This window comes from Phyllostomus discolor, chromosome 3 (assembly GCF_004126475.2).
Source record: "Phyllostomus discolor isolate MPI-MPIP mPhyDis1 chromosome 3, mPhyDis1.pri.v3, whole genome shotgun sequence".
Lineage (NCBI taxonomy): Eukaryota > Metazoa > Chordata > Mammalia > Chiroptera > Phyllostomidae > Phyllostomus > Phyllostomus discolor.
In genome coordinates this window covers 210,865,643-210,990,737 of record NC_040905.2, presented here as the reverse complement: position 1 = coordinate 210,990,737, position 125,095 = coordinate 210,865,643, and the positions used below count along the sequence as shown (strand labels likewise).

Genomic DNA, 125,095 nt, shown 5'->3' with positions numbered 1-125,095 from the left:
CCACCAGGTGAAACGGGCCACAGACCAACAGCAGAGGGACAGACCCTCACCTGCCCATTCCTACTTTTAGAGTATGTAAATACACACCTGAAAAAAAAGAGCCACCCCCGCGGTCACTAATTACAGGACTCGGCGGTCACCCAGGCTGAGACACCCCCCGTGCGTGTGCCCATACACTCGCCCTGGCTGGTTTTAACTGAGTTGGGCCAGACCCACCGTGGACAGCCTGCCACTGAGCTTTCCCCACGACACAAACACCGACAGGGCCGTGATCCCCACAGCGGCCGGTGCGTGGTGCACTCCGCGGTGCACTGCAGCCCAGTGATCCGGCCGCCAGAAGGCCGACCTGCTCCGCGCATTGATCTGCTGACTCGGCTCGCACTCCCCTTGGCTAATCTCCTCTTTAACCCCACGCACTCTCGGCCCCACCGGCTCTGTCAAGGTCGGGGGCCTCCACCGGCCCTGCTCTTTCCGGGGTAGTGAGGGCGGGGCTCGTCGGCACGCATTTGTCTCGGAGGCACAGTGGGATCCCCTGAGCAGCCAGCCGGGTCTGCTCCACAGGGCGGCCGCGCAGGCGCCCCAGGGCAGTTGGCAACCCTCCTGGTTACTTAAAACACACAGAAGTCTTCATCTTGGGTGTAGGTCTAAAGGTATTTACCTATTAAACTGGATGGGGAATATTTCCTTCTACATTTTCCTACGTGTTTGAAACATTAATAAGAATGTTTAAGAAAAACAGGCTCTGTGGGCAGCAGGCCATTAGGCAGCTGTGGCAGACAAGAGGCCACACTGGCCCCAGGGCCCCAGACGCCGCATGACATTTCCCACGGAGAGGCCAACCCAGACACGGTGTGTCTGCCCTCCTGGCCGGGAGCTGGGGACCTCGCCCAGGAGGCTGGGTGGGCCCCTGGGGACGAGAGCAGGCACGGGCAGGGACAGGCTGGTCCCAAGACCGGTTGGTCAGTCCTGTCCCACCTAACACCTGGCGCCAAGACAGCACACAAAATTTGGTTTCCCCAGGGCACTCAATTTGGGGACACCTTCTATAAAGTATCTTGTCACCGAGAAGGTGAGTGAGCTGATTCCTGACTTCTCCACGATGGAGGGAGGAGCCTGGCTCCGGAGCACGAGTCTCTGCTAGTCATGCTGCGGCCATCTGTGCTGTCAAAACATGAGCCTTGGCAGAGGAGCCTAAGCCGGCACACGCTGTGCGACCTTGGGCAAGCTGCTTCCCGTCTCTGAGCCTCAGCTTCCTCACCCATCCAACGAGGACAGTGACAGAACCACCCTCACAAGACACAGGTGAGAAGGCCGCGTGCATCATGCAGAATGCACCAGCAAGTAGCTGGAGTGCTCGCGAGAGCCGGGGTTTTGAGGATGCCTTCACCGGAACGCACGCACCGAGAATGCACTCCCGTCCTAAGTGCGCGCGTAACTGGGCGGACTTTCACCAGCGGACACGCCCACTGGCCGGCACCACGCAGACTGCAAACCGTCAGGGCTGCCTGCGCCCCGCAGCTCCCTCTGCCCTGACGCGCAGTGACCCCCACCCAGACTCCCAGCACCACACCCCAGACCAGCTGTGCCCGTCCAGATGAAGGGACGCGCCGGCACCAGCGGTGTGCGCGGCCACTTCAGCCGCATCACACCGGAGACGTGCCCTCGTACGCTGCTGCGGCACCGCTCGGTGCCTTCCCACTGCACGGGAACCTGCCACCCGGCGGACGGACCACGGCGCACTAATCCTTTCCTCCACCGGTGACATGCGTGTTGTCTCCCGGGAGTGTTTTTTACATTCCGACACATCAGGCTCACGTTTCGTGGTGACGACGTCCACAGCACCGGCTCTGTTTGGCGGGGTTGGCCCTTGGCTGCTCCCTGGTTCTGGACCTGGAGGGCAGAACTGCGCGCTCTCTGGGAGCCGCTGCGCATGCGTGCATGCGCGCACGCATGTGCATTGCTCTGGGGCTGCAGCCAGTGTGCCTGCAGTTCCCAAGGGCTCCCGTGACCTAAAAGGGTTCAAGAACCACTGTCCTGGAAGGGCTAGCCCCAAGTGTAAGTTCGGGTGACACACGGCAGACTCCTGTTTGGGAGAGGGCCCTACCACACGCGCTGCCCGAGAGGCTGCTGGGTGCGTTCCGCGGCCAGTCCGCGTCTGACTCGAGGGAGGCAGCCATCCCTCATAGCTGCCATCCCCGTCGCTCCACGCCTTCTCTCAGACCTGACAGGTGTCGTTCGAAGGGAGAGCCTGCCACCCGCGGAAAAGCCCAGACTTTGGAGACCAGGTGTCCAGCATGGTGCAACTGCTCCCAGACTCCGCGGCCCGGGCCTCCGTCTTTGTCCGTGGAGAGGGCGGAGACCTGACTTCCTCGCGGCCAGCGGCTGCTCGGCCTGCGCATGCGCAGGCGGGTCCCAGCAAACCGGTCCCAGGCAGCGTGGGGTCACCGCTGTCACCAGGCACGCCACCCACATCGCCGCGGAGGGCTCGAGCGGTCAAGAGGCTTCGCTGACCCGCGCTGCTCACTGCGCGGCGGCGAGCAGTGTCCGGGTCCCCTGACAGGCCTGCTGACTTAATAAGTATCATTAACTCGGGGCACTCCCTTTCCCGTCTTCCTTCCCCAGCTGTCAGCTGGTGTCAGGCACCCAGACAAGAAAACGTCAGCGCCGCCCCCAGCTGGGGTGGGGAGAGGCCGAGGCAGGGCCCGGGATGGCGCTTCCGTCCCCTCCAGGCCAGCACACCGCACTTCTCCTCATCCGCACACAGAAACAGGACCCGGCGTGGGGAACACGAGCAAGCGGCGCTTCGGGGGCTGAGGGCAGCGCTGCAAGTTCAAGGGAGCAGATAAAAGCGCACCAGTGGGGGGACTGACTCTCTTGGGGCCCGGGAAGCAGGACAGGTGTCCTCTCCCGATGCCGTGAGTCAGTGGCGGCCTGACAGTTGGCACAGCCCTCCCTTGCGCTGGTCCTCCTGGCCCGGGCAGGGGCACAGCCGGCTCTCCGTGCCGCCACCAGGAGCCGGGCTGCTGGCAAGTGAGCGTCAAGGGCGCCAGGAAGGGCTTGTGACCGCGGCAGGGAAAGTGCCCGTGAACGGCCAATGGCGACACAGGATGCGGGGTCCTGCCGCGGCCCCGCCCTCTTCCTGTCCAGTAGCGCCCGACGCGGAGCGCCCAGCCCCTCCAGGCGAACGAGGACGCCCGCCCTCGCGACGCGCACCACAGCCCGGAGGCACGGGGAGGAGTCACCAAGGCCACGCGTCCCAGTTAGGTTGTAAACATTTATTTAAAAAATACTACTAAGGAGAGTTGTGGATTCAAAAAACAGAGTCATATACAGAAACAAAAGGTACTGGACCGAAGAAAGAGAGAGACGAGGAAGAGACCATGGGCATCCAAGAAGGGAGGGGCGTGGGACACTATTTACACGTCAGGTATAAAAGAGCAAGTCTACGAGAGAGTAATACCGGGGTATAAATGCAAAACGTAGTGGCACGTCGTGTGGAGGGGCAGACCGGCACCGCACAGGAACGGGCGAGGGGCCCGGGCAGGCGGATCCATCCGCTGTGTCCGCAAGGCCGCCGGCGGTGCTCCGGAGCCCCCCGCAGCCCAAGGCTCACAGCGAGGGGGGGGGAGGGGCGCAGAGGTGGTAATGCTGCGGGAACAGGGCCAGATGGTCCAGGGAAATAAAATACGAGTCTGGGAAAATGGGGTGAACGTGGGGCCTGTGAAAGGTCATGGGCGTGAGAGGGCATGGGGAATAGGAGGGTTTTCTCCTGGTGGCTCCAAGGGTTGCTCCAGGGCCTGGAGCAGGACACCCGCCAGTGCCTGCCCACTCTTCAGTAGCTGCTCTAGGTCAAGGTCAAGGAGACCTGGCCCCTGCCCCATAAGCCTGGTCCTGGGCAGTCCAAGGGAAGGGTACACCGAGGCTTGCTCTTTGAGACTTTCTGGGGTTTCATTTCTTTGTGGGTTTCTTCTTCCCTGATGGCCAAGTGTCGCGTGAGGTCATTAAATAGACATTTGTCCACGAGGGTGCACCCCACGCGGGCTGGGGCTTCGGTGCCCCGGTCCCTTCCCTCTTGTTTGCTCGCGGGTGCCGACACCTGTACCAGACCTGCACTGTGTTGAGGGCGGGGCTGCAGAATGCCTCCAGAACTCCAGAAAACCGAAGGCCGGCTTGTCGCAAGGCCAAGGGCCCTGCAAGGCCCTACCTTGTTTCAGGCAGTACAAGGGAGGTGGGGGGGATCTGTCAGAAACCAAGACCAGGTGCCTTTGTGGCACACCTGGAAACTCCACGGGCAGGCAACCCTGGGCCAGACGAGGACCTGCCCAGGCCCAGCCCCGGGCCATCTCAGCACCAGCCCCCGCCCCACCACCTGCCCGGCCCCTGCATGCTGGACAGCGACCCTGCTGCCCTTCGCCCTCAGGCTTCCCGCCCAGGACTGGGGACACACGCCACAGGAGAGCAAGGACCTGGGGACCTGCAGGGGAGGATGACAGGACCCTCCCCCACACCGGGGCCTTTTCAGTCCACCCCCTTCCCGGGGCCCCAAGGCTGGCTGGTGTTAGCACCTGTTTTACCCCCCGCCGCCCCCGCCCAAGAGCTGTCCTGCACATGAGGCGAAGGTGCGGGCAGCAGCCCTGGCAGCGGGGCAGGGCCGAGCGACCGGCGGGCAGAGCCCCCCAGGATGCTGTTCTGGAAGCGTGTCTCCGGCACAGGGGGCGTGCTCGGGCAGGGTGAGGGCAAAGGCTCCCCCAGCGGGTGAGTGAGGTGGCGGTTCCCGAGGCCTGGTGACACGGCGCCCGTTCGGAGCACTTGTTCTTGGGGAGGTCGGAGAAGGCGGCACGGCCGAGGGCAGTCCTCCAGGAGGGAACACACAGGGGCAAAGTGCTCACCCGCCTTCCCGGCTGGCGGAAGGGCTCAGTCTCGAGGGTCCCCATGGGGAGGAGGCCCACCGGGCGGGAGGGGCGTGCCGGAGCACAGCCGCGGCGCGGCGTAGGTAGTAGGGCTGTGCTCCACAGCGGCCCTCGGCTCTGGGCCGGGTCCCCTGCGCCGGTCCCGTGTCGGCCACCATCGCGGGCACAGCGGAGCCCTTACACACTGCAGGCGGCTCCGTTGGCCTGATGCCTGGCTTCTGCTACCTCTGCACGATGTCGCTGATCTCCTTCACGGAACTGAGGAGTTTGCTGAAGTCCTGGGTGGCTGCCGGGCCGCTCCCCGCGGTTGCCGGGCAGATCTGGAGCTCCCGGAGATTACTCTCCAGTTTGTTGATGGCCTCGCGGAAGGCGAATTTGTTCCTCATCTGCTGGATGGAGTCCACGTAGCTGACACAGAATGTGTAGAGGTTTTTGCCGGCCTCCAGCACGGCGCTGTGGCTGGCCATCTGCTCTGAGTTCCTGGAGATGGCCAGGCACAGGGCCTCGGTGCCGTCCAGGACCACGCCCTTGGTGATGGCGCCGCTGGCGATGCGCTCGGGAGGCTGGCGGGTTTTCCGGAGAGACACGCGGGTCGATATGAGAGGGATGAAGGCGGTGGAGGACGGCTGGTCCCCCGCCAGGGCGGAGGATGCCGCCGGCAAAGCGGAGGGGGCGGGGGCCGGGCTGGCGGGGGTCCCCACCGGCTTGGTGGACGACTGGGGCTTCGGCATGGCCGGGAGCACAGGCTTTCTGACGCCCTCGCCCAGCTGGCTGGGCTTGGCAGCGTCACTGTTCACCGAGTCCACAGCCGCCGCCGTGGGCTTCGCCTTCCCGCTGGCGCCCGCCTCCCCGGCTGCTTCCTGGCAGGGGCTCTGAGAGGGCTTCCCGGCTTTTCCCACGGAGGCTGGTGGCGGGGGCGGTGGGACAGGCTTGAGCTTGGACAGCTTCCCCTTGTCTCTCCCCGGGGACTCGGAAGAGGGCTTGTGCCTCCTCACTCTGGGCTCCTCGGCGGGGGCCCTGCCGGTCCCTCCAGAGGCGCCTGGCCCTGCCCGGCCGGTGAAGGGCACCGGCTCGGCCGCGGCAGGGGCCCCCAGGGCCGCGGCCTTCCCGGCCTCCTCCCGGTGGGGCGGACCAGCAGCCGCTGCCACCTGCCTGCGGAGGAGTTTCGGGGTCAGGCTGGGCGGGCTGGAGCCCGGGCTGGCCTCCGCGGCGTCTCTGAAGACCTCGTCGGCCGCTTCCTCCGTCTTCTTCACCAGCCTGGGTGGGGGCGTCACCGTGCCCCGGGTCGCCTGGTCGGGCCTGCTCTCACTCGCCCGCTTCCGGGGCAGGGCCGGCTTCTCACTCCTGTGGCCCCCGAGCGTGGACGCGTCGAACTGCCTCCCCGTGGACGGCAGGTCCCGGGGCAGCGTGACCGACCTCCACTCCGTGTCCTTGGCCCCGTGGGGCACGCAGGAGGCGGAGCAGGACCTCAGGAAGCGCTTGCTGGAGCTGCCGCCACTCTCCTCCTCGCCGGCCGCGAGCCGGCTGCTGGTCAGCGTGCTGGACTTCTTCCACAGGTGGGGGGACCGGAAGCCCGCGCCCCCCGGCTCCCGAAAGGCTCCGTTGGGGACGGCAGCCCCACCGCCGGGCTTTGGGGACTTGGCCGGCTCGGCGGTGGCGTCCGAGGGCGTGAGTGCAGGCACCCCGTTGCTCACCTCGCGGCCCTCCTCCTCCCCCGCGGGCCCCCCCTTGCGCTCCGGGTGGCCGTCCATCTCCCGGAAGGAGCTGCTGCGTTTGGGGGGCGTCGGGGCCGTCTTCTTCTTCTTCTTGATCAAGGCGCTGAACAGGTTGGTCTTCTTGTCCTTGGGGAGAAGGCGTTCATCCTCGTTCAGGCCACCATCCTGGGGGCCGCGTTCCTTCCGAGGGAGCAGCGGAGACACGGCCGGCTCGTGGTCCGGGGGATCTGAAACAAGTGGAAGAGTTTAACTGTCTGGGCTCTCCGGACGCCAGGAGGCCCGGCGTGAGCACCCGCGAAGCCACTCACCAGCCCCGAGGCCTGGGCGAGTCACTTCTTTCCCTGCCTCCCCAGCCCTCTCATCTACAGAGAGGGGACGACAGAACCCATCCACCGCACTGGTGGGGAACGCCACGCGACACTGAACGTGGGGCACTGTCACGGCTCTTGGAGCATCGTCTCTCAGTGACTGCCGTCACTGTTGGTGGTACTCGTCCTGGGAACGCTGAAGTCTCTCCCCCTGAACACAGAACAAACCCCCCCCCGCCCAGCCCCCTCCTCCCTCCACTGGTGTCCTATAAGGCAGCAGAGCCCCCCTACCATCTGATAAGTAAAATCCAAGACCAGGCTGAGCAAACGGGGTCAGACCTGTGAACCCGACCAGAGGGTCAGGGCCCTATGAGGGGTGACCTAGAGGGAAGGGACACACCCACGGGGCGCAGTGACGGTGGGCTACTTGGTATGGCTCGGCAAGGGGAAGGGGTGACCTTTTAACACCTTTAAATGGACACTCTTTAAAGATGAGTAACAGCTTCTAAGAAACCTTCCCAGCGTTGCCAAGCCCCCCCCCCCCCTTTCGGTGAGTGACAGAATTCTCCCTGGGGGGAAGCTGCAAGGTGAGAAGTCTGCTGTCGCCCTTCCAAGTCAGAGCAGGGGCCCAGGGGCCCATCGACCAGACACCAGGCAGCTTGCAGGACACTTGTGCTCCAGCGCCACACGGCCACCCGGCACTCTCGGGGTTCCACGTCAGGGGGCCCCCAGTCGACCAGCGGCGGGCAGAAGCGAACACGACAGCCCATCGCCGGCCCCTTCCTGAGCCCGCAGTGCCCAGAGCAGCCCCCCTCCCACTGCTCGGCTGCCGGAAACCCCCACTGACAGGGAAGGACAAAGGGCCCGAGGTTCCGGGTGGTGTGCGCGCCGTGGCCTCTGCCGTGCGCTGAGCGAGGCGATCGGGGTGTTGGGAAAAAGCACTGTAATTTGGACATGTTTCTTATGTAAGCTCTTCAGCACATGTTTTATACTTAATGTAGTCGTGCAGTAGTATGTGTGTATGCGCTTTACACGTGTAGGCTGCACGTTCAACTTCTTTAAACTCAGGTTTATGATTTAGAAAGCTGGGACCATGGTTCTGTAGATTCTGTTTCAAAACATCCCATCATTCTGCCCTGACTGGCGTGGCCCAGTGGACTGAGTCCTGGCCTGAGAACCAAAGGGTCCCTGGTCCGATTCCCAGTCAGGGCACACACCTGGGTTGAGGGCCAGGTCTCCAGTAGGGGGCGTGCAAGAGGCAGCCACACACTGACGTTTCTTTCCCTCTCTCCCTCCCTTTCTAAAAATAAATAAAATCTAAAATAATAATAATAATAATAATAATAATAAATCCCACAATTCTGGTTTTGCCCTGTCCCTCCCCCCAGTCCGTGGTCCGTCAGAGCGCCTCCTGCACACCAGACGACGGCCTGCCTGCGACACCCGTTCCGCTGGTCTGCAGCAGGACCCCCAGACTTCTGGGGTTCGGGAGGCAGGGGGACAACCGCCACGTCGGAGCAGCCCGGCGCACAGGAGGCACCAGGTCCGACTGCTGACAACATCGGAGGCCGCTCCTGAGCCACTGCCACCTCCCTGGCACCTCTCAGACACCAGACAGGACACCGGCTCGGGGCCACAGCTCTGGGCGAGACAGGAAAAGGGGGGCTCCTTTCTCGGGTTTCCTAAGCACCTCTGAACCATCAAAGCCCACGGCTCCTAATGATTCCTGGGGTGGGGGCAGGGTGCTGCGGGCGGAGGAGAACCTTCTTTTCAACGTGGATGCCGTGGGGTCTGTCTGCCCTTCCGTGCAGGCTCTACTCACTGCTCCCCCCGCCTCCCTGGCCCGGGCCTCCGGGGACATACCGGGCTCCCCCGGGCCCCTGGAGTGGGGCGCCTCAGGCACGTCGGTGCCGTCTTTGTGCTCCGTGGCCCTCCTGGAGGTCCTCGTCTTGGTGGGCAGCTCTGGCGCCTGCAGCAGAGTACTCGCAACTGCTCGCATGCCTTTTTTCCCCAGCTCCTTTTCCACTTCTAAGAAGCACCAAAACAAAGCAAAACAAAAACAAAAAATAAACGAAAAAAAAAGAAAAAAAAATCCATGAAGACCGGCAGCCATCAGGGGTGGTATCATTCGGTTATGTTGGTTTTCTTTCTCTTTTTAAAGCAACAGTGGTCATCCGCACACGTTTATAGAAAAGAGGGAGGTGATGATGAAGAAACAACACCTGGAAGTTTCCAGAACTCTGCATGGCCACCAAAGACAGCTTCCACAGTCCACCCCCCCCCCCGGCCCTCCGGGCTCAGACTGCTTGTTGGCCCGCGCGCCTCCCCCTGGAAGCGAACTCAAGGGCCAGAGCTGGAGCCCCCATAGCCGTCCCTCCTGCCCCAACCTCTCGCCCGGCCGCGGGCGGGGCCCCGAGGGCGGGCACTTTACCGTCGGAGATGCTGGACTCCTGGAACATGGTTTCAAAGGCCTGGTGGATTTCGGCGAAGGAGGGCCGGTCGGAGGGGTTCCACTGCCAACCTGGACGGACGAGACCCCGATCAGACCACCCCAGAGGCCTTGCCAACGAGCATGTAGCTACCTAGCAGTCCTCACGGAAAAGTCTAGAGATGAAAGCAGCGCTCCGTTCCTGCTGCCCATCTTTCGGTGTGACGAGTGAAAGTGACGAGTGAAAGTGGCGAACGCCACGGCGCCCTGTTCCAGACATTACAAATGTGCAGAGCCTAGACGCTGACGGGGACGGGGACTATCAGCCCCCCGACTCTGAGCTGCTGACAGCCGGAGCTGCGTCTCAGACACACTTCTCCCCGCCCCGCGCTGGCGGGCGCAGAAGGCTCCTCGGCCAGACGGCTGCCTCCTGTCTCGCCCCTGCTTCCTGCTTACCAGGGCCCCGCGTCCTCGCCAGCACAGAAATGCTAATCAAAACAGGATTAGACCGAGGATTAAGGACTGATCCGGCCCAGTGTTGGAGGGGACGCTGAGTCACTCACGGCACGTCTCGGGGGGGGGGGGTACCCGTCGGCACCACCTGCTCTGGAGAACAGTTTGGTAAGAACCATCAAGACGGAAAAGGCGCGAGGCCCTCCAGCCAACAGCTGCACTGTCAGGGACGCCAGCTCGACGCGGGCATGTGTGAGTGAGGGTGCTCGCCCCCACCCCGCACGTAATGAATGGCAGAACCCAAACACGCGTGTAAGACCCCTGAACGAACGTGTGTCACGCGAGGCCCGGGCGAGTGGGCACACCGTCTAACGGACGCAGGGAGCGAGATGAACGCCAGCGGGGGCGGAGGAGAGGCGGGGAGCTCTGCTCTGCGGACACGCGGGGTGAGCGTGCCGGCCAGCCAAGGGCAACGGCAGTGGCAGGAAGGAGCTCATAAATGTGACACAAGGGAGGGGCCCAAAATAACCCCCGGAATTTATTTCTAAAACGTTGTGTATTTAGTCTTACACGTTTAAGTTTCAGTCACCTTCAAAGCGCTCTCCCTTGGATGCAGTACACCTGTTGAGACGTTTTTTCCCACTGATCAGTTTTTTGAACTCGTCGATTTTGGTGCCTTTTAGTGCTTTTGCTGTTTTTTCTTTTTGTTTTTGTTTGTTTGTTTGTTTGACCTCCTCTGCATCAGCAGAACGTTGCCCTTTGAGGACGTTTTTCATTTGGGGGAACAAACGAAAGCCACTCGGGGCGAGACTGGGTGAACAGGGAGGGCGGGGCACGGGGGTCCTGCCGCTTTCGGTCAAAAACTGCTGAACAGTCAGCCTGGTGGGCAGGTGCGCTCATAATTCACCCACCATGAAATGGGCAAACACGTTGAAAGTCTTCCAAAAAAAAAATCACCAAAGCCAAACACAGCCTCTCACAACAACACCAGCTGGTACACTGATACAGATGGGTTCCTAGAACACCCACCTAGTGGGGGCAGTCTGCACTAACAGGGCTCCACCCTCCAGAAGATAATTGTGCGTTTTTTTTTTGCGGGGGGGGGGGGGGGGTCCTTCCCTTGTAAAACCAACCGGATAAACATCCCCTGGAGTTTCTACCTACTATAGCAGCAGAAGGTCTGAAGGCAGGCCCAGGAACTTATATTGATTAATAAGAAATCCAAGTTTGGCTGGCTGGCGTAGCTCAGTGGATTGAGCGCGGGCTGCGAACCAAAGCATCGCAGGTTCGATTCTAAGTCAGGGCACATGCCTGGGTTGCAGGCCACGGCCCCCAGCAACCGCACATTGATGGTTCTCTTTCTCTCTCTTCCTCCCTCCCTTCCCTCTCTAAAAATAAGTAAATACAATCCTTTTTAAATTTTCTTAAAAAAAAAAAAAAAAAAAAAAAGAAATCCAAGTTTGGTATGCCTCAATCCCAGTTTCATATTCAACCCAAACACCCTCCCACAGAAACACTACGCATGAAGGAAAGTGTGCAGACACCAGAAGAAGTCTGCGAAGTCTGCAGCAACCTGCTCCGCTCGCTGCCCCACAGACGGGGAGCGAAGGGAGGAGACGGAACACCCTCCCCCTCCCTCCACACACACGCTCGGCCGGGCCATGGGCTGCTGCGCAGGCCCACGCGGGGCTTGAGAACTGGCGGGCGCTCACATGCTCGCATGAGTTCGTAGACCTTCTCCGGGCAGCCTTCCGGGCGCTCCATGCGGTAGTCCTTCTCGAGCAGCTCGTACACCTGGGACAGGTCGATCCCCGGGTAAGGCGACATGCCATAGGTGGCAATCTCCCAAAGCAGCACTCCAAAGGCTGGGAGAAAAGTAGATGAGAAGGGTTATTTGGGACACGTAAGATTTAAGTGTCCTGCATTTGAAACGAGTGACCTGTGTGGAAGATATCAGAGGAAGCGCACCCTCAGAGGTAGGCCAGGCGCTGGCGGTCTACCGGGCTTTTCATGACCACCAGGCCAGCCCAGCCCAGGCCGGAATGTTCAGTCCGCTCGGCCCCGCAGACCAGAACACGCCGATGGAGAGAACAGGACTGGGCTCACGAGCCCCGCCAGGGCCCTGCAGGCCACACGACCGCACCTCGGTGGCATTAAGTCAGCAGCCCACTGCTGCTCCAGCTCCGGGACCGGCCGGCTCTGGGACGACAACAGGCCCCTCCCCTTTCTGGAGCACAAGATTGTCTCCAAGGCCCCTTCCGACTCTAAAGGTTAACAAAAATCTTATAAAATCTTTGAAAGTTTTGCAAGCCCAGAGTAGAGCCTTGAAATTCCTCATCCCATGAAAGAGCGCAGAACCAGCCCCGCGCAGACATGGGCGGCTCAAGTCCAGGGTGGGGGGTGCGGCCTGGAACATCCCACTGTTCCGGACGGCAGACCCGGGTCGAAAGCTACAGCGGTCTCATCGGAAGGACCAGGAGTGAAGCGAAGTTCCCACCGGTCAAAGGTGAGACAATCCGAGTATCATCAGTAAGGAAAATAACTACGGCTTCAAACACATCGAGTACATTTTAACACTTTATATACAAGTTCATCACATCACCAAAAACCGCACCAGAAACCCCACCGGTCACCACGGGAGGACTGGGGAACCAGCTCGTTGCTGTGAAAGCCGGTGGATAGCGGCACGAACACTGCGCCGGGCCTGCCTCTCCGGGCGCCCCACACCCTGAGTGACCGCACGGGGGACGGGGGGCCGCGCCCTCTCTCGGACATGCTGCGCTAACAACGAGCAGGGAGTGAGAGAACCAGGGAACGGCCACTTGGCGACCTCCACGGGATCAGCGGAGCCGGGCGCCAGTGACGGCTGACATCATGAAGAAAGCGAACAACTACGCACCTACTGATGGAAAACACCCCACTGCCTGTGAGGAACTCGTAACTAAAAGAAAAACACGTCAAACCCACATGGGACAAGCAGTTCAGACCCAACTGCCCACTTGGCGGGGACACTGGAGAGAGGGGAGCATTACGTCACAGCACGTGGCAATCCAGCACGTGGGGAAAGGTAAAGGGTAAGCGACAGCGTTTCTTTAAGAAACAAACCGAGAGAAGCAGACGGAGAAGGGACCTGCGGCCTGGAGGGGTCTGCAGGAACGTGCCAGCTGACCCCTCGTGTGAACCGTACTCCCGTCCAGCTCAGTGCCACCAGAGTGTAACACGGAAGTACAACGTCCATGACTCAAAGGGAAAGTGGAACTCTTCCTGGACAGTTGACAATATTCAGAAACGACTGTCAATTTCGGGAGACGAGGCGACTTGATGATGCGAATAAAAAGCCATCTTTAAGACACACTCATTCTGAAATATTTAAGGACAAAATGTGGAGCCCGGGAGTTGCTTCAAAACCCGCGGGCCGGGGAGGGGGCGGGACGGAGGCGGCGGCCGGTAAGGCTGGGAGATGCGTGCTCGCCAGGCCCTTGGGCTTCGCCAGGGCACGCTGCCCTTGGCCGTAGTAAGAAGCGCTTTAAACCAGGAAACACGAAAACGCTGTCCATGAGGCTTCAGGGGCAGCACGGGCGGCGCCCTGCTGGAAGCCGGAACCTAACTACCGACGTTCCCGACACGGACAGAGGCAGCAGGAGCAAACGCTCGGGAGAACGAACCCACTGACCAACGAGCAAGCAAACCACCAGGAGAAGCGGCGGCGCCCCGGGCGGGCGAGGAGGGGGCCGCCAGCCCTTACCCCAGACGTCGGACTTGATGGAGAACTTGTTGTAGGCCAGGCTCTCGGGCGCCGTCCACTTGATGGGGAACTTGGCCCCGGCGTGGGCCGTGTAGGTGTCCCCCGTCATCAGCCTGCTCAGGCCGAAGTCAGCCACCTTCACCAGGTGGTTCTCCCCCACCAGGCAGTTCCGGGCGGCGAGGTCTCTGGGGAGGGAAAACGTGCATCCGTGAGTTCCCCGCTGGCTTCCCAGCTTCGCCAACCCACCACTGACACCGGGGAAAAGGGGTCCGGTCCCCCCGGCACTCACACTGAATCCCCCCGGTGAGCAGAGAGCCCTCCCCTCAGCACCCGCTGGGATGCCCAGCACGGTGAGACGCAGCAGAGGGAGCCCCCCGGGGTGGGGGGGTGTTGGGGGGGCTCCTGGGCCCTGCGACCCGGAGCGAGGTGACTGTGCTGGGACTCGGTCGCCTCATCCGTAACATGAAAACGACAGAAACAGCCCCCACTTCTGAGGGTCGTTAACATGGGGAGGGCTTCGGCCGATGCCCAGAGAGCCGCAAGCGTGGTCACCTAGGTGGTGAGTGCTGCTCTGCGCCCGGAACCAGGGACGTGCACGCACAGCCCGTTCCCCATCTTGGGGAGCTCCCGCGGGGGTCGGCCGCCGCTCGTCCCATCGGGACTTGGACTCGGGAGGGCGAGTCAAACACGGCCCAGAGCGCTCTCTGCCCAAATCAGGTTTCCTGCTCTCCTCTTCCTCTCTGACGCGTACCCGACTGTTTCCTGAGACTCCTCTCCCGGACAAACAGCTTCCTCCCACTTCCTGACTCCGCCCGGGAGGCAGGCAGGAGGGGTCTCATCTTCGGTTCAAGGGTGTTAACCGTGAAATCGCAAGGCAGCCGGGGGTGGAGGAGTGAGGAGAGGCAGCAGCCCGATCACCAGCCGCCGGGGGAAATTAAACACAGGAGACTTGTGCCTAATGGGATTTTGGGGGAGGGACTTTAAGCCTGTCCAAACGAAGAGGGAACGGGCCTAGCTGTGCACGGCAAACCAGGAGTCAAGAAATCTCAATTTGCAGCCTCACAGGGCTCACGCGCGTGAGTGACAGCAGCACGTGAATCCGGGTGTCACCAAGCAGGGAAAACGTCTTGCAAGGAACCGCCAGCGTCTCGCCCGCACCGCCCCCGCTCCTCGCCGCGAGAGCACGCGCGCAGGCTGCCCCCGCGGGTTAATTGGGTGGGAAGGTCGCGGCGCTGGCGCGGAGAACATCCTGTGTAACAGGCGCCGGCAACACCCATCAGGCCCTGCCCCGCACGGACTGTCACTCTGCTAGGAAGCCATTTCCACCACCCAAGAATGCCAATCCCGAGATAATTGCGGCGCGCTTGAAGGTCAGAACACTCCAGGCTCTAAAACAGCGAAAACGCTTAACTCAGAACCACGGGCGCACGCCTCTGACAACTGCGGGGACACGGCTGCACCGGATGACAGCAAGTCTGGGGGGGGGGGGGAGGAACTGATAATGAAGAGACGGGGCGGCGGAGGGGGGAGGGCACAAGATGCAGACGCAAACCCAACGCACTGGGTACTGCGCGGGTCCCTGTAACAGCGACGCCCGCTGCTCTCAGGCAGGGGCCGTGAGGACGCGAGCCAGGCTGGGAGGGGCGATGAGGCCCCCTTCAGGAGCTGCGATTGGTGTCGGGAAGGACACCTTTTACGAATCCTTTAACACTCTACTCGGTCAAAGCGGCTCCAAAGTGAGCTGCTTCCTGCCCCGGGGTAATGAACTGCTCTGCTGGCCCGGAGTCCGGGCCTGGCCGGGTTTAGCCCTGGCCGCTCCGCCAAAGCTGGCCACGCCAGGAACCCGGTGTCTGCCTCCGTTCCGAGGCCTCGCACGTGGCCGGCACGAACGTTGGAGGCTAAGCCCGAAGTCCTCAGAGGCCAGGGCTTTCTGCAGAGGGACCCCGGGCCCCAGGCTCACCCCAGGGCTCTGCGGGGAGGGCCGCCCGGCCGGCTCCTACCTGTGGATGAAGTTTTTCTTCTCCAGGTACTCCATGGCCGACGAGATCTGCGTGGCCATGTACAGCAGCACCACGGCGTTCACCTCCTGCCGGTTGCACTCCCTCAGGTAGTCCAGCAGGTTCCCGTAGGTCATGAACTCGGTGATGATGTAGAACGGGGGCTCCCGGGTGCACACCCCTGCCAACAAGACGCGGAGGGCCTCAGGGTGCCGCCACCAGCCGAGCGCACGCCAGGAAGGGCCGGCGCCAGAGCAGAGTGCTTCCGGCGCGGCAGCTGGCTCTGCCCCGACGTCCGGGGTCTGACTTCTCGTCCGGTTCCAGGCCCTCGTGACTCACTCGAGGCCACATTCACGCGGGAAGGACACGGTCACCCTCTCCTCCACCTCCCAAGCCAGCGGACACGCACAGAGCAGCCGCCGGTGGGCGCAGGCCGAGGCCAGGCCCACACCAACACGCCTCTGTCACCGCTAGTCCGCCCGCCGGCAGTCACCCGTGTCCGGGGTCGGGCCTGCCTGCAGGACCACGCCAGTGAGGGGCGTTAACGGCCCCCAGGTCCTAGAAGCCAGTCTGAGACGGGTGTGTCACCGCTTCCAGACACCAGTTTCAAGTGCTCCCCTCTCTCTGCCACGCCCCTTCCCATCACACACCACCAGCCACTCGGTCCCACACGGGCCCCCGCGGCCAGCGGCTGAGCGTGCGGGGAGAACAGCTGCCGAGCCAGGAATCTCGGCCCAGCCGGCCGTCTGCCTGCGCTGGAAGGGCGCCGTGCCACCCGGAGGGTCCGGTGCGAGGGCCGCACGCACTCACCGAGCAGCTGCACCAGATTGGGGTGCTTGATCTCCTTCATCACCGCGGCTTCCTTCAGGAACTCTTCCACCTCCATGGTGTCTTCCTGCAGGAAAGAAGGGGTACAATTATGTCAGCAAGGCCTGGCTGGCGCAGCTCAGTGGACTGAGTGCAGGCTGTGAACCCGCCGGTTCAAAGGGTCGCCGGTTCGATTCCCAGTCAGGGCACATGCCAAGGCACAGCCCGTTGCCACTCTGCTCAAGGCTCCGTCAAACATAGAAACAAGTTACTGTTCTCTAAAAACAGCGAGCTGCTCTACCGGTTCCATGTCATCGGCGGTCTCTGGGTCAAGCCCCCCGGGGGAACGGAGCTATCCTGCTGCCACCCTCCGGCTGCTGGCTCTTCCGAGTCCTCTTTGCCCCTGAGCGTGCTCGGCTGCCCACACCGTTCTGGGCCTGTGGTGCTCTGGTTTCCCAGGGAGGCACACGGGTGTCAAAGGCTCTCGGAGGGACCAGCGGCTTTCAGGATCTTGCTCGGACAAGAGTATGTTAAAAAAGTAGCTGTCCCGTGAATTTCTAGACACGTGGAGTGTTTTTTATGTTGAAGCACCGTGTCACAAACCAAGGACGGTGGCATTGTCTCAGAAAGAGTGTTTTTATGTTGAAGCACCGTGTCATAAACCACGGACGGTGACAGCGTTTCAGAAACACCATCGGCTCCTCCAGCCACTGTCCCTTTTCCAGACAAACCGCGTCCCACATCCTGAGACTCAGGCACGCAGACCAAGGCAGCTCTCAAAGGCATCATCCCTCTCCGCTTCCCGTCTCTCTCTCTCTCCGTGCATTCGTATGCACGCACGCACGCACACACACGTGCAGTCAGCACGAATAAATCCCCTTTCTTTCGGGACAACTGGCGTGGGCTTGTCTCCCCCTGCTGGACTCAGACCCGGTCCACCGTCTACCGTGCACTGCTGGCTGCACGCCGCACGCGGCCGTGCTAACCTGGAGGTGCCCCCAGCGCTCTCTCCCGCTGTGTTCCTTCACTTTTGTTTAAAAATTCGCCATCATCGTTTTGAAGCAAATTCCTCCATTTACACGGCAAGATGAAACTGAGATGAACTAGGGTTCTGACAACACTGAGAAAAAGCTGTGGGTTTCGACCTCTCCGCACAGGGACCGGCCGGACGCGGGCGAACCTCCTGGCCGGCGCCGCCCAGGCCCTGCCCCCGTGTGACGGCGGTGAGTGGCTCCCGGAGGACACGGCACAGGGGCTGCCTCTGAGCTGCTCTCTTCTCGCCTGCGAGACGGAGGGAAAGGCCGCGCCCACTGCGAGCACGGAGTGCCAGGCGCAGTGCCCAGACCTGGGCTGGCGCCGCACCCGCGGACCTCGCCTCTGCCGCCAGGAAGACAGAGGCCCTCTACGCCCGACGGGCAGGCGAGGCAGCCCGCCTGTGCGGAGGACAGCGGCCCTTCCATGCCGCGCTGTCTTTCTCACAGGCGCGGGCTCCCAGACTCGGCGTCTCACGGGAACCTTTGGGCTGGCACCGGCACCCCGGCCTCAACCCCGAGAGCAGGTACCCCAGGTCTTGAAGAAGGACACCGTGTCTGCGGACAGTTCCGCACCCCGCTGCCGCAGCACAGCTGTCAGGGCCCCAGCCCCGGACCAGGGCTCCCGTCTGGGAGGCCGGTTTCCACATGTCTCCGGTTCTCACCCAAAGGCAGGTGGACCAGGTCACAACCCCAGGGAAGCGCCCCCTTCACCCACCAGGAGGCCGGGTCTGTGCGTCTGAGAACACAGGAAGGCGGGGCAGTTTCTGAGCGCAGCCAAAGAAGGTGGTTCATGCACCAGATGTGGGACCTGAACCCAGGCAGCCCAGGAGAAACCGCCCCACAGAGAAAGCCCCAGAGCTCCGATCCCCAGGTACAGCTACTGCACGGGGCTCCGCGGCCAGAAGAGACGCCACTGCCAGGCCCAGTGCAGAGCGGCAACAGCGGGCCCTGAGCCTCGCGGCCCCCTTGTGCATGGCCTCCCCGTGAGGTCGGAGAGCCACTGTGTGGACTGTCCAGTGCCAGGGCTGTCACGGAGCCTCTCTTCTCTGCTCGCGCCTGGAGCGCTCCAGGAAACCCAGTCTCCTGGGGGGAAGGGACAACAACGCACCCCAGACCAAGCGCACCCTGGGCCGGGGAGGGCACGGTGACCAGGCCCCTCCTCGCCACCCCCGGCAGAGGGAGCCAGGTGCGAGCTCCCCGGGAGGCACTCGGGAGGAGCAGCAAAACCAACCGTGCACGTGGTCTGTGACCCAGCAGGCCTGCCCGAGGGGCTGACCCCCGGGACACTCGCCTGCCACGTGTGCACGCAAGGGGCGTGCGCCCGTGGCTCCGCTGTGCCAGCCAGGGACTGGGAGGGACACTAACGCCCGTGGAGGGCCGGTGCCTTCTGGAACACAGCCACACCGGAACGCGACAAGCCACACCGGAACGCGACAAGCCCACGCGCGCCGGCGAGTCACACCAAACGGGCCGCAGACGGGACAGAGCAGGGCCCGCAGCACGCCGCCACAGGGCGAGAGGCAGCGCACACGCCGGCTGCCTCTGGGAAGACGCAAAGCTCGGGGGCAGGAGGTGGCGCCTGCTATTTTAATGGCAGACGAGCCGGTTAACTAACGATTCGATCTTGACGCCCCAACTAGACTAACTCAGGCTTTTGCAAATTACGTAACCCACGCAACTGTTTCACAGGAAAGGGCCGACTTACGAACTAACTTTTGGAGCACGGCTCACGTGAAACGTGGGGCTTTGTGTACTTGGCAGTCGGCTCTCTGAGGCACAGCCTGCCTCTAGCGGGGGGGGGGGGGGGGGGGGGGAGAGCCACGCCTGCGGCCTACTGGATACCGTCAAAATTCGCAGGAGCAGTTGGTTCCCCATCAGCGGTCCTCGGCTGTAATTCCAGCTTCCCACCCATAGGGGGCAGCCTAGTGCCTCCTTTCTTCTCCTCTCTCCTTATGCCCTGAGGGTAAGGGACCAAGGCTGCCTGCGGTCCAATGGGAAGTCCTGGTTAAAGGTAGGGTCCTGCTCCCCCTGCTGGTTAAGGAAGGGCTGGCCTGCCCTTTGAGGGGCCAGCAACACAAACCAGGGGGGACAGGCAGGAGGAGGAGATGGACTGGGGGGCCCAGGGGACCTGGTGCAAAGCTGGGCAAACACACGTCTGGGCTAGAGCTCTGAGGGTCTCCCGAGGAGCCTTGAAGTGAGTGGGGGAAAGGTGATTTTTAAGACACACTGACTGTGGTTCAAGTGCACTTTTCGTGGCAGCTGAGGAGTAAGAACCTGAGCGATGACATAGCACCAACTGGGCCGTGGAGCAGGGCTGGGTGTGAAGCCGGGCTCTGCCTCTCCGGGCTGTGCGCCGGCAACAGGCCATTCACTCACTGACCTCCCCGTGCTCCAGCCCCCCCCCCCCAATGGTGGTAAGAACAGCACCTCCCTTCTCCGCAGCTGCTGCACAGTGTCGACGAGATGCTCTGTGCAAGGCGCTCCGTGCTCTGCCGGAGCTCGGCGGGTGTCAGCCGTCACTGTCACTCACAGCCCACTCGGGCCCCCCACCTCCAGAGCGGAGACGGATGCTCCCGGCACTGATGCTCACCCTGCCCGGCAGGTGGGGTGCGGGGATGTTTCCTGAGCAGGGTGCGGGGAGGGAGGGGCCCTCCGCTCCGCAGCCGCCCAGTGCCACGCTGTGGGCTGGCGTCCTCCGGGAGACCGCGCACTCCCCTTTCCCTGGCCGGCTGCCCCCTGGGGCTCTACTCCCAGACCTCCATGCCACCAGGGGCGGTGACCTGGGGCTGTGAACTAACACGGCTCTCGGGAAAGTCACTAGAAGCACGTAGTGAGAAGCTGAATGACACATCACCGGTGAAGTGTGCCCTAAAACCACCGCTTCCAGACCGTCCTGGTTCCCTGGGGTAAGAAAGCCACCAGCGGCGGCACTGAGCTCCACGAGGCCCCACCCTGAACCCCTCCTTGGTGGGGGGGGGGGGTTCCGAGAACACTGCAGCAGCGGCTCCTCGGCGGGGCTCCCCCACAGGTCACGGTGTACGAGCTCTGTCTCTTTTTAAAGTTTCAAACAGTCCTTGCCTGAATTAAAATCTAGTGGGTTTTTTTTCTCTTCCTTGTTTCATTTTTGCAAATCCTAGCAAATGCGCAGGTGGTGCCTAGGCCTTTAACAGGGTCTCCGGCTGGTCAAGGCCCAGTGTCTCTGGGCCGAGTCGTCCACTGGGCGCCGCATCCGGGCGCAGCGGCACAAGCACACGCCCCTCCCTGGCGGGACTCACCGGATCTGGGAGAGGTGGGCAGTGGCTGTTCAGTTCTTTCCAGGGCTCACCAGTGCAGCCACCTCTTGAAACTCGAACCCTATCGTCACGTTCCTGGGCCTCAAGCCCTGCCGTGTGCTCCGCTGCCTCCAGGATAACACCCCAGCGACCTCCGACTTGTGTCTCCTCTGACCTCTGTTCCCTTGGCCAGCTCTGTTCCTCCCTCCACTGTGGCCCCAGCTCCCAATTCCCTTCCTGCTTTCTCCCTGCCCAGCAGAGCCCACCAGCCCCTCCATTCATTCCTGTGAAGTGGCACAGTGCCACGCTTGTACCTAAAACAGCCCGTTGAGCTGCACTACCATTATTGTTACACTTGCCCATTTCTCCTACCCAGACTACCGACCAGTGACCAGACTACCCTACCCACCCACACTGGCCTAAAGTAACGAACTCCGTCTAGTTCATTCTCACGATCCCAGTGTTAAGCCGGGGTCTCGCAAACAGAAGTGAGGAACTCAATAAATGCTTATTAATTTTTTTTTAAAGCCCTATTTGGAAAATATCCAGGAGGCCTCAAGGGCGACCCCAAATTATGCCACTGCCCCCCGCCCACAGTCTGGGAAGCCTCTGTGGGTTTCTAGGGCTGAAAAACGCAACCTTCTCTCTGTGTCAGCCACAAGTCACAGCTTCCGCTTCACCGTGCCCCCGGGTGAAGGGACCAGGGGCCGGGCGTCCCCAACAGGCAAGCGTTCGGGCTGCGCGGGTCCCATGGCGCGCACCTGACCGACTCCTGAGCAGCACACACACAGCTGGGCCCCTTTTCCCCACCAGCGGGTGTCTGGCTTCTTTTTCTTTAGCCACAGAAAGGGGCTCCCTCTCCATTTCTGTGCACTCGGCGGCAGCTCAGTCGGAGCTCACTTGAAACAAGCGAAAATACCGCGCGTCAACACTAGGGGGCACCCTCACCACAGGCGAAGCGCCCATCACCATTTTGAAGGAGGCTGCAAGTGAAATTAAAACTTCCTTCTCCGGCATCCTGAAGACTTCAAAGCACCTCGAAAGAAAAACCAACCACCTGGGAACTCCCCACACTCTGCCCCCGTTGAGGGGGCGAGAGAAAGTCACAGGCAACAAGAAACAAAGCGGGGGAGGGGCGCAGGTGCTCTGAGCTAGTAGGCAGACGCTTTAACCGGCATCTCCCTGACCCCAGACTCGGGGCACACAGGAGAGGGCGCGGGAACCCGCCAGCCACCGAACCCCGCTCGCCCTTCAGGTCTGCCAGCAAAAATCCGCAGAACTGTCAGGCGCACCGTGGCTGACGCTCCTTTCAAAACTTGAGGTTTTTATTTCCCTCCTCCCCTCAACTCTCAATAGGAAGCGATTCGAATGCCACACAGACGGAACGGAAACCCACGGCTTTGACAGACTCCCGCCGCGGAGCGGGGACACTTCCCCAAACCACGGCTCCCTCACCCGGACACCACAGCGCGCCCCGGCCCGACCCACCACACGCAGGACGCCGTGCGGCCACGAGAACGACCCGGCTCGGGCACAGAGCCACGCCGGAGCCAGCCCCCCCCGCACCCGGCCGAGGCCCCGCGAGCACGGGTGGCTCTGCATGTGCCGCCCGCCCCCCCCCCCCCCCCCGTGTGCCTACCTTCAGGGTCTTCACGGCCACGGTCAGGCTGTACTTCTTCCACACGCCCTCGTACACCTCGCCGTACTGGCCGCCCCCCAGCTTGTGCTTCATGGTGATGTCGGTGCGCTCCATCTCCCACTTGTCGTAGTCGGGGGACACGCCGTAGACCGTGGGCTTGTTGCGCTTGGGCGCCGGGTAGTGCAGGGTGGTGATGAGCCCGTCCGCCACGGTGGAGTGGTGGTGCACCAGCTCGGCCAGCGTGTTGAAGCGGCTCTCGGAGGAGACGTAGAGCTGTGGGCGGGGGGGGGAGGACACAGGGACAGGGACAGCCGTCGGCCCGGGGCAGAGGCAAACCCCAACGCCCCAACGCCGCCGGTAAGCCAGCTCCACCGAGCCCCCGGTTAACTTGCAGCGGAAGCGCAGGCAGAACCGCAGGCAGACGGCCCTCCTCGGGGGACCAAGGGCTGCACGCGGGCCGTGATCTGCTTGCTGCAGCGGACAGGGCAGTGAGATGCCCCAGGGCCCGCGCCTCCGCTGCTCGCCGGCCGAAATGCCCCACCTGCCCCACCCTCACAGCCTGCTTCTCTCCAGCCGTCCTGCGCCCGGTGTGAACGTCCATGAAGTCCCCCCCTCCAACCTCAGGTCACCTGTCCTCTCTGCTCCGCCCTCACCACTGACCGACCACACCCTGTTCTGCCAGCCCGTGTGGCGTCCGCCTGCGCCCACTAGGACGTCAGCCCCATGGGAGCGAAGCGCGAAGCTACCCGTTGCTACCCTGTGGCCGCCAGGTCAAGGACAAGAAGCGGGCATGTAAGGAGCACTCAGTGACAGTTGTCGGTTACATTAGGGAGGAGCAGAACTTACAACGTATTGCTGGTTGGAAGAGACATTGGAAAAAAAAAAGTTTATTAAAACCCATTCTTGTTACCCAGAATTATGTAAGTATTGAGATGTGACCAGAGACGAAAACCTCTAAACCAAACACAAAGGTCTTTCTCATCCCTACTGCCTGGACACAGGCCAGGCGGGCGGCATCAGGGGCCGAGACCTGCCCCGCCCAGCAGTGTGCCCGCTCGGGGCGCCCCGTCGGAGCTCTGGAGGGCGCAGTGGGCCCCGGAGGGGGGCTTCCCCAGCACAGGGAGGCCAGGAGGCGGAGTCCGGACACAGGCGCCGAGGGCCTCTCCATCCCGTGCAGGGCGGCACCGCGCGGGGCCCTCCACCCCGCTCCCGCCCACGCACAGCAGAGACCGGAGGAGACAGGGACGCGGCAGAGGGCGAAGGCGTGGGTGCCGGCAGCTGCCTTCTTCCTTCGCTGCTGTCTCAGTGATGTGGCGAGGGGGTCGATCCCACACTAAAATCCTCACGGAACACGTGGGCTCCAGGCACACAGCGGACCCTGCCGGCCCAGGAGGGGCAGCCATGGACCCTGAGGGCTGAGAGTATTGAGATCACGACGAGGCGCCCCCCCTGGGAAGATGGGGGAAGGAGGAGTACAGTCGGGACGTGAGGGTGCTGGGGCAGGGAGCGGGGGGGAGCGCACCGGTCAGCTGTGGCTGTGACACCTCAGTACTCAGGAAGAAGGGGGGGGGGGGCAGGCACACACCCAGGAGGGCAAGCGGTGGGCTCCGTCCGCTACTTTCGCTGCGTTACTGTGTCAGGTATTTCAGAAAAAGGAAATGAAAACAAATATACAAGTTGATCCCTTCTATAGCCTTCCACAGGGTAAATAAGATGCATTAACAAGGAGATTTTCTTTTTCTTTTCTTTTCTTTTTTTTTTTTTGCTGCTTGGGGAAATGACAATAAGTGAACTGTTAAGACTCAGGCAACACCACGGCAAACTGTGGCTTAGAGATTTATCATTCACAATCTTTTCGGTGCAATTCTGCTAAGATAAAATTCTGAGCAACCTGTCCCTGTGTGAGATGGTGCTTCCAACATGTACGAAGGCACCTTTCAGGATGAGGCGGCCGCCCGCCAGGCAGCCCGCTCCTACCCTTGAGCTCACTGAGGAGAATCCTCCCAGTGAACCGCTCCAGGGACCTGCCTGGACGCACCCCGGCCCCTCAATGCAGTAGGGCTGGCAGGGGGCAGTGGGGCGAAGGCAGCCCACAGAGCCTGCCCTCAGCATGCACAGCGCCCAGCACCCTCATCAGAGTTAGTCCAGATACAGGCCCGTGGGAGGCGGGGACAACAGCTCTTAAGCCCCGCCTCTCCCTGGGAGAGCTGCCAGGTGCCCAGCCACTTCGGGCGGCAGCTCCGAGCCCCGATCTCCGGTTAGTTCTCCTGGGTTGGCCGCGTGTTTCCCCACCCAGGAGAGGGGAGGGGAGAGAAAGCCACTCCAAGAAGGCACTCCCTGGAATCAAGAGTACCCCCCTGTTCCCCCTCCCCCACCCCCCACCTTGGAAACCCCTGGCACAGGACAGGGCAGGTCCCCAGGGAGCAAGGCTCCCCACTTCTCCGCCTGAGCATGAAAGGCGTGCCCCCAGCCCGGAGACCCCGCTCCTTCGACTGCACAGGATGCTGATGGCTCCCAAAGCCCCAGTTCACGGGGGATTTATGCTCGGTCTCATCCGATCCCCTCACAGGCTCCTTGGTTAGAGATTTCGGAGTTACTGGAGATTTCACTGAGCGGGCAGACTTTATCCTTTTCAATAATTAAATTCACCGACCCTGTGGCTTGGTTCATCTCTCAACATAAAATTCACACACCGAAACATTAAATGTTAAAACCACTCTCCCTCCCACGCACTGCACAGCCACCTTCCAATAGCCACAAAGTCCGACGGCTTCCTTCTGACTAGCTCTGGTTTCTGAGCGGCTCTGCCAGTGACCTGGGCGGTTTCCGCCGGGGACGCGTGGCGCCATCCGAGAAGAAAGTGAGACTGGCATGACACACAGCGTGTCGTCATGCTATGCGGCCGGCTGCAGAAACACGCTAGGCGCTCACCTGGGGCTGGGCCTCTTCCTGATCGTGCAGGAGCCCCGAAGACAGGACTCGTCAAAGAAGCTCAACGGAACCGCCTTGGTCCTCACAGGCTCAGCAGAGCTCATATTTGTGTGCCGGAGGCCCTGGGGTCCTGCCTCGGATACACTGTTTGCAGGCCCGGATACACGGTTTGCAGGCCCGGATACACTGTTTGCAGGCTGCACGGCCGGGAGCTCTGTTCCCAGGGCTTCCCGCACACCAGCAGCAAGGCGGTGCTCAGTAACTCAGCAGAGCTGCACACCACCCCAGTCTCCTCCAACAGGGAAGGTCGGCCAGGTTTTAGCAGGCTTTCCCCCTGGATGCCAGCACCTGCTGGGCCACTGTCAGTGCGTGTAAAACTTAAAATTCTACAGGTTACTCATTTGGCCCATCCTGCCATTCTGGCTAACACTGAAGCCCAAATTCTACTCCTGTCAACTCGCACCTGGGAATTCAGCAGACTGAGAAGATAAATGTCAGTGGGGCATCTCTTTGAACAAAATATTCCATCAAGGGCTCTAAGAAATGATGCAACCTGCCCTGGCTGGCGTGGCTCAGTGGATTGAGTGCCAGACTGCAAAGAAAGGGGTCGAGGGTTCAATTCCCTGTCAGGGCATGTGCCTGTGTTGTGGGCCAGGTCCCCAGCAGGGGGCGCACAGAGGAAACCACACATTGGTGTTTCTCTCCCTCTCCTTTCCCCTCTCTAAACATTTTTTAAAAAATATATTTTATTGCCCTGGCTGGCGTAGCTTAATGGATTGAGCTCGGGCTGGGAACCAAAGTGTCCCAGGTTCGATTCCCAGCCAGGGTACATTGCTGGGTTGCAGGCCATAACCCCCAGCAACTGCACATTGATGTCTCTCTCTCTCTCTCTCGCTCCCCCCTTCTCCCTCCCTTCCCTCCCTAGAAATAAATAAATAAAATCTTAAAAAATAATAAAATAAATAAAAAAGAAACGATTTATTAAAAAAATATATATATATTTTTTATTGATTATGCCAGTTGTCCCATTTGTTTAAGATTTCATTTATTTATTTTTAAAGAGGGGAAGGGAGGGAGAAAGAGATACAGAGAAACATCATTGTGTGGTTGCCTCTGATATGGCCCCCACTGGGGATCATGGCCCGAAACCCAGGCATGTGCCCTTACTAGGAATCGAACCTGCGACGCTTTGGTTTGCAGCCCGTGCTCAATCCACTGAGCTATGCCAGCCAGGACTCTAAACATTTTTTTAAATTAATTTTTTAAATGAAACTCCACAATGGCACCCCACAGAAGAAAGTAACCAGAAGAAGTAAGAAGATTTAAGGCAGGGGGTTGGGGGGGGGGATCAGTCTTCAATTTCATTATGTTGGCAGAGGGTCACAACTTTTGAGAGCGCACGGGAGAATGAGAACCAAAGCCGGGGGCATCTGAAGACTTTTAGGCCGTCAGGTCTCTTAGGAACGGTGTGGTCCTTTCGAGAGTCCAGCCCTAACCACCCCCAAGCCCGGGGCTCCGGCCCCGCCCCGAGCTGGCGGCCCTGCGCTGACCGCCTCCAGCCGCTGCCGAGGGTTCAGGACAGAGAGAGGTGACCCGGTGCCAAGAGGGTAGAGACAGAGAGAGAGCCTCTGGGGCCCGAGACAAGAATCTTTGAAATTCAGTGGTTTTCTAAAGATTGGCTAATTTGAAAATAAGAATTAAACCTGTTCAACCCCAGCCTGTCCCTCCCACCAACCTTATTTATATCTTCCCCTTAGGAACCCGACAAGGGCCCTGGCCGATGTGGCTCGGGGGGCTGTCTTTGTGGGCCAAGAGATGCCGATTCGATTCCTGGCCAGTTCCTGGCTGCAGGTTCCGTCCCCACGTGAGGCGGTGGATCGACATTTCTCCCCCCCACCCCCCCACCCCCGACATCAGCGGGCATGTCCCGGGGCGGGCGAGGGCAGACAGCAGCCCAAACAGGACCGCGGCGGAGCCCCGCCGCGAGCAGCTCCGGCAGTGCCGAGCCACACCAGCTCGTGTGTCACTGCGGTGCCTCCGGCCCCACGCTGTTCCCCACTCGTTCCAGGGAAAGGACCCCACCCCGCGCAGCCCCCTCAAGTGCAGCCCCCAGAGAGGGGAGCCTCTGCGGAGGGGCGGCCTGATGATGTCCCCGATGCCCCGCAGCTGCACCACGTCCGCAGGAGGGAACCGCGCGGCGCCTACGCCGATCTACATGCGCACGCCCCGCCCTCCCGTCGTCAGCTCTCGCCACTCTCCCTGCACGCACGCGCGCACGCACGCACGCACTGCACACAGAGAGGCGTGTGCCGGGTGTTTCCAAGCTGCACACTCGTGTGTTTTCATGGCCCACCAGGGGTCTATGAAATCAGTTTCGTGGACTAGGACCTGAATTTTTCAAAAACACGAAACAGAACAGCATGGAATACAAAACAGCAGAGTGCGCTGAATACGTCAGGGGCAGGCAGGGCTGGCCCTGGCCAGGTGGCTCGGTCGGTCAGAGCGTCGCCCTGATACGCCACGGCTGTGGGTTCGACCCCCCTCAGCTCACGCACAAGAGTCACCCAATGAGCGCAGAGATGAGTGGACAACAAATCGATGTTTCTCTCGCTAATAACAGAAAAATTTTTAAAAAAGAGCAGCCCTGGCTGGCGTAGCTCAGTGGATTGAGTGCGGGCTGCGAACCAAAGTGTCGCAGGTTCGATTCCCAGTCAGGGTGCATGCCTGGGTTGCAGGCCATGACCCCCAGCAACTGCACATTGATGTTTCTCTCTCTCTCTCTCTCTCTCTCCATCCCTTCGCTCTCTAAAAATAAATTCTTTAAAAAAATAAAAAATAAAAATAAAGAGTGAGCAGGGTTTCACAAACCGACTGTTGCTAATGAGAGTATTGGGTGGTGATGTAATACAAGTTTTTTTTACAGCAGGCAAAGATTATTTTCAAAGGCTTGAAAGCCACCTGATAAGAGCATTGCTTGCGACAGCCTAAGCCTGGACACAGCCCAGACGACCCCCAGCAGGGCACTGCTTGGATGAGCGGTGGTCCGCCCGCGCCGGGTGGCGCTAGAAACGAGGCGGCTCTGAACGAGCTGCCACGGGCCGTCTCCAAACCACACGGTCAGGTGGGAACTGCGAGACACAGAGGAGTGTGCAGTGTGCATCGCTCATCTGTCCTTTTAAATGTAAACATACACACGCTGGGTTAGCTCTGGAAGAGACTGGTCCCAGAGGCTGCCTCTGGGCAGGGCACTAGATCAGGAGACAGAATTACTCCCGCTCTAATCCGTTCTTCTGAAACCCTGTGCACGGACTAGACATCATTACAGAACACACACACCGCCTGGACCCACCCTCACAACCCACCACCCACCCCCTGCACGGCTGCACGTTGGGGCGGAGCCGACGGTGGGGGCGTAGCTGGGTCCCACCAGTCAGTCGCTGAGCAAGCCTGGGCAGGAGCTGGCGCCCCCTGGCACCCACCCCTTACCGCGGGAGTGCAGACCGCAGAAGCCCTGCCCCGAGGAACGGCACAGGTCCGCACGGGAGGGAGGAGGAAGAACCCTCAGCACACAGCGGGAGCTCAGACAGCGCTCACGCCTCCCTTCCCTTCACGGACCCTCAAGGACCCTTTATGTGAAGATCACAAAACCGTACAGGGTATCGGCTCCTTCACCAAACTACAGTTTGGGTCTGGAGACCTGTGGGTATAATGCGATCCTGCTTTTGTATAAAACTGTGCATGCGCGTGCGCGCACACACACACACAATTTCAACCACAGGAAGAAGGCCATGTGTCAGACTTGTATCAGGGAACTGACATTAAGGTGGCTTTTCACTTTCAAAATATCCATCTTTGTTGAATTTTTCTCACTGAGGAGAACTTACTGTCACAAGGGATATTCACAAAGCAGAGTCTTGCTGCAAGAGGCACGGATGGAGCCGGGCAGCCACCCGCCTGTCCCCTGACACCGCTAAGGACAGCGCTCCAGCCACACAATCGGAGAACCACGCCGGCCCCCGTCACAGCGTGTGGCCGGCCCTCCACAGAGGGATCGTTCACGAGGCGGACAGACAGACAGACGGATGCCTGCTGTGCACTGGAGAACATCTTCTTCAAACATCTTCGAGGCTGAGCTCTGCTGCAGGAACTTACCGCCCACCCAGCGGGACTCTGGGTCCTCCCGGCCCCAGACGACCCCTCCTCCCCCGCCCCGCCCCCCAGGCCCCCGCCTACCTTGCCGTCGGAAGCGGTGTTGATGCGGTAGTGGTACACCCGCCCCTCGTATCTCAGCGAGATGGACCTCTGCCCGGGGCTGCTCTCGCTCTCCCGCACCAGGAAGCTGCCGTTGATGCCGCTGCTCAGCAGGTACTCGGCCGCGTTGCGCGACACCGGCCCGTGGTACCAGGAGTGCTTCTCCAGGCTGTTGACGGGCGTGATGTAGTTGCTCGGGACCCAGCCCTGGCCGTTCTTGGTCTGGGCCTCGCACCACTCCCCATTGTGATTGTAGCCCAGCACCCGGAGCTTCTCGCCTTCGGGGAAGAGAACAGAGTCACACATGCCGGCCTCTCGGTTCGCTCCCTCCCGCTGGGTCTCGTGCGATTGCTGAAACCCCCAAACCCACAAACCCCCACTTCGTTTTCGCGAGTCCACGCACGTACACGCACTTTAACTGTGCAAGGGGACGCTGCACACGAAGCTCCCTGTCTGCACGGGACACAGAGATAAGCGTGTAGCCTCGGTTTTTATAAATCTGTTTGCTTACTCAAGTGTTCCTAATACAAGGAAGCTTTGCAGGGAAAAGACACTTTTTCTTTTATGAAAAAAGGGCTCCCAGTGTCTGCCCCAGGTGCCTTTTTCAGTGTAGAATAACGACAGCTGTTTCCGGGAAGGACTGCTGCTCGGGAACTCATCTCGAAAAAAAGCGCACCTTATATAAAGACACTCGTGTATTGTTTGATATCTCTGCATTCCAAATTTTAAATCTGTTGTTCTAACCAGCAAAGGGGTGAACAATCAAGCCACCCCCCCCCCCCCCCCAGTTTCTGACGCTGGCAACGGCAGCCTGCTGCTGCCCGCGGCCCGCGCACCTTTAGTTATGCTGAGAGTGTTGTCCCCGCTGGCCACGAAGTCGTATAGCGCGACGAACAGGTTGGGGTCGTTCTCACTGGGACCGGCCAGGAGGTTTTCCTTGGAGTTCCAGCGGGCTGCTTCGCTCAGGCCTTGGGGCTCGAAGTCGGACGTGACCGGCCTCTGGAGGGCTTCTGCGAGAGAGGCGGAGGGGGGTGAGAGAGAGCAAGGGCGAGGGGAGCTGGGGGAAATGCAGCCTGTTCTCAGCAGCAAAAAAAAGGTCCGTGTTTCCAAGATGATACATTCCTAATTTATTCCGTTTCTTAACCCCTGTGGGTATTATATATGAACAGACAATGGAATCTTCCTTTCCCAAATCTGGGGAAAACCTCCAAGTATTTACATGCCAAGGTAATGTCCCCAAGTCGTTGAAGCCCTTTAAACTCGTTAACTTGGTGAAAATGAAAATGGATTCAGTTGGAAATGGAAATGGCCCATCCTCGTAAGTTTGCCACTGCTTATGTGATAACAGGGAGGGAAAGTTTCTTCCTCTGAAACATTTTTAAATGCATCCAAGTTAACACAGGCACATAATGTAAAATCAAAGCCTCCAGAAGGGCTTATCATGAAAGACCAACATTTTCCATCCACTCTCCTCCATTCCCAGAGCCAAGAGCTATTTCTGGGGTGACCATTTCCACCTCTCTAAACAGAAGCTGTATCCCTCTCAACCCCTGAGCACCCCGCCTCCCCGGTCTGCGGTGCCAGCCTCTCCCGGTCACCTCGTGTCTCCAGCGTCAGACCTACGGCTTTGCCCCTTGTTCCACCAGCCAGACACGGCACCTGCCAGCTCCCTGCTTCCTCGGGCAGGCCCCCCAGCCGCCTCACTCGGCGCCCCCTCAAACCGGGCCTTCCGGACCCTGACTTGGGAAAGCGAACAAGTGTCTGTCTTCTTCTGCAACGAAACCTTTCGCGTTCTGTCTGCAGGCGGATTCTACGAGCTGCAAACCAACCGACATCTCTCGTGTTGGGAATGTGTGGCTATCGGTCACCGCGGGGTCGAAACAGTTCAGTATTTTCTCCTAAAGTTTCTTCTTGCTTTTTCTTTTCTTGAACCATGCTGAAAGGCTCTGGAATTTCTCTGAGAAGACGACAGACATGCACGAGGGTTCTCTGCAACAAGCACAATCTACCCTTAAGTAGATCTGAACAGTTTATATAAAGATATCATGGAATGAAATCTAGATATTCATTTAAGGAAACTCAGTAAGAAATCAGACTTTAAAAAAAAAAGCTGGGGGGGAGGGGGGATAACTAGAGTGTGGCTGTGGGCTGGGTGTCATTGCACAAACCAAAGGGTCACAGGTTCGACTCCCAGTGAGGGCACAGGCCTGGGCTGTGCGCCCGGTCACGGGCTGCGGGCATGTGAGTGGCAACCGAATGATGTTTCTCTCTCATATCAATGTTTCTCTCCCTCGCTTTCTTGCTCCCTTCTCTTCTCTGTAGATATAAAGAAAGAAGTATCTTTTTATTTTATTTTTTAAAAATATTTTTTAAAGATTTTACTTATTTAGAAAGAGGGAAAGGGAGGGAAAAAGAAAGGGAGAGAAACACCAGTGTGTGGTTGCCTCTCACGTGGACCCCACTGGGGACCTGGCCTGCAACCCAGGCATGTGCCCTGACTGGGAATCGAACCGGTGACCTTTTGGTTCGTAGCCTTGCTCAATCCACTGAACTATACCAGCAAGGGCAGAAAAGCCTTTTTAAGAAGGAGTGGGAGAGGAATTCTAATTCGAAAAGAATAAAAGGATCTATCAACATGCTTAAGCCAAACCCAAATAGTAACAAAACAAAGCTGTTTCACTTTTCTCTCTTTGTGGATTTAGAGGACACCCAAATATCTTTTCTTAGGCAACAGCATCACCCATCCCAGGGACAGGCCTGATTCTGCAGCATTCCCTTAAAAACAAACAAACAGAATCCTGAAAGTGCCTAAGACAGCTGAGGGACTAAGCCAAACTTCCAGAAACATGACTAGAGATCTTTCAGACCTGGACACTCTTTAAAATCTCTCTCTGGAATAAGCCAACAGAACATAAATAACGAAGGTCTTTTAATTCCAGCGTCTGCACTACCGATGGGAGGTGGCCGTCAGGAACTGTTTTCCTGAAGGAGCATACCCCAGACGAGGCCATCACTGCGCTCGGCAAGCCCACCCTGTGAACCGCAGGGGCAGAGGCAACGTCAAGGACGAGGGCAGGTCTGCCCGTCCTGGGATGTGTGTGGGACAGGCTTAGGGACGTGCGAGGGCTCGATCTCTGAGGGTTTACACTGGCTCTAAAACTCTGCGTGGCACCCTCGTGATCGGGGACTGACTGATCACCAACCAACCAGACTGCCAAACAATTCGGCCACGCAGGGACTTCATACCACCTCCATGAAAACACGTGGTCCCCCGACCAGCACGTCCACTGGCCTGCCAGTCCTGGCCGCAGGGCCGAGGGCTGCCCCTGCGGTGGGCGTGCCGTCGGAGCAGGGGCCGTCATCTGTGCTAAGTCCCACGCCCCCCCTCCCCCGGGACGCACTGCCTCGTCTCCAGCACCCAGTCCCGCAGGTGCAGGGAGAACTCAGGGCCACGTGCTGTGGAGCCCCAGCACAGCCCTGCCAACTGCCCACTGCCCACAGGGGCTCCCCCGGCCCTAGTCCAGCAGCGATTTTTACAGTTGCTGCCCTTTACCGAGTCCGTCGAAAGCCTTCATTTGCATAGGAAGAGTTCTCCCTGCACATCTGGATTTCTCTGGTGTCACATTAACCAAATAAGTAGAACAACAAGTACACCTAAAACACGCAGATTCGGAAAGAAACACGACCGGCGCTGGCGGGGCTGCCGCCAGGGGTGGGTGCAGTGTGGCAGTGGCACAGGCAGTGCAGCGCATGCGAGGGGCACTTCGGCACGTCAGGTGAGTGGGAGCACGTCAGAAGGACGTCTCCTGTAACCCTATAGGCGGAGGATGATTCCTGACGTAAAATAACTTTTGCACAGCCAAAGACAAGCCCCTCCACTGTGGAAAAAGGGACAAAACCCACAAATACGCAATTCACAGAAAATTTAAATTGCCATTAAACACGGGAAGGGTGTCAACCCTCTAGTATGGGAGAGATGCAAATTCTCCATCGGCATGGCGGCAACTTCCCTCCCGGCCCACGGCGCCAGACGTCAGTGCAGCGGGCACTCTGGAACACTCAGTGGGACATTCAGAAAGGCAACTGGATTGACCTCTGACCTACCTCTAGGAATGTATCCCAGAGATCCACACATGACCTGTCCAGACTGATTTTTAGATGACGCAGAAAGGGAAAAGCACAAGTATTTATCAACACAAGATCAGCTGGCTTGTGGTCCCATCCATAAAACAGAATATACTCACAGAGCCATTCAAAATATTTTTGGAGAAAACTGAAAAAAAGTCCAGAAGGAAGGACACCAAACTGTGAACAGCAGTTAAGTCAGGGCGGTATGTTAACAGTACCGTTAAAAGCAGTGAAACTCGGGGTGGTGGAATTACAAACACTTAAAATTGTCTTATTTTTCCCCTATGTTTTGGCATACTGTTTTAATCATCAGAAAACAATGCACAGCCCTTACTGGTGTGGCTCCGTGGCTTGAGCACCGGCCTGTGACCCAAAGGGTCACTGGTTCAAATCCCAGTCAGGGCACACGCCTGCGCTGTGAGACAGCTCCCCAGTAGGGGGCGTGCGAGAGGCAACCACACACTGCTGTTTCTGTCCCTCTCTTTCTCCCTCCCTTCCGCTCTCTAAAAAATAAAGTCTTAAAAAAAAAAAGAGAGAGAAAAAAAGAAAACAATGAACAGAAACAGAAAAACTGTTATAAATAGGGGCCAGCTGATGCTCACACAGCCGGTCCTCTCGCACGAAGCAGCGCACGGGGGAGGAGGCCATCTCCTCCGGTTGCCCCGGAAAAGGGCGTGTGCGTCTCCCTCCAGCGGCCCGGCCTCGCGGCCGTGAGCGCGGGGCTTTGGCAGCCCAGGCCCACACAGGAAATTAAACCGAAAGCCATGAATACAGAAACGCTTTTCTCCTCCAGTGCCATTTGACCTCTCCTATCGAGCATTCCGCAGCATCTGGATTCGATCAAAGTTACATAATCAGGGGCAGTGGCCTGGAAAACACCTGGAAGGGAGGCAGCTCGCAGATCCTCGCCCCGGGGGGGGGGGCGACCGTGCGTCTGGGGTCGGGGTGAGGAAGGGACGGCCCTTGCCGTGCAGGCGCACACGGGCGTTGCGTGTGAGGGGACGAGGCCCTCTCCGTCCGGAAGGAGAGGGCCTCCCGCTGCGTTTCGACTCAACAGGACGAGAGGACACCCGAGGCGGGCAGGCGGTCTCCCGGCTCTCCTCCCCGGTTCTCGCTCCATTCCCCAGATTAATGGCCGAGGCCCAAAGGGAAGTATGGCTCATGCGTGCCTCTGGAGCGAGAGGCTTGGAGCGCAGACCCGGCCCCTGCCCCGGCCCTTCCAGTCAATTCCCAGTCCGGGCTGATGTCAAAACTGACTCACAACGCACGCGAGCCAAGTCCCTTGCTTCATCTCACGGTGAGCTGTGCGCGTCCACCTCACACACGATCGATCGCAGCTCACGGGGCCCAGGCTGCGGAACGTCCTTAAACCTTCCCTGTTCGATACGCGAACTTTCTGCCAGTCCCTCTGTCAGGACACTAAACTCCTAAGGAAGCCCGGAGGTTTCGTTAAAATAAAGATGCCCCAAATATCTCCCCTTTCGGTCCTTCCGATGGGTCTTTGGGCTACTGCTAAGTCTTGGCGAAGGAAAGTTTAGCATCTGCTATTATTCTTGTATTTAATTTTTATTGATTGATTTTATTGATTGGTTTTACAGAGAAACATTATTTTGTTGTTCCACTTATTTATGCGGTTCATTGGTTGATTCTTATGCTCTGACTGGGGACTGAACCCGCAACCTTGGGGCTAGCAGGACAACACTCTAACCCACTGAGCCACCTGGCCAGGTATTCTTGTACTTTTTTTCTCTTGAACATTTTCTGCAGCATCCTTTCTGGGTCCCCTTTTAAATGTATTTGAGATTTGTATCCTCGAAAGTGCCCCTCACCCCATGTAAAACCCTGCTTTTATCTCCCCGTACTGGCAATGGAAGAGTTTCCATCACCAGCAAAACCCCGGAGAAGTCACTAATCAGCTACTTCAGCACCGAGAATGGTGGTAACTGCAAAGGCCTCTGAGCCTCTAAGAAGCTAGGGCTCCAACTATGAGAATACCAAATGTTTGGAAACGCCACAAAATCCACGGGGCCTGGGCATGATCAACTTAGACAGTATTCTAAGAAAATGGGTTGGGTCTTTGGAATACAATTTAAAGATGGTCTGATATAAAATAATCCTTTCTTGAAGTTGTGAGTCACCCATCAGGAATGTTTACCAAAGATTCCCTGATACGGCGTATCATGTCTCGGCTTCCAGGGGCTGCCCCCGCCGCTGGCAAACAGGAAGAGAAGAAAGATGCTCGAGAACCCCAGGGCCGTGAGGCTGCTTCGCGGCTGGGAGGGGAGGGCAGACGTCACCTCCAGGAAAAACATCCCTGGGAAGCTCCCTGACTTCCTGCTGGTGCCGGTGCCCAAGGCCATGGCTCCCTCTGGGGCTCCCCCTTCTGCCGTCCCTCCACTGCCCACCACCTCGGGGGTGGGGGGTGGCGAGGGGGCGGGGTGGATCGGACGGGATGCACATTCTCTTGGCTTTTGCTCACGTTCAGCTATTTAAACCCATGGGGCTTGACTCTTACTTCCTCTGTGGGCCCTTCGCCGCTGTCCTCCAGTTCAAGGAAGCTCTGCGATTCAGGAATCTATAAAACAGACCCTTCGGAAAAGGGGGAAGGCTTCGTGTTTTATTTCCTGCTCCGTTCCAACTGGTGAGATCATGCCGAGACTATGCTCAAGTCCATGTGCAAGTCGCACACAACTTTTCGGACTGTGAGCTTAGAGGAAAAGTATTATTTCCCACAACGCGAACTCGAAAGTAATTTTATCTACAGTCTGCGTGTCCTTTGTTTTGTCATCCACACCCACATCCAGGGCAGTTAAAGTTATTTTAAAGAACACGTTTATTAGCTAAGCACAGCCTTGGCATTAACTTCACAAAAATCTCCCGGCCCCCGAGAACCGAGTCCGCTGTGGCAGAGCAAGGGGTGGGGCCGAGTGGCCCCCGCACCCCGCCACCGAGGGAGAGACACAGCTAATGAATGTGGACAGGACCTCACAGCAAAATCTAACGAAGGTGAGCGTGGCCGGTGGGTTGGTTTTTAAGAACGCAGACACCGCGGGCCAGGAGGTGTGGGGCCGGGCAGGAGGCAGCCCTGAACAAGACCACGCCCAGCAAGGGAAGCGGGATTCCCAGGCGGCCGGACCCACCAAGGCCGCCGAGGGCGGGGTCTTCACCTGTGCTACGCAGCGGACCCCCTGGGTGACGCCTAGGGGCCCCTCGGAATAAAGTCTGCAGGTTCACAAAGTAAATACGAAGGATTGCAAGAGGAAACAATTTTACTGAAATAATCTTCAAAACATTAAAAAAATTTGTGATAATGCTTCTTTCTTAACACATTAAATAAATAACAAGATCCGGTGGTAACTGGTCATTCCAAGGCAGTGATGAGTATAAATAACAATCAAAACCATTCCGTGATAGGAAAATACCTGATTTCTACTGGGGACAGAGTCACAAGTACTGCTTCTATTCCTGTGGCTTGTTACCTGAGTTCTTTCTTGGTTTAAAGGTTTTATCTATTTACCTTTTAGAGAGAGGAAAAGGGAGGGCGAGAGAGAGGGAGAGATACATCAAAGTGTGGTTGCCTCTCACACGCCCTCTACGGGGGACCTGGCCCACAACCCAGGCATGTGCCCTGACTGGGAATTGAACTGGTGACCTTCCGGTTTGCAGGCCGGTGCTTAGTCCACTGAGCCACACCAGCCAGGGCTGTTACCTTAAGTTCTTCAAAAAACAAACAAACAAACAAACTTATTTTCAGGTAAAGGTTAGTCAGATAAAGCTTAACACTTTCCCATCAAGGACACAAACCCCCAAATTCCATCCTGGACCCCAGGGGTCCTCAGGTGAACGAGTCCCGCACTAAGATTTGACTCAGTGCAACCCCAGCAACCTGGCAGGGAGGGGGCCAGGAGAGAAGGCTGCTATGAATTAGGGAGAAGTCCAAATTACACAGTCAGTTTTATTTTTAAAATAATGCCGTTTTATTACATTATAGGCAGTTAAATAGGTTTCTAAAGAAACCTTTAAAAAGTTTAAAAAAAAATCAAGTCATTTAAATTAGCCCAAGGTTTAACTATTTCCCCTGGAATCTTTTTACATCACAGTCTTTCTAGCCAGTCAATGTTAGAAAACAAAATTCTCCATCCTAACCTCTGTCCCTATTCACCCGCAGTCCACACAGGAACCTTTCTGAATACACACAGTCCCTGTACCCCTCCCTCTGCCAAAATGCAGAGAGAGAGAGAGAGAGAGAGAGAGAGAGAGAGAGAGAGAGAGAGGGAGAAGGAATTCTGTACCGCCCTCTAAGACAGACTCTGGGGCAGGAGTCCACGGTTCCTAGAAGTAAAGTACAAAGGATCCACGAGAAGTGAGACCGGAACACCCGTCACCCACGCGCCCCCCTCCCTCTCGTCCCATCAAGTTTGCAGCCACCTCCCGGCCGCTCCTCCTCCTGAATCTCTAACCAGTCCTGTCCCTGCCATGCCCCACCACACCCTCGACCGCTTGCCCCCGGGACCCTGCCCGGACGGTCACCAGAAGGGGCCTTTCTAAAATGCAGGTCTGACCCCGTCGCTGTACCGGTGGAATCCCACCCAGGAGTCTGGGTGGCGGCCTGCCTGCCGGTCTCAGTCGCCATGCGCCGGCAGTGCACCCGCGGCCGCCTGGGGAGCCTGTGCCTGCCAGGCGGCGGGCAGCTCGCAGGGAACACGGAACAACGTGGAGGACGCTGCTCGCCGCAGGGAACAGGCCCTCACGAAACGGCGTGGGCGGTTCCGGACGCCACTAATGCAGAGGCCTGAGCTCCTAAGGGGGGCACACGAGGCCCCCTGGGGCCTGGTCCTGTACCATTTCCTGCAACAGCCCCTATTTTCCATCCCAGCCTCCCCGAACACCTTGCCGTCTCCCCCAGAGAAACCCTGCTGCCGCCTCACCTCGTGGACCTTGACCTGGGCCATCAACTCTCCCGGGAACGCGTGCTCCGGGCCTCGGGACCTGCGGCAAGCCTCTGACCCGCCGTCCTCCTCCCTGCCACCGTGACCCCACCCCGAGGTCACTTCCTCTGCGCCCCACCGGGGCACTCGGTGTCTGCTTCTACTCCCGCCCCGCGACACGCGGTGCGGGATCCGCTCCTCGTCCTGTGCAGTCCCGTGAGCCTGGGCTCGGGGGTGGACACGCCTTGTTTAAACCCCGGCCCACCCGGCCTGCAAGACGTGTCTCAGCCGCACAGCAGGACGACAGAGGCGAGGACCGGTCCGTCCCCGCGCGTCGGGAGGGCTCCACGCACAGCGCACGCGGAGCGTCTCCGCACGGGTGCCAGGCGCGGCGCCCGGCCGCAGGGCCCCGCGGGGTGGAGACTGGGCGTTCTCCTGCGCCTGCGGCGCCCGCCTCGTGCCACGCAGGACACGCAGCCCCGCTCCGCGTGTGTGAACATGAACCCACGTGCACGGCACCCTGCGCTTGCTCGTCTTTGGCAGCAAGTTAAAGTAAGACTGCACCTTCACCACCTGCTAACCTGTAACAGCAGGGACGACAGACAGTAAAGATGAGAAGCCAACGCACCCTGACAGGAAAACCCCTATGAGGATGTAGAAAATGCAGTAACTTTTTTTTATGGAATGTGAACCACGGCCAAGGCCTTGGATAAGGTGCGATGCGGAAGCTCATTATGTCTCTGTGCTTCCTAACGGGCGGCCGGCAGGGTGAGAGCCCACCCCTCCGCACACTTCTGGTCTGTGTGTGTGGGGGGAAGGTTCCCCAAACCGTGGCACTGGCGCCGACCGAGGGTGCGCACAGTGAGCCCCCCAACCAGAGAGGCGCTCTTCTCCTGTCACGGGCCACCCAGAGGGGCTGGACGGCTCCCGCGCCCCCGCCAGGCCTGAGACAGTTTGAAAGCACTCGCATCCCAGTTCCTGATCCCCGTTAAAGTGCCGCCCGGGACCCCAGGGTCAGCTCGGGCCCGAGTCACCGAGGGAGGACGATCCAATGACAGGCAATCTCCCCGGAATGTCCTGTCAGCCATTATTACTTCTACGGTTAAGCAGTTAACTGAACGTGACCCTAAGAAAAGGTATTTTGACTCCCCAAAGCAGCGGCTATTTCCACGCAAGGCCTGCCTTCAGATCCAGTCTCCGGGTGTTCCGTGCACAACACTATCGGCTCAATGTGAGGACTGGTAAGACTGGTAAGAACTAGGTCTCTGAAGAGAAATGAAGAGTAATGAGGTTCAAGTTGATGCAACAGGATGGGGCCCAGGAGCCGGTACTGACCCCTGGCGGGGGCCCCGCACTGTGCCTGCACCTCACCTGCACTGAACCCCCGCGACCCCGTCAGGAGACCCCGCTGCGGCGGCATCTGACGGTGCAGGAGCGCCCCGCCCGGAGGCCCAGAGACGTTCCTGCTCTGCCTGCCCCCAGTGCTGCGGCCATCGGCTGCCTGCCCCAGCCTCTCGCTGTCCCGAACTTCTCTCTTGCCCGGTCTGGCCTTTCCCCTTCCCCCCTCAGGCCACCCTCCCCCGTCGCGGTCTCTCTCTCCAAGTCTTCCTTCCCTCTGGTCATCGTTTCTTCCCCTTCCCGTGCAGCCGGTCTGTCTCCGGGGGAGTCTGCATCTCCCCCCGTCTCCGCCCCACGCCCCCCACTTCCCTCTCTAACTCCCACCTGTTCCTGTCTCCCTCCTCTGTCTGTCTTCCCTGTCTCCACCACCCACCACCCACAGTAGAGCAGATTGGCTATGACGGGGGCTAAGCAAGAAGGATGGGAAACCAAAGCTATTCAAGGGCCCTGGCACTGCACCCTCACCAGACAAGAAAGCAAGGCGGGCCACACACGGGTCATTATTAACGCTGGGTGATAAGTACAGGGGGTTCATTACGCTGTCTGCTTTTCTTATACATTTAAACTTTTCCAGTTTATTTTTTAAAAATATTTTATTTATTTATTTTTATAGAGGGAAGGGAGAGAGAAAGAGAGAGAGAGAGAGAAACACCAATGTGCGGTTGCTGGGGGCTGTGGCCTGCAACCCACGCATGTGCCCTGACTGGGAATCGAACCTGCGATGCTTTGGTTCCCAGCCCGAGCTCAATCCACTGAGCTACGCCAGCCAGGGCTAAACATTTCCAGTTTAAAAAAGTGAAAAAGAGTAACTTAAGAATTTATGTTAGAAATTGTCGTTCTGTGTTTAACTACAATCTACCATTACAGAAGAAAGTTAAATTCTTTCTACATTCCATTTGATCTTTAGTTCTTGTTACATGTTTTTTTTCCGTTTTACTGAGATAAAACTGCCATAACACTGTATAAGTTTAAGGTTAACAATTTGATTTATGCGTATACTGAGAAACAGTCACAAAAAGTTAACACCCATTACCACACACAGTTACAATGTTTTTTCTTGGAAGGAGAAACTTTATAAAGAAATTCTTTGCAGTTTTTGAACACACAATACAATACTGCTAACTACAACAATCACACTGTGCCATATTGTATATTTCAGAAACCTATCCATTGACATTTTCCCCTGTACCTGTTTCAGCTCAGTGACCACACTGCCAAAATCATGACCTGATTTTACAACAAGGTAATATATAGGCAGCATGAGATTTTCAGTTTTTGCCTTTGGACCTATGGAAATACTGCCTCTGGAGAAAAGAAACAGGACGCTAACCATGAACCAACAGGACTTTTTTCTGCCACAATTAAAGTATTCGCCATGGGAATAAGAGAGGGTCAGAGGAAGGGAAGATACTTTCCCTTAAAACCAAGGGCAGGAAATATTAATTATATGCATGAAACGAAACTTGGAAACAAACTGTTTTGTTAACGAGAAAAACTATGGGTTCAGCTCCATTCTATCACACTCCAGCCATTACAAAAGTCGGCGATGCCAACATTTTAGACTGCGAAGGATTTGTTTAAAATAACGACGGCTGACATCTTGCTCCGTGCTAAACAGTTTAAACGCAGTCTCTCCTGGGCGTGTCCCAGCCCAGCAGGCAGGCACCCCCCACACAACCAATGGCCCGCAGGGACGGCACCCGGGGCCGGGCTGGCTGGCTGCTCCAGAGCTGTGTGCGCACAGAAAGTGGGGCCGCAGCAGCGTCTCAGCCATAAAACTCTCCGGGCTGAAGGGCATGCATTTAGCATTTTATTTGTTTCAAAACTTTCACTTGAATCATCTCAGGTCCTCCAAGGCGGCTGGACAGAGGATGTTTGTTCTGTCTGTCTTAGAAGGAAACAGAGAAGCTGAGAGAAAACAGACTAAAACTGGGACCTCCTGACTCCAGATTCTGAAGCGTTCCCAACAGGGAGAACGGGGCCCTTCCTTCCGCCTTCCCTGCCCCGAGAGCCCCAGCGCACGGCTGGAGAACTGAGTGAGGATGCCTGTGACGTGTCGGTGCCGAGGCCTGTCACAGCCTAAATGCTCACCAATGTTAACGCAAGGCCAACGAAAAGGACTGACTAGCTTCCCATCAGGCTACAGAGAGAGCCCCAGCCCCCCCTTGTCGCCAGACACGAGAAGGATCTGATGACCTCAGGAGAGAGCACTGAGCTGCTCTGAAGCAGACGCCCTGACAGTGCATCGGTGTGGCTGGCCCCGCGGGAAGCATCCGCCAAGAAAGCCAACTGCTGAAAAGCAGAGTGTGAGACTGGGCCCTGAAAATAAGTTTTGAAAGTTCAGGAGAAGTTCATTTCGCAGACATTAGCTTTTGATTCCACTACCCAGAGCTCACATGTCCATGCACGAGACCCACGCATGATACCCACGCACGACGCATGCAAATGCGAGCACAGACGAAGAAAGGCAAACTAGAGGAAAACCAATTCAAACGGCCACTGCTCACAACTTCTGTCGCATCTCCAGAGGGAACTGACGCTTGGGAAACCCAGTGTCTGAAGCAGCCCACGGCGGTCAGGCTAAACATGGCCGTGGCGAGTAGACACAGCTATAGACACGCACGCTCACAAGGCTGAAGCACGAAATTCAAATGCTACAGACGCTTCTACGTGCACAAAACATTTCCAGGGCGACACAAGAAATGTTCCTGAGGGCCTCTGGGCAGGGCAATGGCACAGGAAGTGGAATTACTTTTCACTAAATCTCCTTTTCAGAATTTTTGATCATGTAGCCATTTTATTTTATTTTTTTAATTTAATTCTACGGCTAGAGGTAATAATTTCCATCAGCACTGGGTGTCCAGAAGAGAAAGGATACCCTTTTTTCCAAGCATTACTGTTGCTGAAGACGTCGTTTTAACATCCACAGAGCGTTCCGAAGGAGATAGACCATCACAGTCTGGAAAGCCCGGAGCAGCTCAACTGGGCTTTTTGGAGCCAGACATCATGGGTTCAAATCCCAGCACCACGACTTGCTAGCTCTGTTATCTTAGACAGTCTCTCAAACTTTTGGTGCCTCAGTTTCCTCATCAACAAAATGGAAATAACCACACGGCCATAGTAAGAGGCAAACCAATGACGCCAAAGAATGCTGCAACGGTGCTCGGCACACAGTAAGCATTTAATAGTTGCTTTGACAAGTAGGCCTGAGTAGCAAGTACACGCACGATCCAGGTGCATTTACAGCGGACCCTTCTTGCGCAGCACGGAAAACCTGACCACATGTAACTCCCTCCGCAGCCTGCGGAGATGGGCCCCAGCGGCTGTCCGCAGGCACCGGCTGCCTGGCTGAGGGTGGCACTGCCACCGGAGAGGCTACGGTGCTGAGCCAGAGGCCGGCGGCCGTGTCTCCCTAGAGACTGGCAGCACAGCCAGTCTCGAAGCATCCCCGAGGTTTGTTCCGGTCTCTTCACGACAAAACAGTAATTCCATTTACTGTCCCCAATTAAGTGTAACAATGACATAAGGCAAGCTCAGCCATGATCAAGAATTCCATAAAGAATTCCTACAGTGATAACTTTCCAGATGAAGCTTTAACCCAGAGCAGTCTGCTGTACCAGAATCCTTTTTTTTTTTAGAGTTGAGAGCCAGCATTATTTCAAGACATGCTGTAATAAGACACTTTAGATCCCCTCCTTCAAAAAATAAATAAATAAATAAATAAATAAATAAATAAATAAAACAGTCATTACACCCCCAGGTACCACTAACTCTGCCCCCCAGGAAAACCAAACAAGGTCACAGCTCAGCTCGCCCTGCAGCCCTGCATGCTCCTCCAGCTCTCTCCCCCGCCTCAGGCGCCCATCTGCAACAGGGAGATGATAATGCCTGACACTAACTCGTTACAGATGTAAATGAGAATGTGTTCAGAGTTTTGAGCAGCTCGGAAAACAAGCCACGTACTGACTGCTGCGGGGGATTCCGGCTGCGCAGACGCCACCTTCCGGGGGACACACCAGCTCCTCTCTTCAGAGGCTCGATTTTGTGGGGTCCCAGAGAGGGAAGGGGACCCCTGTGCATGGACGGCTGCAGGAAGGGCAAGGCGGCCTCGCCTGTATTACTGGTGTTTATGGTTTGGGCTGCCCACGTGGCTCCAGGCAGGGCCCCGCATCAAAAAATTGGGGAAAAAAAAAAAAAAAAACCAGTTTACACAATTCATGACACCTCCGTTTATTTCTCCTTCATTTGAAAAGGAAAAACATTACCACTTCCTGGCACAACTGCAGGAATCCTACTTGTTCCAAAATGAGCTTTACATGTCTACTCTCATCTGAAGTCCTCGATGAAGTAACGGAGGAACGCGAGCAGGGTTACATCTCAAGTACAATCAGCCTTCTCAGCTGGAAGCCACAGCCTGGGATGACCAGTCCCCAGAGCAGATTCATTTCAGATGCATCCTGAAGCTACCAAACCATAGACCACTCCTTCCCCATTCCCTCCCTTTCAGATGTCACTTTACTAGGACAAAAAATGAAAGACAAGGAACAGGAAGGGGGGGCGGGGCGGGAGGGGATTAGATAAGAAAAAGGAGAACTGGGAAGGAAAGGGAAAGTGAACCTCCCTGGGCCCTGAACGTCACTGAAGCAAAGTCACCGAGGCCCCCCCTCCCCCCAGGACTCTGGACTCATTCACAGTGCCTTCTTAAAATCGGGTGCGAGCTCTCTTTTCCCCACCGAGTGAGACCTCGTCGTGGTCTGTAGGTAAGTTTGGGGTGGGGGTGGGGGAATGGAAAGATCACTTGAGATTCTGTATCCATAAATGGTAGAGCCGTGTTCCCTTTGTAGTACACGATACTTAATGAAAATCACATGTTTCACAAACACGGGTCAACCTTTTTGACACATAATTTCCAATTAACGGTGGAAATTCCACAACGTCGACTCACAGGGCCGTTGAGGCCTGTGGAGTTCGCCTTCCCAAACTTTTTCGGGAAGAGTCCCGCAGACGGGGCCCTGGACACCACCATCCCGAGGTGGGCTCTCCCGGGGTTAGTGCGTGGGGGTCAGAGCCCCGCACCCTTCCGGCGCGGCCAGCAGAGCGCGGGGGCTGCGGAGGGAAAAAGAGAGAGAGGGAGAAAGAGGGAGAGGGAGGGAGAGAAAGGGAGGGAGGGAGAGGGACGGGAGCGAGCGCGCGCAGTCGGGCAAGGCCTAGGAAGGCCCGACCCGCGGACGCACAGCCGTCTCGACTCACCCCCCTGGGGCCAGCCCGGCGCTTACCTTCCAGGTAGCAGCTGGAGGACGAAGAGAGGCCCTTCTTCGATTTGCAGCCAACCAACTTCAAGCAAATCTCCAACATTTTCGCGGGTTGGCGCCTTGGGGGCCGGTGCCCCCAACTCCTCCGCAACGCGGCTCAGGCCCGGCTGGCCCCGCTGGCTCCGCGCGCCCTCCCGGGCCCCCGCGGCCCCGCCATGCGGCCTCACCGCCGCCCCGCGCGCCCGCCCACGGCCGCGGCCGCGTCTCAGTCTCCGCTCCGGACGCGCCTGTTAACAAAGGGCCCCCGAGCGGGGCCCGCGAGGCCCGCCCCCGCCTCCTCGACTGCCTTAACCCCCTCTGCGCCGCGCGGGACCCTCTCTCGGCGTCGGCAGGCCCAGGCCGGCCCTAGCTCATTACCGCTGTCCGAAACCAATCCCGGGCCAACTCCTACGTCAACGAGGAGATTTCTAGTAAGCACAGCATTTAGGGATTCTCAGCCCCGGGAAGTGTGGTCCTAACGCCCCAAGAAAGTCACCGGCTACACCGGCTGCTCTGGCTGTCAGGCACCGCGGGCACTCTTCGCCACTTTTGAAACCTCGTGCGTCTCTTCCGTTGCAGGAGACGCCTCCAGCCCGCCGCACTTGAGGCCGAGTTCCACTGTGGGCAGTGCCCTGGCAAACCCTGCGTCCCCAGAATGCTGGTGAATAATGCGAATTCCTCTGGAATTACCAGCTCTGGCCTCATCCATACTCACTGGGCCTACTGTGATTAAGGCTAAACCCAGTGGGTGTCTAAGGAGTGAATAATCAGCTGGAACCCACACGGCAGCTACACAACTATGCAGCACATGTGTCAAATCACCCACTCAGGCTGGGAGGCGGCTGGGGAAAGGAGGCGCGGGGGTCCACACTGACCACACGTGCAGGGAATGCAGCCTGCACCCCCCCCCCCCCCGCCTCACTGTCTCGGACAGAGAACTTGCCCCCTCTTTGCCCAGTGCCACGGGGCACCCCCTTAAAAGCCGCCACATTGCCGTGCAAGGCTCAAACCTTCTCATGCTCTGGTCAGGATGACACTGGACAATGTCACAATGTTTTGTAAAACAACAGCAATCACAGGAATGTGTTCCTTGGCACAAAACCAGAAATCCAGGTCGGTGGGAAACACGGGGGACCCCAATCAGACCGAGTAATTTAATGCAGATCAGATAAACCCCAATAACAACAGGAAAGTCAACTTAGTACCAGTGTCAGGGAAGCCAACTGCAACAAGCAAAAACACGCAGTCCAACCCTTGGGCACGGCGACAGTGAGAGCGGGCACGGCGACAGTGAGAGCGGACAGGCGCTGAGGCCCACGTGTCCGGCCCCTGACCGACCAGAGGCCTGCACAGCACCTCCGGCTGGGGACACATGGCCAGCAGACGAACGCTTCGGAGAGCTGCGTCTCCGGTGGAGTGACTAAATCTGGCACACGTGCCGGAGGAAGCCGTAATCAACACCCCGGCGGGGGCGGCCCGCCCCAGCGGCCGGGCGGGACCGTCTGTTTCCCTTTCCAGCCCAGATGGCAATGGCGAACGCACGGGCATCCTCTGTCCGCCAGGGACGGCTGAGTGAGGAGATCTTCTTCATGCGGGGCTGCCCGAGACAACCCACAGGAATCCGAGAGGGGACTGGATGTGACCGGTGTGTATCACAGGGGCTCCCAGCAAGGGCATCATGAACGTTCCAGAATCATCCTGCCGAATTCTGACCCATGCACAAAACGTGTTTCCTGCCAACCGAGTGGACCCCCTGTTCGTCCGTGCTGTAGTGCCAGGCCAGGCCTCACGAGCACCCAGGAGGCACGGCCAGGCACGGCGCTCCAGGGCTACCAGGTGACAAGGGCAGTGGCTAGACTCTGCTATCTAGACTCTGGGGGATGCTGTCTTCCGCTAGGGAGCCTGCAGGTAATGACGGCGGACTTACTGGTCTACAACCTCAAGCTGAAAAATACAATAATCTGTTCGGATACCATTTTGGGAAGTTCAGGGGCCTTGGACCAGACTGTAATATAGTCTGTCATTATACAGCATTTCAGGTTTAAAGGGGTGTGTATTCAAATTGGCAAGCTAATGCCAAGAATTGTAAGCTAACAGGCATTTCTGCAACTCTAACCATACCCTCGAATACTCTCGGTTAACACGGGCCCACACATTTGCCGGCATGTGCTGCACTTCCTATTGGGATGCATGTTTATTTTTAAAAAGCTAACGACTATTACTAACATTCTGCTCTTGAGTCTAAAATGACCTTAACTTCTTACAATGAGTAATGCTTATAAACTGTATCCAAACCTTTTAAAATCCAGTTATGAGACTATGCATCAACAGGTCTGGCAAAACACTCTGAATTAGCAGCAAAGAATATTGAAAACATCACCAAACCGTACACTGCCATGGCAGACCTGGGCTATTCTTTCCAGATCCAGCTTTTTAAAATCCTCACCGAGGATATGTTTATGAATTTGAGACAGAAAAGGTGGGATGGTGGGAGGGAGGGGCAGAGAGAGAGAGAGAAACATCTATTGGCTGCCCCCCATACCCACAACCTAGGCATGTGCCCTGACCAGGGATCGAACCCGCAACCTTTTGGTGTACAGGATGACGCTCCAACCAACTGGGCCACATGGCCAGGGCTCCTGACACAGTTTGGATGCTTATAAAACTCACCTGCAAGGTACAAAAGGCATTCTGTTACAAACAAATAAAGGGAAATGTTAATCTTCAATGAAGAAAGGCCCAAAGATTCTCTCTAAGCAAACTTAAGCCTCAAAGGCATTAACTTACAAAATAAATAAATAAATAAATAAATAAATGAAAGAAAAAGCAAAGAAACGAAAAAAAAACTGTGGACTAAATCACCGGTCGGTCGTGCCGTATTCAGTCTGGGAAGGAGCAGACCCTGGCTGTGCACCCAACACATGCCGGGCACGAGCCTCACGACCACGACCCTCGGAATTCTGGGTGGCTCAGTGGCATCGCACAGGTAAGGGGACCGGCGGGGGAGGGGAGGAAGGGGAAGAGAGGAAGGGTCCTTGTCCCAGTTCACACAGCGAGGAAGCAGTGAGGTCCACAGTCCTTGAACTTTCCAAATGGCACATAATTTGCGATTTCAGTGAAAGGTGGGTCATAGGCACAAAGCCAGAGAACGAAATAAAAAGTGTAACTGTTTGAAAAAGATATGTCTTAAAAGAAATCATTCTGGGAGTCAGAACTATTTGAAATGCTTTAACATACATTAAAAATATTAAGAAAGGGCCTTCATGACAGTGTGGTAGAGCTGTTTCCACAAGCACAGGCCGGAGATAACCTGATCAAAACCACCCGCGGTGCCTGCCTAACATGCAGACCCTGGGCCTCCGCTCTGGGGCCCAGCATCGGAGCGGGCGGGGCGGGCGGTGCCTCGCAGGTGCCCCAGATGTCTGTGAGCGGAACCTGAGTTCGACAACCCCAGTTTTGGAGGAGGAAAGACTTGCTTCTCACTCGTCACTGGAGACAGGGCGAGCAGCAGTGGGTACTTCCAACGTGCATTCATTTGAGAGTGATTTTTGAACTTCAGAAAGGTACAGTTCTAGAATAAGTTACCAAAGGGGGACTCTCCGCTGGAGATTTTAGAGTGAAAATTGAAATTTTTTAAAAGCTTGGAGTTTAGTCCTATTTCTAACAGGTGGGGGAGGCGGCAGGGGGTCAAGGGAAGCGGGAGGGGCTGGGTGCCAAAACTCCCCCACCTGTGGGCAGTAGGTCGGGGTGGGAGTGGAGGGCCGGCCGGTGGTGAATCTGATGTGGGGCCCGTCTGGGGCACCTGGGACCAGGCAGCCCCAGATAAGACGGACCCTGTTACCGCTTCCAGCCCAGCCAGGGACTTGAGTGGGACGGCAATGAGCTCGGGGCGCGCGCTTGCTGCTGCGCATGCGCCTGCCGGCACAGCCGGGTCCCTCTGGTTCTGCAAACGCTGCCCGGTGCGCGCCTGCAGGGTTCTCCGCTCTCTGGGCCCCACGCGTCCAACTAGAGGAGAGTGCAGCTCCTGAGAGCACATCGGTCACATGCCTGTTTGCCACCGCTGTGTAAGGACACGCATGCGGAGTCTCACTGGTCGCGCGTCACCAAGGCCTGGAGACTCGGGACTGGGCGGACCAGGTGGGAGGGGAAGGCAGCGCGGCAGAGGCTGCAGGAGCTCTGACACCACGCAGCCTAGGTCCGAATCTCAGGTGTGCCACGCACTGTGCTGGCCGGGCAAGTGACTTCCCCACCTCTCACAGCCTGGGTTTTCCCATCTGCGACACTGGGGTAGGGGCGGCAATAAGCGTAGCGATCTCACCGGATCACGAGGGTTAGAAATAACGAACGGGAAGTGCTCGATACGCAGTCGCTATCGTTACTTCCGAAAGAAGGCTCTGAGACTGTGTCCGGTGGTGGTCTGCGTTCCTGCCTCGGTCTGGCTGGACTGAGTCAGGAGCTACATGAGTCAGCAAGGACAGTCCGAGGGAGTGAGGGGAGTCTGGGGTTTTCCGAGGGAGGAGGAAATCCATCCATTTTATTAACAGAGAGAGAACACTAGCTGTGGGGTAGAGGCAGCAACTAAGACCGAAATGTCAGATTCCACCTTTAATCCTAAAGCCAAGGCTCTGCAACCATGTTTTGGGGCAAAACACGATCTCCCTGCCTCTCGTCTCTAACGGGGCCCATTTCAGGCCCCAGATGTGGGTGCAGGCGGCGCACACGAGTCCTTTGGGTAACACCCACTGTCGGTTGGTCCCCCGCCCCTGGCATTCCTGAGGCTGTGTCCTCACTGAACTTTTAGTAAATCCACTTTCTGGAAAATCTCATTATAGTAAGACTCTATTACACTTTTATAATGAACAAGTCAACATAACTATTAAACAATAATTTTCCTCCAGGAGGAAACTAGTACTATTAGTATGCCCATTTTATTTTTTTTCTCAAAGTGCCATAGTCACGTGGGTAGACAGCAGATAGTGCTAACAATCTTGTAATAAAGATGGCAGCCCCCGACTCCGACCCCCAGTCTATCTCCCCAGACACAGCCTCCACCACATTTCTAACACACACCCTCATATCGCCGTTCCTGGGTTAACCGGATTTCCACATTATATGTCAGCTTAGTTACGGTCTCTGTCCCCAACCTGCCCGAACAGTAAAATCATGGTTCTTCGTTAGGCCGGCAACCAGTATTTACATCGCTGACATAGACACTGACTACGAGGACACAGACACCGTTCACGGTGCTACCGATAATGTACACTCAGTGTTTCCTTCATGATACCACTCTGTTTATCCTAGAGATATTCACTGCCTGGAATTTTTTCATTTATTAGTCTTTTGTGTACCTATTCCTATTTTTCATCCAAATATTTCCAAGGTCTGCCAAACACTGAGCGGTGGCTTCTCCCAAATACCGAAACACACTGTTCTCAGTCCCGCTGACGGGCGCACACCCTGGTTTGCTGGCTTCCGAGGTCCGGCAGCTTCCCAGGAGGAGGGCAGTTAGCTGTGCGGGGATCCTACTGGCAGTTTGGCTGGGTATAGAATTCTCTCGTGGAAAGAACTTTCCCCACTTAATTTTGAAAGCATTTCTTCATTACATTCTAGTTGCTAATACTGTCGTTTAGAAATTCAATTCCACGCAGATTCCTAATCTTTTACATGTGACTTGCTTTTCTCTTTGGAGGCTTTTAGGATGCTCTCATATTCTCGGTGTTAATGTTTCACAATACGGCCTGAAATGAGTCTTTTTTCATATATTATGCCGGACACTCAGGAAGTCGGTCCAGTTCGAAGATTTAAGTCATTTAGCTCTGGAAAACACTCATTTTGCTAAGCTCTGAAATCTTTCCCCATACTTACCGTCTCCAAAGTCCTCCTCCATTGTCCTTCCATTCTCTCCCCAATCCCCACCAGACAGATACGAAGCCTTGCACTGAGCTTCCAGGTCTCTTAGGTGTTTTCCTTCTGTGTGTGTTTGTATCTTCACGTTCTGCTTTCTCAAATAGGCTACTTTCCAAGTCTTCTGCTGAATTTAAAAATTTTGGCCATCATGTTTCCAGTATAAAGAGCTCACTCTCGTTCCAGTTGTTACTGTTTTTAACAACATTCGGTTGTTTGATGTTTGCACGCTCTCTCTCTCTCTCTCTCTCTGAGGCTAGCAAAGAAAAGTAATGAATTTTTCTGCAAGTTTGTTTTCCCTTTCACCTGTCGCGTCAGAGACGTTCCTCTTAATGCCCAGAAAGACGGGGCTGTCCCGTCGTCACACACGAGCGAGGAACCGAAAGGGCAGCGTGGCAGGGGCGTGGCGACTGCTGGCCTTCGGCGACGGAGGTGGTGAGCTGTCCGCCGGAAAAGTCCCCACACGGGCTTCTCTCTAGAGGCATTCATTTTACTCCCCCTGCCCCCAAATAAAACGAATCTTGACAGCTCCTCTCCGTCAGGGCCCCGGCTGGCAGGTGCCTGGGACAGGGCTGAGAACAGGGAACCCCACGATTCGGTGTGCAGCCTCTGTTCTCGGCCCAGTGGCTCACCTGCACGCCCGTGGGGGTGATGCCCGAGTCCACAGACTTCACAGGACAACTACCTGGTATAAAACCTCCCGTCTCGTGTGGGAGGGGGAGGGGGTGATCTGGCTGCACAGCGCTGGGCGGGGGGTGGCGAGGAGTGGAAAAGCTGAACACTCTCTCTACAGACCTTCGGCTGATCCCCCGGATTTCAGCGACAGGACCACCATCTCCTGCTTTCTCTGGTGCTAACTGAGCCTCTGATTCCCCCGGGGCTCTTGCAAGCAGCCGGGCTCACTTCCAACCACTGCCTCTCTCAGAAGGGGCTGGGCCTCCTTGTCCTCCGTTCTGCTGCGTCTGTTCACCGTGCTTTTTACCGCCCGTTTCCGGGACCGCGCTCGCCTCTCTCACCCACTTATCCTTTTGGGTTCCTCTTGTCCTTGTGCGTTTCCACTTTTAAAAAATACTTCCAGCCCTGGCTGGCGTAGCTCAGTGGATTGAGCGTGGGCTGCGAACCAAAGTGTCGCGGGTTCGATTCCCAGTCAGGGCACATGCCTGGGTTGCAGGCCACGGCCCCCAGCAACCGCACATTGATGTTTCTGTCTCTCTCTCTTTCTCCTTCCCTTCCCTCTCTAAAAATAAATACATAAAATCTTAAAAAAGATATGTATATATATTAAAAATACTTCCACTGTAATTTCAGTGGGGTTTGGGAGGGAATGGGGACAAAAAGAGGTCTGAAATCTTTAATCCATGTTGATCAAAATCTACCTTGCCCCGTTTTACAGATGAGACGGCTGGGGCGCGGGCAGGTGAGCGGCGTGCACCAGACCTCACCGCAGGTTCGGGGCAGAGTCGGGACAGGACCCGATCGGTCATGTTTCCATTACAGGGTGCCCGCTGGGTGCCGGAACTCAGACCAGCGTCGGGACACAAGAGTGCAAACCTGTGTGAAACTCGTCACGAACCACAGGTCTCAAATCTCAACACTGCTGGTGGTGAAGAAACCACCAAACTCTAAATTCTTAAATCCAGTCACACAGCTTCAAGTTAAGTTATGAACAAATATATTACGGAACGAAAATAGTGTGGGGCACTCTTATTAAACTCTAAGTGCTTGCATTCAACTTAAAGACGTTTTGCATGTTTTCATCAATTGTCTTTGTCCCTTTACTTGGGTTAACTTTTGAAATAAATGCATGGGATTTTATTTTTAAATCACCAAAGTCTTGTTTGTTTGCTTTTAATCGAAGTATTGAATAAAGATTAAGATATCTACAAATAGTAAGTCTCCATAATCTTAAAGGCCTCAGACTCTTATCTGTACAAAAGGATAATCTTAAGCACGCTTCAGTATAAAAGCCCGGACACTCACTGGGTATCCATGAGCAATTCTTTTGCCTTCGAACACTGGCCCTGCGTTCGGCTTTTACAGTTTTGTCAGCTCTGAACTGGGGAAGGGACGGTTAACTTTCTTCCCTCTTTCTCTAAGGCTGAAAGAATCTGCGAGAGCAGCAGCCCAGGCCTCCAGATCACGTTACCCTGGGGTGGGGGAGAAGGCAGCTGGAAGGGGGGGCGCAGAGAGAAGGGCTGGAAGGGAAAGAAAACAAGCTGTCGGAGCCTCCCCCGGTGGGAGACCCGGCGGGGACCAGGAGGGACGGAGGAGCCCGCGTCTATCCCAGTCCTCTCGGGGCAGCCGCCTGGGCTGCAGAAGTCCGCGCTCCCTAGAGACCGAGGAGCCCCTCAGCAGCCTGGGGCTGACAGCCTGGAAGTGAGGCGCCCAAGGGGCACAAACGCTTGTTTCCTCAAAACATTCGGCACCGATTCTTGTTGTCGGGGTTCTGAGCGCACACGAGGAGCAAGCGGACCCGGAAGAGTTCCTGCCCACACTCCCTGGAGACTCCAGTTGCCCTTGGAGGGGCAGCGACATCTCCGAAGGAGAAGGCACGGCTCTTCCCCCCTAAAGCACCAGGCCCGGGGTGCTGACCCAGCAGTGCCCCTCGGCCAGACGGGCGGGAACGGCTGCAGCCACCACCCGAGGATCTGCTTGTTGTTGAGGGGCTGTTCTGACGTCGGGAGGAAACAGCCCCTGGAAAGGAAAACTACAAAACAGCTCTGCTTTCAGAGTCGGCCTGGCAGAAGCCGTCCTCTCGGCTGTCACCCTGCCTGCCAGCCGGGGTGTAAAACCTACGTCCCGTACAGCAACTCCCAGACCCGGCTTCAGCACGAAGTGATTTTCACACTCCCTGAGCGGTAATAATCGATATTTACGGCTCCTTCACCGTGAAGAACATTCTAGAGGGAGTCTAAAAACAACAGTAAGAGTGCGCTGGCTCGTGTGGCTGGGTTGGAGCATTGTCCCACCAACCAGAAGGTTGCGGGTTTGACTCCCAGTCGGGGCACATGCCTAAGTTGCGGGTTCAGTCCCTGCAACTGACAGATGTTTCTCTCGCTCTCCCTCCCTCCCCCCCTCCCCGTCTCTCTAAAACCCATGAAAACAAAGCAAACATGCTGTGAAGGGGAAGAAGCCATTACGAAGCAGCACATACTGTCCGGTTCCCCGCCACGCAGTGTGCAGGAAGGCGACTCTAGAGAGGAACGGAAAAGTTTTCCGCAAAGGGGCAGGGGGATCCTTTTTAGACAGTGGCGATGTTCTAGAACTGGATTGTGGTGATGACTGTGCACCCTATAAATTTACTAGAAATCACTGAATTTTATGCTAGGATGTTAAATTTTATAGATTGCAATTATGCCACAAAAAAACTTAATAACAAAAGGGAGAAAGCGGCGTTTTCTACTATTTTTATACCTTCCTTTTCTTAACTGGATGTCACACAAAGGCCGAGCCCAAGGCCTGGAAACGCAGCCAGTCCACCCGCTCAGTGCCGAGCTGCACCCCACGGGACGCGCTGCATGGTTGCTGATCCGCGGTGTCTCATTCCGAGCTGCTTTAATGGGAGCCACGTGCACTCCCAGAGAGCGAGCGTGAATGACACCCCTCCACCCAGCAGACACCTCTCCTGACTCCCAGCACAGTTCCAGGCCAGGAGGACGTGTCAAGGGGAGGACTGTACGCCCCCACCTGGGATGACCACGGCCTGGCAGTGGGGAGAGGCAGCCCAGGCCGATTAAAAGGGCGTGGTGGGGGAGAGCCGGCAGGCTGGTTCACGGAAGACGGAACGGCACGGAAACCCATCCCGTTCAGAGGAGCCACCCGGACACGCGCAGCAGCGGCTGCAGCAGCCTCAGCCCCGGGCAGTCCTCGCACAGGCCCGTGGGGCTCGGCTCTGGAGCTCCCAGGCCTGCGCCCCAACCCTGCGTCCGTCTACATGGTCCCCACAGTCGCCTCTCGCGCAGGGGCGGACGGACTGTGGTGGTAAGTCAGACGGGGTGTTGTGGCCCGTTAGTTGAGATCCAAGCCTTAAGAAGAGTATTCACGATGCACTGTAGGGAAACTTCTTGGTGCCAAACACCTTTCCAAAGCGCTGGGAGGACGAAAAGCAGCCAATTAAACACCGGAATTAGTTCACAACAAATATCTCACGAGCCTTAAGCTTCTGATCAACAAAGGATTCACAAAGTTAATCGGTCAATAGTTCTCAGTACTGCCCGGTTTTCACCCTTACCTTTTCTCATTTCATCCCCAAAACATCCCATGGGAAGCAGGGGGAGCAACTCCGTACCCCCAGTGAGGCTTCAGCAACTGCAGCCCCATGAGGAGGACCCCACAGGGAGGGGGGCTGGAGAAGCCAGGCACCCCCTCTCCCCCCCTCCAAGTGGAGACCCCACCAGCGCCCCGGGTGTGCCTGGTGCCACACCAGAGGCCATGCCCAAGCGGCACCAGAAACGGTCCCTGCTCCAAGAGGAGCTCGGCCTCTCTCTCTCCCTCTCCTCCTCGTGAAACTCTCTGGCTCGGCATCCCTTGTCTGGCTCGGCATCCCTTGCTTCGTGTGGCCCTGGGGTGGCTGACCCCGACCTACACCGCCCAGGAGACCCCAGAGCCTGCACACCCAGCGGACTGCTACAGACCATGTGGGAGCACCGCCACCCTGCCCCCGCACAGCCAATTCCCCATGGAGGGCAGAGGGGGGTGGTCAGTGGTCACAGCCAGTTTTTGCAGCACACTGACCTGGGTAAATGCCTCCCACAGACCTGCCAACAGCAACCAAGTCTGAACTACAAGAGGAAGGCACACTGCTAGACCCAGTTTGGGTGACAGGGGAGGCTGTGCCACTGGACCCTACAGGCCACACTACCAAGAGAGGGAGTCACAGCGGCTCTACCCAACACACAGAAACACAGCGAGGCTGCCAAACGAGGAGACGAAGAAACACGGCCCAAATGAAAGAACAGATCAAAACTCCAGAAAAAGAACTAAATGAAACGGAGATGAGCCATCCATCAGATGCAGAGTTCAGAACACCGGTTATCAGGATGCTCAGGGAATCAGTGAGGACTCGAACAGCATACACGAGAGCCAGGCAGAAACGGAGGGTACACTGATGGAGATACACGAACAGTTTACAGGGAATCAACAGTAGAGCGATGAAGCCAAGAATCAAATCAACGATGTGCAACATAAAGAAACAAACAAACAAAAAACCAAGCAGAACAACAAGAAGAATAAAGATTCCCACCCAAAAATGAGGACATAATTTAACAAAATTAAGGCATCTCTGGGACAACTTCAAGTGTCCCAACCTTCACGTCACAGGGGAGGAGAAAGAGCAAGACACTGGAAATCTGTTTGAAAAAATACTGAAAGAAAACTTCCTAGATTTGGTGAGGAAATAGACATGCAAGTCCAGGAAGCAGAGAGTCTCAACCAAGATGGATGCAAAGAGGCCCACTCCCAGACACATCGTAATTAAAGTGCCAAAGGTTAAAGATAAAGAATCTTAAATGTAGCAAGAGAAAAGTTAGTTACCTACAGGGGAGTTTCCATAAGGGTGTCAGCCAATTTCCCAGAGAAACTGTGCAGGCTGGAAGGAACTGGCAAGAAACATTCAGTCATGAAAAGCAGGGACCTACAGCCAAGATTGCTCTACCCAGCAAAGCTATCATTTATAATAGAAGGGTAGATACAGAACTTCCCAGACTAGAAAAAACTAAAGGAGTTCATCATCACCAAACCATTATTATATGAAATGTTAGAGGCATTTATTTAAGGACAAAAGGTCAAAGCTATGAATGGTAGAATGGCAATAGACACATACCTATCAACAACTGAATCTAGAAAAACAAACTAAGCAAACAAGAACAGAGGCAGAATCATGGATACAGAGAGCATTTTGACAGTTGGCAGATGGGAGGGGGTGGGGGATGGGTGAGAGGTGAGGGAGTCAAGAAGTACACACCAGTGGTTACAGAGTAGCCATGGGAGATAAAGGCCCTGGGGAGGTCAAGTACAGCGTAGGAAATGGAGCAGCCTACGAACTTGCAACATGACCCATGGACCAGAACAAAGGTGGGGGGACTGCCTGAGGGGAGAGGGGGCTGGTGGGTGGGGGGCACAAAGGGGAACAATCGGGAAGACTGTAACAGCACAACCGATAATTGTCACACCAAAACAAGCCCAGGGTGGGCACAGTCCCCCTGCTCATGCAGCTCAGGGTCACGGGGGTGAGGGACTTCAAACAAAGCATCCCGTTAATTAGTGTGTAGTTGTAAGTGGAGATGGTTCTCCAAAGGCAAGATTAGGATTTATCCTAGGACATAATGTAACAAAACTAAAGTTTATATTAAAAAGTACCTGATGAGTTGCATATGTTTTATAAATTCCTATTTTTAAAAGGTTCTCCCATTGAAAAATTTTTAAATAAAAATACAAAGGCGTTTCAGAAAAGTCAGAGTGAAGACTGCTAATACCTTATTTTGTATTTCCACCCAGTCTTTCTTTCAATTTAATTTGAATACTGTGCCAGCACACCTAAAATAGAAATGAATGTCACATTTGAAAATACGTGGGTTCCATAACTGGCCCAGCCCTGGCTTTTTGTTAAGAATCCTCCACGCCCCACACCTGCCGAAACGGCCACTAGTAACGAGTCGGCAAGCGACGAGCGCCGGCGAGGTCCGGAGCACAGGGACCCCGGGGGGCACACTGGTGGCGGCGGGAGCGTGGACACGGGAGCGGCCGCTCCGGAACACAGCACGGAGTCTCCTCACAAAGCTAAACATGGAAGTGCCCTTTGACCCGGCGATTCCACCGCTGGGAATATACCCGGAGAGTCTCGAAACGTCCATTCAAACGCAGATGTGCACCCCTGTGTTCACAGCAGCATTATTTATAGTAGCCGAGCTCTGGAAACAGCCCGAGTGCCCATCGCTGGATGAGTGGGTAAAAAAGCCGTGGTACATTTACACAATGGAAGACTACACAGCAGTGAAAAAGGAACTATGACCTTTTGTGACAGTGGAACTGTTCTCAGACTATTATCTCAGTGAAATAAGCCGGGCAATGAAAGACAGATACCATATGATCTCACTTCTCACTGGAACCTAAGGGACAAAACAAACTAACGAGCAAGAAGAACCAGACGTGTGGAAGGAAGGAAGGAACAGACCGACACTGTCAGAGGGGGAGGGGGAGGTGGGGACTGGCGGAAAGAAGGTGGAGGGAGTAGGCAAAGAACATACGTGCATCACCCACGGACACGAAAAACTGTGTGGGGACTGACCGTGGGAGGGGGCGCTGCTGGGAGGGGGCAAAGGGGGGAAACTTGGGACAATGGTAATAGCATAAACAACAAAAACATAAAAGAAATGTTCGTGTTTACAAAGTGAAAAGCACTTATTCCCTGGTGTATCTGTTTTGTCAGTGGAGATTTCCACACGAGCCCCTTGAGGGGGATGCACCTGAACAACCAAGGAATCTGGTCAGTGTTGCAAAGTAAAGGAACCAGATTAAACCTGTAAGGTGCCGAATAAGAATCAGTATATCATACCTGGATGCAATTATGTTCATAAGCGCAATAACCCTAAGCAGAATTTTTGAATCTGCCATGCTCATGCACTTATGATATTGCTGAAAAAAGTATATATTTTTTAAATTTTATTTACCCACCTTTAGAGAGGGAAGGGAGGGAGATAGAGAGAGAGAGAGAAACATCAATGTGCGGTTGCTGGGGGTCATGGCCTGCAACCCAGGCATGTACCCTGACTGGGAATCGAACCTGCGACACTCTGGTTCACAGCCTGCACTCAATCCACTGGGCCACGCCAGCCAGGGCTGAAAAAAAATATTTTTAAAAAGAAGAGCAAAGGAAGAGCTAGCTACGAGGAACAGACTACTCTGAAACCATCTCCAGGAAGGGGGTTGTTTAAACGAAACGCATGAAGTGAAACCAGCTGCAGAGGGGTGGGTGCCATCCGAAGTGGAGCTCCAAACCACCGCTGCACACGAAGAAACTCTCAGTGGCCAGCTGGCCGCGGGGTGGCATGGCGAGGGCGGGGCACGGGCGAGCAGGGGGCCCAACTGTACAGCATGCGGGTGCTCGCTGCGAGAAACCCCCGCATCTCACTCCCAGAGCAGCCCAGCGTCGTGCCTCAAACCTCTCAACAAAGTGCTGAGGACACGGGAAGGCAGTTAGTGACTCCTTTGAGGGGCCCGGGAGTCGGGCACCTGCAGTCAGGAACGCCCAGCCTGTTCCACCAGGGGTCCAGCTGTGACGCTTTCACACCAACTGATGGTGGTACACAACCCCAGCAATTAGAATGAGCTCCCTGAGCCCTAGGGAACTGTAAAACACACACTTCTTTCCTTTCTGAAAACTAAAACAGACCTCAAGGAAAAAAAATGGAGCCTAAATCATAACTAAGCTTTCATTATTTAAAATAATTTCCCTTTAAAAAAAAAAACTTGTTTTCTCACTGATTTTCTTTTTTAAAGAGCTTGAAAGGGGAGGGGCGAGAGAGAAATATAGATTTGTTGTTCCTCGGTGTCTCGGGAGGATGCTCTAATTGACTGAGCCACCCGGCCTGGGCTAAAATAATTTTCCTTGCCCTGGCTGGTGTGGCTCCTGGATTCAGTGCGGACCAGCAAACCAAAGGATCGCGGATGATTCCCAGTCTGGGCACATGCCTGGGTTTCGGGCCAGGTCTCCAGTAGGGGGCGCGCGAGAGGCAACCATATATTGATGTTTCTCTCCCTCTCTTTCTCCTTCCTTTCCCTTCCTTCTAAAGTCTTAAAAAAAACCCTTAAAAATATTTTTCCTTAACTTACAATGAAAGCACAAGAAATAGCTCGCTTGCTTCTTTGAAGACCTCCCAATGACAACGTATCTGGGAACCCTGCGCGAAGTCACGTGACCCAGCGGAAACCACCGCCCGCTCCGCCTCCGCCGGTGTTTCCCAATGGTCACCAGCACGGCCAGCGGGGCTGGAGTCAAAACAATGCAGTTGGGAAACGCAGCCATTAATCATTTTATTTTGGAAACCAATTAGAGGATGATGAAAGAAAAAACAGTGATTCATTTATTTTGATGAAATCTGGCCTTCAAAAGATAGAACAGGCCAGGAAATACACATATTTTTTTTTTATGTTCTAAGAAGGTATCTTAAACTTGACCTTTAAACAAAATTCTTTCCAGGCTCACTAAATGAACAAAACAAATCAGCTAGTTTATGAACCTGACTAAGACATACCCCACTAACTTATGGGTGTGAAGCTCGAAGGTTGAAAAACGACGTGGGACTGAGGGGCAGGCACAAGTTCGCGTCTGAGGCGCTTACATCCACAAATGGCAGCGCCCCGGGGTCCGATGTCACCTGCAGGATGACGGCAGCTTCGTTTTGAAACTGCTCATTAGCGGGGCTCACCTGCCCGTTCCAAAGAGCAAGCAAAGCTCTGTACTAAAAACTCAAGTCAAAGGGTGCATTTCACAACACAGCCTGCATGAACTCAAGTTATTTCTCAGAAGAAATCGTCCAAAATTCCCAGGCTGCGGGGAGAGGGTCATATCAACAGCGCCCTAAAAGGTACAAGGGACATTCCAATGACAGGAAATCCCCATCGGGCTGGACCCCACCAGTTAACCACCCGGCCCCACGATGCTCGTGGAGGACAAAGGGGGTGACCGACCGCTCGGGAATCGGAGAAGTTTGGGAAATCTGGGGCAAAATAAATCTACGGAGGAAACTTTTAAGAAAGCCCATCAATATGGACAGGAATACCAAAAAGAAGCAAATGCCATAGGATTCTTGATGGCCAATTAAAAAATATTGCGCCTCGCCCTGGCCAGTGTGGCTCGGTCAGTCAGAGCATCGTCCTGTACACCAAAAGGCTGTGGGTTCGATTCCTTGTCGGGACATGTATGGGAGGCAACTGACTGATGTTTCTCTCTCACATCAATGTCTGTCTGTCTCCTTCCTTCCTTCCTCTCTCCCTCCCTCCCTCCAAAAGCAATGTCCTCCGGTGAGGATAAAAGTAAAAGAAAGTGTTGTCCCCTAGCAATACTTGTAAGCCATGCGGAGGCAAGACGGTGTTACTGGTGGGGAGCGTCTGATCAGAAATCAGAGAGAAGTCACGAGGTCCAGTCCTGGGGCGCTGCCGCTTGCCAACTTCATGGCCACAGGCAAGCCCCCTAACCTCTCCAAGGCTACAGGCTTTGTCCACACGGTCGGGATAACACTGCCACCTCCTACGACACCAAGTGAGGTGCTGTCCCGTGACCAGCGGTGTCCAGTGCCGGCACGGACCTATCTGTTAAAGCGCCCCACCCAGCCCCTGCTGTTCTTCTCCACCATGCCCCTTCTCAAGCCCTCGCCCAGCTTGCACTGCTCGTGCCAACCAACGCCCCCGCACCAGACACCATGTTTGACGTGACTGCTGACCTGCTGTGGAGGGAGGGGTTCGAGCAGAGGACCGCGAGGACAGAGGGGCCGTGGAGGACCAGCAGGGGCAGGAGGCGGCTGACCAGCACTGGAGAGGGAAGGAGAGGACCCAGGTGACAAACTGAGCAAAAGCTGTCCTGTCCCTGGCCATGCCAGGGAGGAGGTGTTTGGTTACCTGTGGCCTCAGGCTACCATGTGGCCTCTCGAAGGGCAGAGAGTAAAATTCTCCGCTGGAGCAACCACCCCAGCATCAGGAAAGAGGAAAAATGATGCATGACCAACGGGGGACTTAGAGCAAAGTCCTGGGGGCTGTCAAGACTCGGTTAAGCAATGGTGTGTCTTCTCATCTCGGAAGTGAGCCCCGAGGCCTGCCCCCTGGATGGACATGCTGTTTTGATTTCAGCTTTACTTCTTACTCCTGTTCTGCCCAGAAGATGGTGTGGGTTTCAATCCAGGCTCAGTCCTAAACCAGCCGGGATCTTCAGGCAAGTTAACCCACCCCTCTGGGTCTATTTCATGTCTTCTTAAACGCTAAGCCTTCTTTCTGGGGACCACGTCCCTTCTTCTTGAAACACATCCTCGAGAATGTCTTTTGGTGATATGCGCTCAGTGGTAAGTTCCTTTTGGTTTTATTTCCTTGAAAATGTCATTTCATTCTCATCCTTGAAAGACAATTTCATGGCCACACAATTCCAGAGTAACCGTCATTTTCCCTGCCTTCTTTGAAAGCATCAGTCCACCGCCCCCAGGGCTTCTGCGCTCGCTGTAGAAAAGCCGCTGTCCATCACCCTGATCGCTGTTCCTTTGTGGGTAATCCGTCTTTCCTCTCTAGCTGGTTTAAGAATCCTTTTGGTCTGTGATGTTCTGTTGGCTCGCTATATATTCAGATTTAGACATGGACTTCTCTCCTTCCCTTTTCTTTTTGTCTGCTTTGGAAATCTTATAGCTTCCCGAGCCTGAAAATGTTTGTCTCTCTACCACCCTCAGGAGCAAGGAAAGGAGAGGCACCCGTTTGTGACTCCACGTGTAAGTGACTCCGGTCCTCCCCCAGGGTCAGGGGACCGAAGGCTCCGGGATGCGCCCGCCCAGCGCCTGACTCCCGTATCCTAGGAACCCAGGCCCACCTATCAGCTCCCAGCCCCCAGCCAGGGCTCTCTCGGCCTTTTCCCCAGGTACACTCTGAACGTGGAACGCACCCGCAGTCCGGGCACACGCCAGAGGGGTCCCCTAGCGGCCTGTGTGTGCGCAGTGTGAACAGAGGCTACGTAGGAAGGCCGCAGGGTCTGCGTGTGTGTGTGCACAAGGCCCCTCGCAGCAAGAACAAAGCTGGGCAGAGACAGAGCAGAGGACTGGGCCACCGGCCAGGGTCCGGCTCAGCCTGTGCCACCACGTGCCAGCGCAAAACTCTGTCGAGTTCAGGAACTCTACATTTAAATCTGGCTTCCTGGGTCATTAGGAAGGTGTACTTGTCAAGGTCAAAGCACGGAATACATTTTGAGTCTCTTACACTTGTAGCTTTTAACATGTAAACGCACGGCCCGCGGGGCTCCACCCACACGGCTGCACGGGCGTGCGCACAGGACAGGGAAGGCCCGGTGGGGACCGGCTGCGAAACGTCCCGCCCGTCCTCTCCCTCGACGTGACCTCCCGGCCACCCATCCGCTGTGGTGCCTCCCCCTGGAAGCCCTGGTAAACCCTGGCTGTCCCCTCTCCCCGTGTGCCCTGCCCCTTGACCGCACGCAGCTGCCGCCTCTCTGTCCGTCCGAGCTGCGGCCTGTGTCGCTTCCTCGGTGTGTCCCCCGCCGCATGGATTCCCTCTGCAGCTGCATCCGTTCTGATGCTCGGCCCCTTGCGGACCTGTGTTCCACTGATTATGCTTCTCACCTCGGGACACTACGTTTGGTTTTTTAAAAAACATTCCTGCCTGTTTTTGATAGTATCATTTTCTTGACTCACATTTTCAATTCCCTCTTTTGTTTCCTCAAAAGCACTAAGCGAACTTACATTCTATACCCAAGGTTGCCAATGCCCGAAAGCTTCCGAAATCAGGATTTGTGGTTACTTCTACTCACTCCTACCCGTGATACCTCGTTTCTGTGTGTGCTCCTTGCCAGTCCGTCAGTCTGTCCCCTTTTCTGGTGCACGCACGTCGGTCAGCACCATCAGCAGGAACCCCTTCAGTCCAGGAAAAGGCTGCAGTTTATCGAGTGCCCAGGGATGCTAAAACCTAGGCCCACCACTGTAGACCAAGGCTTCCAGTGTGCAGCTACTGGGGGCACACGGACAGTATAAAGAAACTTCTCAACCTGGTCAGGAGCCACAGGTCCTCGTGTGACTTTTCTTCTTTGCCTCCCCCCAGAGCCAGAGGTGAAAGCGCTTCCCGCGCAGCTCGGTGCCATGCGAGGTGTTTCCCCCCAGCCCGCCTCCCCTCGCAGAGGGCGGCCGCTCGGAAGCCTGGGCTTTACTAGAAGTGACCCGGGACCCCTGACCCTCCCCCCTCTGCCCCGGGAGAGCCCGAGGCCTGGCGCAGCACGCCCCTCCCCTCCCACCCCCGCACCCCCACGGTGCCACCGGTGGGTGCTTCACCTTGGGGTGAAGCTTTATGAGCAGATTACGTTCATGGTCGCGGATGTCTTCCCAATAGTCTGCTTTTTGGTTGAAAGAGAAAAATTAGCAAGTGTCCCACGGAGGGACCAGAATGTAATAATAATATGGAGGAACCTGAAGGTAATAAGAAGGAAACACCAAACTAAAATTTAAAAGCATTCTGTAAAACAACTGGCCTGCACGCTTTTAGAATGTCTGTGTCACCTAAACCAGGAGTGCCGAGGGCCAGCTGCAGGTCCCAGGGCGTTAAAGAGCGTAACGAAGTAATGCCACCCATGACCCCGGACTGATTCCCACACTCAGGAAAGGGGGGTTGCTATAAAGGTATTACTGGGGCAACTGAGGAAACTAGAATATGAGCTGTACATTGAATAAAAATAGATATTAAAGTCAAATCTCCTCAAATTGATAATTATACAGTAGTTAAGAGAATATCCCTGCTCTAAGGGAATATACCCAAAACATTAAGAGATAATGGGGCAAAATTTTATAACAATATAGCTGATTAAGAAAACTGAATTTTATATCCATACACACATGTGGGGGCAGATAATAAAGAAAATACATGGTGGCAAAATGTGAAAAACTGATGAATCTAAGTAAAGGGTACGTGGGAATTCTCTGCACCACTCTCGTAAATTTTCTGTAAGTTTTGAAATTATTTCAAAGTACAAAGTGAAACAAGAACAGCCGTGGTCAACTCTGAGCCGGTGCGCACACGAGAAACAGGGTAAGCGCAGGTACAGGTCGCTCTAGCGAACTGCACGGGGCTGTGAGCAAGCTCAAACCCACCCGCGTGCTTCTGCTGAGGAAGAATCGGAGAGGTAGTAACGGAGAGTTCCACCCCTGCTCAAGACAGAGAAAGCCACAGGGAACATCACTCCTGCCCTGACGAGAAAAAGCCACATAATCTATAAATCATAACTCTTCCCGAGCTTCTCAGAGAGCTGAGGTCACGAAGCAGCCAAGTGAACTGAATTCTAAGGACTGAGTGGTCCCTCCAAAGGCAGACGGACGCGCAAACTGCATGACCTTTCCCAGAGCGCAGGGGGAAGGGGTGGCTGCCCTAAAGTGAGGGGAGAGGAAACGGCTTCAATTTTAACAAATCCTTGTGAAGCCAAGTGTGGCGGACGGAGTATATATAACACACGGGATCCCTGGGAGCTCCGGACGCGAGGCCGGTCCGAAACCTCTCACAGGCTCTTCTCCGCAGGCCTCCCCAGACGAGGAAGGCCGGAGGCAGGGCAGGGCAGGAGAGGGGAGGAGCCCCCCTCAGGCCCGGGCTGGGGTGACACCTTGTCCGCCTCCCGGACCCTCCTCTCACACTGTACAACGCACAAGTCCCAATCCGACGGGGGAAGGGCACGAAGCCCTCCCTGCTCCCGGGACCCAGGTAAAGAAACAAAGCGGACATCCGCACCATGCGGAGGAGGGGCACGTGGGAAATCCCACCCCACTGAGTCCCCCACGCCCGGCCACCCGCACACACAGACATGCGTGTGGAAGAGTGGGGGTACCACAGAGGGTGGAGGTGCCGGAATGCTGAGCCAGCCCCGCCTCTGAAGTCCAGGTAGACAGGACAAGGGTGAGACTCAAGGACTAAGGGAACCAAGAAACTCCCTGCCTCCTTCCATGAGCCTGGCTCCAGGTAAAAAGCAACAGCAACTCACCACTAGGGTCACAATACAGGTAGGTTAAGTTAAAGGGTGGAAGAAGATGAACGATTCAAGTGTCATCAAAAGAAAGCCGAAGTGGCTGCCAGACAAAGCAGAGGTCAGAACGGGGAATACCTCTCACCGTGGGTAAGGAGGGGCCCTACAGAGTGACAAACAGGTCCGTTCGAAAAGGCACGACAATCCTAATGTGGACCTACCTAGCAACGGAGCTTCAACATATAAAAAGAAATAATACAAGTCATAATTTGGTTTTCCTTTTAATCCCGACTCGTCATTTCTTCCTTTTTCTCCCGTCATTATTGGTCCAAATTAGCTGTTTTACTTATTAAATTTCTGTATGATAGCAGCTTTTACAGCTAACAACTAATTCCCAAACACGCCATGTTCCACGGCAGCACTGCTCCTGCCGCCAAACACGAACTCCAGTGCCCCCTCGGGCACGCTGGGGGAGGGTCTGGGGCGCCGGGGTCCACGGAGCAGGGGCAGAGGAGGAGCTCCTGCCCGGCGGGAGGAGGCGGAGGGGCCCGCCCGCACAAGGAGGAAAGGAGAGGAGGAGGCAAGAGTCCCACGAGCGTGGCCTTGGCCTCCCTCCCTGCGGAATTCCGCAGGAGGGGCTGCTGTGCCTCGTGTTCCAGGCCCGGTCAGGGGACAGAAACCACACCAGCCATTTGAACGGGAAAAATTTAACATAAAGAACTAACTACCAGCAACCCAACTGCTAAGAGGCTCTCTAACTGCGCGTTCTTAGATTCTACACCGGTTTGTTCGGCACCCATTAACGCCAGGGCCGAACTGACCGGCAGAGCCGCCCACCTCTGCCCTGGGACGGGAGCCCACGCTCGGAAGCACCTCCCCACTGACCCTCCCTCGCCAGGCTCCGGCTGCCCGGGCCGCACACCAGGCCAGGCACCAGACGACGGGCACTGAGGATGAGCACACCCGGAAAGGACTAAGGAACGTGGAAGCGCCTTCTCTCCAGCCCCAAGATGAGATTCAGACCTCTTCGGAGAGGGCACAGCGCCGCAGGAACCCGTGGCCTGCTAGTGGCAAAGGTGCTCTCTGGAGGAGTGACCCGGAGATGGTCTGTGGAAGCGGTGCTCCACATGGTAGGCGGACAGACTGGCCGGAGGGTGCACATGGGTTCGAGCCGGCCCGGAGCACAGCCCGCTGGGTGGCCTGTGGGGCTGCTGAGGGCCGCTGGGCTCCCGGCACACCAGCCCACCGAGCCCCACACTCCGCTGGAGAGCAGCGCCCTGGAAACGGAAGGAAGCCCCTCCCCCTGCCACGGCCTCATAGCGTCCCTTCAAAACTGTCTACGGACAAAGCCTAACGCTACGCCAACCGGCAAAGGAGAAATGCTCAGAGGCCAGGTTGCACGTCCCAAAGCAGGACAAAGAAGAACGGGTTCGGAGGTGAACGGCAATGTGCACCGGCAGTGGCGCAGAGTGAGGGGAGCGGAGGGCGGACTGGTGCAGAGAGAGGGGAGCATCGACTGGTTGCCTCCGGAATGCGCCGACTGGGGGGGACTGAACCCAACACCCTTCGGTTACGGGACGATGATCCAACCCACGGAGCCACACCATGGGCCGGGGCTGCGCGGTTATTTTCAATTTCACCGGAGCCTTCGGCTGCAGGACGGACGTCAGAGGCCATCCAGTTCATCTTGAATCTCTGAGTGATTCATGTTTCCAATGTTACCGAGGCTCGAGGAATTCTGAACTGCGGACCACATGGTGAATAATGTTATTGGACTCCCGCTGATTTTCTTGCGCACGACAGTGGTGCGGCGGGGTGGGGGGGGTGGGGGGGGGGTGCCAGAGAAGGTCCTTGCTCTGGGCTGTCGGGGGTCTGCAGCCAAGCTCCGGGAGGGGGCGCTGCAGGGAAGGCGGCTGTACGTCCAGAGCAGGGGGAGAGGGTGTGGATGTGATAAGAGTTGGTGAGTCTAGGTGAGGGAGGGATACACTGGGTGATTCTTTGCACTAGTTTTTTTTTTTTTCAACTTTTTATGTGTTTAAAAGTTTTCAATTAAAAAATAAAGAAAACAGCCCTGGCTGGTGTGGCTCTGGGGACTGAGCACCAGCCTGTGAACGCAAAGGCTGCGGGTTCAATCCCCAGTCAGGTCGCATGCCTGGGTCGCAGGTGGGGTCCCCAGTTGGGGGTGTGAGAGAGGCAACCACACACTGACGTTTCTCTCCCTCTCTCCTTCCCTTCCCCTCTGTCTAAAAATAAATAAACAAAATCTGTTTTAAAAAATAAAGAAAACAAAACAATAATGCTCTTGACAAGTACAATGTCTCCTTAACATCCTCAGGGAACGAAGTCCCACGACTTCTGAAGCCCGCACGGCTGCGCCTCTGAGGTGAGGAGGAAGTCACGACCAGCAGCTGGGAGGTGCCCAGCGTTAGCGCGTCACGTCCTCCAAACCTCTCGGCCGTCCACGAGGTGCGCGTGTGTTACGGCCACTGGGATCGCACGGGAGCCCCAGCCACAGCTGCAGAGGGTAAGCCAGGGACTGACTGTGCAGTCCCACAGAGGCAGGGTAGAGCCAGGCGTTCACCTTGGGTAGACAAACCCTGGGGACCTCAATCTCCATGGGACCCATCTTCAAACTGGGCTCAGGATTCATTCTTGGTCATGACACCCCCTAGCAAAGCACGGCAAGCATTTTCCAAAACGGAATCAGAACAGGAAACACCGCTGTGCTCCGTAACAAGGGTGCGCATGAATCCATAAACTTCCGACTTTCCCCCTATGCGCGCGCGCGCGCACCTGCGTCTGTGCCGCAGTGCGGGTTGCACCCGCCGTGCGGGCCGCCAGGTTGGAAAGCCCCTCTGGGTTACTCTCCACAGCTCTGCCACTTCCTCTTCCACCTCCGGCCCGGAAGCCTCCTGTTTAGGAGGGTAGGAAAAAAAGAGCGACGCGGATTTAGGTGGTTAAGGGAAAACTTCCACTGGGAATTCTCTAATCTCAAAATAAGCCAAAATAATATACTTTTAGTAGTACACACTAACAGATGACAATGCAGCTGGAAAACCTGCTAATATAAAAGACATTTTCAAGTAGGAATTTGGGCGATTCCCTTGATGTTTGTTACAGTGAGATGTTATCTGCAATCCTACTAAAACACATCAATTTTAAAATCAGGCTGAAGTAGTATATACAGTCAAAGGCTAAAATCAAATGAAAAGGTTCTTCTCCAGTGATTCTTCTCCACTGAAAATTCCAATGCATGTCAACATGACTCAAGGTCAGGAATGACCACGAAAACACTGATGTGGCCCGGGAAGTCCAAAAGCACTTGGGGGGGAGGGGCGTGAATGATGGCAGGTTAGTGGGGAAGGATGACTTTAATGAGTCGCCCCAAACCAAGCACCTAACTGTACGTCCTATTTTCAAAGGTTACAGAGGAGAAGTGAAGGGGGAAAAGCCGCTCCACATGTGCTGAAGGCCCGCCGTTGCAGGAGGGTGTCCGGTACATTGACCTCACCGTGACCAGAGGGAATCGCAGGAGGCGAGCACTGTGTCTTTAAATCCCCAGCTCCGTCTCATTCCAAGTTTCTGTCCGAGGCCTTCACTGCTCCCCTGGGGCTGCGCTGACTCACTGCGTCTTCAGGATGACGCAAGTGAGCCTCTCTGCACAACTTCAGACCAGGCCGTGACTGCGTCCGGGCGAAGGCGCCCCCGATCGGTCAGGGACGCCCAGGCGCAGGGCCGCTGAGCCCAGGCGCGCCCCGGGAACGCAGTCCTTGCACCTCCAGTGTCACCACGTCTGCTCGCTCTCCCCTCCGGCTGGTCACACAGGTGCGCCGCGCTCCTCCGTCTCTCGACGCGCGCATGCTCCCCGGGGCCCCACCTCCACCTCCACCGCCCCCTCGGAGCCCCGTCTGCTGTCCGGACTGACTTGGCCAGGGGGTGAGAATGGAAACAAGAAATCTAGTCCAGATTTCCCCAGCGCTGAGCATCCCGCACACCTGGAGTTCCCTCCTCCAATCTATTTACTGAGAAAAGAAAACCTCCCCGTGGAGGCCGGGAGAGTGACTTCGATCACCCGTGCTCTCCCACCCCCTTTTGGAAGGAATTCCGTACTCCTTCCAGACACGGTGCAGTCACCCCGCAACGGCTCACGCAGCCTCCTGCACCAGGCCCCGGCACCCACCGAGGACGGTGAGCGTGAATGGGTGACCGACAGGACTGGCACAGGCGGACATGCGCCCAGTCATTCAGAGAGAACAGCATCAGCCCAGGGCACGTGCCGGGCCCCACGCAGGCCCCAGTGGCAGAGCAGACTGCCCAGGACGGGCGGCCCTTCCCCACATGGAGCTCGCAGCCTAGCAAGGGAGGGAGGCCATGAGGCCGTGAGTACACTAACAGGGCTCGCTGGGCCCAAAGTGCCAGCAAGAACGAACACAGGTGCCGGGGACTCTGGCCAAGCCTGGACAGACCCCTGGGACAGTGACGTGTGAGATGAGGTGTGGGGGACGAGGCCCCGTCAGCCGGGGCGAGGAGAGCAGAGACGGGGCAAGTGGGGGGACGATGCACCCAGAAATGGCAGGGGGAGGCTGCCGCGAGGAAGGGCCTGCTACCGCGTCAACAGGGAGCGAGGAGAAGCCCAAAACGGAAGTCTCGAGGCTTCTGCTGGGAACGGTTCGACACGGAGCACCCAGACCGCCGCCGGTACGAGGAGGGCAAACAAGGCCATACGCAGCTGCTTGACCCAGAACTAGGTAACCCCAGTGTTACGTGACCCTCCGCACTTCCGAAAGGCCCCCCGGCTTCCCTCCTAAGGGGACAACCAAAGACCAGAGGACGAGCCAACAGGAACCGTGTTTGCTCTCTGAACAGTGGTTTACACTCGTGGCTGACCGTGTTCACACGGCGTTCTCCCTGGGAACGCTCCGATCATACAAGGTGTCCGTGCTGCCAGAAAGCAGAGTGGGCTCTGTCAATACACAGGCTGAACAGCCAGCCGTAAACGATAAAATGCTAGCAGTCCAGCTCAGTGTCAGATTTTGCCAGTAGCTCTCAAGGTCAAATGCAATGTCACCTATTCCTGTCGTATCCCTACCCAGCAAGACAGCCACCGGAAAGCATGCAGAGTGTGACACTGCTCTTAACCCACAGGGACTCCCCACGTGACGCCGCTCACTTGGGGTCTTTGTGGTTGTTCTTCCTGGAGCGGCCACGGCTGCTCTGCCGAAGCCGCTCGCTGTAGAACGCGCTGCTTTGTGCCCCTTTCCCCACCGCACAGGCGGCAGACACCAGGCCTGGGGGCCAGGCCCCGCCCTCCGCCTGGTTTCATCCGGCCCTTCTCACGGGCGGCAGCGCTGCGCTCCTTGCCCCTAGTTAAGCGGCAGTTCCATTTACGCAGCCCTGAAGTTACATCCGGCCCTGTGAAGGCCACCCGGGGCTGGTGTGGCCCCCGGTGACAACGAGTGTGACACCCCGGCTCTACAGAAATGTGTGAGATCCCCCCCTCCCCTCGCACGACGGGCTAAACAGTACAAGGCCCTTTCACGACGTGCGGTGGGGACGGCAGTCCTTCCTGTATCTCGAGACTTCGCAGGCTCCGTGTCGGAGCGGAGGCCGTGCAGCCCTGCGCTCGGGGCCAGCGAGCTCTAACGCCGAGCGCAAGCCAGTGGAGGGCCGCGGGGAGGCGAAGGCGGATGGAATTTTTATAGTAAACAACTCTGCCATTATGAATAATGGCTGTTCCTAAAATGTGCTGCTGCTTTTCCAGTATCTCTCTCTCTCCCCCTCTGTTGCCCTGCGTTACCATAACTACCACTTGAATCATCTTAACAAACTGCGCACACATCTCCAGGGCTGTGACTGCCACCCCGTCACCCCGTGTCACTCTAGATCAGTTTCCTTCAGTTTCCTTCACCCGGCAGCTGCTTCGGCCAAAGGCCAGGGGCTGTTTTGGGAACAAGTAATTAGAAATCGATTCTTAAGATTTTATTTTTTCTTCTTCTTTTTATTTAAAGATTTTATTTATTTATTTATTTATTTATTTATTTATTTATTTTTAGAGAGGGAAGGGAGGGAGAAAGAGAGAGAGAGAAACATCAATGTGTGGTTGCTGGGGGTCATGGCCTGCAACCCAGGCATGTGCCCTGACTGGGAATAGAACCTGCAACACTTTGGTTCGCAGCCCGCACTCAATCCACTGAGCTATGCTCGCCACGGGCTAAGATTTTCTTAAAGTCATAGTTCTCATCAATATATGATAATACTCAAATCTTGCTTAATCATAATTCTCAGTTAGAAAGTTTTTCCTTCCCTATTTACCACAAACTTTTCGATTTTCAAAGAGAAGAGGACAGATTTTCAAAATGCAAGCACCTTTTAAGAGGTCCTAGACAAGCTCTAGACAATACACATTAGGCCTAAGGGCCCACGTTCTCCTTGCCCGCAGGAGCCCGCAGGAGTCACACGTGTTACGGTAACGCCTGGGTTTCCGGGAAAAGGACTGAGCGCACGTGCCGTCCATCTCCTTCCTGTGGTCCCTTCCGCTCACACGGGAGGAACCTTAAAAAGCCCGACCCCACCACGATGACGGAAACGGAGTGGGAGTGGCCACCAGACGGGAAATTTCGAGGAGGGTCTGGCACCTGGAGGTGGAGGGGCAGCGCTGCCCCGGGAAGCGGTGTGGGGGAGTCACGCGGAAGGGTCTCGCTGCTGCGGGCACAGAGGGAGCCGGCCGCCGGGAAGCAGCCCCGACATGCGGACGGCACGTGGAACGGAGGGCGGGAGCGAGAGACGGGGGGGTTAGAGGTTTGTGTGTGCCACGGTGGACGGCCGATACACACACCGGACCCACCTCCCCACGCCCAGACGCTCACCCCCCGCAGGAGGGACCCGCTCGGCGGGGATGGGGCCGGAGGGAAGCCCAGAGAGCACCGATGCAGCGCGGCGCCGCCCCCGAGGGGGTCTCTTGAGTCCCCTGCTCAGTAAACCGGAACTGTAACCAGCCAGCCTGCCATCCCTCCCACAGGCGCAGAACTCCCCATCAGCCTCCCTGTTCCCACTTTTGTTTTTCTTTTGAAAGACTTTATTTATTTATCTTTGGAGAGATGGTAAGGCAGGGAAAAAGAGAGCGAGAGAAACATGGACTGGCTGCCTCCCACGCCCCCACCTGGGGACCTGGCCTGCAACCCAGGCGTGTGCCCTCACCAGGAATCAAACCAGCGACATTTCGTTTCACAGGCTGGCGCTCAACCCTCTGAGCCACACCGGCCAGGGCTCCCACCTCCTTAAATGTGGACAACCGGGATCCCCAGACTTTGGAGGAGAAGCCTAGAACACCACAGAAAAAGGCCAAGACAAACAGATGAACCCTGAAGGAAACAGGTAACTCAGGAAACTGGAGTCAAATTTTTAAAACACCAGAAGAAAAAATACCACCACAATAAAATTTTAATTTAAAAAATGAATTAAAAATAGTTAAGAAAAGCTTCCCAAGCCTGTGTCTCCTCCCTGTGCCCCTTACTCCTTCCAGGAGCCACATTTTGAATAGGGGGGAATTCTGCCTCTTCGTCATGAACGCCCAGGTGTTCTCGCTCATCTCTCCCCCCACCTGTCTGCCGATCCCACAATCCCCGGCCAGTCGCCCCGGTGAGGAGCCGTCCCTCTTTCCTCTCAACCACCTCGATTCTTCTTGCCTGTATTATTGGCGTGCGCCAAATGACACCCGACCCTGGAACTGAGGTTGGGGGGGCTTCATCTTCTGGATTCCCTGAAAATCGGGGCCACAGTGGACGCCCCCACAGCGCCAGCACAATGCCCTCTGTGAGCGAACACTAAACACCTGCAACCGAGTCAGTGAACACGCGTGGGAGTGGAACTTCTTAAGGGACGTTAGCGTAACGAGAGATACCTCCTGTCCCCCCGAAGGCACACAAGGGTTCCCCAACCCGGTAATAATGTAGGTCACCCCGGTAAAACAAACCCACACCAAACCTAAATCCAGCGGGTCACAGCGACCACTGCTTAGAAGTACCCATTTTAAATCTGCGAGGCAGGCACACTTTGCTCCAGGAGAACCGCGAATAAAATGTTAAAACCGTGCCCCGCGTTTGTTTAGAATGCCACTTTGTGGAGGAGGATGCAGGACGCTCCCTTCGCAGGCGCACTTTTTCCCGGTTAGGCACACGGGCTTCCGAGCGACAGTGCGTGCCCAGACCATCTGAAGGGTGCAGCGCCGGTCAGTACACGGTGGATACGGCGCTTACGAACGAATGCTCCCACATTCCCACATTTGTGTGACAGAAGGCCAGGGCTCGATCCCTCGTCTGTCCCCAGGAACTCAAAGCACAACCGTGCGGAGTATAAAGGGGCACCACCCTGGGTGCCTCTACTCAGTTCCACGCCTGAAACTCTGCGCCGGCCTGTCATCTCTTGTTGTTTTTACGAGAGCGCCACCGTGTGGTGAATGTCTTTAGTGCACTTCCAACACGGGCTTCGCTTTCCGCAGTTTCTTCAGTCACCTGTCCAAAAATCTCACATGGAAAATGCCAGAAAGAAACAATTCCTACGTTTTAAGTTGCGCCCCGTCCTGAGCGGCGTGATGACAGCCCGCGCCCCCCAGCCCCGTCATCTCGCGAGGCCTGTGAAGCATTCCCCTGCGCAGCATCGTGTCCCCTGCCTGTCGGCCACTTGGTGCCGGTCCGGGTGGTCAGACCGTCTGTTGAGGTGCCGCGGTGCCTGTGTTCCCGTCACCCCGATGCACCCCGCAGCGCCCCGTGGCCAGGGGGAGTGGCGCTGGCGGTTCGGGTGCTCCCTTCCAGTGAAAAGGCCAAGTCCTTGACCTGAGAGTCGCCGCACAGGATGGCGGCCGTGATTTACTGTGCCATTCCCTGTTGAGGGATGTTTAAGTGACTCCCAGTGGGTCTAAACTGTTTCTCCCGGGCGCTAATTTAATTCTCCCACGACCCACCTACGTAGCAGCGGCTCTATCGCAGGTCGGTCCCCGGGGCTCGCAGAGATGCCCTGACGTGTTCCTCCAGCCAACGCTGCTCTGCCAGGGACGCCACACCTACGGGGCTGGAGAGTCACCTCTCTCACTGCCCGTCTTCGCTGGCTGGAATGAGCAACAGCCCCTGCTCGGGGCAAGTCGGAACGGACTTGAGGAGAGCTGGGGTGGGAGGGCTGCAGATGGGCTCTCAGCCCTGACAGTGGGCAGGGTGGTCCCCGAGAAAGCTTCCTGTCGCTGCTCCTTGGTGCTGCCCCCCCCCCCCATTCCCACCAGACTGAGGTCGCACAGGGAGCGCCACCGCTGGCTCCAGCCCAGGGAGGCTCTGCCAGTGCCCGTCAGAGTCCTCCAAAAGCCCCACCTGCTCCCGAGGCCGGTTCACTCCCAGCCTCCCATGCAGCCGCGTACTCGGCAAAGCATGAGCTATTTCACGTGTTCACAAGGCAGCAGCCAAGCCAATCCCGCCACCAACCTTTCCATCCAGAGGGAGACAGAAAAGGGGGTGGCTGCAAGCTCTAACACCTAGAGGGGGCCGGGCGGTTGTGCATGTGAGTTAAGGGTATGGGGAGGGAGGGGCCTCCCATTTTAAAAGACGCTGCAGCCGCCCAGCTCCAGCAGACAGCTGGCATGTGGAAATCAGGCTTGTGGAGGTACAGTCTGCTAGTTTAAAAAATTATTATGAAAATTCAAAAATCCACCTCCGAGTAGAAAGAGCAGCTGAAGAACCCCAAGCACCCTGTGCACCCATGGACCACCCACCCGGCTTCGGTCAGCGTCTCCTCGGCTGCTCGGCTCCCCCTGCCCGCGCCCACTCCTCCGGTCAGGTCGCTCCGAAGCAAATACCTGACTTCGCATCATTTCATTCAAAAGTACTTTAATATGTCTCTAAAAGGTAAATACTGATTTTTAAACCTCATGGTTCTTTTGGTTATTATACCTAAAAATTAACAATAACTCTTTAGTATCATCCAGTATTCAGTCAGTTCAAATTTCCCCATCAGCTCATACATGGATTTTCCCAATTTTCTTATTTTATTTGGATTCAGATCTTAGCTCCCAACACTGCAATTATGTCTCCTTCAATTTACAGCTTCCACTTAACTTTTTGGTTCCAATTTATCCATTAATGAAACCAAGTCATTTGTGCTAGAGTGCCCTTCAGCCTAAATTTTGATGACTGAGTTTAATATGTTAGGAGCTACATTTTCATGTTTCTCCCTGTGCAGAACTTGCTTCGCTCAAATGCAGGTGACTGCTTCTGTTTGAAGGAGACGCCCTGCCCTGGCTGGTGTGTGGCTCAGAGGGCCGGGCTCAGTGGGCGGGGCGTCGTGCGAAGGGCCGCCAGTCCCGGTCAGGGCACCGGCCTGGGTTGCGGGCCAGGCCCCCGGCTGGGGGCGCACATCAGTGTTTCTCTCCCTCTCTGTCTCCCTCCATTCCCCTCTCTCTGGAAATAAATAAGTAAATAAATAAATAGACTCTGTTTTGTTTTGTTTTGTTTTTAATGCAGAAACCCCACTTCTAGAAATGTATCCTCAGAAAATACTGAGAACATACAAAATGGACCCTAGAGATGATTCTGGGGGGAAGACCTGCAAACGACAAACATGCCCAGCACTGAAGGGTTCAGGGGCCAACTCCCGGCCCGGCAGAGCCGCGGCCCTCCGCCCTGCTGCCTCCGCCCTGCTGGGTCCGCCCTGCTGTGTTGGGCACAGCTCTCCCGCCTCCCGCAAGGGCTCCCTCCACAGAGAAGCAGGGAGCAGCGCCCAGGTGTCCCCCGCCCCCGTGGCTACCCGTCGTACTATCACGACTGCAGCAAAGTCTCCTGTGCGCCTCCAACAACCCCCTTGAGAAGCTGATAAAGGCTAAGAATCTCCTTGCCAAAAAATCCCCCACAAAAACAACAAAAACTATATAAACACACAAATGTTTTTGTATATAATTTCAGAAAGGCCTACGAAGTCCAAAGCGAAGCATATGACTCATATTCAACAATAAAAAGTCACCTTGGCAAAGTAACAGATTCTGAATATGGGCAACTCTGGCAAAAAAAAAAAAAAAAAAAAAAGGTTGGGAACTTCCGTCTTCAGAGTGGCTGGTCACTCAGGCGGACAGGCCACTCGTGTGCTCTGAAGTCACCAAACCCACCCACGCCCAGGGCGTCAGGAACACCCATACGACTGCCTGGACCCTGCACACAACTGGCACAGGCAACAATTCGGCCTAAGGACCCAGGAATCTGTACAGATTTCCAAGGTTTTTGGATATGCTCATCAGAACAAGGACCTGATCCCGCAAATGCACTGTGGAAACAAGAAAAGCGGTCACCCTAACGGGAGAGGGAGACCCTAACACATGAAAAGATCAGGGACAGGTTGGTCCGAACCAGAAGAACCAGTGGGAACGAGATACAACAACTCGCAGGGCCCTGGGGAAACCGGTGGTATGCAAAACCTCGCCCCGCAGAGTAAACGCACCCCAGAAATCTGGGCTCTTGTCTTCCCTGCGGTTTCCCAGCAAGCGCAGCGGCACTCCCAGAGAAGGAGCTCCCCCCCCACGGCACGGCAATGACCGCTTCCTGGCCCCTGCCCCTCACTGCGGCCCTCGAGCCCGCTCCCCGCTCCGGCCAGCTGCCTGCCCACTCGGGACCTTCGCGGTCACTGCCCCTTTGCCCGGAACGTTCTTCACTGCTGCAAAGCCCGCCTGCAGGTCCAGCCTCGGCAGGAGTGTGTCCCCCTGGGGAAGCAGCCTTTCCCGGCCTCCCCCTTTCACCCTAACACTAGGCTCACGTTACCCCCTTGTCAGCAGCGGAGCTGGTGGTGACTCTGATGACAACACAATCCCAACTAAGATGTTCTGCGGACCTACTGTGCACCAGGGCCGTCCTGCATTCGTTTTGTATACAGTATTAGCTCATTGAAGCCGCACTGTAAACCAAGGATGTGGTTACCACCGCTATGGTGCCACAGCCAGTCCAGTAGCCAGCCTCCAAAACGGTACCCAGCGCCTCCCACCTTCCGTGTTTAGTGCCCTCCCTCACTGAACAGGGCTGCCCTGCATAATGTATCGGACACCGCAGGAATGACCGTGTGACTTCTGCAGCTTCTGCCCTGTGGAGCTCTCTTAGAATGCTTGTTCTGGGGTGACCAAAGCGACTTGTGGAGCCGTGGCCCCTGCCGGCAGCAGCTGCGCCGCCCACCAGGGGGCCCTCCAGCCCCAGTCAGGCCGCCAGATGACTGCAGCTCCCGTGGCCATGTCGAGGCTCCCGTCTCAGTGGTGACCACAAGCCCGAACCCCCCCAGCTGACCCCCTTCTGAGTCCCTGATCCCCAGACACTGTGAGGTAATACATACTTGCTGTTTGAAGCAACTACATTTTGAGGTGATTTGTCATGCCGAAACAGATAACGCCGATGGGAAAACTGAGATTGAGAATGTAACCAGCTCACCAAAGGTTCTGAACCCTGCTGTCTGACTCTAGAGTCTGCGTTCTTTTTTTTTTTTTTTTTAAGATTTTATTTATTTATTTTTAGAGAGGGAAGGGAGGGAGAGAGAGAGAGACAGAGAGAGAGAGAGAAACATCAATGTGCGGTTGCTGGGGGTTATGGCCTGCAACCCAGGAATGTACCCTGGCTGGGAATCGAACCTGGGACACTTTGGTTCCCAGCCCGCGCTCAATCCACTGAGCTACGCCAGCCAGGGCGAGTCTGCGTTCTTAACTATTACATCACGCAGCCAGCCAGCCCTGGCTGGTGGGGCTCAGTGGATGGAACCCCAGCCTGTGATCAGAAAGGTCGCTGGTTCAGTTCCTGGTCAGGGCACATGCCTGGGCTGTTGGCCAGGTCCCCAGCTGGTGGGCCAATCGATATAACTGATTGACCGATGTATCTGTTGCACATCGATGCTCCCCTCTCTCTCTTTCTCCCTCCCTTCCACTCTCTCTAAAAGTAAATCAATAAAATCCTTAAAAAGAACATGGCTGGCCCTGCCTGGCATAGCTCAGTGGATTGAGTGTGGGCTGCAAACCAAAGGGTCACCGGTTCAATTCCCAGTCAGGGCATGTGCCTGGGTTGCAGGCCAGGTCCCCAGTGGGGGCCACATGAAAGTCAACCACACACTGATGTCTCTCTCTCTTTCTCCCTCCCCTCCCCTCTCTCAAAATACATAAATAAAATCTTAAAAAAAAAAGAATATGTCTGGATATGCCAGTCAGCCTCCCCCACAGAAGGAGGAGTGCTCCAACAGGCCTCACAAAGGCAAGAGTCATCGCCATTTTCAACGCTGTGACCTCCCCGAACACCCGCACCACACACCTGCCGTGCCACAGACATTGGTAAAAAAACAAATATGTGAGACAGATGAAAGAATCACAAAAATGTTAAGAGTGGACGGTGGGATTACAGGTGACATGTTTTATACTACGCTTGGCTAAATTTAACAAATTTTCCACGAAGTACATGTAGTACGGGGTTCAGTTACTTGAGTTCAGTCTGAACTGGGACCTGAGTGGAAGGAGGGCGGCCGCCCGAACGTCCCCGGGCGGAGGGACGGGAAGATGGCGCAGAGGCCCTGCTGTGGTCACGAAGGCAAACCTGCACTGAAGGAACAGGAAGGTGGGCCCACGAGGCTCGGAGAGGCTGCTGGCTGGGGGCGCAGGCCAGGTCTCAGCGGGGCATCCGGCCCTTCGCTGCAGCAGAAGGAGAAGCCGCTCAGAAGGAGGGTCTGAAGCAGAAGGACCAAACGCGGAGGTGCGGGAAGGAGGGCGCCGCACAGATCCAGGCAGAGCGACGGGTCTGGGGCGACGATCCCTGTGAGTGAGTGCTCAGCCCGAGGCCGGGCACACGGCACGCGCCCGGCCACCGCCAGCTTCTGCTCTGTCATCACTCGGTGTGAAGACCACCACACACACAATCGCTGTGAAATACGAGGTGCACACAACACGAAACTAAAAACCCCCGCGCTCTCCGCCAGCGGTCCCTGGCCTCCTCAGCCCGGGAACCTCCAGAAGGTGTCTCATCAGGCCTCCCCCGACTCTGGTGACAAGGTAATGCCCTCTCAGTCAGCCTCCCGGACCCAACGAAGCAGGTACAAGCTGTGCCGAGACAAACCACGAGGTGCAGCCAGGAAAGCCGGTACAGACGGAGTCGGAGCTCCACCCCCCGCCTGTCTCGGCCGCTCTGCAGACTGAGACGGAGGTAACACATCGAGCGCTCGGCGCAGCATCCTGCTCTGGGTAAACTCGACCTAATCAGTGAAGCATCTAAGCAGTGTCACAGCACCCCTGCAAGGAAGGCACCATGAGTCCCATCTTCACAGCTGAGGGAACCGGGTCCAACTCCTGAAGGAAAAGAGACAGTGCTGGGGGCGGGGGGAGGGCAGCGGCCGTGCCTTGGGGGGGCGCTATAGCTCCCTAGCTTTCTCAGAATCCTCATCAAGCCCCTCCAGTTTTTCCCCACGAAAGTGAGATCCTCAACAGGAAAGGGGGCAGGGCCTGTGCACGTCCCCCTTCTGGAGCTCTCCCCCAGGCCCGGTGAGCCCCTCCCCAGCGGGACACGCTCAGAGCCCGTCTCAGCAGGCTTGTCCTTGCCCTGCTCCGGGAGCGCGTGCGGAGCCGGCCTCGGTGGCTTCGTCTACACTCCTCTCCAAGGGCTCCCAACGGCCTTCTCGCAGGCTCCGGAGAGAATTCTGCAGAAAGAAGTGTCTGAGCCCCCTTTCCAACCAATGTCCAGCGCTGCCCCCAGAGCCACGGAGAGGCGACAGCAGGCAGCACCAAGAAAGCCCAGCTCCGCCCCGGCTGAGGGCCTGGAGGGTTCCAAGTGCCGCAACCCCACACTCGGGAGCACAAGGCAAGAAGGGGCTGTGTTTTCACTCCCTTTTAAAACACCCTCGGGCACACACACCTTGAAACCGCCCCCCAGTACAGCAGACTCCCACCGGCTGCCACAGGCGGACACCGAGCCGGTGCGGACGCTGCGGAGGCCAGCAGCGGGCTGGCGCCCCGTGGACCGGCTCCCTTCAGATGCTGGAAGACAACTCGGCAAGTAGCAACAGGAGAAACGGCCCTCTCCCCGCACCTCCCACAAGCCCTTACTTCTCTCTCTCTCTCTTTTTGCAAAACACTGTCGGGCTGCCTTAAACACTGTCAAGATGATCCCGAAGATGAAGGGAAAATGTCAGCGTGAAAGGTATTTCCACACTTCCATTCACAGCACTGCTGAACAACAGCGGATAAAGGCGCCAACTTCAGTGGGTGTGTTTGCAGGTGTAAAACGTTTTAAAACTCAGGAAGAACTGATTGACCCTGAACTAATCTGGAACCTGAAGATCGCTGCAACAGTGGGTGACAGACCCGGGGCGAACGTCGCACTCTCACCTGCCCCAGCGACTCATGACGATACCCACCCGAGTGCGGGAAGTGGGGGGAGCAGCCCCCCAGGACAGCTGAAGGGGAGCCCCAGTGCTCAGTTTGCCAAGTCTTGGGGCGAGGGTGAGAAACCCCGGAACCTCCGCACTCAGAGCTTCCCGAGGCCAGCGGCGCTGGGGAACCGGCGGCAGGAGGAGGCCGGTGTGCGTGTGCACTTGTCGGTCTGTGCACTGACACGCCCGCTCTTCTCTGCAAGGAAGGCGGCTGCCCCTTCTCTCACAGAGACGCGGAGGAGGAACTGGCTCACACGACGACCGGAGACGGCTACACAGCACCTCCAAGTGGTTTCTCAGCGCATGAGGAGTGGGACCCACTGTATTCTGTGTTCTGACACAAACTCATCCGCTCTCGTTCTTTCTGCACGATGAAGCTCCCGACAGGCACAGGCCCCGGACAGCACCCCTGCCGTCCTCTGTCACCGTCTCCACAGCTGGAGCACACCTCCAGCGAGGGAGGCCGCAGGCCAGACCGATCTCTGGGAGACCAGGGAGGGCAGCGAGCCAGCAGGGGCCCCGCGCAGGCACCCAGCATGCACTGCACTGCACTGCCGTCACTCCGCAGTCCCCGCCGAGCCAGGGAAAGGAGTGCAGGGCCTGCGGCCAGGTCTCGGGAAAACAGAGCTTTGCTTCTGCCGAGATGGGAAGGATGAGACTTGATCAGAAGGGTCTCCCGACTGACACACTATCACAGCTGACACATCACACACCTTCTGAGTGCACAGGAGAACAGCAGGAAGGGGGGTGTCCCGCTGAGCCCACCGGAAACGAGCCCTGCCAGGCGGTCACTCTGACCATTCAAGTTGATTCTCTCTAGAGACCTGGGCTTCTAAGTCGTGTGAGCACCGGGAGTGACATGCAAATAAGGCATGAGTGAGTGACACGTAAGTACGAACCGCTGTGGGGAGCAGTGAGTGGAGACTATTAATCCAACGCCGTTAATGAAGCGTGTCCAGAACCAAAAGCACCACCCTCTTCTGCTGAGAAAGAACTGCAGAGAGCCACCCCGCTTCTGTGAATGCCACGGCCACGTCCCGTTGTCAGACTAAAGTTCATGGACTCATCCTTCCCTCCTCCCTCTGTGGCCACGTGACCAGCCCAGTGGACGCCACATTCAAGATGGCCCTTGGTGCCGACTCCCTTTTTTGAGCTCTCCTTGCGTCCCACATAAATGTCCTCACTTCCACTCCCAGTTGATACTCAGACTACAGACTAATTTTGCTAAACCATAGCTCTGATCTTTGAACAAATTCCTTCAACAGCTGTTTATTGAACATCTACTATGCGCCAGAACTGTTCTCAATACTGGGGATACTTTCAACACGCGAACATCCTACTAGAAACCACCTGTAACTCCCAATGGCCACCAAGCAGCTCCTGCTACTTGGCACTCAAGGCCATCTCTGGGACAGCCTGGACGTGCCTCTCCTGGCATAACCCGCACCCTCCCCGAGCCTCCCAGCCGGCGTGCTCCCCGAGTGTCCTCTCCCCCTGACCAGGTAACACTCCCGAATCGCTTCCTAGTACGTTCAACAAAGACGCCCAGGGAAGGAGGAGTGCTGCGTGTCAGAGGAGACCCACACAGTGTGAGCCCCGTCTTTGCTACCTTGCCTCTTTTTTAAAAAATGTATTTTGTTGCCCTGGCTGGTGTAGCTCAGTGGATCGAGCTCGGGCTGTGAACCAAAGCATCACAGGCTCAATTCCCAGTCAGGGCACATGCCTGGGTTGCAGGCCACGGCCCCCAGCAACTGCACATTGATGTTCCTCTCTATCTCCCTCCCTTCCCTCTCTAAAAATAAATAAAACCTTTAAAAAAAACCTGCTTTAAAAAAATATATTTTTTATTGATTAGGCTATTACAGTTGTCCCATTTTCCCCCCTTCATTCTCCTCCACCCTGCACCCCCCTCCCACCCACATTCCCCCCTCTAGTTCATGGCCACAGGTCATACTTACAAGTTCTTTGGCTTCTATATTTCCCATACTATTCTTACCCTCTCCCTGTCTACTTCCTACCTACCATCTATGCTACTCTCTGTACCTTTCCCCCTCTCTTCTCCTCCCACTCCCCTGTCGCCAACCCTCCATGCGATCTCCATTTCTGTGCTTCTCTTCCTGTTCTAGCTGTTTGCTTAGTTTTGTTTTGTTTTTTTTTTTTTAATACCTTGCCTCCTCTGGAAGCCCCCGGTGACGGACTAAGCACCACCCTCTCCGGCACCTGCCCTGCGGCTTGACCGCCCGCCCCCACTGTCTGACAGCTCCTTCCCAGGGGCGTCCAAACGCCTTCTGCTGTGCGCTCCCGCGCACTGCTCCTGACTCCGCCGTCCAGCACCTCGCAGAGGGAGACCAGCTCCCGTCCACACGGCAGCTCTGTGCATGGTCTCAGACGGCGGACACGTCCTACCCTAGTCTCCTCTGCCCCGAGCCGAAAACCTCACCCAGGGTCTTTTACCATTCATCACTCACTCACTCATTCGTTCATTCCTTCACTCATTCACTCCTCTGTGACAGGCACGGCATGACCTCTGCCCTGAAGACCTTTCAGAGGGAGCAGCAGGCGGGCAGGTGTGCAAACGTGTGGTCAGCGCCACAGCGGGAGACACAGGACGCAGTGGAGCAGAGGAAGGGAGATCCCCTGAAGGCGCCAGGCGGCATTCTTGACAGAGGCAGCAGCCCACCGTGACGCTCACGTTGCCACCTTCTTCCAGAGAAGGAATGGACACCACTACCAGGCACCGGTTATTTGCTCTGGGCCAGCCGCCACACGAGGCATGCACTCCACATGCATTCCATACCTCACCCTCACGACCACCCAAGGAGAAAGGCACCGATACCCCCATTTTAAAGATTTTTAGTTATTTACTTTTAGAGAGAGGAGAAGGGAGGGAGAAAGAGGGAGAGACACATCAATGTGTGAGAAACATCGATCGGTTGCCTCTTGTGCACCCCCACTTGGGGCCCCGCAACTGAGGCCCGCAATTCAGGCAAGTACCCTGACTGGGAATCAAACCGGCGACCTTCTGTTTTGTGGGACGACCCCCAACCCACTAAGCCATGCTGGTCAGGGCAGGCCCCACGTTAAGGATGAGAAAACCTGGGCTTAAGGAAGTGAAAAAACATGTCCAAGGTCTCATCCCAACCAAGAAGCAGAGAGAGGGTGCGAACCCAGGTCTGCCTGACCTCAGAGTCTGAGTGCTCAACCACGGACTGTCTGGGCCACGGGGCTGGCCAATGCTCGGTCACTGCCCCTGTGAGAAGCTGATGGAAGGACAGGCTCCCTTCGAGGAAGAATGTTCTCGTGCACGTTCGAGAAGGGTGCACAGGTTTCGGGGGTCACAGATTCCCTAAACTCCACGCATACATCTTCCTGCCAGGGTAAGAACTGGTAAGGAAGAAGAGGGGGATGAGGCTTAGTATCCACCCCCTCCTCCTCCCGGAGCGGGTCTGCTGCAGGGGCTGGAAAGCGAAACCCGACACCTCACCGGCTCCTCCTCTCGGCAGGGGCTGGAACGCGACTTCGGTTCCACCAATGGGCTGCAGTCACGTGAGGCCCGAGAGCGGAGCGAGGCAGAGCGCGCTCTGCCACTCCTGCCGCGGTGGGGGCTGGCCCCGCTGCAGGAGCAAGAGGTTTTCTGGGGCAAAACGAGGGGTCCTGCGTTCAGGCCTTGGACCGTGGGCATCCAGCAGCGGGGGAGACCTCTGTTTTGCTCCGGGGCCTGGAACGCAACGTTCTGACTGCGGCAATGGTCGTGGAGCCAGCAACTTCCAGGAGACCGTGCGGCTGCGCTTCCCGGCGTCCCCGCTCTGCGGAGGGGCCTGGGGAATCATTTCTGCAAGTTCGACTGGAACCCTCCCACTCCCCCAACCCGGTTAGCCCTGTAACGCTCTCCAGTAACTCCCCTCCCATTAACGCTAGCCATCAGGGGTTCCCTTCTCTGTAACTTAAAACTAACTGCAGGAAATCTGTGTTCTAGAGTTTTAAAAACAAGTAGTTGGACTGAACTACACATCCCAAGAAAAAAGGTCCTAGTCTCCACCTTCTGCTTTATTTTTTTTTTAAGTACATGACCCACAATCGAGCCACAACTGAACACTAACGGCCCCCCAAATTCACAATGTCAGCATCACCTAATTTGGGGAAGAACTGGTGGCTCCCGTTGGGGGCCCCCGGGGAGTGGGTGCACACGCGTGTAACACACATGGCGTGTAACACACAGCACCAGACAGCACAGAGCCACACTCCCAGGTGTCCGCTTTTGGTGGACACTACCAGTGCTCACAAACAATGGGCAATCCTTCCCCTTCCTGAACACACGACATTCCCTAGGCCTCCGGCAGGGAAGTGAGACCTTGCACCCAGTTCTGGACATGGGATGCAACAGGAAGTGACCACGTGTCCCTTCCTGGCCGGGGAGGCGAAGAGTCAGCCAGTTTACAATTCCCGCCGCTTGCTAATGTCGAGGAAATTGCACATCCCAGGTGCGCGGCCAGCCCCCAGATGCTGGGGTCTCCGGCAGTCTGGGCTCCCGAGCAATTGTGTGGGCAGAGCACCCCGCAAACACACACACACACACACACACACACACACACGAGACGAACTTCCTGACAAAGTAGCTGGGGTGTGAGGGCTGTTGATGACCGCAGCAAAGCCCAGCCTGGCCTGCCTGACCACCGCCCTGGGGAAACCCTGCACACGTGCAGAAGGAGCCACAAGCAGGGACAGGCCTTGTAGCCCTTGTGTTTGTCATCACGGAAAAGGGCGAAACAACCTTACTGACTGGGAGGACGGGTAAACTACGGTTTAATCACATTCCAGAATACTGTACAGCAGTGAAATGAGGACCTAGATCTACACGCATCAACAGATAAAAACCTTAACAATGTTGCATAAAGTTTCAAAGAGCATGTACAGAATGATACCACTTACGTATTCTTAAACAAAGAATAAAACCTTTTCCCTAACAATCAACATTTCCCCCCCTCCGCCAACCACCCCAATCCCACCAAAAAAGTAGCTTAATAGAAAAAGGAACATGTTATGGATAGGATTCCCCCCCCTCTTTAACTTACTGCTGCTATTCAATTGTTAAACTGCAAAAGGAATTAAGTGAAAAAGTAAATAATGAAAAAGCTTTTTACCAGCCAACCTCTAAGCACATAACTTTATTTGGCAGTATTTTTTAAGTAAGAAGAACTACCATAAACCATGAGCATTCAAATAAAGATCTCGTATCTCAAATTAAAAAGACAAATGAACAATTTCATGAAATAATAGTAGTCCTATACATTCAAATTATAGTCTCCAAAGCTCTTTCACAGGTATCAGCGCATCTCAGTATCCCCCCACCCTGGGAGGGAAACGGAGGCTCAGTTCTATCCAATCAGCTAAGTGCCTTCTCCAAGATCACACAATTTTACATATCAGGACAAGAGCTAGAAGCAGGTATTTACAAACCGTAAATATCTGATTAAGCCGGCACACTCTAACGCCCACACTGCTAACAGCAACTCCGCCCATCAGAGACGTGAACACCTGTAGTCTCTGGAGCGCGCAGCTTCGGGTAGGTCAGCGAGGAGACACCACGGAATCCCCTTTTCTCAGCCTCGGCCCATTTAAAACGATGGGCTCTTCAGTTTCCCGAGATCGAAGCCTGGTACTGTGTGTTTATACGAACCTAAACTGTCACGTGCAAAGGCACACAAATTACAGTAACAGAATGCTATGAAAGTATGTCATTTATTCTGCATCAGTTCATTTATCCCACTCTGCCATACCTCTCTAAACACGTTTTTAATCTCGGATAATTATTAATCTCATCAGCATTCAGATAATTCCTTGTAAGGGATAATTACCTGAATTACCCCTTATAACTCCACAAGAACTCAAGCAATAGACGATACTGTGTTGGACTTAATCGGGGACCCAAACAGGAATTCTGCACAATTTATTACCACAAATCACTGCTTCCAGAGAAAATTAATGGTTAGTGCTTAAAACTTAAAGAGGGTTGAAAGTCCTTAAAAGTGATCTGCTGCGAATGGCAGCCTGACAGCAGTAGAAAGAAAGGTATGTCCGTGTTGTGCCTGGGGTCACGGTCATGGTGGAACTTGTTAGGAATTCTTCATTTAAAAGGATAATTTGGGAGAGAATCAGCATGATATGGATTTTTTGACAATTATTCATTGTAAAGCTACATAACACTCGCCTCTTAAATTAGAATCAAGTATATAGTTAATTCCAAAGTTTATGAGGAAACTTAACATGATAAAACGGAATAAAAGAGATTTGTAATGTGCTATTGTATTATAGTATATAGCAATGCTGTTAGGCAATATTCCACTGTAAGAGAGTAATCTGCTTTAGCCATGACTCAGTTCATTCTTTCCTTCCTCATACTTATGAAGGTAATAAAAAAGGGAAATTAAAGGGCAAAATGATGCTGGCTGGTGTGGCTCAGTGGATTGAGCACTGGCCTGCAAACCAAAGGGTCACTGGTTCGATTCCCAGTCACGGCACATGCCTGGGTTTCAGGCCAGGTCCCCAGCAGGGGGCGTGTGAGAGGCAACCACACATTGATGTTTCTCCTCTTTCTTTCTCTCCCTTCTCCTCTGTCTAAAAATAAATAAATAAAATCTTTTAAAACAAAAAAGGCATGACATTTTCACATGAAAGGATGCTCAAAAGCATCGGCCATCAGGGAAATGCAAATGAAAACCACAATGATGTACCCACTAGAACAGTGAACATAAAAAATATTGATAATACTAAGTTCTGGCAAGGACACCACTAATTCTGGCATGCGAGGGTGCTGGTAGAGGTGTAAAATGACAGTCACTCTACAAAACAGCTGGGCAGTTTCTTATACAATTAGATATACAGTTCCCATCTGACCCGGTAACAAACATGCCTGGGTCTCCACCCAGCTGTGGCAGGCTGACAAAAGGCCCTCCTGAGGATACATTCAGCCCACTCCCTGGAACCAGGTAAAGCCACCTTGTACGGTGAAAATGGGTCTTTGCGGACGTGATTCAATTCCGGCTCTTGAGACAAAAAGCTTATCCTGGTGGGTTATGACTGTAACCGTAAGTGTCCTTGTCAGAGGAAGCCGAGGGAGGGCTGACTGCAGGAAGGAGGGGGAGAGTCCCACTGGGAGTGAGACGCTGCAGGGGTTGAGGAAGGGCCCGCAGGCAGGAAGGCTGGTGGCCTCCAGGGGCTGGAAGCCACAAGGAGGAGCCTTGTCCCTACAGCCTCTGGGGGGAGCCAGGTCCTGCTGACACCACGGCGGCAGCCCCGGGTACTGATGTCAGACTGCTGGCTTTTAAAACAGTGAGAAATAATTCTCCGTTGTTTTAAGCCACCCAGTTTGTGGCAATGTGTTACAGCAGCCATAGAAAACTAAGATACTAAGTGAACTGAAAATTTAAGTTCGCACAAAGGTTTATAACAACTCTATTCATAATCATCAGTAACAGGAAACAACTCCGTGTCCTTCAATAGATGGATGAATAAACTAATTGCGGTATATTCCTGCGGCGGAATACTACTCAGCAATGAAAAGGAGCAAACCATTGTCATACACAGCACTTGGACGGAACTCAAAGGCCTTACCCTCAGTAAAAAAACACGCCAGTCTTAAAAGGTTCCGTTTACATGACAGTCTCAAAAAGAGGACACGTAATGACGAGAAGATCGGTGGCTGCCAGGAGGAAAAGGTGAGGCCGGGCGACTCCTCCCGCAAAGGGAAAGCAGCACGAGGGCGGCTACTGGGGTTCTGGAGCCGGCCAGGCTGCTGCTGGTTACACAAGCGTGTACATTTTATTTATAGTTTATTTTGTGTTTCTTCATTCCACGTCAGCACTAGCACGGTCACAAAAGAAAATGAAGTCGTTTTTGAGCCGGGGACGTCCCCAAAGACATTTGGGTCGGCCCACTTTCACTCCAAAGTTAAATGCAGAAGTTAAGAGCCGTAAAGTCAAAAACACGCTCCTGTATGGAAAGAGCCTCCAAGAAACCCGCCTGCGGTCTTCACCCTGCGGCTGGTGGCGACGCTGGTGAGAGTAACGCCGCCGGGCCGCACGAGGGCGGGACGAGACTGAAAGCAAGGGCCTGGGGACCAATCCCCAAACAACCCGCACGGCGTATGAAGATTTACCTTTAAATTCTGTTAAATTGACAGGTTCCCAGAAAGTCACGAGGAGACTTATCCATCACAACTACATAAAGGAAAAAAATGCAAACACTCCGGTAGACCAGTACGTGTCTTAGGCTTTTGTCCATACGATGAATCCCTCCGACCAGGGAAAATGAACGGTTTGCGCGACTCCCTGACCCAGGTGGCTCAGGTGACTGGAGCGTCACCCATAGACGGAAAGGCTGCGAGTTCAACTCCTGGCGAGGGCCGTGCCTGGGCTGCAGGTTCGGTCCCAGTCAGGGGCACTTACGGGAGGCAACCGATCAATGTTTCCCTCTCACATCGATGCTTCTCCCCCTCCCCTTCTCCCTCCCTTCCCCCCTCTATAAAATCAATGTATTACTACTAGAGTTTATTTCTCATTCTTCTTCTGGTTTAGGCCTTTTTGGACTGCTTCTTATTACTGACAGATGCATTACTCTGGACTTACACACAAGAATAGCAGCAATGATTGCGACTTATAAGGAAGGCCAACCAAGTGGCAGGCACTGTTGGACATGCTTTGTCCATTATTTCGTTTAACCCTCTCATCGAGCATAAAATGGAGGTGAGCACAGGACTCCCGTTTTGGGAACCAGGAACCAGAGACTCCGAGAGGCCAGAGAGGCCTGCTGTGTTCCCCGGGACCCCCAGAGTGGGCGGCCCAGAGGCTGGGTTCAACTAATATCCACGCAGCCGCCCCGATGGTGTGGCTCAATGGGCTGGGTGTCCCCCTGCAGGCCGAAAGGTCACTGGTTCAGCTCTCAGTCGGGGGACACGCCTGGGGTGTGGGCCGGGGTGAGGGCCAGGTCCCAGGGGCAGGGGCGGGGAGTGTGCAGGAGACAACCAAACAATGTTTCTCTTGCACACTCATGTTTCTCTTCCTCTCTCCCTTCTCCTCTAACAATAAATTAGATCTTTAAAAATATGTAGCTACTAAGTCAATGGCTGGTCACACCACTTAGTAAGTGATAAGCTGGGGCCTGAATTCAAACAAAACCATGACCCCGTCCCTAGCCTCCCTGTTTGACTGGGAGACAGACACACAAGCAGGAGGCTGGTGCTCGGGGAGAGCAGAGCGCCTGCTCATTCCGAGTCTGTACTTCCGTTTCTGGGAGCATGCGGGTAGCAGACACCGTCACACTCTCCAGCCTCACTTCTCCGCTTTATTTATCTGAACTTCAATTTGCTAGGAGTGCATTCTACTCTTTTAAAAACAGAATTTTAGCCACAAACAAGGAGGAATTTAATCAATTCTGGAGTTCCATCAGATCAAAAATGCCAAATTTCAACACTGATAAATATTTTTCCACATGCATTTCAAAGAACAAGAGTTGAGGTCTCTTATCTTAAGAATTCAGGCTGAAATCTGGGGAAAGGACGTCAGAATTAGAAACCTAATGTGAAGCCATTCCCCCCTCACTCCGAGAGTGAAATCGAAAATCCCCTTGCAGAAGCCGTGGACCTCAGAAGGAAAAAGGGGGAGCAAGGAGGTATGAAGAGCTTTGCTACTGCTCGCTTGGCTTTCCTTTCCTTCTACAGAAACCCGCAAACCAGACAGCAGGGTGCTCGACTCCCCGGCCAGCATGAAGCCACCAGCATACTCGGTAATTACAAGGTTCCAAGATAAGGACAGGGCCCTCCTCGTCTCCCTATCTTTCCCTTGCCCACGTTGTCTCCCAAAAGCAAACAGGTTAAAAAACATTCAGCTCTGAAACTTCAAGCACAACTGTGGCATGTATACATGTGTGTGGGGGCAGGTGTACAGTTTGCTTGCTCAAAAATTTTTAGGAGTAAGAATACAAAAATAGAGACGGCTTCTCTACACAGTGGGAACTACCAGAGGGTTTAAAACTAGAGACTGCATTTTACAACAGAGCAAGGAGTCTAGCATCATTCTGTAACTTTAAACAGTATGTGGCCCTGGCCTGTGTGGCTCAGGTGGTTGGAGTGTCATCCCACAAACCCAGAGGTCCCGGGTTCGGTTCCCAGGCCTCCGAATGTTTCTCTCCCTCTCTCTTCCCCTCCCCTCCGTCTCAAATCAATAAGCACGTCCTCAGGTAAGGATACAAATAAAAAATCAAACAGAAGCAGCCACAGCTACTTTAAAATGTCTAAAATCGTGCGTCAAGGCCCTGCGCCGAGTCCGGCACAGGGGAGGCACTCGAACAGCGGCCGGGACAGGCGGGGATACGAGGCGACGCCTGGTGCGTCTAAGACGGGTCACCTGAGCGTGGCCCGCCGTCCGAGAATCAAACACACAGCCCCGGCTGTCCTCCCATGCTCCGAAGAGATGGGGGTCCTTCTGTCGACGCGGGCCTCGCCTTCCAGGCAGTGGAGAAAGTTCCCAGTTCAGTCGTCAGGCCTCCTCAGGAGGACACCCGGAGAGTGCCCGGGGCTGGTATCCGAAAAGCCACATGTGGGTCCCGTCTGACTCACTGCCGAGCAACACGCTCCAGGTGACACCCCGCGGCTAGAGCACAGGGCGGCAACGGTGCCAGCGCTCTTCGCACCGGCCACCCTTTGAGTCTGGCCAGAGCCAGGGGCCACCGGACAGCACACACGTCACGTGTCGCACACGTCGCTGGAACCTCGACGGGCCTCGGCATGAGCCTGGCACCCCCACAAAGGACGGACACTGGGGCGAGCGGCCAGGTTCTTCCCTTGACAACGGTCTGTAGGGGGCGCAAGTGCTCCGCCAGAGAAGGTCCCAGCAGGAGGGGCCCCGCCCCCCAAGCGCTGTGCGGTGGCAAGGGGCTCTGGGGTCGCCAAGTCCAACCGACCCACTTCCTCCCTCCTCGGAAGCCCTCGTCCTGCCACGGCCTCGTCTCACCTGGCTCTGCTTCCCCCTCGCGGGTCTGCAGACACCCAGGACGGGCGTGGGCCCGCCCTCCCTCGCAGAGCCCGCGGGCCTCGGCCAAGCCTCGCACTCCGGCCAGGAACTGGTACCCCGCTTTCAGTAACTGGTACCCCACTTTCCCTCCACCGCACTTCCCTGCCTGATGCGGCCCTTTGGCTAGGGGAGGGCTAACGTTCATTTGAACGGGAATTAAAGGAGCACCGATCATGCTGGTTGGACTTCAAATGGCTTTCTAAATCAAATCTTCTTTGAATAGCTTAAAGAAATGTAACATTGCGTTTTTCATAGAACCAACACTATGTAGTTATTTTAAAGTACGACTCATGTTTCCTGAAAGCTTTCTCCATGATGCCCACATTTTAATTAAACTTAAAAGAAGAGAAGCCCTAAAGAGAAATCTGGAGACACTGCACAGTTAGTGTAACTGCCGAGGACACGATCTTGAATCAGGCAATGCCAAGGAGGATGGGAGCTGAACTTCCTGCGTCACGGCCCCGCCAAAGCAACACAGGGCCGTGCCGTGGGCTCACCGCTACCGAATGACGTGAGCAACACACTCGTCGCCTGCAGCTGAAGAGCTCTAGCTTCACCGCTAGACTACGGGAAGGCTCCTGTATCACCAAACGAAGATACATTTCTCTAAGGAAAAAATGTTCTTACCTTGTATGCACTAAACAGTAGATTGTTTTGGATGGGAGGGGGATAAACGCTATGTTGACTACTCACACCATCATGGGAGAGAGAGGGGGAGAGGGAGGGAGAGGGTGGGAGCGAGAGGAAACAGCTATTTGCTGTCCTCCTCATCTGTGCACCCACTGGTTGGTTCCTGCACGTGCCCACTATCGGGGGTCGAACCCTCAGCCTTTGCGTACTGGGAGGATGCTCTGACCAACTGAGCCGCCCCGCCAGGGCGTGTTTTAACATTTCTACGTGTCCACCCTCATCCACACAGATCACCTCGCCCCAGCAACCACCTTAGCTATGCTTCTCAATTGAAACAAACTCTCCAGGTATGCTAATAATTATCCATTCTTAATTTTCGTTTTTTCCTTGTTAAAAATCACTGAAACTGCCCTGGCTGGTGTAGCTCAGTGGGTGAAGTGCGGGCCAGTGAACCAACGGTCGGGGTTCAATTCCCAGCCAGGGCACATGCCTGGGTTGCAGGCCAGGTCCCCCAGTAGGGGGCGCGTGAGAGGCGACCACACATTGATGTTCCTCTCTTCCTTTCTCCCTCCCTTCCCGTCTCTCTAAAAATAAATAAATAAAATCTTTAAAATATAACTGAAACTGTTGCTGTATTAAACGACCTATTACACACCACCTGGACACAGAGAGCCCCACCCAAAGGCCCCTGTCTCCCTAACCGGCCTGGACGAGGAAGGCACCGGAACGGCAAACACTGTCCGGACGCCTCTCCCCCCTCAGGCAACGGTCTGACTGGGTCTTAGGCTAAGAGGTTTTTTGTAGCCTCCTTATTTTTTTTTTTTTTCTCCTGACGGACCTTCATTCCTCAAAAATGGACACCGCTCTGAGATCAGAGCTATCTGAACAGTCCGGCGAAGAGCGGTTAGACGGGAGGTTTCCAGAGAGGCTCAGACTGAGCCGAGTTTGCCGCCGCTCCGCCCCACGGACACCGAGAACCAGCCGTGGCTCGCACCCGGCAGCCGGGGCAGCTCTGCCCCCCGGCTTTCTGCGGTGCAGTCCGCAGCAATGAGCTCTCCAGACCGCAGGCCCCGTGTCCTTTAAACATGGCCCGGGGCTCAGCACGTCAGCTGGAGGTGCTGTCTGCAGGATGAGCCAAGACCTGGAGAAGCAGGAGGGCTGGCCCTGGCGAACCCAAATCCGATGGGTCCCCTAGAAGTGGCAGCTGCAGGCAAAGGCCAGGCCACACTCCGCCGCAGGACTATGCTTCAAGGCAGTACGAATACGCTGTCCCTGACACCTGATGCTGTCACAGGGTCCGGCCAGCAACATACCTCGGGGATATAGTTAAGGCGCTGTGGTAGGGAGAGGTCAGATTCACTTCATAAAACAGGATTTCGCCAATTCTACAAACAAAGTGGTATGTAAAAGTGGTATGTAAAAGTGGTATGAAACTGAAGAGCAAAACAAATATAAGAAATGTAATATCATTTGTCAATGGAAGCTGCCATTTTTCTTTAAAAAAAATGAAAAGGGGCCCTGGCTGGTGCGGCTCAGTGGGCCGAGCGCCAGCCTGAGAACCACAGGGTTGCCGGTTTGGTTCCCCGTCAGGGCACGTGCCTGGGCTGCGGGCCAGGCCCCCCAGTGGGGGGCGTGAGGGAGGCGGCCACACATCGATGTTTCTCTCCCTCTCTTTCTCCCTCCCTTCCCCTCTCTCTGAGTAAACAAATAAAATCTAAACAAAACAAAACAAAACACTAAAGAAATAGGGGAAAACCCGATCAGGTTAAAGCGTATCACTTTTTCAATGAAAACTCTGGTGCTGCTGCGAGTGCCCATCGACCCAAGTCAAACGGCCCGAACAGTCAGGAAAATGGAGTGCGCCACCGCATTCCAAGTCCGGGCTGAGGTGGCCGCAGCAGCCCCACACCGTCCCGTTCTCCTGCCCTGCCCCTCGCTGTCACTCCAGCTCCCGCCCAAGGCCAGCTGCCCTCACCCTCACGCGGTGTCCACCAGCCTCTGGAGGCAAAGCCCACCCCTGCCCCAGCCCACACCAGTTTGATCTTCCCCAGACCCGGCCAGTCGGGGATGCCTGCCTGGCTCAGACCAGCGATGCGCAAGCCTGGCTGCCTGTCGGGGTCACCCGGAGAGTTAAAACACAGTAATAAAGTGCAAAAAAGAAAACACGGAGACACGTGCAGGCCTCACGGTCAGAGCGCACTGCAACGGTCCCTCCCCCTGGCGACCCTCCCGTTGAACGAAGTCTGTCCTTGCTGAGCGACCAGACAAAAAAGTGAGGCGCAGGCGACTCCCCAGTCCGGTCAAACGGATCCCTGGGTGCGGGACCGGGGCACCAGCCTTTGTAAGCTCCCGAGGGGGTTCAAAGGACAGCGGGGCGGAAAATGGCCTGGTCAGGGCACCTCTGGGCCCGGGATGGGGCCCTTCCTTGGGAGGGGGACACTCGGGTGGGGGAGGGGCAGGTTTCCTGCACGACCGTCTGCTTCAGTCTCTGGCTCACAGAGAACCCGGGAGATGGTGCACAAAAAGGTAAACGTGTGTGTCCCTTCAACACATTGAAAATGCTCAGCCTCGCTATGAGCTACTAATGAAAGCCAACTAGGATATTATTTCTTACCAGATTGGTAAGAGTCCCGAAGTTTGACGATACACTCTCTTGACTAGGCTCCGGGGACACAGCCTCTCTGTGCGTTACTAGCGGCAGGAGAATAACCCAGTGCAAGATGGAAGGAATCTGGGGTGATGTCTGTCAATACAGTATCCATATTAATGTCCTGCTATCTACTGTTCATCTCTTACGTTAACACCACTTACTAATGAAAATTATGAATTCATTAGCCCTATAGCCCCAGCACTTCCACCTTGGAAACCTCCCCCACAGCCAAGCCTGCATCAGCTGGAACGACACAGATGAAGTTCTTCTTGCAGCACTGTTTGTAGTAGCTCAAGACTGGACATAACCCACATGGACAGAAACAGGGGACCAGCTGAACAATCAATGTTACTTCCAATATAGCGGGGCACACTGCAGCCCTAAGAAACAGAAAGATGGCGCCCTGGCTGCTGTAGCTCAGTGGGTTGAGCGCAGGCTGTGAACCAAAAGGTTGCTGGTTCAATTCCCAGTCAGGGCACGTGCCTGGGTTGCAGGCCAGGTCCCCAGTAGGGGGAGCATGAGAGGCAACCACACACTGATGTTTCTCTCCCTCTCTTTGTCCTTCCCTTTTACTATCTCTAAAAATAAATAAAGTCTTTAAAAAAGAAAAAGGAAGGTGGCTATTGGGTTGGCCAAAAAGTTTGTTCAGTTTCCCATAAGCTGGCTCCAGTACTGCTTAGTGGTCTTGAACTTCATTAGAAACCATTTTGTTAGACTGTATCTCGACAGCTGTCATACCATCACGCATTTTAAAAAACTGATCAAAATTGGTGAATATTTGTGCAGCCACAAAATACTCAACATTTTTGACATATTATGCTTTATAATTTCGAGAAAGCATAATATGGTCAACCCATATATTCCCATATGGAGAGATCCTAAGAATACAGTAAATGAAAGACAAAAAGAGTAAAGCACAGAACATTATATACCACATGCTGTCTGTTCCACGACAGATACGCATTCGCTTGTATCTGCAGAGAGAAACGCTGGGATGACAGGAAAGGCACCAGCAGGCCGGCGCCCCGGAGGCCGCGGTGCAGCGCCAAGGGGAAGGGGCCGGGTGGAAGCAGTCTGCTCAGAACACACATTCGAGACACGGTCTGTAGCTTAACTGGGAAAATGTACAGTCAGAATTATTAAATGTAATTTGAAAATGGATTTTTAAAGTGGCCACAAAGCCTGTAGGAAAATTTATAGTTTTTTTAAAATTTTGAATCATAAAATTCATTAAAGCCTTAAATTATAAGTTATAAAAGCATAAACAGGTATGTTCGTTACACACTACCATCTCCCAACACCCAAACACCACAGGGTGAGAATATTCAATAGAATATCAAAAGCATGATGAAAAAACAAAAAACTTTGATTAAGTAAATTCTAAATCTAAACTCCCCCTCATTTCAACATTGTGAAGATTTTCAAAAAAACATTGGTTCACGTTCATAAAGTAATGTTTTGGGTAGAAAAAACCTCAAGCTATCAGAAAACACTTGATCTGAATCCCAGCTCTGCAGCGAACCAGTGACATAGCCCGGAAAGCAATACTTTTTACCTCCCTGAACCACGGCTTTCTCTCCTGAAAAACAGGACTAACGCCCACCCTACTCACACCACAGATCCAATACATGTATTAGTACTTTAAAAAGGACCTGCAAAATACTTCAGTCTTTACACATCCCCAGGAGACACCCTTGGCAATCCAGGGCGCTGCGAGCGGCCAGGCACACCACGCAGCACTGTGTGTGCAACACTGCGGAAGGGGGGTGCAGAAGCGCCCGTCCAGCCTGCTCCACGCCAGGGCAAACGGGGGAGCGGGCGTTTGTTTTGTTTTCGGATCCCTCGTGTAAGCAACATTTCACGTACTTGTCTTCCTCCGACTTATTTCACTTAGCACAATACCCTCCAGGTCCACCCACGTTGTCACACATGGCAAGATGTCACCGTTTTTATTGCTGAATAATATTCCATTACATGCACACACACATTAAGTCTGTAACCTTTTGATTTAGAAAAAAAAATCCAGAGAAACAGAATTAAAACTAAAAGATGAGTTAAAATCATTCCCATGCAAAATCTGAATGTCAAATTCCCCCAAGATTCAAACTCATCCTCTACAGAAATGCAGTCTTCATTCTGTAAACCACTGAATGTCACCCGACATACATGAAACACACACACACACACACACACACGGAGATGTCTCCCTTCAAGACACGAGCCATCTTCATAGCGCTGAAAACCACCGGAACCCCAACAACTCCCAGGTGCTGTGTGCAGCCGGGGCCTCGGCCCTGAAGCCAGGCTCGTAGACCTGACCACATACCTGGCACGCCCACCCGATGCCTACGGCAGCCTCGATGGAGCATGCGCCAAGGAAGCTCCGGATCCCCGTCTCCCGACCCACCTCCCCAGCCCACTCCTCAGTGAACGTCAGTTTTCCAGGTATTCAGTCCAAAAACCTTGGAGTCACCCCTGACTTCACTCACATGCCTCATCTCGCATCTAATCCAAGAGCACACCCAGTCCGTTGTGCCTTCGGACAATCGCAGACTCTGACCCCTCCCAGCCCATGCTACGGCTATTCTCGCCTAGACCGGCGCAATCGGCCCCTGAGCAGGATGAATCCTGCTCCCTCCTGGCTCTCCTTCAGGTCGCAGCAGCCAGAGAGATTTTACTACAACAGAAATCAGGTCCTGTTTCTCCGCCGGTGACTCCAAACTTTTCCAAAGGCTCCCAAACCACGTGAGTAAAAGTCAAAATCCTAGAAATGGCCAACCAGGCCACCCTCCCCAGCCGTCCTCCCCCCACCTCCCATCTCGTCCCTACCACTGCCCTCCGGCCCTCTCTGCTCCAGCCCAGCAAGCTGCAGCCACAGAGCCTCCCCACCCCCTTCCCTCCGCCTGAAATACCTTCACCCCATTGTTTCACTCATTCAGCTCATTGATGGTCTGTCTCCTCCCACTAGAATTTGAGTCCGTTCACTGCTGCAGCGCTGACAACTAAAACACTGCCACGTACACATGGTGTGTGCTCAGTAAACACTGAATGGAAAGGGAAACACCAAGGGAAAGCGTTTACTAGTGAATGCTTTCAGGCCTGCCTTATCGATTCTCCGGAAAGGGAACTCTCTTAGTCAAGGCACCGAGATCTGGAAGGAAAGTGGGGCACCTGAAGTGTGGCACCGCCACGGTTTCCTTCTGCGCCCTGACACGGGACTGGCCCTTTGGACCCGGAGTACCCGGAGCAGAGAGCGGCTGCGCCCCGTGCGCCAGAGTCGCCCCGGCCACCACCATCACGCACGCTGTCTCGGCTTCCAGATGCACTGCCGATCCAGCGCTGGGTTCCCCTGCAGGTGTTCAAACCCAACCCACCTGGACATCAGCCAACCCCAGAAGCACCGGGCTATGGAAGATAAGGCTGACATGTAACACAAAGGAAGACCGTGTTCACATTCTGCTTGAGAAGGAGCAGCCAGGGTCCAGGGACACTGCCTGGTCTTCAGCGAAACGTAACTCAGGCAGACGCTCCCAGTAAAAGGCTGCTGCGGTGAAGCGACTGTTGGGTTGGGCTGCCGCATACCCGGTTTTTAACTCTCCGTGTTCTTTTAGTACAAAATCACACACATTCGTTGTAGAAAGGAATCCGGAATATCACAAAGGCAAAGGAAAAAGTGAAAGCTTTCTCCCATTGCACCTAAATCCCAGTTCCCCAGAGAAAACAACCATTTCAGTCTAAACCCTTCTACACTTTTTTCTGTGAATGTACAAATAAATAATTTTTGTTTTACAAAAATGGAGCCACACGATGCAGACTGTTCTCCAAATTCCTTTTTTCCACTTACACTACACAGACACCTTTCGGAGTTAGTACTTTAGAGTATGCCGACCATAAACACTCTTATGTGCCTTCGTTTTATTTTTTTTAAGATTTTATTTATTTACTTTTAGAGCGAGGAGAAGAGAGAAAGAAGGAGAGAAACATCAATGTGTGAGAGAAACATCAATCAGTTGCTTCTCACAGCCCCCAACCGGGAACCTGGCCTGCAAACCAAGCATGCTCCCTGACCGGGTATCGAACTGCTGACTCTTTGGTTTGCAAGACGCTGCCCAACCCACTGAGCCACACCAGTCAGGGCTTATGTGTGTTCTCGATATACTCCCTAAAGCAGTAGTTCTCAAACTTTTTTTTAACTCAAGACCTCTTTGACACTGTGGAAAATTATTGAGGACCCCCCAAAAGGTTTTGTTCATGTAGGTTATCTCATCATTATTTACCATATTAGAAACTTAAACTGAAATGTTTTAATTATTCATTTAAAAATAGACATTTTTCACCTTGGCCAGTGCGGCTCAGTTGGCTAGAACGTCATCCCGTGAACCTGAAAGGTCGTGGGTTAAATCCCCCGCCAGGGCATGTGCCTAGGGTGTGTGGGCTCCACCCCCTTTGGGGCACAAGGGGGCAACCGTTTGATGTTTCCCTCACATTGATGTTTCTTTCTCTCTCCACCTCGCCCCCTGATTCCTTTCTCTCTAAAAGCAATGAAAAAAATGTCCTTGGGTGAGGGTTAATAAACACAGGTTTATTATGACTGGAAATGAACTGTTTCATTGTGTTTTTACATAATAATAGATATTCTTTTTGAAGCTACACCAAAACCTGGTAACTTATAGTTTCTTAGCGGTTGGTTGTGATGTTGAATCTAAAACTGTATCCATGAACTTGTGTTGTTACATTAAAATCCACTGGTCTGGCCCTGGCTGGGTCGTTCCGTTGCTTGCAGTGTTGTCCTGCACACCATAAGGTTTCAGGTTCAACCCGTGGCCAGGACACACACCTAGGCTGCGGGCTTGATCCCGGTCAGGGCGCGTGGGGAAGGCAGCTGACTGAGGTTCCTCTCACATCAGTGTTTTCTCTTTCTCCGCCCCCACTTTCTTTCTCTCTCTCCCCCCCTCCCCCTGCCTCCCTCCCTGCCTCTCTCTAACATCAATAAAAAATATACCCTCCAGTGAGGATATAAAAAAAACCCGCCTTGGCCAGGTGGGTCAGCTGGCTGGAGTGTCGTCTTGTGCACCAAAGGGTTTGGGGTTCGATTCCCGATCAGGACACACACCCAGGTTGTGGGTAAGGGGGGCAACTGGCTGATGTTTCTCACCTCAATATATTGATGTTTCTCTTTCTCTCTCTCACTCCCTCCTCCCTCTCTCTTCCCCTTTTCAAAATCAATAAATATATATTCAGTGAGGAATAAAACAAAAAAATTTTTAATCCATTGCTCTATCTTGTACCTCGAATGAACCTTTTACCTCTGTGTGACTTTATAATACCATGTACTGACCATCTAGAAAACAGTGACTCACTGAATTATGTAGATCTTCCAAATGACACACTTCATTGTAAGATACCAGAATACCACATCTGTAAACATCACCACCCATCTCTGTCACAGAATACAAGTTTCCCCCAATCCTATGTTTTGCTGAGCAACTAACGTTTTGTCACTGCCGACAGAGACTTCCAGTTGTCTTCTGGAAAAGACTGCTCCGTGCATTCGTCTCTGCCTGGGCAGCCAGGTGGTCAGCCGCAGTTTCCCGACACAGTTTCAAGGAGAAATGCCGGTCCGTGAGTCGGTGAGAGAGGCAGCCGGTGCGGCCTGCGGCTCCCACACCCGCCCGGCGCCCCGCCCGGACACGGCAGCAGGCAGCAGGAGTGCTCTGCGTGCCCTTCCCACTTCTTCCCACGCGCGGTGCAGACACGCGCACCGGGCCGGGAGTGAACGAGACTAAGGATTTCTGCTGTCTCGTTAAAGACATTCTTAAGTGAAAACCCCACTTTTCTTTCTTTATGTTTACTCTGAGTGCACAGCGCGCAGACAACAGCCACCAGCACGGTCAGGTGCCGCAGCCCTGACCCTCGCTAACAGGAAGCCTGCACGGCTCTCGGACCACTAGTGCAAAGAGTACAAACGACATCTCAGTGTTGCATTAACAGGCGGTTTTAACCCTGGGCCCCACAGGGCCATCGGGGGCGCCAGGGAACCACACCGCTCTGTACCAGGAGAGTTTCCTAGAAGTGCCATTACTGGGTCACTTTTAATTTCTGACAAGTCTGGCCAAAGCTCTCCAGAAAATCTGCACCAATTTTCACTGCTGAACTTGGGAAGCACCAGAACCTAACACATTACCACATTTGCCTGCCTAAAACCACTGCTAAAATATAACTAAATGTTTTAGGCAAAGAACAATCCAAGTGCCCAGATTATGTAGACGAGGTGACTGTTTTTCTGTAGGAAAGTCAAACCTCAACTGTCAAATGCAAGTTCACTGCACAGAGACCTTTGCCTGCTGCAGTCACCCACTGCTAAGAGGACGTGTGTGTGACCGAACTCCAAAGTACGTGCCACCTGCACACACCTCGCGTTTCCGTACAGAACACCGGCCCGAAAACCGTCAGGCTGCGAAGCGTAGGGCACACAGAGGACCCCGGTTCCCTGGCTCATGGCTACCCCAGTCACAGACACCTTCTAGCCTGACCCTTCGCTTTACATTTTCACACAGAATTGCCAGAGGGAAGCAGTGTAACTCGTACTATCTGAACTCAAATGCCGACTCTGTCCATAAAAACATCCCCCACAACCTTTTGGCCCCAACTGTCACCCGAAACAGGGAGAGGAGGAGGGAAGCTCCAGCCATGGGAAAGGACTGCCCCTCGTGTAAAAGTGAAACAATGGGAAGCTGGGTATCCTCAAGTCACAACTGTCCCCACAGAGCTCCAAGGCGACTGTCTTCAAATCCTACTTGTGACTGAAAAGGGCAAGGATACTGGCATCAACTAGAACCTTTAGTTCTTATGTTTTTAGGGAGCCCGGACCCCTTTGAGGACAGCTAACTCTCAGCAGGGAAAGGAGTAAAGGATCCGTGCACCTGAGCTAAGAGCCCACGCCTCCGCCTGGCGCAGAACCATGGACTCTGGATCCTAGGGAAGCACTCGGTCCAGCCCCTCAGGAAACTGGGCGAGTCAACTGCTGGTCCAAGGTCAACCAACAGTCAGTGAGCAGCAGGATCAGGCAACAACGGAGCCACTCAAAAAACAAACCCCAAAAAACCCCACGAGGCAAAGCCGTCCAGGGTCACCAAGCACTTTCTTCTTCTACCAAGAAAACTAAGATAAGGCAGAAACAGAAGTTCCGAGCAGAAGCGCAAGGACCCAACGCCAGCGCCGTGGCCCGGGATCCTCACGCGTCCCTGAGCCGGCGTGGCAAGGAAGAATGAAAAGCGTGAAAAGCACTCACCGTGCTCCACAAACACGTTGCAGTGCGGCCCCCCATGCCTGGGCGGCTCCTTCTTCCCTGCGCCTTTGATGAAGTGCAGGGCAGGCAGACTCGGCCGTCGCTGGTCCCCCAGAACTTTGCCAGGCTGCTGCCCCATAAAGTAAGGATAGGTATCCCTTTCCAGAAGAGGGTCCGAGACCTTCCGGAATGGTCAGTGAGCTTAGAGGGACGAGAGCCCACGGACCTGCGGGATTTCACATTGACCGCATGTCCGCGCGCGGGTAACCGAGGTCAAGCGCCACCAGACACCTTCCAGCACCCAAGGAAGCAGTTTTTCGGGGGGCGCTGTGCACGCGAGGTGCGATTATTTTCGCGGTGTGTCTGTTAGGAGCAATGTGATGGCAAGGCTACCCAAAGGTTTCTTGACCTTAAGTGTCTCTGACTGGCTGCATGACGATTTCTTCCAAGGAGAAAAACCTAAACAGACACATTCACAGGAGATGCTGGAGAGGGGTCAGTCGTACTGAAGCGATTTCGCTTCCCACGCGGAAAGGCAAGGGTGGTCGTCCTCGGAGGCGGCTGCAGCACCTTTCCTGTGGAGCTCACCCAGCCCCTGGCTTCTTCATCTTCGGACAGACTTCCTGCCGCGCTCGCCGCCGCTCCTCTGCCCCGCTCTCCGGAAAAGGACACGGGTCACCCCGACTTCAGCGAGAGCTCGCCCTCGACTCTCACGGGCAGGAATGCATTGCCAGCAACTTTTAAGTCCGCTTTTTAAAAGGCCTGTGAAACGAGTCCAGACTTTTCCTTTGCATTAAAGTTCTTGGCAGGGCTGAGACTAGGGGGGCCGTAGGTGACATTGGGAGAAGTCAGGGCATTGGGGGGCTCCCGGGAGCAACCTGAGGGGGAAGGGGAGGCCACCTGACAGCAGGGAGGGGATTTGAATGGGGGGGCTCCGAGGCCAAATCTGGGGCTGAGAGTCGGACCCAGAGAAAGATCGAGGGTGAGAGAGAGGCTGCCGGGGCGCGGCACGGGAGGCTTACTGGGGGCGACGCTGCTCCACGCCTCCGGAAGCCGGGTGTCCCAGGACTAAGGGAAACAGAGACCACCCCCAGGGTCCCAGAGCCGGAGCGGGGCTGTAAGAGATGAAAGACTCTCGGGGCTCCGAGGCGGGGAGACGGCGGAAGGGGGAGGAGGCCCGGCCGCCTCAGCTGCCCTGAGCCTGGGGGTCTCTGCCCGAGACACCCCCTCCTCCGGCCCCAGACGTTGCCGCCACCGCCAGGCCGTCACATCCCTCGAGCTCCGCCGCGGGGTCCAGCCTCCTCCCGCAGGTGTGGGCCGTGGACAACAGGGACCCTCCTCAGTTGCAGGACCCGGGAACCGGCTCCGGCTCCAGCACGGCTCAGGAACGAACCCAGACCCCCGCGGCCGCCATGATGGATTACGAGCCGCTCCACAACGAGGCCAGGCCCCGCCCCTGGCCCCGCCCCCAGCGACGGCCGAAACGCGCCTCCCGAGCACCGGGACCCTCCTGGCGCCGTTTTCAGGAACGCCACCGCGTCTTCCGGTTCTTGATCCCCCGCCCGCCAGAGCCCGCCCCAGCACGACCTTTTAAAAGTGATTTTTCCGAGTGCAAAGTGAGCGGTAAGGAAGGATCCCCGCCCCCCCCGTAGCACCATTGGTCCCCAAGAATCCGGGTCAGGTCTCTCTCCTACGCCCTATTGGCCGATGAAGGCAAGAGAGCTGGCGCTCCCAGCCAACCGCTTTTGGCGCAGCTCGCAGGGCAGGCCGGGAGTTGTAGTCTCGTAGCGCCCGCCCCTGTCCTCGAGCACCCGCGACTTCTTGCCCCGGCTCCTGCCTTTCGGTCCCACCCTCCTGGGAGCCGGTGGACTCCAGCCGGCCTCTGAGGGCTGGCCCATGTGTTCCGTGCGCGAGTTGTAAGACCCGCGAGGAGCCAAAGCAAGGAGAAAACTACGGTTTGGATTTTCCCAGAAACGGGGTTGGATACTTCCTTGAGCCTCTTTAATGAAGAAAAGTTGGCTCGTTCCTGGAAACCGAGGAGTTGGTGCCCGCTCTCCGACCCCAAATTTCTGCCTTTCCCCCAAAAGCATAAATATTACAACTAACGAAAAAACAAATGACTAGAAAGCATCTGACATACTGCTAGAGAATTCACTGTTTCTTTGGGGCATCAGGAGCCTCTCGGAGGCTAAACCAGGCGCATTACAGAAGTTTGGATGGCATCTTTAAAATTAGCCCCATTTCACAGGTGCATATGTATTCAGATGGAAACATTCACTGTGTAAGCCGAGTAATGTGAGGACTTTTGGCTACCCGGCCTACAAGAGCTGGCCCATGACCCAGACAAAAAACCACACCTGTCAGACCCCATCCTCTGAAAGCAAGCACACTGGTTCTTCTTTACTCCCCATGTCCCCGCAGTGGTGCACCTACCTAACCAGGATATACTCATTTCTAAGAGGATCCCTTCACCACAGCGCCTACTCTACACCTCGCCCTGTTATGCTTTTCATAAACTATTTTCTCCTTTAACCCTCACTGGAGCCCAGTGAGGCATGGAATATTATTCTCGGCTTCACAGCTGGGAAAACAGATTCAGAAACATGACTTACTCGAGGTCACTTGCTCTAGGTATGTGACAAAGTCACGATTTCAGTCCAGATTGATGTTGCTCCAAAGCCATGGCTTTCCACTATACCGTTCAGCATCAGGTAACTTTTGGCTTAATGTTGGACAACTGATTTTTTTTAAGACTTTATTCATTTTTAGAGAGGGGAAGGGAAGAAGGGAGAGATACATCAATTGGTTGCCAGTGGGGGACCTGGCTCTCAACCCAGGCACGTGCCCGGACCAGAATCGAACCGGCTGCCTTTGGCCCTTTTGCTCTGTGGAATGACGCCCAACCCACTGAGCCATGTCAGCCAGGGAAACAACGGATTTTCTAATAAGTTGCTACTAATACTTGGGAGAAACCACAGCCACATTGTAGGTCTTGTATATTGTTATCTTGAGTTATGTGTTTTGGAACCAGTTCTGCTGGATTGGGAAATGGTGCTGACTTCACCCAGGCTTCCAGAAGTAGTCACCTGGGGGAAATGAACGCGAAGATGAAAATGTGTGCAGATTCACAGCTGGAGTTTATAGTCAGATGGCCGTTCCACTTTGCATACATACGCACCTCACAAAACACTCTGGCTGACAAACTTGGTCCTGGCTTGAAACTTCAACACCCTTGCTCCTTTATTTACCCATTATCTTACCCTGAACACCACCCTAATTTTTCTTTTTACAGACTTGCTTTCTTGTTATTTCTACTCATGTTTTAACCTTTTCCTGCTCATCTTTGTTCTTTATTTTGTAGCTTAAAGTCGGGCGGTCAAATCAGAAACATTTCTTGAACTAACATGTCATTCGACAAGCATTTATGGAGCTCCTGGGTGTCAAGCACTATTCTAGGTGCTGGGATACAAGGGGGGAGGGGAGAGGGGGATGAGTCATCCCCCCTCTCCCCACCCCCAGAGCACACAGGAGGGAGCGACAGGCAATAGGTAAAATAACAATCTGAAGTTGTCTCAACACGGCAGTAAAACTTCTAGACCCACATCCCTTCACAGCCAGCCCTACCTGCTCTCTGAAGGGTTGCTTTGATACCTCTCTAGAGCTTCAAGCTATTTCTCCTTCACGGTTGCTATGGGCGCTATCCAGTCACTTTCAACTCTCTGAATCGCTTTCTCCACTTTTAAGCAGAGAATCACACCTGCTCCCTTTACAGAGCCATCAGGAGGCTCCAACGAGATCGTGCTCGGTCTTCCACCATTACAGATTGAAACCGCGCTGTCTGGAAGTCAGCGTGGGGGGGCCTCTGCCTTCGTCTGAGCAGGCGCTGATCTCAGGACCCCTCTTTCCCACTTCGACCGTTTTCTCATTTTAGGCGAGCCCCAGGCCCAGACTAACACTTCCAGAGACAGACTCGGCTTTCTCACTCCCTGTAGAACACTGCAGAATGATTCTTTGGAGGACTCAGAATCCAGAGCTGAGCAAATGCCTGTCAGAAATAGATGTTTCCACATACTGAATAAAGCTTAATGTTTATACAGTCTTTTCATTGAACGTGACTCATGTCGGTCTAATTTTGCCCTTTCATAAAGCAAAGCAATCCACCAAGATGCTACAGGGGTTGAGTGCCAGTGTGTAATCAATCTATCGTTATTCCATGGTGTTTATTCCTTTTTTCCCACCAGCGGGAATACACTTAACAAGGGCGCCCTCTAGTGAGCCACAGAAGAGAGTCACTAAAAGGTGCTTTCAGCCCTTTGTGTTATTTGCACTCAGTAAGTACCACCATTTACTGGCAGACGCTGCGGTGAACAGCAGAGGCCGGCACCTTGGGAGAGATCGGATGAGGACGACTCTCAAAAAGCGTCCATTCGGCCCTGGTCCAAACCAAACCCGTCCAGGGACTCCGGCTCCGGCCCTTTCCCCGTCCCTCCTCTCACAAGGCCTGGCACTTGTCCTCAAAAATATGACAGGTGAGCAAATCTGAAAGTTGCAACAGAGCCTAACTCCTCAAAACAACCGATATATTTGGGAGAAAAAAATAATGAAATTTTTAAAAAACCGTCTACTGAGCCCTGGCCGGCGCAGCTCAGTGGACTGAGTGCCAGCCTGTGAGCCAAAGGGTCGCTGGTTCAATTCTTGGCCGGGGCACACGCCTGGGTTGCAGGGCAGGTCCCCACTGCAGAGCACGCAAGAGGCAACCACACATTGATGTTTCTCTCCCTTGCCCCCTCTCTAAAAATAAAATCTTTTAAAAAAAAAAACTATCCATTGAGTTATGAACAAGAAACACACCCTTTAATGAAAAAGAGCCAAGCTGTATTTCGAAATCCTCAAATGCAGTGTTCCACGCCACCACCGCGGAAAGCACCCCTAGATTTAACTTTGCTAGGTGACCCGAGCACAGAGCCAGGGCCTCTGGCTGAATTCACAGCTGCCACGCTCTCCTGCCCCTGCAGGCAGCTCCCAGCTGTCACAAAGAACACAGGAACAGGGAAGTGCCTTTAACAAAGGTTTCCCAAAACCCAAACCAGAGCACCGTATTTTAGACATCGCACCAACGCACAGGAACTCTGCCGTTCCGCAGTGAGAACTTCGGCACCTGGTTTTGTCTTTGAACCCTTAGTCACTCAATAGCTAACACATTAAGACTTCCATTGTAGGCGAGAACCAGCTTTTCCCCACGTCCACTTCCCCTGCCTTGATTTCATCTTTATCCAGGCTCCCAAAAACCTCCTTCTATTTCCAATGAGTCAACGTCTTACAAACCCCCCCAAGGGCAGGAGGACCAAAGCAGCCCCGCGGGGACACACGCGAATCCATCACCAGAAGGAACGTGCGGCGGGAAGTGAGATTCCAGCCGAGCAAGAGGCTGCTGGTTCACTTTCTCCCTCTGACCCACCGTCAGGTTCACTTCAGCAGCCACGGTCTCCAGCGCTGCATCCGTGCTGCGGGGCAGGTGGGGGCGGAGGCCGGGACAGACAACCTGGGGCCGGGGAGGCCGTGTTTTTACAGGGGCAGTTTCACGGGCACTGCGCGTCGTGGACGACAGTGAGCAGGAGACGAAGGGCTCTCCGTCTTACTCCAGGACAGGAGTCCACTTGGCTGGAGCACTGCAAACTTCCAAAGACCCCAAACCACCCCCGGTGCTGGGGATCCGCAGGCAGCCCGAGGGGCCGGGGCGCAGGGCACCTCCCGGGCTGTGCTCTCAAGCAGAACGAAGCAGGCAGGCCTGTGGGCTGGGGGCAGCCCGATGTGAGTGTCCCTGTCCCAGTCTTTGCTGGGCCACACACGGGGACCGAAATCAGGCCCTTCACTTCCCAGAACTGCTCCAGTCAGGTGCACAGGCCGTCCCCAGTCACGCCTCCTCACCCTTCCTGCTCTAAAAGTCTCTGGCGAGTTTCCATCACAATTTCCTCCATTATTTCTGGCTTTAAGATGTCTTTAATCTGAAAAAGAAAGGAAAAGGTGTTTGTCCGGAAGAGAAACCAACCACAAGCAGACCGTGAAGCCGAGCCAAGTGCAGAAACCACGCACGGTGAGCGTAAACCTCCTGTTCCTTTCATCCCTCAGAGGCCGAGCACCACGAGATGTGACCTGCTAGGACCCGCTTAGCGGGCCGACGCGAGCCTCTGGGGTATGGCTGCCAAGAGCAAGGGTGCTGTTCTGGCACCCACTGCAGAGACAGCTGAAACCGGAACGGGCAAGGTGAACTCCGGGGTCTGCTGTCACGTACCAGTCCCACCTGGCCCCTTCTTGCCGCTAAACCCTGACTGACGCTGGACTCTGGGGAAAGGCCTACCAGACACGTACTAAGGCTGCCCCGACCACACTGAAGGACGTGGTGAAGGCGTTTCTTTGGAGGGTGTGCGTGCCATCCCTGAGAAAGCCTGGAGCAAACCGATCAACACGTGGCTCCTGCTCAGAGAGCAGTGGGCAGCAGGGAAGCCCGGAGTGGAGTACCTGGTGTGGGAGGGATGCCTCATAGCAGTACAGGATGCTCGTATCATACAGCATCATTCTCTGAGTGACCAGCGAGACGACACAGTTCCGAAGCCGGGAGATGACCTCTCGATCAGCAAGGGAGACCGGCTGCCAGGGACGCAAAGGGAGGTGGGGAGGACAGGACAGAAATGACCAAAGTAAGTGAACGGTCACAGCAAATCACAGAAATCATTCACAGCTTAGTGTCCCTCTGGGATGCCAGTCACAGGGCCACCCCGAGGAGGGCTGAAAAGGCCAGTTTCTTCAGATTCTACCCTGCGACTCTGCCGCCAGTCCCTAACCTCATCTGCTCAGAGAAAGAGGGCAGTACAGCGTTCCCCCTAGCAGACTCCAGCAGCGCAGCGAAACACCAGCGGGCCGCGCCCTCACATAGGCCGCGTGCAGACTGAGCACCCGCCGTCCCAACAGCCACCATGGCGCCCACGCACCTCCAGGTTGGTCACGAAGCCGCCCACGTCCTCTTCTCTGTGTTCGGGTGTCGGGTAGATCCAGACGAAGCCGTTGTTCCCCAGGATCACCGAGGCACCGCAGGGCAAGTCGTGGAAGTGAGTCTTCTGCCGTTTCACCAGGGAGGGCGAGACCTGGACCAGGACGCCCTGACCGAGCTGAAGAAAGACGTGGTACACTGGGTCACTGGGCGGACCCTCGGTGAGGGGGAGGGGGAGTTATGGCAGAATCGGGTCCTTCCTGCTGTGACTGCTGGCCGCCCATCTGCATGCACCGTCACTGCTCCCAGAGGACGCTTCTGGACGCACGGGCTGACCTGACACGGCAGACGGTGGCTTCCATCCACCCCCCCCCCCCCCCCCCCCCCCCCCCCCCCGGCCACTCTCCTTGGCAGCTGTCATCCCCACGCGCTAACCCGGGGCCGGTGCGCTGGCTGCCAGAGGAGCTGCAGCCCTCCAGGGCCCGGGCTCGAGCCTCCAGTTCTGTCCCACCCCGGCCCTGCCACCTGCTTGCCCCTGAGACGGGCAGCCCTGCGCCAGGGGCTGGCCCAGGGCACGAGCCCACCCCTGGCTCTGGCAGGGCCACCCCAGCTCCCCGGCCGGCTGCAGGCGGGTCTGCAGCAGCTGGGCCCAGCAGGCTGGCATGGAGGTTCCACCTCCTACTTCAAGGACATGGGTGGACGGGCCTGGCCGGAGCCACTGCGTTACGGGAAGAGGTTTTGTTCCACTCCAAAAATAACAAGGTTCATTCAGGTAAAGCCAAGACACTAATAAATGGTCATCTGTCTTGGGAAACAAGCTGTCACTTTAAAAATAGCCTCGATGCAACCTCATACAAGAAACGCAGTGAATTTCATTCAGAGGCCCAAGTGATAAACCGATCTCTCGTTGCAGTAACATCCTTTTCACCGCTCGGACATTTGTCTGCGAGTCACTGTCCTGCTCGTCCGTCAGTCCACACCTTCCCTGTGTTCCGAGGACTGCCTCCCGGCCCCGGCCCCAGTGCAAAGTGGCAGCGCCCGCCAGGAGGGAGCAGACGGCAGGGCCCGGGCCCGCGCTCAGAGGGGCTGCAGCCACAACACTCTGCTCAGGAGGAGGGGGACAAAAGTTGTCACCCATTACGGTGCTACCGGCCCAAGACCGCATGCATCAAGCAGTTAGCGGGACGCCAGCCTGTAACCCTCAACTTCCAGGGCTCTCAGTCAGAACCCCAGAGAGCTCTGGGGGTTCAGAGGAGGATCTGAAGTTCAGGTCAGCCAACAGGGGCAGCAGGAGACCAACTTACTTTTCCGTATTTGAGGCTCCTCGTGTGCAGAGAGACGGCGCCGTCCGAGAACACGGCCTGGACCTCAGCCTGGCCGCGGTGATGAAGGAACACACACCGTCACGTCACCTGCCTCCCGAGCCCCAGGCCCCGCTCTCCCTCCTTCCCTCCCCCCCTCCTGCCCCTGACAGTGCCACCGGCAGTCCTGGACCTGGAGGACACTGCTGCGGCCTGCCCACCCCGCCCTCACTGGCACGAGTATCCTGCTACGAGCAGCGCCTTTTCTACCCCCTGGGATAAAGTCAGCATCCTCAAGGAAACTTAGGTATAGCTTAAAGTGCGGCCACCCGGAGTTACGAGACCCACAGAAACGGCTCAGCAGCTGCAGCCGCGAGCAGGAGCTGGCGAGTCAGCCCGGACTGGGGAGCTGCAGGGGCTGCTGCAGGGGCTGCAGCGGAGCCCTTGGGCTCCACAGGACCTGGCCCCCTGCCAGGACGACCAGCTGCTCCCAGAGGAGACGGACAGTTTCAGCACCCCCCCCCCAGCTCCACACGAAGACGCTGGAGTGCACGGTGCAGGATACACTGATCAGGTCGCCCTCCTGCAAGAAGCCTCGCATGGCCAGCTCGTCCTCCGCGGACCTTCTCCTCTGAAACAGAAAGGCGGGAGGCATCCTCAGTGCACCCCCACAGATACACCTCCTCCTTCCCCCCCATGCACCGAGCTCTCCGAAGGCGGCTACGACACCCATGCGCTGGTGTCGGTAACTTGTGCCCCGAAAAGAAACGAGAGCCATGGCCACTTACGACCTTCCCTCAGCTGTTCTCCTTCTCCCTGCTCTGAATACTGTGGACAGAGCATGGATCACGTGATCCTGAAAACCCTCCAATCCAGCCTGGCCTGCTTCCCCCCACCCCCACCCCCACCCTGGCCTCCTGCGGCTGCCCGCCTGCTCCAGCAGGGCCAGGCCACCTCCAGCTTGACTAAGACTTTGCTCTCACATTCCCCTTTCTCTCGGATAGCCTGAGTTCATCACTGAAATGCCATCCGCCCTTCAAGGATCAGCTCTAACACCCATCTTTCCCATGAGCTTCTCTCCCAGAAATTCATCACTCTTTTTGTACACCCGCTTGTCGGGTGTTTGGATGTTATCTCACGTCCCTTGCTTTCAGGAGCTCAGCGGGGCTCCCCTGCCTTGCACTGCACTCTCCACAGACCCCAGCCCGGCAGCCTCTCTGCACAGACGCTGGGCCGAAGGCAGAGGGGAACCACGGCACTTTACAGAGGGCTGCCGCTTACACGCAGCAGTTGCCTGGAACACCCAAACGCCTCGCAGTTCATGGACACTAACAGAAACACGCAACACACTTTTCAAGGGAGCTCCTGCACCCAGAGACGGAAAATCACTAGCTCCAAGCATCTGAGTGCTTCTCTCCCAACTCCCTTTCAGGATCCCTCCCCGAGGTCATGCCAGAGCTTGCCACACACCCACTGCTGCCTGTGTCGGGAGGTCTGTGCCCAGGGAGGAGCCTACGTGTGTGCCTGGGCAGGGCACTTCGGGGCAGACAAACGGGAGCAGAGGGGGCAACCCTGGTGTGGAGACGAGCTCTCCAGCACAGCAGAAGAGCCCAGAGCTCTCAGAAGCCGACTCCGCAGTCCCAGCCGGGGCCCCTTACCAGCTCTCCTCCCGGAAGGTTCATGGATGACAGAAGCAAGACTGAATCCAGCCTGGAGTTGGTCTCCACTTTCCACCTCTTCTGCTGAACCTAGAAACCGACATTCCACACCTGGACACGCGCTCCAGGGGCAAGGCCTCACGTCGTAAGTGACCAACGGTCCCCAATACAACAAGCCAGCGGTTCGCACGGAAGGTCGCGCACAAGAGCCAACTGCAGTGCATGCGCCCTTCACGCACCTACATGCAGAGTGACCGCCCCACCCGCGAGAGCCCCACCCACTTCTCCCACGGAACACCAGCCCGACGCTGACTTTACCTCTGTGATCCTCCCCACCACGATGTCTCCGACTTCACCGTTGTATCTGGAAGATAAAACAGAAGGTGGCCCGGCAGTGAAAAGACTGTTACAAAACCAAGCACCACGTGAGATTCCAGTCAAACAGGACGAGGCCCGGATTAGGTGCCACATTCAGTGTGTTCAGAGCCACGCTGTTCAGACTTCTTCTCCGGAACCGACCACTTCAAACACCCGGATACGTAGAGTGTCTCTGTTACCGCTTCCTAAACACGCCATCCGCCACAAGCAGTCCACTGGGCCCAATCTCTACTTCGTAAACTACATGACTTTGTAAATTACATGACAATGACAAGTGCGGAGTGTTTTCTGGTGGGCGCTGGGACACACAGGGGCTCTGCATCGGTCACTGGAGGGGAGAGGAGACCGAGCCAGGCACATCCACCAGCCCACCCGCTGGCTGCTCCTCTCAGGCCCCCCTGCCAGCTCTCCCCCCCCCCTTCTAAAGGCTAGTATTCCCTGCTGAGCGCTCAGCCCTCTGACCGACTGCTTCTGTTTTCGGCCCCCACTCATCCCTCTGTGAGCTCATCCAACCTACAGGTTTTAATGCCACCGATGACCGAACCATCCCCTGAATTCCAGACTCCAGCCAGCTGCTGGCTACCCAGCATCTCCATTTACATGACTCACAGGAATTTCCAAGTCTAAAAAGCCTAAAACAAAGCTTTCCAGAGCCCCTCCTCCATCACAAAGTGACCCCCTCCCAGTCCTCCCCTCTCAGTAAGTGGCATCTCCACCCCTCCAGCTGCTCAAGCCAAAAACCACAGAATCTTGGAAGAGCCCTTGAGAGACATCCACCCCCCCCCCACCCCTTTCTCTCTCTCATGCTCCAGAACAAGTCCGGCAGCAGATCCCGGCTCCGGAAACAAGCACCTACCCCTACCTGCAGGTATGGTCCTGTATAGAGAAAATACAAAATGCAAAATTCCACATCTTCTCATGATGAAAACACTCCGAACACAAACTATATGCAGAATTAACCACTCCACTTCTGCTGCCACCACCTGAGTCCAAGCCACGATCACTCTGGATAAGAGTCCCCTGGCCTGTCTCACTGAGCCTGGCCCTGTCCCCCGTCAACCTCCCCACAGCGGCCAGTTCTGTTATTAAAACAGAAGTCAGATCATGCCCCTCTTGTGCACCACCCCCTCCGGAGGCCCCCTAGATTGCACACACAAGGAGAAACGCTTACTGTGGCTACAAGGCAGGCAGGCGGCCACCTCAGCCCTCGGCCTGCATCTGCTTCTCTCCCCCCCTCCCCAATCTGTTCTGACCCCACTAGCGTCTTTTCTGGAGCGAACCTCTATTGAGTCCTGTGCTACGCACTTTACACGCATCTTTTCGATGGATTCTACTGACAACGGTATGAGGTAGGTTGTGACATCACCCTTTTACAGCGGAGGTAACAAAGGTTTGGAAAGGTCAGGTAATGTGGGCAAACCTTCGAAGCCCACATCCCCCCACGGTCACCTACACACGTTCCATGTCGCAGACCTGCAAAATGACAGGGCAGACAGGTGGGCGTGGGAGGCACGGTGCGGCGAGGGAGACCCAGCTGTGCCACAGGGATGCCACAAGGAAGAGAATACACACCTTGGGTCCTCACCTGGTTTTCAAAGCTTTCACGCAAATCAGCTTGTTGACTCTCTCCACAGAACCAGCCACAGATGCAATGAGTTTCTCTTCCCCCATGTAAGTTCCATGGCCCCTGTTGCAAGAGGGAGACACAAAGGACACCGAGGTAACACCTGGGATGACCTCTCCGTTCAAAAACAACGTATTCCTCAACCAGGCCCCTCCTGCCTTCGAGCCTGGCTCCTGTGCCGGGCGCTCGCTCTGCCCGGAACACTCCTGCCCTGAGGAGCCACGTGGACGTCTCCCTCACCTTGCTGAGGTCTTCACAGATGTCCCTTTCTCAGGCCCACCTCAACTGTCCCATTTGAAACAGTCACTCACCCTGCTGCCACCACCCCCACCAAACTCCCAAGCACATTCCACTTACCCTGCTGGACTTTCCATTTTTCCATTGCATTTATCACCAAACACTCTGAATAACTTATTTGTTGTGCTTATTGTTTATTACTTGTCTCTCCCTGTTAGAACAGAAACTCCACCAGGACAGAGAGTTCTCTGTTCACTGCTGTACCCCAACCACGCACAATCCAGGGTCTGGCAGAAGTTAACGCCTGCTTGTGTGTGGTTGGAAGGGTATTCACATGGGTGTAATCATTTAGTTTTAATTTGAACATTTCACCGAATATGCCATATGGTGTGCTTGAGTGTGATACCGTTATGTTACAGAATTACATCCTTATAATTTTGGAACACAACAAGGGGCGTTATTTGTGCCGGATCCCTGTATAAATAGATGTTGAATAGGTAAATAAAGGATTGACTCTTAAGATTTTCTAGGACCCATTTCAACAACTTCAAACTAAAGAGTTAAAGGGAAATCTGTACCTGTGTACTTCCCCCGTGCAATTCACTAGTTTTTCTATCACGGTATAACGGTGGGTTTTGCTTCTTTTCCTAATCATCTCATTTAATCCTCACTACCCTTTCACTACTTCCCAGATGAGGAAACGAACCTTGAAGAGGTAGTACAATTCGCGCGATGGCAGGAGGGCTGGACCCCTGCCCCCTTCCCTACAACACACAGTACTGCGCGCAGGTTCAAAAGTGTGTATTTGGGTGCGTGCGGCACAATGCATCCGTCTGCCCTAAGCCCAAACAATTGCTGATTCCGAAACCGTGCAACTGACTAGGAGATGATGCTGAGGAACAGGGAGGGGGCAGAGTCAAGAACGCCCACCGTCCCCACAAAGAGGACCCTGCTCCTGGCCCTCCCCCGTCTTCCAGGTCTCCAACGAGGAAGGCTCAGGGAGCTGGGCCCCAGACACGGGAACCAAGAATCACGACCATCAGGGGTCGAGAAAGCAGGGTTTCCAGGGGCTGAGACAAACGCACACCCGAACCCAAGATGCAGGGAGTAGAAGCCCGAGGGCTCGTAAGTCACAGAGGATCGTAACACACGTGCTCTGGATCCCGCGGGGGCTTTAACGCGGGAGGGCAGAGGCCCAGGTTTAAAGAGCAGGCCACGTGCAGAGCCCTGCAACCGCCCCTTGTGGCCCCGAGTCCCCAGGTCCCCACGCACCGCATGAAGCCCGTGTCCGTGGTAATTGTGTCGCCCGGCACCACCAGGTGTTTCTTGGTGTCGCGGCCCAGGCTCTCGCTAAGAGGCTTACGAGCCACAGGAAGCCGCATCTCCATCGCCATCTTGGCGCCAATGACTTGCGCAGGCGCAGCAGCCCCGCCGTGGGCCGCGAAATCAGGATCCGCAATTCCCGGCCAACCCTCGCAGGCCCGGGGCGGGGCCTCAGAGCAGCAGCCAATGGGATCTCATGGTCTGGCGGCCATGATTACTATTGGCAACAATTAGGTTAACCTCACGCGAAGGACGGATCAGAGTTGCCATTTTTACTACGGGGATGTCTGCACCTGTGGAATAAAATCTCATGTTGCATAATGTTAAACTTTTAATCAAAACTGCCTCGTACTCATCATTCCATTTATTGTTTACCAGGGTTAGAAAGAATTGAGAAACAGACCTCTGAGTTTCCTTCCAGCTCGTCTTAAGCGGCTAAACTCTGATATTTTTGCATGAACGAGCTCAGGAGGGTCCGGAGGTAAGAGCTGCAGAAAACACGAATTGGACCCACGGAAGAGGCCCCCTTTCTTGCTGTTCCTAATGCCGACAGTGTTCTGCATTACAGGCGCCCCGCGGGTGCTGGCTGGTTCAGCACCAACCATTTACACCCCCGAACAATGCTCCGGATGCTGCTTCGGTTCTTTCCTAATAGTCTTTTGAGTGAGCTGATTTGCTCAAACGTTTCTTTTGTAAAAACAAGAAACTGTCTAAGAAAACCTCCAAACGTTGCGAGGAGATATATTTGGTAGGGAACATAAGTGCACACCAAACATGAAGACCTCCACTCATACACAAATAGACCGCTCTTTGTGGGCCAGGAGCCGTCGCAAGGATTCGGCGGTGAACAGATAGATGTATGTGTGGCTGTATCTTCAGGTCCTGTTCAACAGGAGCGTTTCCCTCGTCCCTTCTCCCTAGCCCCACCACCCTTCCCCTCACCCTTGGGCTGAATAGTTTTACAGCATTTGCACCGAACCCCAGGGAATCAAAGATGATAATTCTTCATGCACGTGGACCTTGGGTAAAATAAGTTGCCTCATCCCACATACTGTGTTCACAAAGTCAGGCCTGCTGTCTCTCGAAGACCCATCATACTAATTGTTTGATAACCCTCCCAAAAGGCAGCCAACCTTTCACCCAAGCAAAGCTCCTGGCTACGAGAAAAGTGTGAGGGGTCCACTGTTGAGTCCAGCCTTGGCCATGAGAGGGCAGTAGTGTCCTTTGAGCCAGCTACAGAGCTAGGCCTGGGAGTTCTTGGTGGAAAGAGAGGTAGGTAATATAGTCTTTGCATCATCCAATTTCATCCTGGGAGGGAAGGACAAACCCTTAACCCCTCCCATTCCCACAGCACTTACAATTACAGAGCCTGTCAAAATGGGGTTATGGCTACTGTTTAGTCTGTTCAGGCTGCTATAACAAAATACCATAGCTTGAATGTTTTATAAACAACAGAAATTTTTTTCTCACGGTTTTGGAGGCTGGGAAGTCCAAGATCAAGGCACCAGCAGATTTAGTGTCTGGTGAGGGTTCACTTCCTGGTTCATAGATGCCTGTCTTTTCACTGTGTCCTCACTTGGCCTAAGGGGCAAGGGAGAGCTCTGGGGTCTCTCTTATGAGGACGCTAAATTCCTGAGGGCTCCACACTCACGACCTAATCAACTCCCAAGGGCCCCACCTCTTGATCTCATCCCTTTGGGGGATAGGATTTCAACATACTAATTAGGAGGGGAGGGGGACACAAACATTCCATTGCAGTCCATTGCAGATACCTTTTTTTAAAAAAAAATACTGACTGCTTTGAGAGAGAGAGAAACATCAATGTGAGAAACATCAGCTGGCTGCCTTCTCATGCACCTCGACTGGGGATCAAACCCTCAACCCGGGTATGTGCCCTGACCAGGAATCAAACCTGCAACCTTTCAGTCTACGGGATGACACTCCAACCAACTGAGCCATGCCAGCGGGGGCAGTAAACACCTTTTTATAGCAGCGGAAATCAGGGCCCCAAAAGGACTCGAATTCCCATAGCAGCTGGTGGCCAGGTCTGTGTTTCTGCCAAGTGCACCTGCTTCGCCCCAGAGCTGCGCCCTTACCGAAACATCTGGAGGGCCTGGTCCTTTGCTGAGTGCTGTACAAACGTCATGTGACTTAGTCCTCACACTTAGCCCATCTTGAAGGTGGGCATTGCTGTCCCTGATCGTCGGTCATTTCGGGTCACTGAGTCCCAACAACAGACCTGCAGCTGGGGTTAGGACCCATGACTCCAGGCTCCCCATCAGTGTGGTCCTCTCTTCACACCATGGAGACAGAGTGCACATCCCAGAGGGGGCTGTCAGAAACAGAGATTCCTAAGCTCAGACTTGGGTGTTGGGGTCCACCTCCCCATCAGTGCATCTCCAGGGCCACCACCCCAAGACCCCAAGCCGGTCATCCTCATCTCTGACCTGGGCGTCACTTCCTAGCTCCTCCCCCTAATTATGAGTTTGCTCCACCTACCATCCAATCTCCATACAGCAGCCAGAGGGAGCTTTTAGAAACAGACCAATTTAAACCACTTCCAGGCTTCTGGTGGCTTCCCTTTACACTAAGAATAAAATCCAAACTCATCATTTTGGCCCCTGCCTGGACCTGACCTCACTCGCCGCCTGACCTGCTCCCCTACTCGCTGTACTGCAGCCAGAAGCACCGCTCACCTCTCAGTGCCCTGTATACCAGTCTCGTCTCCACCCCAGGCCCTGTGCATTTTTGGCCATCTCTGCGTGGAATTCCCTCCCCCGGGTCCTTGTGCAGCTGCTTCTCCTCACTCAGATCTCAGCTCAAAAGTCACTTCCTCTGCCCTGGCTGGTGTGGATTGGGTTGAATATCAGCCTGCAAACCAAAAGGTGGCTGGTTCGGTTCCAGTCGGGGCACCGGTCTGGGTTGTGGGCCCACCCAGTTGGGGGTGTGCAAGAGGCAACCAACTGATGTTTCACTCCCTCTTTTTCTCCTTCCCCTCCCCTCTCTCTGGAAGAAAATCACTTCTTTCAAGAAGCCTTCCCTGACCACCTTATCTGGAATAACTCTCAGTGTGACACTTCAAGCCACTGTCCAGCTGCCCTCATCACCCCCAGGCCAGGTACTAGAGGGTGCGGAGCCCGCTGGAAGTATTCAAACTAGTCAATCCTAAACCTGCTCACCCTGCCTCACCCGTTCTTCCCGTGAAAGCTGTAGGTGTAGTAAAAGATTTTCCCCCCACATTTGCTCCTTGCTCCCTCTGCCTCCCTGTGTGGCCCTGCATGGTGTGCCATGCCACTAGAGTCTAGGGAGTTGTGAGTATAGCGAATTTTTCACACCCACGATCCCCATCTGCTCACCCTTCTGTCTCCAGCAAGGAAGGACCTCGGCAGCCTTATCAGATGCAATTACAACCTGCCGCCACCAGGTGGGTTCTAGGGGCTGGGTTGTGGCTCCTGGCGATCTGTAGCTGAGACATCATAAAATTATATATGGAAATCTATTTAGAGTTTTATCACAGGCTCCCGACTGCAGACCATTCTTTAGGAATCCAGCATTACTGTCTGAGAAGCAGGGCATCGGAGCCAGAAGGGTGTTTAGTCCTACATCACCCATCTGCACCAGAGGGAATGGGTTTCAGGACAGATAGCTTTGGTCGGAGGCCCAGGTGGGGGCTGCAGTGAGAGGAGGGTGATGCTAGGGGCCACCAGAGGCAGCAGAAAACCTAGTGGGAGGTATCAGAGGAAAGGCAAGGCTTGTGATGGGAGGAGGGAGGGGCTACCAAGGGTGACATCCCACACTGGCCCTGCCCGGGGAAGGAGATCCCAGATGGGATATGCAAATAAACACATCAGATGTCCATCTCTGCCCGTGCCCCCACCTGCCAGGGTGCAATCCCCCAGAGTATAGGGATCATTTGGGAATACACACCTAAATCTCCAAACGGGGATGGCCGGCGCATGTGAGTGTGCATTCTAGTGTCTACACGTGTGTGCACAGGTGTGCGTGGCTAGATGAGGATGCACAGAGAGGTGTGCCTGAGGTGGTCAGTAGCCTGGATGGGTGACACCCTCACTGCTGGCTTGTTCTGGAGCACAAGTGTGAACTCACACTCTCTAGTGTTCACGCAGCCTCCTGGGGGGAGGAGCCATGGCCGGACCCTGCAGGGACGGCCCCTGTGCCCTCTGGTCCTCCTCAAGGGGTGTCGGGAACGGGTGCCCAAAGCACTGGGAATTCTAGGCATTGGGAGGGTACTTGGTGGCCATCTCCACCTGCCTCCCCCGGCTGCTTGGATTCCTTCGAGTTGTCCATGAAAATGGGGGGGGTGCATTTTGGGGAAGTGAAAATGTGGGGCACTCATCCTTGAGAGTCAGCTGGAAGGCACGAGTCAGCCCATTCCCTTCGGGGATTCTGGTTGCTTTGCACGGTGGCCAGCTCTCCGGGAGCTGACATCCAGTTGTGACAGAAAGAATTTCCCGTATACATGGCACAACAGGCACACGGGACAATTCCTCCCACGCCCTGTCCAGCCTCCAGGCACCTTCCGTATGTCCCTTTCATGCAGACAGAAGAGTCGGCCCATTCAGATGCTAAGTGATAAATGCTCAAGTGATTTTTATTTTAGAATACAAGAGAGGTACAAATGTATTTACAGGTATACATATACAATCAAGTAATATATATCACAGTTTTGTAAATATCATTTTAGATAAATATTTACAAAGTTAAAGTGACCATTTTCTGGAAGTAGAACACAGCTTCTTGAAAACTCTATACATTTTATACTTTTCATTATTATTATTATTATAGTTTCTTTATCTTACAAAACGTCCTACGGAAATACTGGTAAATGACTGCAAGGCGGGAGAGGTGACACCAGAGGGCGCTAGGGCCGAGTTTGGGGAAAACGGGAAAGAGCGAGGGCGGGCTGGGCTGGGAAGAGCTTTCCCGGCAGACAATCCAGTCCCGCGCTCCGGCAGCTGGAGTGTGGCGAGGACTGGCCGGGAAACCTCCCCTTCCCTAGCCCGAGATCAGAGCTGAAGGGGAGGGGGCCTCGGTCCCACGCTCTCATTGTATAGACGGGGCAAAGGAGAAACTGAGGCCTAAAGAGGGACAGGTCCTTGCCCGGGGTCCCACAGTGGGTTTCTGTTTTGCCTGCACTTTCAACTCTGCAAAGTCCGTACCCCACCCACGCCCTGGGAGCCGGGCTGGGTCGGGGGAAGGAAGGTGGCCGGAAGGAGACGCTGCCCCCTACCCCCAGGGCAGTGCAGGTCTTGAGTGGCTTTTTGGACTGCCCCCGAGTCCCGTCGGCCCCCAGCTCTCAAAGTCACGTCCGTACTCTGGACCCCGCAGGCGACCAGTTGCAAGAGGAAGGATGAGGGGACAGAGGGGTGGGCGCACGCCAGGCGACTCTGGGACAGGGAGGTCGCTCTCTCTCCATTCCCAACACACAGCTCTCCGTGGGGGAGTCGGCGATCCCTTCCCCCTCTCAGGGCCCTCGGAGACGTTCATTCCCTTGTCCTGCCATCCACGAGGGGGGATGCCAGTCTGGGCGGCCGGCTCAATAGGACAAGGTGAAGCCGGGCATGGGGACCACCCACCCCAAAAGGAGGCAGCGGAGCAGCTGCAACCAGTTGGGTGGCCCCAGGAAAGCAACATCGTCCTCCAGTGTCCTCATCTAAAAAACGGGGTGAAAAATGTGTGCCTGGGGGGGTCACTCTTGGAGCGCACCGCCACTGCCGGAGGTCCGGTCGGAAGAGAGAGCAGCCGGGGGCCCGGGCGCCGCAGGCGGGAAGGCGCGAGCGCGGCGCTCACAGCACCATCGCCGGCAGGTGGTGCGCGGCGGCGGCCGCGGCGGCGAGCGCAGGCGCGTGCGCGTGGGGCGCGGGCAGCGCGGGCGAGTGCGCCTGCAGCGCGGCGCTGGGCGGCCGGTGGCGCGCGCTCTTCTGGTGGGCGCGCAGGCCGGCCAGCTGCGAGTAGGCGCTCTGGCACACCTGGCACTTGTAGGGGCGCTCGCCCGTGTGCAGGCGCACGTGGTTACGCAGCGTGGACGACTGGCTGAAGCGGCGGTTGCAAAAGCGGCACACGAAGGGCTTGTCCAGCGTGTGGATGCGCATGTGCGAGCGCAGGTTGCTGCGAGAGTTGAAGCCGCGGTGGCAGATGACGCAGCGCATGCGACCCGCGGTGCCCGCAGCCGAGTCCGCGGGATGGAAATCCTCTGGCCGCGAGGCCCGGGCCGGGAAGGAAGGGGAGAGGAGCCAAGAGGAAGGCGGGGGTGGGGCAGAGAGAGGAGCCTCGTTAGAACTGCGCCCCCGAAGCCCGGCACGCCTGCCCCACGCCCCTCGCACACCACGCTCCCCTCGCGCGCGCTCCTCTCGGGGATCCCGGGATCCGCCGATCTGCCCACCTCTAATCCACTGGTGGTTGCGGGGCAACTGATGGGGAGCGCTGGCAAGGGAACGGGAGGGGCAGCGAGAGCCCTGAGGTCAGACTGGAGCTGACTCCAGACCATGCTGTGAAACTGGAGGCTTAGTGCCTGGGCCTCACCAAACCTCAACTTTCTCACCTGCAAAATGGAGCCTACGACCACCTCACGGGGCGCTGCAGGACTGTGGGAGGTGCTCACTAGAAACTGCCGGGCGCTTACCTGCCTTAGTCCGCCCGCACATGGAAAGTGCCTGCCTCACAGGAGCCTTCCCTACGTGGAGATAACTATTATACCCCCTGCACACCCTCAAAAAAATTCCTTTCATTGATTCACCCCACAAACATTTCCTGAGTGCCTTCTTTGTGTCAGAGAACTGCACCTCCCTTCCTTGCCCCTGAAATGGAGGCAACAGCGGCATCACCCCCACGACCCCGCAGTGAGGACTGGAGAAGTTGCCATGTGTGAACATTAGCTGCAGAGTAGAGGCTCCATCAACATAACTCGTGAGCCTCAGAGTCATCCTCTCTAAATAAGGATAATCAAATTTCATAAGGATTTTCTGAGGACCCCAGTGGGATAATACCTATAACACGTTTAGCACCAAATAGGTCTTGAGCAAAAGGTCTCTGTCATGATGGCCAGCGTCCCCCCCCAACACACCTGGAGGCGCATTCAGCCCCGCCTTCATCCAACAGGTTGGCCCCAGGGCCTGGTCTGTGCCAGGCTGGGCACCAGTGACAGAGCAGGGAAGGGTAGAGGGTCCCAGTGCTTGAAGGGAGCTCAGAGAGCGCCCCGCCCAGCTTCCTTTCTATAAAGATGGGGGAACTGCCCTGGCTGGTGGGGCTCAGTGGACTGAGCGCAGCCTGCGAACCGAAAGGTCGCCGGTTCAATCCCCAGTCAGGACACATGCCTAGAGGGTTGAGGCCAAGTTCCCAGTTGAGGGTGTGGGAGAGGCAACCGATCAGTGTGTGTCTCTCCCTCACTGTCTTCCCCCCTTCTCCTCTCTCTAAAAATAAATAAATTCTGAGCCCTAGCTGGCGTAGCTCAGTGGATTGAGCGCAGGCTGCGAACCAAAGTGTCGCAGGTTCAATTCCCAGTCAGGCCACATACCTGGGTTGCAGGCCATGGCCCCTAGCAACCGCACATTGATGTTTCTCTCTTTCTCTCTTTCTCCCTCCCTTCCCTCTCTAAAAAGAAATTAAAGTCTTTGAAAAATAAATAAATAAATAAATAAATTCTTTCTTTTCAAGTTGGGGAAACTGAGTCACAGAGCCATTCCCCAGACTGTACGGCAGAACTGGGACTCCACCCAGGCTCCCGCAGCCCCTTCTGCCAACCCTGCTGCCTGTTCCTGCCACAACATACGGTGGCTCCAGAGGTGCTGGTCTCCTGGGACCAGTCGGTCCCACATGCTCAGCGATGCTGGAGGGTGAGCCAGGGTCCCCGAAAGCCAGGAGCCTCCCCACCACACGGACGCACACACACATGCACACACACATGCACACACACACACACACACACACACACTGGGTTCCCAGGGTCCGTTGTTCCCTGGCCTCACGGAGCACACCTACCATGCTTGTTCTTTTTCTGGTCCTCCTCTAGCCCGGGCACGCCGGGGATGCCCAGGAAGGTGTTGTGCGAGTTCCCGTACCACACCAGCAGCTCCTGGTCTGGGGGGATCATCTGCGGGGAAGGAGGCAGGCAGAGGTCAGGGAGGTCGCCCGGTGTGAGGGGCGGGGGGCAGAGCTCTCTGCACAGCCCCTCACGCCAGGAGGCGGCTGCCCTGGCGCCTGCCCTGGAGCTGCGCGCCGTCCCCAGCGAGCTGCACAAACACAGGACGGCCTGCAATGCTGCGCTCCCCTCTCCCCGCCCAGGCTTCTTGTCGTCCGAAGGAACAGAGCGTCCTCCCAGCCACGCACGTGCTCCCAGCTGACGGCAACAGACCGGAGGCCTGGCAGCAGGCAGACGTCACGGGCCAAAAGCTGGAAAACGTTTCCTTTCTTACGGAGGGGAAGCAGCGCCAGCCAGCCCTCGGGTCTGCAGGGCTGAGCTGGGTGTTCCCGAGGAGCGTGGGCTGGGGGAGCACCCACGGTGCTCGGCTGCACCCTGCCCGACAGCATTCTGGAGACAGCTCTCACCCACCAGGCAGCACCGCATCACGGGCGCCTCTCTGCCCGTCGCGGGGCTCCGCAAGGATGCCTCCTGAGGCAACGCTGGGCCACTCAGCCTCAAACAAAACTGGCCTTTAATAAAACCCACCGTGCCATTGTCCCCGGTCTA

At 55.6% G+C, this 125,095-nt stretch overlaps 3 protein-coding genes across 4 annotated transcripts in view; all 3 read right to left on the bottom strand.

The window, feature by feature from the left end:
• Nucleotides 1-3,776: 3,776 nt before the first annotated feature.
• ABL1 (ABL proto-oncogene 1, non-receptor tyrosine kinase) lies at nt 3,777-104,439 on the bottom strand. Of its 2 annotated transcripts, none has more exons than XM_028526812.2 (11): nt 102,883-104,439; nt 30,327-30,500; nt 29,473-29,768; nt 22,309-22,581; nt 16,367-16,451; nt 15,560-15,737; nt 13,560-13,744; nt 11,527-11,679; nt 9,365-9,454; nt 8,797-8,961; nt 3,777-6,852 (listed from the first exon to the last, which is right to left on the bottom strand). In XM_028526812.2, the coding sequence occupies exons 1-11, from the start codon at nt 103,016-103,018 to the stop codon at nt 5,132-5,134; spliced, it is 3,456 nt and encodes a 1,151-aa protein (XP_028382613.1). In that variant the 5' UTR covers nt 103,019-104,439; the 3' UTR covers nt 3,777-5,131. The 2 variants fall into 2 exon arrangements, with proteins under 2 accessions (XP_028382613.1, XP_028382622.1); XM_028526821.2 differs by lacking the exon at nt 102,883-104,439 and adding an exon at nt 45,221-45,943.
• Nucleotides 104,440-107,691: 3,252 nt separating this feature from the next.
• On the bottom strand, nt 107,692-116,502 carry EXOSC2 (exosome component 2). The gene is made up of 9 exons (XM_028521541.2): nt 116,338-116,502; nt 114,790-114,891; nt 113,145-113,190; nt 112,827-112,916; nt 111,734-111,799; nt 111,172-111,240; nt 109,869-110,045; nt 109,399-109,527; nt 107,692-108,884 (listed from the first exon to the last, which is right to left on the bottom strand). Exons 1-9 carry the CDS (start codon nt 116,457-116,459, stop codon nt 108,804-108,806), a joined length of 882 nt encoding a protein of 293 aa, XP_028377342.1. The 5' UTR covers nt 116,460-116,502; the 3' UTR covers nt 107,692-108,803.
• Nucleotides 116,503-122,195: 5,693 nt separating this feature from the next.
• PRDM12 (PR/SET domain 12) overlaps nt 122,196-125,095 on the bottom strand; it is a 13,680-nt gene continuing 10,780 nt past the window's right edge. The window contains exons 4-5 of the mRNA XM_028528281.2: nt 124,387-124,498; nt 122,196-122,602 (exon numbers count right to left, since the gene is read on the bottom strand). Coding sequence (XP_028384082.1) covers nt 122,196-122,602; nt 124,387-124,498 — 519 coding nt within the window. The remainder of the gene's footprint in view (nt 122,603-124,386; nt 124,499-125,095) is intronic.

Coding starts and splice junctions, on each gene's coding strand:
- ABL1 (XM_028526812.2), bottom strand. CDS start 103,018: ATGGGGCAGCAGCCTGGCAAAGTTCTGGGGGACCAGCGACGGCCGAGT. Junction 8,962..9,364: donor GGAGTCCAGCATCTCCGACG/GTAAAGTGCCCG, acceptor GGTGCTTCTTAG/AAGTGGAAAAGGAGCTGGGG. Junction 6,853..8,796: donor CAGGGGCCCGGGGGAGCCCG/GTATGTCCCCGG, acceptor CACTTGTTTCAG/ATCCCCCGGACCACGAGCCG.
- EXOSC2 (XM_028521541.2), bottom strand. CDS start 116,459: ATGGCGATGGAGATGCGGCTTCCTGTGGCTCGTAAGCCTCTTAGCGAG. Junction 112,917..113,144: donor TGGTGGGGAGGATCACAGAG/GTAAAGTCAGCG, acceptor GTCGGTTTCTAG/GTTCAGCAGAAGAGGTGGAA. Junction 109,528..109,868: donor GCTTCGTGACCAACCTGGAG/GTGCGTGGGCGC, acceptor CGTCCCTGGCAG/CCGGTCTCCCTTGCTGATCG.